Here is a 144,179-nt window from a genome sequence, read left to right on the forward strand (position 1 = left end):
AATCTATGTTACTATATTTTTGTGTTTTTTAAGAAATATGTGCTTTGTGTTATTATCAAACAACCATGATTGTACTGATCTCATAGTTTTGATGCATATTAAAACAAAGGATGTGTTTCAAATCCAGCACTGCTTATTATTCTCGTCTCCAGAGGGTGGGAGCGAGTGTATTGCATTTAAGTCCGAATGTATGTATATCGAAAAATAATATACCAATTTACGTGAAATGATTATAGGAAATAGAGTATCCCCATAGGACGGCCTTTTCCAAATGTGGTCAGATTCCAGGTTGTATATTACTTTGAAGAATTGTTATAATGGAGATTTTCACAGTTATTAAAGGGTATGCGATCTGAATGCTCTTGTTATAAATGTGTTCAGGTAACAAATTATCCCGTTTTATTAGTTAAAATAATACTAATGTTAACTCTTCTTCTAATGAGTTTGTATTGATCTATGTCTGTAAAACTTAATAAATTACTTCCTTAAAGAACGGAAATGTTTTTTGTTTAAATTTCGCACAAAGCTACTCGAGAGCTATCTGTGCTAGCTGTCCCTAATTTAGCAGTGTAAGACTAGAGGGAAGGCAGCTAGTCATCACCACCCACCGCCAACTCCTGGGATACTCTTTTACCCACAAATAGTGGGATTGACCGTCATATTATAACGCCCCCACGGCTGAAAGGGCGAGCATGTTTGGCGCGACGGGGATGCGAACCCGCGACCCTCAGATTACGAGTCGCACGCCTCAACACCCTTGGCCATGCCGGGCCTGGAAATGTTTGGTCTAGTGAGTTGAAAATATTACTATAATTATAATTACTTTGAACTTCAAATTCTTCTGATATTTTTCTACAATTCTCACCCTTTTTCGAAGCACTGTTGGAAAATACTCACATATTCAGAAAATTAGAATTTTATAAAAGTACTACCCCCCTGGTGGCGCAGTGGTATGTGTATGGAATCACACCGCAAGAAACCAGGTATCGTTACCCGTGGTGGGCAAAGCACGGATAGCCCTTTGCATAGCTTTATCCTTAATTCAAAAACAAACAAAAGTATTAAAAATATTTGTTTTGGAAGTTTTACAGAATTGGCTACATTCTCACATAAATCCTTTTTTTTTTTTTTTTTAAGAAATATTTAGATGAAGGCCCACATTAGCTTATTTCCTAGTTGGGATATCCATTAAAAGTAAATGTGTACGTTTAATAATGAACACAAAGGTATTATTAGGACTTACTGGTAGTGAAATTAAATAATCTTTCCTTTTTTTTTTTTATAACTAGTGGATATTACAATAGTGGTTATAATTTATAAGTTTAATTTGCCTCTTTACAAAACAGCTGTGCAGCTTTTGTTTCGTATTTCCATGAATTATATTGGTTCTTACATTTTCCAAAACATGCAAAAGGTTTGGCACGTTGTATGGAAATTGTTTTGAATATTGAAATCAGCAAGTTATGTGACAACCAAACCACGGCCGATATAAAGTCGCTCTGTAACGCAAGGTATCAGAACTACATTCTAATAGTATTTGGCATTCACACGTAGTATGGTGTTACTTTAAACTGGGAATGGTATGTAACATTTCGTTTCAACGCAAGACATTCATACACTCAGCTCATTATGGTGTTTCCAGATAATGGATTTAGAATTTGAAAAATCGGGATGTCTTTTTTTACTCATGACTTGAAAGACATAAATATAAACCAGCTTGGGAGACTGTGATCCTTCCAGAAAATTACCTGTAGCATATATACACTATTCTTGGTACGCAAGGTACTGATCGTAAAAGTTGAAAATCCATGAATACAGTATGAAACACAATCAAGAAGAATCTCCCTCTGAGAAAGTAATACAAATCAGGTGTATACAACTCACTTCCACGACATACTTGTTGAACGGTCTTATATCTCAAGCAGATGGAGAATAAAACGAAAATTCATGCTATTTCATACAAAGACATATTGGTCACGTCACCACAGTGCTAATATATTTCTGTGAGACCACGCCGTTGAATCAGGTGCTGAGAAACCATCATTTTCGTACACTAGATAGACTGTGAAGGTATACATGGATGAGTGGCATACCATGGTCATAACGGTCTTATGATCTAGTTTTTTGCAACGGAAAATACGCTGCAGAGGTATTGTCAAAATGCACGATCATCATATAAGACGTGACCGAACATTGTGACCTAGGCAGTAAAGTCATGGTGAGGCTCCAAAATCGTTTAAACGGAACGTAATAAACATATCTAAAACATATTATATTAAAAAACAATAACAAATAGTATTTATGAAGTACTTTACCTTTCGCTTTACAGGAAAATGAGTTCTAATGCAGATCAAGTAAAGCATTTGTAATTGATTAGGTAAAAATTAATTACCATTTTTCAAAAAGGTAACGAGGTATAACATAAAATTAAGTGAATTCAGTGAAAAACAACTTCCTAAGCCAAGCGAGTAACGAGAACAGATAAGAAAAAGTAGTAATATTTGAGTGCGTGTTTGTTTCTTGTTGTTAAGCGCAAAGATACACAATAGGTTAATTGTGCGCAGTCCATCATAAGTAAAATCTGATTGTACAATTATAGCCTTTGTATTTTTGATCGTCAGTATCATACTCTGTTAGTGATATGTCTGTCAAAGCTGGTGAGGCTCGGAAGATTTACACTGCTCAGATATATTCCAATACATAGAGCAATTCGATTCGTGTGTTAAGATGACGTACAAAAGTGTTCTTTGTAGGTGTTAACTCTTTCAAATCAGCATTCCTAAAGGCAAAATATGCTAATCCAACACCTACAAGTTGTCAAACTCTTTCTTGCTGTACAATCTAGAAAAGTATAGCCATACTTCGGACACCATTTCTTTTGTATGTCTAGGTTTTACCCAAACAAAACTCTGTGAATGAAGAAGTAATTCCTCTCTTGAGCCACTGTACGTTTTCTTATTCGCTATGGGCAATTGGGGTGTTCGAAATGCGAAGCAAAATGATGTAAACATTTATGAAATCTTTGACCTTTTTATTTAATGTTCTTGCACAACACGTTATTTTCTATACCTGTCCCTTGTTTAAGTGAGGTTAAAATCTGACCAATCTGTAAATTCTTTATGCCATGTTTCGTCAAGAAAGAGCAAAATGGATGCGAATATGAATCATCATTATTTATAAATTCATACCCTTCATGAACATTTTTTTTTATTGACAGACAAAGCCATGCACATTTGTAGACTGCAGCAATCACGTTCATGAAGATGTCACCACGACTTGTCCCAGACAAAATTCATTCATTCACCATTAGATTCCATCAAGGAACATAGGGCCGCAATCGCTTGCAGATTCTTCAACAGGTATTTAAGTGAGTAGGTTGTTAGCCCGCTGCACCGAGCCGTCCCTAATTTAGTAGTGTAAGACTAGAGGGAAGGCAGCTAGTCATCACCACCTACCGCCAACTCTTGGGCTACTCTTTTACCAACGAATAGTGGGATTGACCGTAAAATTATAACGCCCCCACGGCTGGGAGGGCGTGCATGTTTGGCGCGACGCGGGCTCGAACCCTCGAATTACGAGCCGCACGCTTTACGCGCTTGGCCATGCCGAGCCCCTAGACAAAATAATGGTCAATAATTACTGAAAAAATTATTAAAATAATATAAGGTACTTTTGTATATAGAAACAAAAATTATAGGATGAAGTGTATTATTTTTTGTTTATTATTTAGCATAAACTACACATCTGTTATATGTCCACCAAAGATATTAAAAGTCAGATTTTTAATTTTTAAGCTTGGGCTACTCTTTTACCAACGAATAGTGGGATTGACCGTCACTTTATAACGCCCCCACGGTTGAAAGGGCGAGGATGTGTGGTTCTAGCGGATTTGAACCCGCAACCCTCGGATTACGAGTTGAACGCCTTAACCCACCTGGCCGAGTATAAATGCATAGTTTATATGTATATGCAATGTTTTAATATTCTGGAAGGCTAATATAACCTTGGATTGCAAAATAAAATTTACAATAAATGTGCCCTCCGCTGGTATAGCGGTAAGTCTATGGAGTTGCAACGCAAAAATCAGGGGTTCGATTCCCCTCCGTGGACTCAGCAGATAGCCCGATGTGGCTTTGCTATAACGAAACACATAATATATGATTAAGATTTCCGAAATTACACATTCTGAAATATAAGTAAACAAAGCTGTATTTTCTATTAAGACAATAATACGATTTTTGAATTGGCGAATTATTCTGTTTAATATATATATAAATATATATTAACTGTTTATGATGTATGTGTCAGAAGAAGTACACAAAACGTTTACACAGTTCAATCATTTTGTCTTTGATGAACAGCAATTTATATTTCGTATACACACAAGAAACAGTATAATTTTGATGTGTGCCAGCAATTTAAAGAGTGTCGTGTAATGGTTGTTAATATACTAATTGCGGAACTCCCCTGTTGAAGGCTACATATTGCAACATGTTATTGTTTGTATAGATTCAAATACGAAACTTCTTTTCGTCAGTTTACAATGAGTCCTGTTTTCATTATTAATCGATAGCGTTTCACATTATCAACAGTATTAAACTCATGAAAATCTATATTTCCATCAGGAAATTTTGTTCAAATGATATACCAGCAAAATTAACAGAGAAAATGAAGTTTGATTTCAAATGGATGAACGAAAAAGATTGACAAAGAATTAGATAACTTAAAGATACTTGAAATCAGAGAGACTAGAGACATGAAATTAAAGAAATTAGTTTCGACATATATGTTCTCTTCAGTCTCACAAATTCTATTCTAATTATTTTGTAGATTCCACATTGCAGTCTTACACACTTTCACAAACATAGACTCACTGCTTATGAGCTACAAAAAGCAAGAGGCAAAATATGTTACATTATATTTACTACATGCACTTCTATGTCTCGATATTATCGTCGGACAACGTGTAATTAATTTGATTTGTTTTGAATTTTGTGCAAAGCTACACGAGGGTTATCTGCGCTAGCCGTCCCTAATTTAGCAGTGTAAGACTAGAGGGAAGTTAGCTAGTCATCACCACCCACCGCCAACTCTTTTACCAATGAATAGTGGGATTGACCGTACCATTATAACGCCCCCACGGCTGAAAGGGTGAGCATGTTTGGTGAGACGGGGATTCGAACCCGGAACCTTAAGATTACGAGTCGAGTGCCTTAACCATTTTACCAAATAGTTTGGTTTGTCGTGATGAGGTTCAAAAATGAGCAAGGATACCACCAAATGCAATTAGCATATATTGAAGAGTGTGTTGTGATAATTAAATTCAATGTATTACATGCTAAGTTTAAAAAAAAAACATTTATTCGGAAAATGGAAGTTTGAATATCAGCTATGCTTTTTGTTAAGGCATTTTTAAAAATACATATAAAACTTGTTTCATATTTATTTTACCTCGCGAATTACCAATAATTCGAATAATGAAAGAATATTTTAAAGTTTAACCCTTTCGCATTGAATGCTGATGGTGAACATTAAAAAGCTTCTCAACATTTGATATAATTTGAATATTTCTGTGATTGGATTGTACGAAAAAGAAAGATTCTGGCTTTGAAAAAAATCTTGAAATTTATTTATGGTAGAATCGAGGTAGGCTAAATTGTTTAATTTGAAATAGAGAGATTGGTTTGTTTGTTTTGAATTTCGCGCAAAGCTACTCAAGGGATATCTGCGCTTTTCTTTTAAAGTAAAAGAAACTATTTGCAAGCCTGTAACCTCCATTTGTAACGACTTGTACAGTTGTGAGCAGTTTATTTTTAATAGGATAAAATCGTATGATGACAATGAAGTAAATTTTATTAAGGAAATAATTAACTATGCGTGACCATTTGTTGGACAAATTAAAAATAAGTGAATGAGTTACAAGTAAAAGAATTAACACAGCTGTTAGCAACTTCCTCCTGTTACTGGAAGTCATCTACTGAAGCTTATTAACTGGGCAAGTTTCGTACTTGCAACTAAAATTTTCTTGTGATTTATCCAGTAACAGTTGATTCTCACTTTGAACAGCTTTCTTTTATATCAATAAAAATCACCTGTTGTATAGCATGCCAAGTTATCTATAAAAATCACTTTTTAATGCACGCTTCTTCTCGATTAGAAAAATTACTTTGTTCACCACTAGAGATTTTTACCCTAAATATTCAGAAACCGTTTACACCATATGAATTCATCACATAAAATTAAACGTGCTTTTATGTTTATTTGGTTGGTCGTTCAGCTTAACAATATGTCAAATCAGAGACTCCTAGGGTTCAAAGACAGTTGTACCTAATTTTGAAATACGGATTTAAGAAAAGATACCATCTACAGTCTGAAGTGACTACTCTTATATTGAACAAAAAATATTATAACCCACCCATAAGTATCAGCTTCGAATTCGAGGTTGCCAAAAAAAGTGATGTAAGAATGCGGTTCGAGTCTTTGCTATGCACGTTAATGACATGATAAACAGTAGGGCTAAGTGCTCCTCCTTGAGGGACACTCGCCTTCGAAGTAAGTGGCCTCAACATTCACTCTGATGTTCCTATCGTCCAGGAAGTTAGACACTTCTATAAGGAGTCCCATTATAGACAGATTATATCGAATGCTTTTTCAACGTCTAGGAAGCATGGCAAAATGCGTGTTACAACTTGAAACCTAGTGATATTTCCTTGCATGGTAACGCTGTATTACTGTATCGGTTTTCCAACTTTTTTTCTGAAATTTAAATTTTTATAAATTATGCACAGTAATTAATAACTGTAGACATATAAAGGCTAACAATTTGGAAATGGTAAGTTGACGATAATCCGTTATTTAAAGACAACTACCTCCAAAATAATGACAAACATTTATTTCAAAAATTACTGAAAGGTAAAAAATGAAACATTCCGATTTTTCGTACAAGTTCGCAGACATACCGCTCTGCCACTGGTGGGATTCATTTGAAAGTAAAACTATTTTAGAGAATCAGATATTTGGCATTTTGGGATCCAGAAGAGTCGTTGTATATCAATTACTGAAATGTAAAAATAAATTTTGAATTATTTAAATGGTAGAAATACAGATCCTATTCTTTCACAGATATTTAATTTTTAAGTTGTCCAAAAGGTGCTCCTAACTTTGTTATAGCAAATATAACATAGATAGCACTAAAAATGTTTCAATGACAACGAGGGTTAAGGTATAGTAATGTGAAATGCGTTTACAAGAAATATAAATTACGAACTTTACTGTGAAAGTACATATACTGCTCTTCGCGTAAAAGTTGAAAAATAAAAATATATCATGTGTATTTTCCGTAAAATACGAAACGTACATCAACTATTAAGAGTAATAGTTAAAAAATAAAAGGGCGGTTTTGACATAATAAGTAAAATAAGTTAATATAACTTAGAGCCAAATAGTTTCGGTAAACGTGTTACCATCATCAGGACAAAATTCTACAGTTTCTCTCCAAGTATTTAGTTCCTATCAGACACTGTAGAAGCCTGTCTTGATGATGGTAACACGTTTACCGAAACTAGTTGGCTCTAAGTTATACTAAATAATTTTACTTATTATTGTGCCACAAAAACTCTTTTTTTATTTTAAAGTGTTACTCATATAAGCGCAACATGACTAAAAAATTTACGAATTATGTGTATGAACATTATTAGAGTTTGGGGCTCCTTGGCGTGTGCCTAGTGATAAATCTACCACTGGTTAGCAACTCTTGCTAGAGTACCTTAACTGTTATCTATTTATTTACTAGATACCATAACATTAGTTTTAATAATATTACTAGAATTTTTGGGTTGGCCCGTTCCAATTTTTCACGAAATAACAGGTCTTAATATACGAAATGTTACAAAATATCTCACCTATTTGAAATATAAATACAAAAACTAAAAACTAGACGTACAAAATGTTTGCAATATCTTGTAGCCTAACTACTGCAAATTGAATTTTTGTATGCTTGTTGTTTTAAAATAGGAAAGCAAATGATGGAGCACCCAATAGGCATGTATGTAGATTTGGTCCCGCTTGTCTTAGCGATTAAATTTTGTTCTAACGTTTAAGTTATTTAATTTTTTCGTAACAACGCTGGTCTGTAATCCGTACCCTTGAAAGCTACTTGCCGAGTATTTGCTTTCACGGAAAATAAAATTTATTTAACACAGCAGGTAAATGTGAACCAGGTTTCAGCTAGTTGTACGTTACAATGAAATGTAGCCCATCGAACCCACATCATTAGCGTTATACGCTCTTAAGCTCTAGTGAGCCATCGAAAGGCCCAAACACAAACTTATGTCACACAAATACTCACGTGTCACAAATATTTCTGGGGTGTTCATGACACGCTACCTTATTGTGTAAGTACCGTTGCCTATTGTAAAAACTCGCTTTATATGGGAACTTGGGAAGTAGTAATGAGATTGGGTTATTATGTGAAAGTAGGTACAGGTATGGATTCTTCTCTTATCTAATGATAGAAATAGTGCCCTTTTATGCACAAATGGAAAATCAAATAATTCATAAAACAACAACAATTATTTTAGTATTAGGTTGATGGCATTGCTTTGTGTTCCCAAATGTATTTTTTTTGCTGTCAATAATCAAATAATATCACAAAGAAAGGGAATTTAATTCTTTATAGCTATGCATTAAATACCACTGAAATATTGTAAAAAACATGCACAGTCTTGGGAAAACGTTATTAGCACATTTGGGGGTGAATGAAAACGCTTGTCTTGGGGGATGTGAAAAAATGGTAGACATGGATATTTACCAGAAAAGACACGATGACTGCAATGCGTGATTTTTATTTTCTTATAGTGGACGAACTGCATGGTCAATTTGCTACAGACTGATGTTCATGTGGCTGGAATATTGTAAGGTGCTGCTTTCTTAAGTAATGAAAACCTTAAGAGTATTATGAAAAAAAAATTTATTCAAAGCAAAACAAATGCAGTAAGTAGCTGTTGCCAAAATTACAGAATATTAAAACGACTAACTGTACAATGAAAAGTTTAACGCATAGCATACTACGAAATAAGAAAATGTATATACAAGAACATTAATACAACAAGTCATATAAATTTCTCTAATAACAAAACATATTGCTCCCAAAACATCTCATGAAAAATTAAATACAACAAGGGATCAGAAGTTACCAAATCCAACTCATACCAATTGCAAATGTGTTAATCTCTCATTATCCAACTTTATGATCACACAGAATCACACTGATTATATTAGACAAGACTAACATGAGAAAATACACATACGTTGTTTATACAGTTTTCAAAATGTTACCCTGGCTGTATTCTTCTTTTGACACATTCACTGTATCAATATAAAAACTAGATGTTAATCTTACAGCATTCATCTTACTTATTTTCCACACTTTATGTTGTTGCTCAACTTGTGTAACAAACATATCCTAACTGGTACAACTTTAATGAAACAAACTTGAATGAGCTTACAACTTCTGAAACAGCACATTTTTGGAATACACAAAACACCAAAATACAGGAAGTGTATTACACAAGTGACATTACAGCAATACTTCCACTCTCTATACATCTATAATAATTACTGTATACCCCAGAAAAGTATCTATTCACATGTTTTGATGGTATTATTTTGTACTTCCTTCTAATGTGATTTGGTGAAGTCCTGATATATGTATTATATAACTCCCACTTTCACGTGTTAAGAATAATTCTATACATTTCACTTTGCCTTCTAAGTCAAAATACAATTTATTTTTACTACTACATGTAAGAGAAACTGGTTATTCCATTTGACAATTCATAATAATACAAATTGTAAATTTATATATATTTGTTTAAAACCTACAATTATCATTCTTTATTAAGTGATTAACAGTACACATAAGTGAAGAAATATAAAGTTCGATTCAAATTCACTAACTATGCATATTCATGAGATGTTTTACAAAAGTAAGAAAATTACTTGAACCTTGAATACTTTCTTCCTTATCCAGACAAATGATTGGTTTTAAAATATCCAATCAGTCTTATATTTGGAAAATTCAACCAAATTATAGATACATGTTTTGCTTAAACAGTTTTTTCATCATACATTTGGATCTCATTCAAATAAAGTGCTTATAAAACTTAAAATAAAAGAAAAATAGAAGAAAATACAATTTTTGTAAAATTAGAATATCAAAACCATAATTTTTTAAAACTTGTAAACTTCATAAAGAGTACACCCACATGAAACTTTAAACTGGTTTAAGTTTGTATTATTTTGTATGCTGTGTTTTGATTTAAAGCCTGCTCTTCAAATAAACTGTTCCAATGTATTTCACACCAACAGCTCAGTCATTAACAAAAACATTTCACATCGTAAAGTGTGTGATTAGCAAACTTTCTGTCATAAAGAATTAGGGACAATGTTTTGTAACTATAAGCTTACAGCTAGAATCATAGTAGAAAAAAACACTTCAGTCTCAAGAAAAGCACCAATAAAAACTACCAAACTATTCCTGATTCAGGAAACTGGCATTACCAAAATTGTGAACTGTTATCTCTCTTATACAGGATTTTTAATATTACAGATCATATATTTTTATAAACCTTCCTACTCTGTCATATGTTTGTGACCCAACAGTAACCACACACTACACACACACACACACAACAGAAAACTGAAACTGAAAACATCAAAATATCATAGTACTAAAAACTTTATACCATTATTAACTGACACCTAATTATTTAATGGAATACAAATAATATTTAGCACCATATGTTTCATCTTCAAATATCATATGGAACTTGATGGGTTATGCTTAACCATACAACGAACTGAAAATCAAAGAGTGTGCGACACACCAGGAACTAGGTGACTTGCCCAAAAACACAAAATAATCTCATTTAAAAAAAAAATATACTTTACATTCCTTTTATAATTTTCACAAAATCAAGTTAATAAGCCTGTCTTAATGTGTTCCTGTGAATTATTTAAGCATTTAAAAATTGTCTTTTTCAATCCCCCAAACTAAAATACCTGCAATGTGAGTTTCTGAAAACTGTTTGAAGTTATTTAAGTAAAGATAAAAATTAAAAAGGTTCATATGGGCAAGCCAAACAAAGTAACTCATTGTATCTTTATCCACAATTCCTAAATATGAATGATCAAAACACAATTATCTTTAGTCTAATAACTCAAAAAAACAAACAAAAACATAACATTCAACTTTCATGATTTCATACAGTAAAATGCATTTCATTCTAACAATAGCTACAGTAAAATGTTAAACTGTTAGTTTATTAAAAGTTCTGTAGAAAATTTGACTCGTACAAAATGAACATTCAGTGTTGTTATATATAATCCAATAAAATGCCATGCTAATATTGTGTTTTAAATTCTGCTCACTGCTCCAGTAGTACACAGTGCAGTATTTATTACACACAGAAGCAGTTGCTTAAGTTATTACTCAGTCTATTAAAGACCATCAATACCTACAAAATCTACCATTTTATATGTATATGTAAAAACATTTTATCAAATCATAAAAGTCCTTGGAATGCAGACCATTTATATAAAGTGAAAACTACATGGAACATTTGCTAGGATGTTCTTTTTACAGGTCTAAAACTTGACTTGTACAATTTACCAGTTCTAGCTAGAGTTAATGAAGAACATAAAGATGTATTAAAGTTTCACCATTTGAGAAATTCTTTAGTTGAAAGACATTTACTTATTCCTCAGAAGAAACTGGGTACATCTACATCACAGCTAAAAAAATATCAAACTAAAAAAACGTTTTACAGTTTATTTACACACACACACTCATGCACATACACATTTCACTTGTTTATTTCAAATGCTAGCAAAAACAGTGGAGAGAACAAAAGCTTTATGTAGGTTTGATAAACACAAAAATAATATACAACTCAAAATATATATATGTTTAAAAATGAAAAACTTGGAAGAGATTTGCTCACATACAATTCACCAATAGACAAAAATTTCATTGACCATCATTTAAAATTAAAAGGATAAAATTATCAAACTAAGTAAGACCACTAAATTTTTAGAGAAACATACAAAAAAACAAATGGTTATACTTTTACATACTACACATATATTTTAATAATTTGATCTTAAGTAAACTGAATCTACATATACTGAAATCCCATAACAGTTGGTTAGTAATAGTTCATACTTCATCTTCCCATACTGTTAAAAAAGTTTTATAATAAATTTCAAACTACTATATAACAAAATAAGCAACATTAATAAATTTGTTACAATAATAATATTAATAAAAACACAGCCAAAATGACAGCCCCAGTTTCTTTGGGCTCTAAAACTAGCTGAACAGTTTTACAGCTATAATTATGTATCAGTGCTAGTAATAACATTTGAACAACCTCTACAAACAACTATACTTTGCAAAACAACAATTAATGATAGAATTTCCCACACCATAGTATGGATAAGCAGCCATTTTGGGAAGATGTAGAAGTTCTTTTTCATTTCCTTTAGCTATTTTAATATTTACATTTTCTCAATCAAATCCCACCACTTCATATCTTGATATTCTAGCAACTGCACTGATGGCTAAACAAAATATACTTTCCAAAATTTCTAAAGCTTCAGATCTCACATGCTTAGTCATTTGTTATTAATACTGTTAACTTAACCCCTACAGAGAAATTTCTAATACTGTTATTGATCTCATTTTATAATTTTAAATTTCAACAGTATTACTCCATCAAAATTAAGTTTCAATGAAAAAAACTACCCTAAAAGCCATTTAATATAGCCTTTAATTAAAGAAAAAAAAAGTCCACAATTTTAATCCTTCAAAAAAAGGGGAGGAAAGCATTAAGTTTGTTTTTTTTGTTTTCTTTTAAAATTTTTCCTGTTTTTGAAAATAAAATTCTGGTGAACGTTTGGTAAATAACTTGTTAATTTAAAAATTTATAAAAAAAAATAAAAGTGGAAACAAGTTCAGTACTGTGAAAACACTGTCTTCAAATATTCAGAATAAAGTGAATAATACAAGCAAAAACTAAATAAAACCCTAAAACAAAGGTCTACTAGCTTCTATTGAAGTACTTTTTTATGGATATCAAAGACTAGTTCAACACAACAAACCTGATTAGTAAGGATATTAACATATTATGTAACTAGAAATCAGCTGAGAGACACTGGGTAAATTAATTGCTAGTTTTTAAATTGGGAAAAATGAGGAATTCTTCTGTTGAAAACTACTACGAGTGATTATAAGACAATCATATGATAGGAAAACCTCTCTTCCATATTTTAGTAAAGAACTCTAGAGGTGTATATAATAAAATGCATTAAATAAGTAATGTTACATTTCATATGATTCATAACTATTTATGCACTAAAAATAGGTTTCTCCCAATTTCATTCAGTAGTTTTGTTATAATGACAGTAGAATCATAAGGTTTTTACTCATTGGCTACTTAAACAGAAAATTTATACACAAATAACAGCTTTTCCACTAAATATGGAAACAAGTAATTGAAATAGTTTAATTTGTCAAAACTGCACAGAAAACATACTTTTAATGATTATTAGCTGACACCAAAAATCCATTATTATGACTGCAAATGAAATAGTAGCTCTGTTTAGAGGAAGGAAATGCTTTTTCAAAATGGTCTAAAAATTACCGTGTGAAAACAAATTATAAAATTGACTTAATTTCTATTTTCTGTATTTGTATGTAGTTTTGTTTAGAATATCAGAAAGTGTTCCATATTGTGGCCAAGTAATAAATAATACCTGACTATAATGCATAACTACTACTTTTACAACACCTTCGTGGTAATAAAAAAACAAAAACTTCTATACAACACAATCATGTGATGTGCAAAAAGAAATTTCTGAAAACTGATATGGTACTATTTTCAATTTATTTTGCCATTGAAACATGGAAGACAACCTGAGTGTTCTCAGATGGTAATTAAAAATGATGCAAAGCTCAGTAGCTTTCTGTGTAGCTGACATTAACACAACACTATTTTGGTTAAAGTGCTTCCCAGGATCTGGTGTGTTTTGATACAAAAATTTCAGTTGTTAGTAATACCACAACTTCAATTTTGATTGCTTTAAATGATCTCCTGCCTTATACTTAGAGTTTTCATACTGGAATCCATGCACTCACCTATCAGAAACCTTGCTCTTGTTTTTAACTGTCACCCACAAAAAACCCGAGGTTTTCAAATACACCAGCAGTGGATAAAAAAGCCAACTGTGACACATAGGTGAAACCACCAGGCAGTTTAAAAGAAACATCAAACATCTACAATATCATTGTCTATATTAAAATTATGATTTTCTGATGAACTTTTAGAATTATGTTCAGTTTGAAACTTGTCCTTCACCACACTGCTGCTCCCTAACTGTAGTTTTGTTTTTTCTGTTGTTTCAGTACTGCCTGTAGATGAAAAGCGAGACCTCTTTGTTGGACCCAAGTTTGGAAGCAGACTAGAAGGTGCTTTGCTGATGAGGTCAACTGATCCACTGTTACCCAGGTACATTGACCGCTCTCGAGATGTTGTGTCTTTAGAAACAGAAAATGATGGTTTCAGCAAACTTTGAGATGAAATGGCTAAGGTACCAAGGTTCAAACATGTGAGATAACAATCACCAATTAAATGGCATTTACAACAAAAGTCACTTGAATCGTATTGGTTAATTTTACACTGATACAGCCTCCTACAACAGTGCAGGAATGTTTCATCTTAAAAAAAATGCAGTGCAAATGGTAAAGTATGCTGTAAAAAGTCAATGAAACAACAATTAGCTCTCACTATTACAGTAGAAAGCTCTTTCTTTTGGTTACATGTTTTTTTAAAATGGCTATTCGTTTCTCTCGACTTCATACCACTCATGTTGAATCACTCCTAAAATAATATCAGAAACCTTGAACTGGCCTTCTTTCATTATCTTAAGAGATCCAGTGCAACTATCAAAACTATCTCAAAATCAGATCACGCCTAGAAACAAACCATTACGACACTCACTGCAAATCGTCTCGAGCCTTAGTTTATTAAATTAACATTGTTTTATATTCAAACAATTAGTTGCATTTGGAATGTGTGATTCTTGAATGTACAATACCTTTATTGCACACAGAACTTTCTGCTGTGGAATGGAATACAACATCAGGTGTGTGCACCTCAACATCTTGAGCTTCTTCTTCACCAACGGTGTACTCACCTTTAGCATAAGAAAGATCTGTTACACAGAGAATACTAATGAAATCAGGCCTTGATGTTTCATTATAACAGTGATTTATTGAAAAAGGTTTACTGAACTACTCAAAAAACAAAACCATTGATTACAAAAATTATTCCTCAGAAAAACTGATCATCTGAAATAAGTGACAATTTTATTATCAACTGGAATGATTCATTACTCATAAAATTTATATAAATATGAGACTTTTTAACTAAATCATACTAATTTTCTAAGTTTATATTCATCTAAATCCAACACAGAACAGAATTATATCTAACAATCTGATAAAACATGAAAATTATGAGGTTATTTTATATATTAAAAACACAAAAACAAACAAGTTGGATAGATGTTTTCACAATTATTTCAAAGAATTAACACAAGAAAAATGTCTACAAAACCCAACCTGAAAACCTTCCATCCAATGTACTGAGCATGGATTTGGGTCGAGGCTTAGGAGCTATAGGAGGTGGAGGACGTTGTTTTAATCCTGGGCTTAGATTACTGTCACCAGTTACGGGAGAACTACCTGATAGTTGTCATGAGAAAAATAATGATTAATTGTGCATTAAACAAATGCCTGGTGGAAGCTGTTTCACATACAATAACTTTTATAATTTTAACCATTTGACTGAATGGAGAAATCTTTATATCTGAAAATGACCAAGTTGTTTTGGAAAAAGCTTGGCAAAATTGTTCATTAAGTTTCCACAACTAACTCTTTAAAGATGTGAATAAACAGCATAAATTAAAAAAGAAAATGCCATGACTAAAACTGAACTTGTGTCATTGAATAGCCTTTTAAACTGAAACTTCATTTATTTTGAAGAATAAATCTACTGTTTTAGATCTCACTGAGGATGTAGTGTATATTTTACAATAAGAACCAATACTTATAGATGAAAGTTCTCCGATAAAAATAATTAAGCACATCCAGTTACATACAACTTAATCTTCAAATATATTTTACAGATATTTGAATGTTTTAAAATACAAAATATTTGATGTAAAATGTAAAACTCAAGTTTTGCACATTTTCCTTTTTTTTTTTTCCTTTTTCAGATTCAGTATCTTAGGATAAAAAAAAAAAAGATAACTACAAAAATGCTTTTCTAAAAATATCCCTGGAAAAATAGTATGTTTAAGTATGTAACTGTTTACTTCAAAAATGAGTTCTCATGATTATGAGCCTCCTGCATCTTTTAATAACCTGTATATTTTCTCAATAATATTTCCATAACATGATACATATAACAGTTTTAACTTTGCTACACAAGTTATACACTATAAGGAATACTTCCGTACAATCTTCAAACCTCAATATCTGAAAATAAAGAAAACTTAATTTCTTTTAAAATTAATACCTTCTTTTTAATATGAACTTAAAATATTTATTAACAAATTAATGTACTTCCTGAATTAAGTATTCAATCAATCATGTATGATCATAACATTTAACTGTCAGAAAAAAAATTCAAGTTGATTCGTATATAACTATATAACAGTATTTGAGAAGTCATACAGCTCACATGATCTATCCAGTCCATTATATTGAAGTAAACCATGTTCAATCAAGAAATAGTAAGGATGTTTAGTACCATTAGAGCAAAACTAACTGGACTGTCCAAGAACTAAGTATACTTACTGTCAGGATAAAACTAGTTGCACAGTGTAAGAACTACAAAGTATGCTTAGTACTGTCAGAACAAAACTAGCTGGACAGTGTAATAATTTTGTAAATACAAGATGCTATTAACCCTATAACCTCTGATACCATTTCTAAATTCCTTTTTGCATTGTTACTGCATTACATTAAAAATATAATTCAACCATTTTATTATTAATGTATTTTGATGCAATTATTATCATCTAATACACCCACACAAGTTTTATATTACCTATGATTTATTCCTTTACTTGGAAAGGAAAGATCTAAAACAGCAATTAAAACTGTAGTTTTGTCATCTTGTGATATATTTAGTTACAATTCTCAACTTTTTAGAGCTCTTATACAAAAAGTTGCAAATAGATAATACAAACTGTTATTTCAGACAATTCAAGTCTGCCACCTACATATATTTTATTATCATCTTGAGACTTTCCAAGAATTTCTCCCTATAGGAAACCATTGTAAAGGTTTCCTCAGTTTAAGATATGACACATTCACTTGTAAAGTCAGAGCATGGTTGCTAAGGAACAGTTTTAAGTTGAATGGCATGCTTGTAGCTAATAGGAAGAGCATATTTTGCTCTTGAATTTCAATACTGAAATGGTAAAGGTACTTTTATGGTTTCATTTTCAAATGGGATAAAATGAATCTAAACCCACTGTTCTCTAAAGGGGTACTTAATGCGTAACAAGTTTCTTGCCTTATCAATATTAAGTTTGTAGTATTTAATTTAATAGTATTTAAGTGTTGCTTTTACATTTTAATTAATTATGTACTATTTGTGTTTTAAAATGCATATTTAGAAAGATTTATTGATTTTTATAAGTTTAACCTGCCACTTGGATTGTGAAAGCTTATAAACAAGTGGGTGTGTAAGTTCCACCTTGTTTTGCAGAGCCTCTGTGCAAAGTTTGACTTAAGTAACTTCATAATGCTGTGCAGACATCAGCTGATATATTGTTACAAATAGAAAAATGAGAATTTAAAATTAAAAATAAACTAAAAATGAAATAAAGAGACACAAAATTACACAAAACAAAGAATACTATTTAGAGAATTCCCACAGAGTTGAAAGATACACACACATACATTACCATGTTAAGTTTTAACATTTCATTGCATAATATGCTGATGATAGTAGTTAGTGATATAGTAGAGAAAATGGGAAATAAAATATAAATACTTCACAAAAAAATTGATATTTATTTATGAGGTTCTATAGATTATGCAAATAAAATGTGAAAACCAAGATTAAAATTAGTATGTTTATACTAAAAACAAAAATCATCTTGCAGGTGAACTATTCAGAGTGCAAAATGTAAACAACATTAAATATTTTTATTTATAAAAAATCAAAATTAAATAGTTTATTTTTTCCAAAATTAAATACTTTTAGGAACACTTTTCTCAAATTTTAAACAACTTCATCCACTGGCTTTATTTCTATAATGAAATATGATGAGAGAGATGTCACACCTTCTCTCAGAGCATGGATGGACACCACAAGGTTAAAGAAACTTAAAATCGAAGATTCAAAAGGGAAGACTTAGAACCAATGCCTTGCACTGTGCATCATATGGTAAAATAATACAACTAAGCAAGTATCCCTAAATAAAAGCAGTTTATAATAAAATACATGCATTACAATTTGATGATAAAAAAAAACACTTTAGTGCACTATTCCCAGGATAACAAGTATTAATATTATGATGTAAAAACACCAGAAATTAGTAGGAATAATCCAGATCAAAGAATGTGGAAGTGAGCCTCACCTGGAGTGTTGATCGCAGATGGTGAACTGTTTGGTCGTGAATCAACAGCACTTGGGCTGCTAATGGTTCCAGGCGAAGTAGCTTCTCCCTTTTCTTTAGGAAATGCTTCTGTTGGGGATTTCAGAGACTCTGCTAAACCTGTGGGTTTAAGCTTCACAGCATGAAGAAGACTGGGAGAGTGGTCTAAGCTTTCAGTGCTTGTTTTATCATCTACTACCTGGTAGAAGGTAATGAAATGAAAATAATTTTACAAATTTCTATATCTACCTTCTTTTAATGATAAGCTTTTCCAGAAAAATTCCTTCATCTTCAATACTGACCTAAGAGTTGAATTGAAAATGTCCTTACTGTTATAGAGAGCTTTTACTGGATTAAATATCTGTTTGATCTAATTACTTAATTTTTAATCCTGTTACCTGTAAGCATATTCTATTTACACCTTCTTTTTAGTCTTAGGACTACTGAAAACGCAAAGAATAGTTATACTTTGCACAAGGCATAAACCAGAATTGGTACATTATCAAATGAAAAAGTATAACAGTCAATACTATATGCATAAAATAATTCCCAATTTTCTTTATTATATACTGTTAGTGGAACTAAACAGTCAGAATAGAAAAAAAAACCCAACAAACTATCAATTACAATCTTAATGTTTCAGATTCCTATGAGAAGTTACTTACATTTTTACCAAGCCCAGATGACCTTTTTTCCTGCCGAGCCTTCATTTCAGCTAAAATGCTGGATCCTGGTCCCCTGGGGGTCAGTCCCAACCCAAACTTTTCAGCTACTGAAATCCGGCTAGTACCTTCCTCTTGTGCTTGATTGCGTGCATTTGCTACAATTTCTTGAATTATGTCTTGAAAATAATTTTAACTATATTATAGCTACATTTTTTTACATTTTGTAAATGATACATTTTTTGTCTGTTAATTAGTCAAGTCATAAAATCAAAGTTTTCTAAGGTAAGTAATAACACTGATATCACAGTTCAACAGACTAACAAAGCCTTCTTTCAAAATTAAAATAAATCATTCCATTAACCAGAATTACACTAGATAAGTTACTATAGCATTATATTTAAACTAAAATTAAACTAACATTGAAATCTTTGTTGTCCTACAGCTGTTTCTCAGATTCAACACTAATGCAAGCATATAAATCAAACTTTCCTAAAAAACAGCTCCCTTTAAGATGTAGCATTAACTCAGCTTTTTTAAAGAGCAGCTTGGTTAAATCATTGATTTTTTCCCATGTTTATTCAAAGTCAACAGCCAATGAAGTATATTTTTAAGGACCATCTACACGTACACTGCAAGAATAATAAACTTATGTCCAGTGCATGCTTACATGGTTTATATTCCAAACAAATAATTAATAACTTAAAAAAAAAAAAGAAGAAGAAAGGTCTGATTGAGCACATTTGATTTTAACGATGACGACAAAGGATTAATCTAGCAGAAAACTTTCAATTTGGCTTTCAAACACTTCTTAGTATAATAGTCAATTTTAGGTGTACATAAGCTAAGGATGATATAAAAAATAACTGAGTTTTATTGAAACCGAAAATCTGAAGTGTGTGCTCCAAAAATTATACAGAAAATAATTAATTGCCATTAAAAAACAAGTGAATGTAAACTAAAAGTGATAAAGAAATAAACTGAAAGCAATAAAAAACAGAAGTCAGAACACATTATGGAAAATTTTATAGAAATGAGTAAACCAGCAATATTAAAGATAATGTCACTGGCAACTAAGCACACTTGAGCTTACAAAGACACAACAATCAGACATGAATTGTAAAGGCTTTCTTGCAGAATCTCATAATTTTCATCAATTATGAACCATCAGTAGTTTTAAAAATTTCAGTTTTGCAACTTAAATATTGTGCTTATATAAGTCATTTTAAATTTTATTTTTATATTCTTCACTGACTAAAATTAGACATTGTAGAAAACATTTTGTCTTATAAAAACTCTATGGTGAAGAAGTAACTTGAACTTTTAGTGATAAAACAATTAAGAAGGTAGTTTTTCCTTTAATTTGTATGGTAAGAACAGTGAAATAAAGTAAACCAACAGGGGCTATAGACAGATGGGCAAAGTTATCATAGTGTCTGTTCATTCAAAGTTAACCACAAAGCTATACAATAGGTTATCTGTGCTCTGCCTACCATGGGTATTGAAACAAAGTTTCTAACACTAAGTCTGCAGATGTACCACTGAAGGAAGGGGGGCGACATTATGATATTGTTTAGCAATTTTGATCATTTTCTTTTTTATATGTAATGCCAAGCACTTCAAACTATGGTAAATTTGACCAGTTGTAAGAAATATTAAAATAAATCCAAGAAAATTTCAAAGTCACATCATTTGCATTCTTTTTTAAAAAATATAAAAATCAAACAAATTTTTCAGATTTGATAACAAGTTGCACTGTTTTTGTAGCAGCTTGTTTATAAAAATATATTTTTATATAAATTTGATAAATAACTACCTCCATTTTCTTGCTTTTCCTTTCTCTCAAAAAAAGAAGTTCGTTCACCTTCTGCTCCACTGGAGTAAGTATTTGTTTCTGCTATATTAGTGACCCTAGAGAGGATAACATTTGACTTGTGGGACATATCGTAAGATTTAGACTTGTGGACCTGGCTGGATTCTGTCGATATTCGACTAAACAGATTGCTTATACCCTTCATGAAGCTGCAAATCATACATGTTACATAAACCTTTGATCAAGTTCAGAGTATAATTAATACCTGTATCCTTTATAAGGCTAAAAAGTAAAAATAACATCAAAAATAAAGTAGTAATCATGTTCAAAATTACAATATGAAACATCCTGCTCAAGAAACTATAAAGTATAAAAACTACTGAACAGTGTGAATATAAAGTTTTACATGCATCTATTACACAGATGCAACATACCAGTACTGCATAAACTTTTCACAAATCTTCAAAACATTAATGCTACATAAGCTTCATGAACTTGTAAACTATTGTAACTGAATAAACTTTTTAAGAAGCTGCAAAATGTATACTTTCACAATATTGAAAAACAGAAAACACTGACAAGTTACTTTAATAAAAACCTGCATATATCTTATATGCCAAAGAATAAAAATACACTCTCTTTATTAAATTCAACATGTAAATACTTCATTCACCTGTGTAAGTCAAAGAAATGTTGCAGAGATAGATACAGTATTTGAAAAATAAGTTGCAAAGCTCACTACATTTGAGCAAAACAAGGGAACCAATTTTCTTGATGTAATTCTGATATATAATATTAGCATAATTTGTATCAACAATTATTACTGATGTGAATACTGTTTGCATTAAAAATGTCATGTAGAATTTAAAATATTGAAAACTTGTTTGTTTGGGAATCAAGAACATTGTTCCAAATAAAACCATCTGATTCCAGGTTTATTCCTTGCTATTTATAAATGTCTTTAAACATTTATGATTAACAGGGGGGAGGCACATTTATTTGAGGGCAGAAAATCCTGGTAAAGGTAAACAAAATTAATTTGTATTTGCTAGTATTACAAACCATAGCACACAAATTAATAGATCACACAATAGTACATTACTATGAATCCTGCTCACACTGGGCTGGAAAGCACAAAATGTAAGTTTGACAGGCAAGAACCCACTCATGGTGCTAGCCCAGAATAACTATTTAATATACAAGGTTAGGATTGACATTCTTCATTGAACTGCTAACAATCACCTGTACTAAATATTTGCAGAATTTATTTTTTTATTTTTATCTAGACCTAAATCTGTTTGTTGATTGAGGCTTATAACATTACCATATGTCAGTAATTTGATTTTTAATTGTTTTCATAAAACGTACATTACAGGTTTTCATGATATCTGGAAAATTTCAAATAAAAAACTACAGAAAACACAAGCTAGATAAATTACAATTTATAAACAATATATTACTTTAAAACTTTAAATTTCATTTTTAATTAAATAATATTGAAGTTTTATATCTACCCTCACTAGAAAAACATTTTAAAGTGATGTTTAAACTGATCTGTCAAAATGTCTGAAAGCAAAAGTTAAAGAAAAAGCCTGCAGCAGTTATTTGAAAAACTTTTAAAAATCTGCTTTAATATTTGCAAAAACTAATATTTCATGAAGACGTCTTCAGAATAATGTTTAACACTCCTATGAAAAGACGTTTCTAGTCCTGATTTCTCCAAGCCCGTTCTCCTGGCTGTGGTTTCGCTAGATAGTAGATAGGGACAGTGGGAATCTCGTTAATCCATTCATTAATGGATTTAAATGGCAATTTCATTTAAATACAAAATTATTAGCCTAATATTAATAACCTTTCAAGTTGCTCTGGGGCCTATTAGGCCCCACTTTTCGTAGGAGTGTTAAATGATTTATTTTTAGACAAAGCATAACCTCTCAGAATGTTGTTTTTTTTTCCCCCCCAAGTACAAACTTTTAGCTCATAGCTTTATCATCTATTGACAGATTTGAGATCTTATAATAGTTTTGGACTCAGGAGGTCAAACCTTTTTGACTGATGTATTTTATCATACCCAAAGTCTCAGATTAATTTGCTGTAGTCCTGTCTAAGAGAATTTCACATGCCACAGCTTTTGAGGATTCACTCTTGTTCATTTTTAGAAGCAATAATAACAAATACTTTACAGTAAGATGATAATCATGACAAGTACTTAATTTTATCTTCTTTGTATTAACATGATGTATTGTTATAACTCAAAAAGTTTTCCTACCCTTTCTTCTCAGTCTCTTTCTGTTGTGATTTTCCTTGAACAGAGCGAGAACCACTCCCATTGGATGCAGAATCACTTACATTAGCACTTCCACTAGCTGTGGTGCTGTTGCTGTATGTTCTAGATCTACATGGATAACAAACTGTTTTTAAATGATATTATTTTGAAAAAGGAAAAAAATTTAACTCAAATTTAAAACAGTTTTGTAGGATCACGATATTTCAGATGGTCATTTAAATATTATACATAAATTTCAATTAATACTGATTTAACCCTACAATAAGTTAAAACATTTCATGTAGAATTATGTTGTATTTGTAACTGAGTGATAGAATTGGTTATATTAAAATACTGTAAAAGAACATTTAACTTTCATCTCCTAATCACAATTAAGAAAAGTACTAAAACACAAGTTTGGTTACTTTTTCTTAGCAAGAATTTTACCTTGGTTCATCAGAGTCAGGTGACAAAGCTGGTGTGGATGTGGAGTTTGGATGACGACGAAAGAAAACTTCTAGCCCCTCGCCAAGATTGTGGATGTCGTCATGCGTTTCCAATGGCTGTATTGCTGGACGAGTAGGAGCTCTCGTTTTAGGTCGTTTAGGTCTAGCTTTTCCCAGGTGTTCTAGTTTGTCTGAGCTTGGTGATAAACTTGGGAGTTTTTCTTAAAGCACATAGATAAAATTATTATAAAACAGAAAACTAATTTTTTTTTTAAAATTAACACTACAATACTTGAACTCATCTGGTCTTTGTCCTCATTATTTTCTGGGTTATGACATATGGGTTTTGTGATTTCATGTTACTTGTCAGAATATAATTTTACCCAGAATCTGTAAAGCTTTCCCATATAATTTTCCAACTAAAAGTAAATAACATATACTAAATACATGTATTATACAACAACAACAACAAAAACACAAAATATAACCCTGATATTGTATTATACACATTAAAATGTGCTGAACTAGTTAAGGTTTATAAAATGTACTTTTCTTTTATACTTCTATTAATTAAAACTTGACAATTATACTTTCTTCTGTTATTATAAAAAACATTTATTTCTACAACACTTAATTATTTAAATAAAAATAATAATTATTATCAATTTATCATCCTTTCCGTTGTAATTCCTAGTAATAGTTGTAACTGTTGCACAATCACAACTTACTCAATTACTGTTAGTTTTGCTTTCTCACCCCTATCAATTTAAAGCACCACCAAAAACCTAAGAAATATTTATCAAAATTAATCTTAAGTTTTATATTACATGCTTAAATATTAGTTTCATCCATACTGTTAGCTTGATTTGTATCAACAGTTATTAATAATGCGTATAGTAATAATGCGTTTGTTTCATAACAAACTGGTTGAGGAACAGCTGGCATTCTCTTCACTTGTGCTTTAAAACTGCTGTTTAAAATTTTAAAAGTAATAAAGAACAAATGTATACACATCTTTAACTGCTGACAAAAGTAACCACATCAAGTGATAGCATTTCTGAACAGTAATTAAACTAGACTTTTAGACAAGTGGTAAGAAAAGTTTATAACAGCAAAAACATGTGAAAACTGTAGTTTAGGAATTGGACACATTATTGGCTCCAGGAGCACCTTATTATTCTCTGCTATTGGTCAAATATTTAGGCGTGAATGTCTGCATACACATACATAATGTATATATTCGATAAAGACAAAAAGCAATAATAGTATCTTTCAATTTTTGTAAAGCACTTGATGAAGCTTTTTCTAATGAATAAAAGCAAGTTGAAACAAGACTACAAGTGGAAAAATTGAGGAATGAAATTGAAACTTTAGAAGTTAGTGAAAAATCAATAGTAAAAAATCCCTGGAAAGTGGTTCAATACTGTGCAATATACTTAATGAAAGAACCACATAAATGAGTTTTTAAAGCATGGATAAAATATTGGAAAAACTTGGTTAGAATGCAAAAGAGAACTGAAGGAAAAAAAGAAACAAAAAAAGTATCATTTATAGAACAATTAAACAAAGATAGAAAAGATCCAGAGAGTATGAGTAAAACATAGAAAAGCATTACTACAAACAGAAGGATCTGAAGAGGCTTGTAATAAGAAAGTATTTAATATTATTATTCACAAAAATGACCACGAAATAACATATACTAAAACAAAACTAGATGGAATTGAGGTGATACTGCTATGGCAGATAAGTATATTCAAAGTCACTACAAGATACATGGTCAAAAAATAAAAGATTTACACAGAAAAACTTTAATATGACAGAAGACATTCAAGATGTAGGAAGAGAAAAACCTTACAAAACAGTTTTATTTCAAAAAAATATATTTTATATAAAAAGGACCAATATTTTTTGAAAATAAGAAAAAGAAATATGATTATTTATAAAAGGATTAACAAATATTCCTAAAAATAAATATAATAAAATGCAACTGGCAGAAGCTACCTATGAATTTTTTTCAGAAATTAGAACTTAAAGAACATTTCTATGATGTTTCAAGTAAAGCAGAATCCCTAGTAAAATTGGATTTTAACCCTGTAAAAAGGGATAAATCTTGAATTACTGATTACTTACTGAAAGTCTAATTATATTTTGTTACTGGAAAGTAGGAAGTAAAAGCATAATTGATTTAATATTCTAATTGAAATAAAAATTATAAATATGAAAAATATTTTATAAGCTTAAACAAATTTATTTTTATCCTTTGGCAGAATGTTTAGGTAGCGTATTCATGATGAATAAACTGGAATGGATGGCTACTGCCTGTTGTAAAAACAAACACAAGCATATAGAGCCAGGTTTCAAAAGACAGGAGACATTTTAAACTTCATTCTTTAGATGTGTTTTTACAACAGGTAGTCTCTCGCTATTCCAGTTTACTCATTATATGATTTTAATTAAAAAACTATACCTTAAAGACATTTATACATTCTCTAACATTATATCTTGAAAAGTAGCTTTTGAAGTCAAGTTGAATGTGAACTAAGTATTGTCACAAGAATTCAAAAATAACAAAGAAAAGAAAAAAAAAAAAAGAGGTCAACTATTATGGTTTTTTAATATTATGTCTACTGGAGGAAACATGTATGTGTTTTGATAACAACACTTTTAATAAACTCAGTGGAACCTAAAAATCAAGTTACGTAACTTTGTGTTGCATTTCTCCCAGAACAAAAAAATAAAAGACGCATCATTATAATAATAAATCATAAACTCAGTTTCAAGATATTGCTACATATGGCTTATTTCCAATAACTGTACAATGCCTAACAGAGAAGTATTGATTATACATTATACTAATGTACAGAATTTGGACACTGTACACAGTGGTTCTCTTTAAAAGAAAGACATTCTGAAAAAGTAAGATTAATCACACTTTATAAGAACAACATTCCAGGTTCTATGCTTGAATTTCTCCAAAAACTATTTTATCCTTTGTCACCCGTGCTCAATCTGATGACCATAATTACAAATTATTTTCCAATAGTGCAATTTCTTTAACTTTTTATATATTCACTCCATTGTACATGGATGTGAGCTTCAAAGACCACTCTTAAACAGACTAAATGCAAAAACACCATTGCAACATAAAAACATAGGTGAGAGTTAAAAGACAGCTGTAAGTTTGCAAGTTCTTGTAACTTGTAACCTTCAAATCTTTATTCAATACCTTATTGGTACCAAGATGTATTTATGAACAAGCATGTGGCTCTGACCTGGGCTGGAGTATTTCCAGCATATAAATATCCTTCTTTGACATATTTCCCCAGCCATACTATTTATACACATTGCAATGCTCATTGGCTTATTATATAAACCACAATCACACACACACACATATATTGAGCATGCTTTATATGGTCTAATAATAACTTGCTACTGCATTAGCAATTATTTAAATGATGTGATTAACCATCTGTAATAACATTCTGGTTAATTTAATTACATAATACTACATTAATTAAATTAACTACAATGTTAACATTGAAGTGATTCAGGCTTCCTATACACAGTCAGAAAAGCTTTAAATTCAATAACGGGTTCCAAATATAAATTAGAGCATAGAAAAATAAATATAAAAACATAATCAATACACTTTTTTTTGGTGTGGCAGTGACAGAAAGGATCTAATTGAAATCATAGTTTCCTTCCAATTTTATTTCAATCAATCATACATGCCAATGAAATATGACTGTATAAAATAAAATTGTTATAAATTGTACACTTCCAACCATTCTTCAAAGTTTCTCTAAATAACATTTCAAATGACATTAAGATACAGTGAATGGCAGTAAGAAATGAATAATATTGCAAGTTTATACTGCAAAGTAAAATTTACAGTACTCCAACAAAAATCTCATTGCTCTCAAAATTTACTAAATTACTTGCATTTTACTAGGTTATTCATAGAGGAAGCTAAGTTTACTACTGTGTGCCATTGTTCCTACACTTCACTCTTTCTCAGTAGTCATTGGTTGCTAGAATTATCCGAATCTGTGTTTATAACACTTCATTTTCCTAACACTATATACCAATAATCATGCCCACATATCCACTACTATCCTGCGAGAAAATCTTCAGTTATCCTACAATACAAGTTTTTATGTAATCTGTTTCAAATGCTTTATGATTTAATGATAAAAGGCACTATGGCCAATTTTTTTTAAATGGATTTATCCTCCAGATTATCACAAATACCTCTGCAGGGTTAACAACTAAGCATAATTAAAGGTTTAAATTCTGCAGAATGTGTGTTTTGCGGATGGGACCACTGCCCTGTAAAAACAATATACTGATATATTTAAAACCCAGCATTGCTCCTGGCATATTCAAACAATTTCATTATATATAGTTTTATTTCATAACAAATAAACACCGATATAAAAATACCACAAAGATGCTTATATCTTTTATGTTGAATGTACAAAATGGAGTCTACACCACCACATCACCCAGCACAATTGGTCACCTGTATACATCTAGACTAATGCTCAACTTTGAGCTTGAAAGTGGATGAATCATTAATAATCACTGATGTTTCTTGCACAGCATGCTGTGTGGCACGTAAAATATTCAAGTAGACCCAAGTATTTCTGAAAACTAGTAGTGTGTACCTTAATCTTTCATAAATGATAATTAAGAATAAATTCATGTAGCAAATGGAAACTTAGTTTTATTTTATGTGACATTTTGAGCAGATGCCCATTGTCAGGCATTGAAGACTTTTAAAATGGAATTAGGCTACAAAATAATCATTAAAAGATGAAATAAAGATTCTTATTACACATGTTCAAAGTAGAGCCTGGTGATAAAAATGCTGATAAAACATTGTTGAACTTATTACATAAATGTTATTAAACTTAACAAAAACACTGAAAAAAAGTAATCAAATCTCTCAGTAGGGCTTAGTTGATTTAACTGATCACAACCTATTTGTACTCTTTTAAAGAGCCTTTAGGTTTAATACTTCTAACTTTCAGTATAATGTATACATCTTCACTAAATCTGGAAGTCTTTCAGTTGATAAGTCTTTCATTATATAAAAAAATAATTTTCTTGAAGTATATTTAATAAAATAAAATACAGATTTGTATATGAATATATCAAGTGTTTTGAATAATCTTTATGCAAAGTAATATTTTTGTTAATATTAAAAATACTTTTCATCTCAAAAATCTCAAATTTTCTTTGTGTAATCCCCTAAAACCTCCTAAATGCATTTCAAATGTTTTTTTAGTAAAACTTTATAGTTTATTTTCTCTAACCTATTTCAAAACAATCAGTTTGACTGACCTCATACCAACCAAAACAGCAAATCTACATTAGCTTTTTTCTTTCTAGAATGACTTCAAATTGTAACATGAAACTATCAGGTTATCCCATAAGTAATGTTTGAATATTTAACACAGAAGGTACATCATCATTTCTGTCTTTGTAGAAGGCTTTAATGACTGAAATATGTTGTAAGATGTGTATAAAAAATGTTCAGACAAATAAAAGAAACTAACCTAAGTCAACTTTTTCAGATCATTAATCAAATAAACCCTTATGAAGATTAATGCGTCTGAGGAGCACATTAGGCGTATAATGCTTTATGAGTTTAAAAAAGGCAATAATGCAGCAGAAACTACACAAAACATTCAAGGTGTTTATAGTATGGAGTCTCTCAATGAAAGAAAATGTCAAAGGTGGTTTCAGAAGTTTAGATCAGGTGATAACAGCTTAAGTTATGCACCATGTTCAGGTTGTCCTGTTGAGTGTAATGATGACTTTCTGCTGGCTGTGCTTGATAAAGACTGTGCTGTAACAGTTAAAGAACAAGCACAGAAGCTTAATTCAACCCATTCCACAGTTCACCACCATCTGCAACAGCTTGGAAACATGTCAAAACTTGGAAAATGAGTCCCCCATGATTTGACAAAAGCCAACTTTAGAGCAAGAGTAGATGTTTGCACTTCTCTACACTCTCGTGAATGTAACTTATCTTTTATGGACAGGTTAGTGACTGGAAATGAAAAATAGATATATTATAAAAATGTTAAGCACTGTAGACAATGGCTCAGTGTAGGTAAACTGGTTAAAGCACAACCCAAAATGGACCTCTACCCTAGGAAAGTCTTGTTAAGCATTTGGTGGATATTGGTGGTGTGATCCACTTTGAGTTGCTGCTATTCAATGTAACGATTACATCAGACTTCTATTGTCAACAGTTAGAGCACTTAAATGTTGCACTGAAAGAAAAGAGGCCTGATTTGATCAATCATAAAGGTGTTCTGTTACACCAGGATAATGCACAGGTCCATACAACAAGGATCACATCCAGATTGAGAAAAACTTCCAAATCCTCCTTATTCTCCAGATTGTGGCTCATCTGATTATCATCTATTCCAAAGTTTGCAGAACTATCTTAATGGAAAAGAACTTGAAACACATGAAGATGTCAAAACTACCCTCTCTACATTCTTTTCCTCCAAACCCCATTAATTTTATAAAAGTAGCATTCAGAAGCTTGTGAATCATTGGCAGGAAGTAATTAATAATGATGGAACATGTGTTATTGATTAAGTAACACTAAAAGCATTTGAAATCCTTTCTCTTTTTCTGAAGCTAAAATAAGACATTACTTAAGGGATGACCCAATACATTTATTTATCCTAAATATTTCTCAGTTTGGAACAGTATACATCTATTTGTAATTAAATTTTATTGTTTTATTGCCCTCTAAACAGTGTCTAACTACTAATTGTACCATTATAATTTGTAAGTCACTTGGGAAACATGCAGCTCATGGTACTCTAATGAATTACATTACCTATAAGCTTTTTTGTGTGCACCTTGTGAAACATTTTTACTATAATTATTTAGTGTACCTAATCTTAACAAACCTAATTTTACATTTTAATTTTATAATTATGCATACAAAATAAACATGGAAAACAAATATTAAATACTTAACTAATATTTTTTCTCACTGTTAACTGTCAACGAGAGTTAACCCTAATTTTTTTATAATAATGATAGTAATGTACTTGATATTTATTTAATTAAATAATGCACCAAACAATAAGACAAATAATATGCAAAAAGTTAACAAATTGTCTTGCCTCTCAAAATTTTTTATGACTTTATAACTATGCAACAAAAATCATTACAAATTCATTCAAACTAGTCATTAACTTCCTCATAGGAACAATGTTCGTACTGTGAGTAAAACTGACATTGAACTGTTCAGAACGTAACATTATACAATATGCCACTTGATAGATAAAAAGTAAGTTTTTACTGTATATATGTAATATATAATTAAATGTCAAGAGAACTATTAACAAATTATGAAAGAGAAAATGTGACACATAGGTGTAGCAGGAGAGTTCTGATTTTTAATTCCATAGTTCTGTAACAAAATAAAATTGAAGACTATAAAATCATGCTGAGAGAAAATGTATTACATGTGCTGCACAAGGAAAAATTCGAGATTTTTTAAAAATATTATATTTTAGAATTAAAATGTCAAATATATATATATATATACACACACTATTAAAATACAATTATTAGCTAAACTTTTATCTTATTAAAATTAGCATAATCTAAAAAAGTAGTCTAATAAAATTATGAATTAAGATGCATTCCTCGTGTTATGCAGAGTGAAGGATACCCATGGAGAAAGGGTTAAAAGACTAAAATTGGGTTTAAAACTATAAACAAAAGAAAAAGTAAACACAAATTTGAAAAATACTAATCCAGGAAAATACTTAAGGGAAAGAAAAGTTTTCTTTGAAGAGGGTAATCTAACCAGGAGTAAGAGATAAGGTAAATGCATCCAAATAAAATGTTTAAGGGATTAAAATAAGAGAAAAAGTTGATATAGTTTTATAATTATGTGAAAATAAATTTTCCATTTATAATATAAGGAGACTTGGTGTTAAGCTGGAAGACAGCACAGTGTTCAAGGCTTTTCTTGTTAACTTGTTGAGTGGTGCATTTCTCATGACTGAGAACACCAACTCAGAGGCTCCATTCTGGTCAGGCAAGTTAAGGTGCCTAGAAATTAGGTGGTTAGTTGAGTCTTTTTTTTTACCTATCTAAGGTTTTCAAGAAAATTATCATCCAGTCTAATTTTCTAATGTATAGTTTGTGACACCTGCTACACTGGATGCAGTAAATGGCATTCTGACATGCAGGTGTAATGTTCCTTAATGTGAAGAGTGCAACTAAAGCTAGTTATTGTGGTGCTGTTTGAAATGTGCCAACAGGTATAACAAATTTTTCTGGTACAATGATGAGTTCTGACAATGAGGGAAAACTTTTCTTTACCTTCATGTGGATTAAGCAGTCTGAGGTTGGGATTATATCTATAAGAAACTATGGGAGGCATTGTAAATATTTTGGAAGTGATGGGATCAGTTGTCAGTAACTTAATTTTTTTTGTATGATACTGGTTGTGAATCTGTAGATGCAGATGGCATGAAGAATAACAAGGGGGTATCTATCATGATGGCTTTTTTTTTTCTCATTAGATTGGTAGGAAATGGCATTAGATACCTTGTGCAGATGGTTAGATTTTTTGTTTTTTTTTATGACACTGACCATGTATTTACATTGTTGGAAAAATCCTGCCATCTCAGTAGTTTAGAGTTGGTCTTGGTCCTCTTATAAGTGACTCAATCTCATAAGCTGTCCTTTAAGAGTAGAAGCCTTGGTTTTGTAAGGATGAAAACAGTCTAGGTAAGAATGACTATTAGGGTCTTTTTAGTGTACTGTTGTTTTAAAATAACAGGATAAAATGTTGATCTTGATGCCCAGGCACTAGTATCAGATTTGATAAACATGCTTAAGAACTTGATGGAGTTGTGGACAAAGTGAACTTCTCTAAATGAGATTTGGTACATGTAACAATAACCAAGATATCTTCAATGTAATGGAGAAAGATTAGGAAAAATAGCATCATAAGTACCACAGAGACATCCTTGAGGTAGCCAACCAACATATTAGTGAAGGAAGAATCCATTTCTGTATCTACAAAAATATTAGCAAGCTAATGATAGAAATGACCATTTGATTTTAAGGCATTCATTGTGAGAACTAATTTTGTAATTTGAAAGAAAGATTCAATGGTGGGAAGTTTAGTATCTCATTTGTTCAAAAAATGTTTTAGAACTAGCATGGCACCATTTTGAGGAATAACAGTTTTACAGGAGCTGTATATTCATAATAAAAATGTGATTTACAGGTTTTGTGTGATAAAAGGCTTTAAGATGATTTACAACATAAATGGTATCTTTAACACAGGAGGGGAGAAACAATCAGGATAAAATTTAGGTAATTAGATAATTATTGAGTGTAGTAATTACAAGCCAAAATTATGGGACAGCCAGAATAACCAAGTTTGTGAATCTTGAGCATTAATTAGAAAATTCCTGATCAACAGATTGGCAGCCAATATCATACAAATCAATTTTCAATTATGGATGACTGACCTCACCACTGCCAAAATATTTACTATATTTACAATTTCTTATGGACAATCTTAATCTGAAAGACTACTTGATGCACCCATAGCTATAGAACAATGCCCCCTCTAATGGAACTCATTTCTGTACTATAAAAATTTGTTACATCTCTCCATACATTTCAAACAACAGTACAATAATTTTCTCTAGTTACACTTTCCACATCAGGAGATATTACAACAACATATCAGAATGCATTCTTTAGTGTATCTAATGCAGCAGGTGTCACTGGAGATACAGCCTACAGATTGCATGTTTTGTTTTTTTTGTGAACACTTTAAATTTGTAAGAGAAGGCTCTACTGACCTCTCAGTTTCTAGACACCTTAATTCTCTTGACCAAAATTGTACCTCCAACTTGGTAGTCTCAGTCATGAGAAATGCTCCAATTAACAAATTAACATGCAAAATGTTTTAAACATTGTACACCTTCTAACTTAACACTAAATCTCCTTATGGTACAAACAAAAAAATTACTTTTAAATAATTATAAACCTTCATCAGCCCTTTGTCTATTTTCAGTCCTTAAACCTTTTCTTTAGCTGTATTTATTTCACCTCTTACTCTCAGTTAAATCTTTCTTTTTAACTTTACCTATGCAAAATTTTTTTCTTTCCATAATTATTCATCTGGATTATTTTATTTTACTAGGCTATTATTTGATTATTTTGCAAATTTATGTTTATTATTTTTCTAGGTTTATATTTCTAAGATCAATTTTAGTTGCTCTAATTACTTTTTTCCATATTCTTTCTAAATATAAGAATATTTATGTAATACATTCAATGTTTCTATCAGTAATTTTGTCACCATGATCTACACTGAATGCATGTAACTATACCCATTGCACTATTTTACCTTTTAACAATTATTCCCGAGCATAATTGTATTGTAACACAATCTTTATTGCTGGACAGAGGGTACCTGCTCAAAACATAGCACAAAATAAAACTAAGATAAAGTTTTTATTTAGACATGTTAATTTATGCCATTTATCCATTTTTTCTTGTCATGCCTTGTAGAATAACACTCATTCCAACATGTTTATCTTAAATGTGATAAGGACATTGCACTTTGACTATAGTTCATAAGTAATTACATGAAAAAATAAAGTTCAGTGACTTGCAGACTTTGGTCATACAATATTAAAAGAAGAAAAAGCATGTATAACTACATTACCAGAGTCAGAATAAAACAGTCAGGTGTAAAACCACAACAAAAATGTTTATACAACAGAAAGAAAATGCTACCAGTAACTTTGTCTGTTTCAGTATTTCTATTCTCACTAGCTGAAGATTAGAATATTAATATGGATATTTTTCACCAAATTGTTTGATAAAACTTTTACATGAAAACTGCTCACCACACACAAAAGGCATTGTATTCAGTTTAACACTTAAAAGAAAAAATTCCTCAGCAGCTTCTTGTAATTATTCTTCAATTTTACAAAGGTATCTTTAATGTCACAAAAATTTAAAAGAGGTAAATATTTCAAGATGCTGGTATGAAATTTATGCATTTTCAAGAGTTTTAATAAAGGCAATTATCTGTAAATCAAAAACATTTATATTGTTAATCCTAAATAATATGTAAAGTTAGTGGGAGCTATATGTGTTAGTTATCTCTAATTTTGAGGCAACAGACTAAAGAGAATGCAATTAGCCAACAACAACCAACTTATGAGCTACTCTGACCAAATATTGAGATATGACCATCACTCCTATAATGCTCCTACAGACCAGAAGGGTGAGGCATATTTTTTTTGGAGAGATAGTAATGTGATACAAACCAGATAAACAAATTGAAAAAGCTAACAACTGGTCCAATGTATAAAATATGTTTCATTTTTATAATTAGGGCAAGTGGTAAAGTGACTATTAGGTAACAAGACAGACTAAACACTAACAAATTTTCCATGTGTAATTTTGGTTTAGTCATATTAATGTTCAAATAGGTTGATTAGTCATTATTGGATAATAAGGAACACTATTTGTAATTAAAAAATTCAATTTCAAAAGTGGAAAACTAAAACAGCACGATCAAACATTAGAAGTTTTAAAAATTTTGCTCATCACTGGGAAAACATTTTTGTTTGATTAATATAATAAATTATTAACTTACAATTATATTACAATGTAATCCATTCTGTAAGACTTAACTGTTTAGGGAATGGTCACCTCTTTTAAACATGTGATAACAACTAAAGTCAATTAATATTTCTGAAAGCTGTTATATTTCTCTCCTGAAGGTAAATTTGTAGTTAAATGTATCTAAAATTAACTACTATGATATTAAAATCCAAATATACAAGGGAACATTACATTTCTTTCTTTCAAAGAGGCAAACAGTGAATGTTTTTACACACAAGAACATTAGAAAAGATAAAGAATTTTGCAAATTTCTTCAGTTGATAGGATTTATCAAACAAGACTGTTGGATCAATGTCTTAAAGTCACATCTCCATTGTAAAATAACATAGGGTTTCTTTGATAAAACTCACTAGGAATGCAGCCAACTCGCATTTAATTTGCATTCTTTCTGCTTGTTTCCCAATAATTGTTTTCACTAAAAAACAAAAACACTTTTCATTTTCAATATAAAGACAGGAGTGTCCATCTAGCAATGACTATTACAATAGCACCCCTCTTTAAAATTACCAGAAATATTTTATTTAAAATTTAAGAAACTACTAATAATTAGATATAATCAAAATTAAACTTTTATTTTCAAATGAAATTGTATTCTGCAGCTGGTAGTTGACATTTCAAGTACTGGTGAATTTCAAAATATTAACACCCATAAATAAAAAAAACAAACAGATTAATACTTTTATCACAGAAAGAAATTAAATGAAAACTGGAATGAAACTGAAGATATTAATAGCTTTATGAAGCACATCATCACCATGCATTACCCATGAACTGCAACCTACAAGATTTGAAGTGCACATGTAAAAATTATTATACAACAATAAAATCAAATCCGCTTGCTGAATAAAGAAAATTAACATACCATCAGCATCCTTTGGTAGAAGATCTGGTATATCATCAGCAGCTATACCATCTACACTATCTATCAACAGAATATAAAACAAAATTCATGCAGGTATAAAAAAACAAAAAGGGTTTATTTAACAGAAAAGTAGAGAAAATAATAAATCGTATCTAATCATTCAAGTACTCTATTAAACAGTGTAAACGTAATATTTCATAATCTTCAGAACAGAGTTGTGCATAAAAAATCAAAACATTTAAAATAAAATAATCATCTAAAGCCTTATAGCACTTAAGTGAATGGAAAAAAGAAAAGGTGCAGTTTATGGTTTATGCTAGTGGCTGTTTATAGGTGGCATTATGGGCTTTCTGAATATGCATCATTATGGATTGTGTGTATATATATATATATATATATATATATATATATATTTAATTACTTTTTCAACCAAAACTAGTAATATCTGGTTTTGATCAAGTTTGAATATGCAAACCAAATTCCAAGTAAAACAGAAAATACCCAGTTTTCTTCTGATAAATATTTCCAGCCAGGACCAGATGAGTCCTTGTTTTATAATAACACAAGTTCTAACTAAAAATAGATAACATTCAGTGTTATTCTAATAGCATCTAATTCCATACAGCACCAGATTATGTATGGATTTATTCAATACAAAAAAGATTGATTTAAAAAGATACAACTTACCAACTTTAAATTAGCTTTTCCCAAGAAAAGAGGACGATTTTTTATAACTTACCAACAACTGACTGTGGCCTGAGCTTTCGTGTGTGTACACTTTTCCTTTTTGTTGATAACTTTGGTGTTGCCTGGAAATAAACAAAACAGCATACACTTCATTTAATTATACTCAGAGAGTGCTAATAAATTCATTAGTTTTGAGATAGGTTTTAATTTTTGTACAGAAGTTTCACTTTGCACAGAAAACAATCTTTCTGAAGTTAACAGAGAAGTTCATTTCTAACTTAAAACTATACAATAAATTTCCTAAAATAATATTATTATTATTTTTATAATGAAACTCTTAATAAATTGGAACATTGAAAACAAATCAGTTTAAAAGTAAACAGGAACTACTGGTTTAATATAAGAAATCTAAAGAACAAAAGAAAAACCTAACTTCACATGTGAAGTAATTTCGTGTTTTAAAATGTTGCTTTAGAGGTTTTAATGTGTCTTCTGGTTTATAGTAAAGAACACAATTACTTCTTGTTGACTGTATTAATATTTTATGCATATAAATGGTTTAAAATGCATTATTAGAATGAATGTAGAGAAAACAATTTATAAAAGTCAGCTTATGAAATAAATTAAGAAAACTAAAAACAATATGAACTGCATACCTGCAGCTAAACTGACCTAAGTATAAATACAAGCTCAAAGAAAATAAATGAATATGAGAACTGCAATATCAATTAAAAGCAGTTGGTATTTCTGCACACTTTTCATAACACATTTTTAATCATACTTGTAATTGTGAATTTGCATGCAAATACACTCTTAGTTCTAAATTAAGCATAAAAATAATTCAAAGGAGGGATTTAATTTTTTACGTTCATGTAAATAATTATTTATATTTATCCTCTATCTAATCAATTTATAGTCTCAATTTGCTACCACTGCAACTTTCATACATTTTTAAAGATAAGATATATTATATAAAATTGTTGTTTTAATAGAATGTAAGAATAATTCATCAAGACAATTTATCTAGAACTGAAACATTAGAAGAGTATACAAGCCTCTTGTTATGTCAACCTTTCTTATCATCTAACACTCACAAAACATGCACTTTTTTATCTGCATATGTGTATAGAATACTTAATCTTATGAGATGTATTTAAAATGCAATATCCTAAAAACCGTGCACTTGTATGTGATGTCTATAACAACAACTGATATGCAAGAATCTTAAAAGGTACAGTTTTCCTTAACTTTTCACATTATTACAAAAACATGTACTAGCACGTCTTAAACTAACAATAGCTGCTGTGTATAAGTTTTATACTTACAGATTTCCTCAGTAAACTTTCCAAATTACTATAAAAAATATGCACTAGCACATGATGTGTTGATTTAACAATAGCTGCTGTGTAAAAAGATTCATTCTTAAAAGGCACAGCCTTCCTTAACTTTCCACATTACTATAAAAAACATGCACTAGCATGTGTTGATTTAACAATAGCTGCTGTGTAAAAGATTCATACTTACAGATTTCCTTATTAAACTTTTAATATTATAAAAAACATGCACTAGCACTTGATGTGTTGATTTAACATTAGCTGCTGTGTAAAAGATTCACACTTACAGGCCACAGCCTTCCTCAACTTTCCACATTACCACAGAAAACATGCACTAGCACATGTTGTCTTGACCTAACAATGTGTGCTGTGTAGAAGCTTCATACTTACTAGATTTAACCAAGCCAGTTGCTGCCAGCATGAGCAAAAAGAAACAAAAAATAGCAATTAAAAGTTGTAAATTTAAATACTGTTAATGATTATCTGTTCCCTCAGCAGAACCAGAAAGTTAACTGGAAGATAATGACAAGTCAATTTAGTTTGTTTTACTAAAAGCTTCAAGAAAAAAGCGAAGAGAATTTTTTCATAAAGCTAAAGTGTAAAATGTTTAGAATTAAAATATAATGTGAAAAAACAGTTTAACTGATAAAATTATTAATGTTTTAAAAAGGATTAATTTAAACTAATAATATAAACACACTTATGCAATTCTAAATCTCAGTATGATGAATAAACTTTACTTTGATAATATTATTAAACTGCGATTCATTTTAATGACTTAATTTTATGAATGAAATTTTTATGTGCTGAACTTCATATTTTACAACTGAAACCTTTAACAAAAAGTTAAGCTTTGTGAAAAGTGGTATTTAAAGTACATTCTAACCAATTTTTTAAATTCTGACTCAAATCATAAATATGTACTCAGAAAAACAAAACTGCAGACAGTTATTTTTGTTTTCCATGAATTGAATTTATAATTTGTATGAAAAAATTTTATTCCATCTGTCAAATCATCCACAAAGAATGCTTTAAAAAGTATTTTGCAAAAACTTTATAAGATTTCAATAATGTTATTTAGTGAAACATCTTGACATTTATAATGAGTATGTTTTGTCCACTTTTATTTATTTTGTTTTGGTCATGACAGGAGATAAAAAATTATGTAATTATGTTTGGAATATTTTTGAAAGTGTTGTACTATTTTTTCACAAAATATACATGTTCAATGTTTAACTTTCCCAAACGATTAAATTTAAGAAGCAGTGTTTTAGTTTCAGACCAGTATAAAGCTATATGGAATGTAAATTGATCATAAACATTTTATAATGAAATAAAAATTATATATTACAATAATATAACAACCAGACATACTTCAGTAATTTCACAGTTTTAGTGATGTAGCAAACATTTATCAATTTAATATCTGTAATTTATGAATAAAGACCAAATTTCCAGTGAAAAAAGAATTTGTCTGAAAGATTAAGGTATCCATATTGTGATTGTTTTTTTTTTAATTAGGTGACTGAGAAAATAAAAAAATAATCTAATAATGTTTCAATGAATTGAAACCCATATTACATTTGATAATATTACACTTCTTTGATAAATAAGCCATATGCATATGAAAATAAATTTGAAAGTGGTGGTGATACTATTTAGATTGCTCCTCAATTAACTGAGGTTGGTTACACAAAATGTTAGACAAAAAAGTAATCTATTAAACTTACCAGAGGAGAATCCAAACTCTCACTAAAACTATCTGTATCAAACTGAGAATCTCCACTCTGACTTGTTCTCATTCCACCTTCTGCTCGGCTACGATTCCTCAGTACATCAGGTGTAGAGCTACGTTGGTTCCCTCTCTCAACCTGCATAATAAGACATAAAAAACTCAGTAGGAGGACAACTACTATTAATAGAAAGAAGAGGTTCTTACTTATTGTATCAAAAGATATAATACATCCTTTCCAATTACAATAAAGCTTTCCCTGTATGATCAAACTGAAATGTGAACTTAACAAGTTACATAATGCACATAGAGAAAAACTGCTGTTTTTGTTTGGGGGAGGAAGAGGGAGGTCTAAAGATTTCAGAAAAGTGTTCAGTTTTTTTCTGTTTTTACCTTGTTATAAGCTTTCATTCTTACTATTCAATTCCAAATAACCTAAAGCATAACTATTTTCTCTCCACATTTGAAACCAGTTATCCAGTGTTTATTCCATATGATGAAAACCATCATCTAGATGATAGTAGGTACTTAAATCCTTTTGAGGTTTTATGTATTTATTTTGTTATAAACCTTTTAATTTCAAATGAACTAGAACAGTAGAGGAAAAGAACAAAAGTAAAAGCCATACCAAATATTTGTGACTATGTGAAAGTGTTTCAATAACTTCATCCAAAATTCTGTCAGAAAGATGAGCTGCAATAGACAAGTTGATCTCACTGGAAAAATAAAGAAATAATTTAAATAAATAGTTGTTCATATTAAAATATCTATAAAAAGATAATTCCACAAAATAAATCATAATATAAAAACCTTTTTTTGTTAGTAAATAATGCTTTTTAACTCCAAGTTAACAGCAGATATTTTAAAAAATTCAGGTATATCCACTAAAAATATATCATGTTTTGATAAGATACATACACCAGGACTTTTCTATGTCACTTCACAGAAACAGTTTTTAAATGATCCTACAACAATAGTTTAAGGAGTCAGTTAATAATAGTGAAGTATGCTCAACAGTAAACAAATCTAAGTGATTATAGAAACATCTTAGTTTATTACAAAAGAACTTTTCTCTTTGTAATATCCATGATAAGTGATAGCCTTAAGTGATAAGCATTTTTTAAGTGTGTTGATGTTGTAGGAGTGTACAAAACCCAGTAAATTTATAGCCAATGATTCAGTTATAAATAAATGTAATGTATCTCAAAATTTCTGGTCAAAATACAAATGTTTAAAATTTAATAACACATTTAACACCCAGTCTGGGTAAGGGAAATATTCAAGTGTGTTGATTCCCAAATAAAGCTTTTCAGTACTCTGTAATTTTAAATCTGAAAACAGATCTACACTTCATGTGACATCTGAAAGGTGCATTTCCTAAATTCATACTTCCTCATAATCAGGAAGTGTATAAGTCTCATATTATAGACCAAAGTTCCACACAAAACACAGCAATGATTCCATGTGTTTTTCAAAAGTTCTACTGATAAATATGACAAGGAAAGCCCAGCAAAACTTACCTGCTACTCTAAGGCAATTGAATGTGGTAACCTTTTTCAACATGAACACTTCTACTATTTTATGCAAAAAGAACATAATTCAGCCTAAACAGCACATCTTCATGGCTGACCCCTACTGAGAGGCCAAATTCTGCTGGTATAGTTTTGTTTTTAGGTTAGCAGTCAAAACTTTTTTATCAAGGTACATTTTTCTTTTGTTCTAATTTTTTATTTTATGGAATGTGAAAAGTCCTGAACTTCATTTAAATTATACCCTTCTTGTACAAACTCATTTATCTAAACTATGCCTGTACAACATTAATGGTTTATGAATAATAAATGTTTCTAAACTAAACGTTATTTTTATCAGTTTATATAAATATTGGTTTACTGCTGTCTCTCATTGATGTACCTTACTATTTGTTTATACTGAAATGATAAATCTCACTTTTAATTTATCTTGTTTAATATAATGTAGATGTTAAACAATCTGTATTTATATAAATTAAAAGTGAGATTTAATATTCTGAGGTTTACTGGTGTCTGTACCTTACTATTTGTTTATACTGAAATGATAAATCTCACTTTTAATTTATCTTGTTTAATATAATGTAGATGTTAACCAATCTGTATTTATATAAATTAAAAGTGAGATTTAATATTCTGAGGTTTACTGGTGTCTGTACCTTACTATTTGTTTATACTGAAATGTTAAAAAATTTAAAACTGATTTATTTTTCTGAAACGTTTATATCATGAAAACAAAATACCATATGAATTTAGTAACAATCTATAATAAATGAACCATCAATACTGTGGCACCAATGTGAAGTGACTTCATCAATCAGAGATTAAATGGAATGCATGTTGCATATCAACAAGCAACTAACCTCAGCTTGTTCAAAATGTCAGCAGCAGTTTGTTCCAGCAAGCATTGACGTATGAAGTCTAAAGGAAGACAGCCTCTCTCTTGACAAAGTGTTTCAAGATCACTCTGCACTTTCTGAAGAATATTAAAGATTGTAACATACAGATTAAGGCATTGTGACTTTACATCCAATAGTGCATAACAAAATTTCAGATTGCATTACCATTACCAATACTTTAAAAACCAGACATTCATAAACAAGCTAATAATATGGTATGCTATAATTTTTGTGATGAATTTTAAAATACTTTATAATATATCTTTCAGTTTATAATTTATTGCAAAAGTAAAAAATATAACCACTAAAAACCTTGTTGTAATCTGATATACTACTACAAAAATTGAAATAAATTTTCAATAAATGTAATGTTACTTTTAAAAACATTTATTTCAACTTTACTTTTCAAAACTCCCTTACACATCTAGGCTAAATGTACAAAGCAAGCACCAGTCAATTAAGATTTCTCAACTTGAAAAACAAATGTGAATACAAAATTACACAACACTTACAGAGTATAGGAGAATATGAGAAGCGAGTTTCAAATAAAACATCCAATAATTACAAAAATGGTTGTAAGAACTAAGAAAAGAAAAATTTTGAATGTTGAATTTCCTATAAGATGTTTAGAATAAACCAAAATGGGTAAAAATTCCAATACTTTGTATCTACAGATCTACAAGCACAAGATACAAATTTACATTAAAAACTTCAGGAAATACAATGACATATCCCAAACTGTAGTTCAGACTCTACACATTCAAAATATATGATGAAAACTAAAATCTAAGGCTTGTCATACTGGTGGAATGATAATAAAGTTCTTGCTTCAGAATTTTTGTTTAAAATGTTGGTCTCAGGTAACTGAAGAGTTATAACACATTTATCTTTATGTAGGAGCTATGGAGCATAATTTCTGGTATTTAATATCTAAATGAGTAAAATATTTGTAAAAGTAGCATGGCAAAGACAGAGCAAAGAGTCACATTATCACACACAATTGAATAATACTAACCTCATCAGCCATTATATTTGGACACTGATCACGCATACACATTTCATCATACAAGCTGATGAATTCTAGAAATAGAGGATTTTACAGAATTATTTTTTACATTTTAATAAGAATGTGATAAAATATTACAACATTTTAGCTAAGAAATAAAGTGCAGTCAATTACTGAACTTGTAATCTTTAGTTCTTGATGTATGACTCAAAGAACATGCATGTCACTGGTTTTAAATTTCTTTAAAATGTGAAAACTTTTTAGCATTTTTAATTTCAGCATTAAAATAAATATTGAAAATATTTTCTCCAATTTATTTCTTTTTCCCCACCAAAATTTCTTTGCCAATTGTTGAATTTATGAATATTATAATTGACATATTGAATTTATAATGATAATAAAACCCATACAAACAGAATTAAAACAACAATGAAGAACAATATCAGACTAGATGTCAAAAATATCCATGCACAATTAACAAAAATCTGGTTTCTACATTATAAAAATATGCATGTTAAGACGTTTTTTAAAACTGGTTTTGCACTCTATAGTAGTTAATGGATAAGAGAACTGACTGTAGAACAAATAATTAAAGAATTTAACATGCTAAAACACCTTTAAGTACGTCTCCATAGTTACTGAAAGTTCATCTACAAAATCTTGAAGCTTAATCTCCACTGGATTACCCACTTCTTCCTGTTCAAGTACTACTTCATGAAGACGTGTTAAAAGCTAGAGAAGAGAAAAATATACAATTGGATGTTTAAGATTGTCTAAACTACTAACTTCGAGTTACATAAACTATTATTGGCAAATCAGTGCTTTTATAAAGTCATTCAAACAGCAAACTGATAGTAAAAAGTTAATGTCTATCAACTAAAAAATGTTTTAGTTGATATGGTCTCATGATATTATCACACAATCTTTAACAGACAAATATTTTAGCCATTATATAAGTTAAAACTACAATAATGTTTCCAATTTTCATTCTTTGCTGTGCATGATTGCTGTTTTCATGCTAAAATATCTCTAATAATATTGTAACATGGACTTCTGTGATATATTTATAACACATGAAGGAAAGGTAGTTAAAATTATTTTCATGCTAACAATACAGAAAGAAATAAAACACTGCTTCACAATTCAGAATAAGTATTGGACGTATAGTCACCAGAAACATTATATTGCTATCAAAGTCAATACTATTCTGCTATTATTGACATATTTTAACAAACACTCAGTCTCTCTTGATTAATCTCTAATGATGTATTTCACACAAAATTTAGTCAACTATACCTTGTGTAAGCTTCACAGAGTTAGTTGGTAAATATGTAAACACTGAGTGATAAAGATGACAAGGTTTGCACTGATCATAAGATTAAACTAGATAAGTGAACCAGAGCATAATAATCTTTAAAGTACATTTAGGACAAATAATTTTTCACTGTTCTATTTATTCAAAATCTGAGTTTCACATTTTAAACAAACACATTACATAGAGTAGCACTAATATATTTTTGTTACGACTGTGGATTTTGCTTTATATGGTGATTTGTTTATTGCTGATAACCATTTACTGAGTAATTTTATACGAGTGGACAAGATGTAATACACAACATTAGCACCTGTTTAGCATTGTTTGCATCACTAAGATAACCCTCAGCTTGAGTTACTTCTTCCAGACTGCTGCTAGTATCTGACGCTCTTTTACTGCTGTTGATAGCATCCTGTACGTGCACCATTAGTCGATCTACCATCTAGAGGATTGAGGTAAGGAACAAAAAAATTATTATTATTATTTTTTTTGCAATGGGTTTGACAATACTTTCATTAGATACTTACCTTCCTATTTATTATGTAGGCAAACTGAAAACACTGAATATTACGAAAATTTCACTTTGTTAGAAACAAGAGAATAAAAGGTGAATGAGACACAACAGACAGGTAGTAAATGGAGAAGTACTAATATTTGAATTAGAATTTTAGGATACTTAAGAAAAACCGAGTTCCTTAATTTTCCAGATATAAAACATACAAACATTCTGTTATTTACTTTTTAGGAACTGTGGTAAAATTATACATTTTCTACACTGTACAGGAATGCCCATGATGTTTTCATTGATTTTCTCATGGGTTGTACAAGATTTTGAAAATTTAGTTCACCCTATCCAAGTTAAATTGCCACGTGCTGAGATCCACAAAAAAAAAAGACAAAATATTTATTCCCACAACACATGAAATGTACTAGAATAATTTTTTGTCCTTATGTTCATATTTGTACACTTACATGCAATAAGTGCATTAATGTGAATACCATTAAAAGTACAGGCTTTTATATTTAAAACTGAAACTAAAAGACCAACATGGTCAAATAAACAATAAATGAATAAGGAACTATTAATAATGTATCACAAAATTTTAGGTTAGGCAAGGCAAAATGGAAAGGTAAAAGATGAACAGAAGTGTAAACAAAGTATAAGAGATAAGAATATGTTAGTAAAAAGAGTTTACATCTTCCATTTAAGTTCTAATAACTGCTGTGGTTGTTAGGGCACCATGGATGCTGATACATCCTTGATTCTTAAGCAAATTTACCAATCAGCATTCATCTTCTCTCCAACAGTTGACTATTCTTCTTCGTTTGAATTTAATAATGTATTATATATTGAAACAAAAGGCACAGCTATGGGCACCAAGATGGCAGCAAACTATGCCAACATTTTTATGGGAAACTTAAGAGACAAAACTTTTGGAAATTTGCACAGACAAACTAACTTTTTGGAGATGCTACATTGATGACATTTTTTTTTCATTTGGGTAGAAGACGAAGACTCACTCGTGTCCTTTAATAGACTTGTTAACACCTTCCACAGTTCTATTAAATTCACTCTAGACTACTCCACTACCAAACAAGTTTCTTGGATGTAACCATAACATTAAAATATGGTGTTCTACATACTGATTTGTACATATAAACTATTGGGTTGAGGAATAATTCGTGAGCGTTTTTTCAAGTTAAAAAATATATTCATAAATGAAATGCTTTTGAAAAATATTTCATGTCATTTGGTAGATAATTTTTTGCTCTAATAGATGGTGTGTTTGATTTTCATATGTCTTTAATTTTTGCTTTCATTTTCAGCTCATTAAATGGAATGTCAAGTGGACAAAATCGAGCATTTTCGACACCATCTGCTTTTCGCATTTAATTTCTTGCAATTTCGTTTGAAACAATGCATACTATATACCTAGGTATTACATGAAATAAAGTATCATAATAAATGTTTTGGGTGTAATGTGTTCATGCATTGAAGTATTGTATAGTCTTGCATGTAATGCTTGAATGAAATTATTTAAAAATGCTCACAAATTATTCCTCAACCTAATACAATACTTACATAATCAAAGCTGTCACCCTCCACACACCAAACACAATACCACATTCAATTGAGCACTTAGATTAAAGAAGATATGCTCTCATAGTGAAAACTGTGACCGTCACATTAATTCTTTGAAACAGACTATGACTGAAAGAGGTTATAAACAAAACACTATCACCCAACAAGCTGAGAATGCTAACAACATACCATGTGCATATGTCTTGAAACAATCACCTGAAACCAATTCTTTTCATGTTCCACTAATTAATACCCATCACCCAAAACTACAAAATCTACCCCAGATACTAAAGAAACATTTTTACCTCCTTCAACTTAATGATCAATTAAAATCTATTTTCACAGAAGTTCCTGTTGTTTCTTTCAGAAAGAATAAAACCTTGCATTCACACTTAATTCACGCTACAGTAAACTCTAAGTCGATACCAGGTGGAAGTCAACCTTGCAATAACAAATCATGTCAAACCTTTAAGTTCATGAAGAAAACTGATAAATTTACTGATAAAAACAACCAAAAGCAATTCAAAATCAGTAATTCCATAAATTGCTCTACAAAAAATGTTATTTACTAACTACACTGTCAAAAATGCAATTTTCAATATGGGGATCAAACTAAAACTATATGGGAACATTTCAATAACCATAAATCAACAATAAAAACAAAAGGATTTCCAGTCACAAAAACACTAACATGCCTGGACACTCTCTTGAAGACATTACACATAGGTATAGAGAAAAGTTTTAGATCTAACAGAAACAGGGAAGTTAAAGAAGCTTATTAGACAGCACTGTTAAACTAACACCAAATGGTATAAACCTCGATTCCAGGACTGTTGACCTTTGCAAGTCTCATGATCAAACTTACTTTACATTATTAGTATTATTTGTCCTTACAAATCTCTCTCTCTCTCTCTCTCTATATATATGTTTGATTTCCTATACACTGAGTGAGCTACATTATCATCTTTATTTCCCACCACCTTTTACTGTTACTTAATTTTAATTTTATTTCTATTGTTTATTGATTTTATCTTTATATAAATCTGTTAACAATTCTTATAACTATTATGAACTTCACACACCACAAAATTAAACCTAACACAAGCAACTCTAGGTTTATTGGCTAGTCAAGCCACCTCATACTGAACATAGGGTTTATGTGACATCAGTATCCGAGGCTATACATTTCATCCCACTCATTAAACATAACCCTTTATTCTCCTGAAGAAGAACAGACAACTATTCGAAAATGCTCAAGTTTTAGGGTCTCGTTTTGAAAATATTACAACTTTTGTAGGTGATCTTGTGCACTAATTATTTCATCTGAATTTATCTTCTCTCCAGTCATTCCCAATTAAATAGTGGAAGACTAGAGGAAGGCAGCTAGCCAACACCATTCATCTAGAGGTTACTCTTTTACCAACTAAAAGTAGTTTGATCATCACATTGCATCAGAGCCTCACCTGAAAGTGTGAACATTACCAGGAGCAGAGATTCAAACCCACTACTACAGATTGTAAGTGCCCTAACATACAGGCCATGCCAGGACTTTTACACATATTATTACTTAGCAATTTTGAAAAAAAGTTAGTTAATGGAATTTCAACTCTAATTTTTATGATTTATTTAATTTTTTTTCTCAATTTGTGTTCTAGCTAAACTCCAAAGCTTAAAAGCAAAAAAAGAAAGAAAGAAAGAAAAAAGAAATTAATTATACTTTAAAAAAAATATATTAGCAGAAAGATTAAGAAATAAATTTGACACTTTAATGCAATGGTTGATGAATACTGCTTTTAAAAGGCACTTTACCATCAGTTCTAATTGTTTAATGTTGATATTAAATACTAAAACCTTCTTTTAGTGTTAAAATTGCATACTTGAGAATGATCAACACCAGTGATCAAAGCATCTTATCTGTTCTAAAACATATCCTTCCTTACTGTAAAACTTGCTACTTTTTCTCAGACTAAGCATCACTTAAATTTATAAATTTTAATTAGATTATAATATTTCATTTACTATAAAAAAATCAAGCATTTTCTGTCAGTGAACTAAAACCCCAAAAGCACATTATTTTCAATTTGTAAAGATCATTATTATTCAAAAATTATCAATACATTTTAGTACTCATCTACAAACATACAAAACATGAAATTTATGAAGTTACCAGCTACAGGTTCCACATTATTATCTAAATATTAATGCATAAATTTGGACTATCTAACTTTGTCATAAACTAAGATAATCATTAACCAACAAACAGAGCTTACTTGCTGGGTAGAGCTTAGTAAAAATCCCTGTTGTAATCTAAATGCTTGTCCATTGCTGAACTTTTTAGGAGAAACATTACGATGTAGTAATTCTTCAATCTAGAAGAAAATGTTACATGCTTCATAACTACTCTTAACGATATAAAACTATTTTAAGTTTGGTTGCATTTCACAAATGAATATATATTTAAAAATACAGAATACTTAACACAGAGTATTATGACTAATACACTAGAAACACACGTAAAACAGTTTTTATCTTTTCTTTTTTCTTTACAACTATTAGGGTTTATTTTATAGACAGCAATAAAGTACTTAGTTATTCACATGGATTATCTACTCCAATAATTCTTCTTACATGCTTTAAAAATATCAAATATCTTTGTCAACAAATTGGCTTTTTGAATGAATACATAGAATTAATTGTTTAATACTGTACTTCAAACTTTTTAAAGTTTCAATATAATGCTAAAACCAAAATGAAGTTAAGTGATCAGCAAGTGCTTTTAAATTATAATAATTAATGCACGAGTCAATTTCTTATATGTACAATTAAACTTCCTTTACCCTTTTCAATGCATTCTCAGTCTTCTCTGGTGCTATCTTCATAGCTGCCGTAGCATCATTAATAGGACAGGGCATATATCGTAATGTATAATTCCTAATAAACACAAAAATGTCCAGTATGAGAAATAAAAGATTTTAGAAGCAAAACTATATTTAACTATAAACTTGAGAGTTAAAATTAAAGAAATTAAAAGACTTGAAGTACTTCTTTTAAACTTATAAAACTTTCAAGTTTATACATGCAAGTAACAAAATTTTTGTAGCAAAATCTTACTCATAAAGAAAAACTACATAGATTTTTATATCAAAATAAGTTGGTAAATCACAAACATCAACTAGTAATAAAGTCACTGACATCACAGAAAATAAAAGAGGGGGCATTTTAAAGAAATTAGAAAATTACTTAAGTCCATACTTCTCTAATGCATAAGCAATGTCTTGAAAGCCTTGTGGTGAGGTTCCATTTCTGTCCCAAAGAATGCATCTGAGTTTGGAGTTAATCTGAAGTGCTTTGGCAAGTGTTTTAGCTCCTGCTGGACCCATTAAGTTTCCACTAAATAAGAAAAACTAATTATCAATAAATATATTTACTCTTCAAGATCTTTTAAATTCAACACTTGTAGTTCATGAACTTTATGTGAAATAGTACATGAATTGTCTAAGGACTAATAATATTCATATATATTTATATTTTTAATATAATTTTTCAAAATAAAAAGTAATACATTTACTTGTACATTGTTTTTAATCTCTTCTACTGTTGTGGAAGCATATATGTATATTTTAATACCAAAACATACATTCGTTTAAGCTATAACTTTAAATTACATTTTTTCTTGTTACCTACAATGCTTTTTACTAAAGCCATTTCACTTTCTCAAATGACAGAACCTGCATTTAAATCACTCTACAAATATTTGCTCTAAACTTATTAACTGATTATGCAGAAGGAATGTTGAACACGTGTACATAATGGAATGCAGCAGCTGTAGCAGCCTTTCGGTAAAATATATAAATCTGTTGTACACAAAAAAATGAAATGTATTACAAAATTATTCATACTGAAGGTACATCCATGAATCCATGACGTTAGTCATATTTAGGCAAGTTGAAGTGCAATGTGAAGAATGAGAATTCTTTTCTCCATTGTACAATTTGCATATGTAACTTCATTGCCTCGAAAACCTCCAAACTGCACATCTTTCTTTTTAGTATTCCAGTATATTGTATCTGCTATTTTATCTTCTCCATCATAACATGTTGCCAAATTAGTAAAATGTATAATTGATAATTCTGAACATGTTGAATAACACTGGAAAAGGTTGTGGCATGCATACTTTGGCTCCCTAACATACACAGTTGGTTAAAGTTCATCTTGTCGTATAATAGACCTTACAAGCAACACTTACACTTTGAATAATTCAACAATTTTGGTTGTAAAACCAATCAACTGTACATTTGTACATACAGAACTTAATACTGACACTTAATACAGAAAATTTTGATTCACAACTGTCATCAATCTTGCAAATCATGAAACTTACAATATGTTTTACCCATACAGAATACAAGTTCTAATACTAAATTATTCTAATAGAAAGTATTATTCTTATTTGAAAAATAAAATGTGAGGTGGTTTTAAAAAATGTAGAAAAGCTTTCCAATAAAGCTGAAATCCTCATGAAAACATATTACAACAGAAGTAAAAAACCAATATGAAAATACAAGCACAAGCATACAAAAAAAACAAACTTCAATTTTCACCTTGTACTACATAATTCGATGTTAAGACCTACTAAGTAACTACAAGCAATGACTGTTAATGTTGCAGTAGTTAAAACCAAACCTGATAACTGTTTAAAACTACAGGGGGTAATTTAAATTCCTTTTTGCATATGAAAACAAGTTATATCTAAAATTTAAATACACCACTTTACTATCAATGCATTTTTATGAAATTATCATCATCAAGTATGCTATAATGCAAGTTTTATATCACATAAGTTTTATTTTTTTAACTTCAAAAAGAAAGATCAAGAACATGAATTATAATTGCAGTTTTTTTCTGTTACATGACTGGCTTACAGTTACAAGTTCTCAAATTTATGAGATGGTAGAGAAGAACCTTTGTTTGGAAAACAGATACTTCCTTCAGATGGCCAAAGTATACAACAGTTGTTTTACAATACTTTTTCAAGCCCTTTAAAAAAATTCCTAAAGAAAAGTTTAAAGGTCACCCACTTGCAAAGTCAAAGCAATTTTGCTATGTTTGAAGTTGAATGGCATGCTTATAACCAATAAAAAAGCAGATTTCATTTCAGAATGTTATTAATGCAATGTTTTTGTACATGCTTTGGTTTTCTAACAGTATGAAATGAAGATATGTTCGCTGTGTTCTAGACGTGTCAATATCACTTGACAATTGTTTCTCACCTTGAATGTACTGAACTGATGAGTTTACATTTAAGTTTTACTTTTATATTTTAAGTCATTATGTATTATTTGTGTCTTAAGTTATATAACTGAATGGTTTAATGATTTTTATACCTTTACCTTGTTGTTGCTTGGATTGTGAGGGTGTATAATGAAGATAGTATCATTGGTGTATGCAAACATTAGTGAAGCAAGTCTCTGCATGGGAATTGCTGTGCAATAATAATAAAGCATTACAAGCACCAGTTGGTGTATCAGCATAAATAATAAGAGAGAAAGAACTGGAAAGGAAAATTAAAAATAAACTACAAGTGAAAAGATAAACATGTGAAATTAAGCAAAGGAAAAAAGTTTCAAAAGTATATTAAAGTATATTTAAAAGATATGTACCTATTTCCATTTTTTAAACATTTCATTACATTATATGTTGATAACATTAGTTAAAGTTAGTTATGTAGTACAGAAAATAGAAAATAAACATTCACCTTAAAAAAAACTTAATATTTATTTCGAGGTTCTTGAGATTATGCACATGAAATGTGGAAACAATAAAATAATAAACAGTTTTTTTTACTTCACAGGTTAAATGATATAACTCTGTAACCCAAGCACTTTCAAAAGGTGAACCTTTCTTTTCCTAGTTTGTCCCCAGAGAAAAAAGGCCCAGGAAAGTGTGCAGGTTACAGGGTTTTTATTTCTATCAAGACTTCTTAAACCTACATCTTTTTCTAACATTATGAACTTTACAGATGAAATATTCAGAGACCAAACACAAATAACTAAAATGAATAACAAATGTTATTAGAATTAGTAGCAAAAATGAAAATTAAATATTTTATTTTACTGAAACTACATGTTTCAAGGTAAGTTCTTGTCAAATTTCAAATTATTTAATTACCTAGCCTTATTTTTGGGGAAAAAAAAAACTCTTATGATAGCATAGTTAGGTTTCAACAATCTCAGGATGTGGTTGTCACAAGGGCAGAACACAAACTATTCATTGTTAAGGTGCAAAGCTACAGGAGTACCTGTTACATTAAACTGATTACTATTAATGTTAGAAAACATACATTTACATAAGATCTGTCATAATTGATGATGTTAGAAAATACAAGGTTACTCTATATCAACTTGATTATTGTTGATGTTATAAACTTGTTACTACAAACATTCATGAAGATATTTACTGAATTAAGATACTGGTTTATAATCCAAATACTGACCTGATATCTATTGATGTTAGACTCTGGTTACTTCCTAAAGCATTTATGACTAGACAAGTATCTCCTCGTAATTTGGAGTCTGCTAGTGACAAAGACTCCAGTACAGAGTCTTCTTCTTGGATTAGTTGGACTACAGAGTCTAGAACTCGAGTTACATGTCTAGAACAGTAAAATAAAATATCTTAGAGCTGTGAACAAATTTGTAACTGACAGCTAATACAAAGTATTTGGTTGTTCAAAAATAAATGCCAGAATTCTCATGATAACATTAAGAAGCTGAATATTGAGTAACTTATCACTGGTTGGTTGGTTTAATCCAATCTTTGTCACTTACAAGGTACCTTAATTATCTACTGTTTAAACTCTACCCCCCAAGGCAGTATGGACAAGAAGGACTTTCATTTGATTTTTCTCTATGACTTCAAACTTGGAAGAAAAGCTACCAAAACTACATGGAACATCAAGCAGGCATTCAGCTATGGATCTGTTACTGAACGTACAGTTCAGTGTTGGTTTCAAAGGTTTTGACATGGAGATGAATGTCTTGAATACCATGAAGGTCATGAAAGGAAGCTGTGAAAACACATTAAGTGAAACAGATGTGACAGTCTCTCACTTAATAGTACATGAGTTTGCAGTAAAGCAAGACACAAGCAAATCAAGCATTGCCAACCACCACAGTGCAATTGGAAAGATGAAAAAGTTGGATATGTAGGTTATATATGAGCTGACTGAAGATCAGCAAAAATTGGTGTTGTGAGACCTGTCAAGGTTAATGCTCCAAATATTGAACAAATTGAGAATCGAGGTTCTGTCTTATCCACCTTATTCTCCAGACCGTTTCCCTACAGATTTTTATTCTTTCAAGCACTTTGACTACTTTTTGAACAATGAATGCTTTCAAAACCAGGCAGGAACAACAGCAGAAGCTTCCAGGGTGTTCATTACTTTTAATTTCTACAGCAGGAGTATAAACAGCATCATTACACATTGACAAAAGTGTGTTGAAACAAATGATGCTTACTTTGATTAAAGCATATTTTACAACACTGGTTTATACTTTTTGAAACTTTGCAATTGATAAACAACATTTATTTCCAGACAACCTAATATCATAAAAATACAACATAAATATAAATATAATAAACATATTACAACAACATATTTTTCATTTACACAAAAGGTACTTAAGATGTTATTTCAAGGGTTAGACATAGAATTGTGAGGCAAACCATAATGTTTTTCAAGGTTTAGAAGAGAAGCCTAATGAACTATATTAATTTAACTTTCTTAAGAAGGCCTCTTGTTGAACACCTAAATTTAATGATTTTAAGTATAAGAGCATTAAAATTTTAAAGCTTATTTATCAGTAAGTCATAAAACTTTATATCAATTTAAAATTATTAATATTAATAAAACATTATCCAAAACCATGTAGAAATCTGGTGTCATTGGTTTTAACAAATATTCAAAATAGAAACATGAAATAAGTAATACCAGCACTAGCAAAAAGAAACACTGATGCAAGCTAAAGTTAAATTTTTTTAATGTACAATTTAGAATAAATACTAAAAAACAAATCAAGAGAAAGGATCAATAGAATTTTTTGGTTTACAGTGTTCTTGGTTTAGTTTTTTTATATTTATTTGACATGTCTTCACTATTCTATTAACTCTACTATTGTAGAGTCTACTGTGCTGTCTATTTACATTTTTCCAATGCATTCAAAGAAGTGGAAAAAAAAGAAAAGACTATTACCACTTAGGTGAAATGTAGGTAATCCTATTTATATTTCCTAAATTTAACTAAATTTCTCATTGTTTCTTAATATAATTCATGTGTCTGAAGTCTACTTAGATACACTGTTAGCTGACAATAGAAGTATTATTTTTTAATAACAATTTACATGTTTTAAGGAGAGTTTTAATTTTAAAAAGTAGTGATTAATTTTACCTCGTTCCTTCGGTGCAGTGATTTGAGACCGTGCACCAGAGCATGACAACTTTCATGGAATGTTGGAAGGTTTGTTTGTTTGACACATTATGCACAAAAACTACTTAAGGGATATCTGTCCTTAATTTACAAGTGGGAAATAGTTAATATCAACTCTCTGGCTACTCTTTTACCAATTTAAATCAGGATTGACCTTCACATTAATGTCCCAGGATTGAAAGGGCAAGCATGTTCAGTAATAGGATTTGAACTTGAGAGAGAGAGAGACAAGTAATACAAACTAGTACAAGTAAACCCAAAGTTCACTCTCACTCAGGACATCAAAGTTGTTAAAACAGAAAAAACAAAGCTGATCTTTTATTGTAACAGAAATTTTCTGAAGACTATACTAGTGTATAAAATGTACCTTATCCCTTTCATAATGGAAAAGTAATTTATATGAAAAATGTTATTTCAAAATTTTTTCTGATATAAAGTAAATACAACTAGAAGAAAACAAAAACTGATAGTTTTAACCCTACACTGAATGTTTTGATCCAAAATATGAAATTACAAATTTGCATAAGTTGTATCAACACAGCAAAGTTGATTAACAGAACAAAAAAGTTATCCACCAGTTGAATCAATACTGATGCATTTTCAAATGTAGCTACAACAGCCAAAACGTTGGATTCAAAATATGAAAATAACACTGAAAGTAAAAAAAATCAAGTAAATATGCATTTTGTATTAGATATTTAAAATTTCAAAAACTACAGAAACAAAATTTACATTTCATTAATCATTTACTTATTTCCTGTTCAACAACTGATATTTTTGTATATAATTGTTTCTTTTCAAAAACAGTGATATTTGATCCATTTATCAATGTCATCATACCTTTGCTACATGTTCTTGAAAAAGCCAATACAACTGACCTATTTTTTGGCAAATATAATTTGAATGGTTGATTTTCAACCATAGTTTATCAGGACTCCAACTTTTGTATCCTTTTAGATAACTGAATTAATTGCTTTTGTTTCATATATACAAATACTCTGCCTCAAGTGTATTAGTTATTAGCACAGTATTAGCAGCAACAGTTCACTGATTATTTGTGAAGTCCTTTTTATCTCACTATATACCAATAAAATTTAGTTTGTGTATGAATATTAAAACATTATCCTAATTTACTATTCAGTATCATATAATATTAATAATATTACACATTTATTTTAATTTAACCAAAGGTAAAGTTTTGACAAAGAGGCCTAATGGATTCCCCGATTTGCTGAATTTTCTGCTCTGGACTGCTGTTTTGACTATTTGTAACTTATCAGGAAGCCAAAGAAATACATTTAAGCATTTTATAATAGTGATGTGTATATACAATTTATGCTATTTTTAAATCCTTCTACTCTTTTGATAGATCTGTTTGATTAAACATTTGTTCATTGATTATCACATCTTATCACAAAATATTGTGGAATGTGAAATACAAAAACACTTGAGACATTTGAGATTCACAGAACCTTGTACTTAAGTGCATTTTTGAGCTCCTGAGTTGCAATATTTAAGTTGTTTTTTTTTTAAACAAATACATACTCACTTTGATTTGATATTGTTGAAATTTCGACCAATAGCTAGATGTTTCAATGATTTATTTTTTCCTACAGCACCTATAATACTTGACAAATCAACATCCAAGCCTGAAATAAAAAACAAAGATATTACAACTTTAACAAAACTTACAAACAAAAACATGCACTTACTTTACTTATTACTTAATAATTAATACATCTGCATCAGTAACACCTTAAAGACAGTAAAGTATCAGAAACCAGTGATATTCAAAATACTTATCTTTAAATCAGTTTATTCAATAATTAATGACATTAAAATTACTGCTTTTTCTCAAGTATAATAAACACTAGTTATTTAATTATGATGAAATCCACATTTTGTTAAAATCAGTAAATTAGGTACTTGAAAATTAACTTGGTCTTAGAAAGCCTCACAATTTTTTCCCATTAGCTTATGTATATTATGGGTTAAGTTTTTTTTTCCTGTTTCCCTAATATAAATGGCATTGCAAACTGTAAATTTAGCTTGCTAAATTAAATTACTGGTATCTTTGTAATCATTTTTTTGTGCCAAAGGGAGCTGAGATTATAACAAGAAATGAAAGAATATAATATTTCTTATTCATGGTTATACTATTCTTTAAGGAGATTTTTAAACACTTAGATTATTAGATTTTTAATCTAATATTTTTAAACACTTTAACAATGGGTAGGTCAATGTGTGTATGAAACATTTTACAGTTTCATTCAAAATGTAATTAAACTATTTTATCATCACTGTATACAAATAAACTTGGAATTAAAACTTCATAAGTAAATGAATTTTTTAAAATTCTCAATCACCCCGAGAATGAAAATTGTGACATTTGCTTTCTAGGTCATCCTTCTTCCCCAATTGATTTAACACCTTTCCAAAGAGTATTAAATTTCATGTAAATTACTTATTATAATACAGACACACTCTGGCAAAGCATAATTTTTGTAGTTTTTACTTTTTATTTATTTATGGAGCCATAAGCTAACAAATCAAACACTTGTCACATCCTCTCTTTCAGACATTGTCAGCAGTTCTCTCTGACATTTTATAATGTTATTCATAACCAATAAAAAGCCAAAGTTGTAATTTATCAAAGGACATTACATACCACTGTAGTCATAATACTAATTTATTAAATAATTTTGAAACGTGCATTTAAAAACACAAAATAATAAGAAAATAAAATTTACACAATATCAAACATTTGATTTTTTAATGCATTTTGGTGTCAGGTTTATTTATATACAATAATAATAAAATAATTTAGTTAAATTAAAACTCAAAGAAGCACTTTTATTAAAACTTTTGACCAAGTATCAACCAACACTCTTCAATCATTTATATTTTTAGGAATGAGGATGATGTGATACCACACACTAGCTGTAGCATGTTCACTAAACCTTTACTGTTGAATTATTGTAAATAATTTGTTTCATAGTTCCTATTTTGAACTTTCATCAAAGCCTATTTTTAAGAGCAAATGGTTGAAATGATTACAAAAGACAATCAATTATTTTATTGTTATAAAATTTAAATTTTGTTCAAATCTGTATTTGTTCCTTAAACCAGTAACATATGAATCAGAGACAAGGAGATACGTCTCTCCAATTGGTGAATAAGCACTTTCTTTTATTTACTAGATTTTTTCTGCTAATCACTGCTAGCTGCTCATCCCCCCCCCCCATACACATTACTTGGTAATGTTTTGTTGTGAACCTGTTCGATTTATAATATTAGGGATAATAAAATGTAGCAAATAAATTTCATTTAACCTTGAATCATAGCTCCATTCAACTTTCAGAAATTTGACTAATTTATTCCTGCTTGAATACAAAGAGCACAAATGTCAAGTTAGCATGGCTTTCATACCTAACCATTCTGCATTTACCCCATCATCACGAGCATCCTTTACTGTATGATGAATGGATTTTAGTCTTACATTCACAATTTTTTTAAACTACTCTTTGTTAATATATTACCAATTACAACAGCATAAAATATTACCTAATAATCCATTTTTAATTGTAAAAAGTTATTAATCTACAAGGCAACATTTAAAAAATCCAGAATTTCCCCTTGTATGACATTTTCTCTTAGCATGTCATCATCCCTATTTTATCCACCATCCCTTGAAAAAGTCTAGAATTAAATGTAAATTACTTTTGTTCAATTGTAATTATTCAAACAAACCACATTTATCATAGTATTCAATTTTGTTTGGTTACAGAGCTGTCAAATAGAAAATCAGACTCCTCCTGATACACACACCCATCACATCTCCACTTTAAAATTTGATAATAATTCTCTCTTACATTCAATTATATATTACATATAACTGACACAAACTTAATATTTTCATCTGTCAAATGATGTATTGCATAATGACATATTCGGAGTAGTTAAATGTAAATTTCACTCAGAGTACCAACGTTGTTCCTATGGGAAAGTTAACGAGTGGCTTAGATGAATTTGTAATGACTATGGTTGAAGAGTTAGAAAACCAGAAGAATTTTAAGACAAAGAAATTTGTATATTTTATACATATTTTTAGTCTATTTTGTTTGGTGCAATATATAATTAAATAAAAATTATCAATGCAATAATATTAGTAGTATAAAAAATTGCAGTTAACTCTCTTCAATAATCAAAAGCAAAAAAAAAGAAAATAGAGATTGGATAGGTATCTTGTTCCTTGTTTTTTTTTTATGCATAATTATGAAAGTAACAAATGCAAAAATATGGATCTTTTTGGGTTAGTTAATATTAAATTAAATAAGATAAATGATAAAAATGCTTCAACACACATGCACCTGAGCAGTTTGTAGTAATTCGTGGATAACGTAACTTGCTAGTGTAACATGAATCGAACGAGGTGCTCCAAGTAATTTACAACTTATAATGACATGGGATAGTGGTTACACATGGTACAAAAGGCAATGAAACAATAAAATTTAATTACAAATAGATGTTATGAACTTAGATCTACTCAAGATAAATGAATGCAGTTTCACATTACAATTGAAAACCATTCTAGAAAGAAAAACAGGGTAATTTAGATTCATTTTGATGTTTTTTGGTGGTTACAAGGTAAGTCAAGTTGACTGATTCGACTTTGCAAAAAAAGTTTGAAATGCATTTAGGAAGTCTTAGCAATTACACAAAGAAATTTGAGTTTTTTTTGAGATGAGGAAATGTATTTTTAATTTTCAAATTAAAACAACTTTTCACATGGACTATTCAAAACAAATACTCAATATATTCATGGACAAATCTTTATTAAATATTATTCACTAAAAATGATTTTTTTGCAAGTGAAAGTGCAAAATTGTGAAGATATACATATTATATTGAAAATTAAAAGATTTAAATATAAAGTCTTTAAATGAGTACAAAGATGTCATGTAGTCAAGTCATATAGACTAAGTCTATATTGAGAGAATTAAGAGATTTGATTTTACATTTTATTTGAAATACAGACTGATTTTTCTGTTTCTTACCATTGTCACTAATATCCAGACTACACAGACAGTGGATACCAGGAAGACATGACTCTAGCACCTGAGAACCTTGGGACTTTAAGTCATTGCTGCTAAGATCCAGAGCTACATCAGTAGCAAACTCATTGCATGCTAACCCCAAAAGCATGGCTCTGATGGTTTGAAAGGAAAGAAAAAACAAAAAACAGTATACTAAAATTATATGCAGATGAATACAGTAATTAAATCAAAACAGCAATTTCATGCAGTTATATTATTTGCTTGCATCACAAAGCTATACAAATTAACATTTCAAGAACTACTCTGTTTTTATATTAAAGCAATTTGTTTGAAGCAGCTTTATCAATTTTTATACTAATGTCATTCTATAACTGTTAAATACATTTATATTGAATCTGTTATGCAACATCCAAACATCTTACATTTAGTATAAATGAATTGTAACAGATAATTTTATCTGGCAGAGTATCAACTCTGTTCTATCAGAACTAAATAGATATCTTGAAAATGGGCTTGAATAACAACCAAAATGCATTTTAGGGTAAAAGGCAAGAACAAAACAAACAAGTTCAACAAGTTGAACCTAAAAATACTTGTAACATCAAGTTTAATTTTGAGCTGTTAAGCTTTATTTTGCAAAAAAAAAAAAAAAGCTTCCAAATAGCAATTTTATTCCTTTCTTTTTATGCAGTTTACTACTATGCCCTGGTAAAATTCTTAAGCAGGGTGTTGTGTCAGTAAGGATGACAGGTACCAGGGTATGTATCCTACAAATACATATCAAACTACTATAATTATTTCATTTTATAATATACATCAGTGTAGATAACACAAATAGTGAAAAAATGACAGTATTTTCTTTTACAGCACAATATAAAAGTAACAGAAAGTAAAATATATTGAAACCACCAACAAAATACAAAAATACTGTGCAACAAATAACAAATCAAAGTAAATATTATAAATATTCAAAGGATTAATATGAATTTCTACTCAACTATTATTACAATAAGCTTTTATAACAGCAAAGTATATATTATATTTATTTTAAAGGATTAATAATAATTTTTCCAACTGTTATTGTTACAAGCCTTTTAGAGTTCAAGTTTGGAGAACTTACTTAACAAACTTTCAAAAGTTTAGATTTTTGTTCAGTATACAAGAATAGAAATACTAACTTCAGGTAGTTGAGCTTGTTTCAGCTCAACTGGGTTATATTCGAACAAGTCTTCAGAAGAAATGAAGAAGAGTAGGAGCTTAAAAACTATTAAAATTAGTATTTTATGTTCTTTTTAACATTATTTGGAAAATAAACGGGTGAAGGTTGGGAGTTTTACCTTGTTGGATGTTTAGGGTGGTTTTATTTCTACTTTAAGTTGTATCTCTCAGTATTAATGGTAGCTGCCTTCCCACAACTGGCTGCAGGCAGAAAAGGACAGTAGGAGTTGAGATGTTGTGGGTGTAAGCACTCAACTTCTAACTAACTGATTTTTCATAGCTGCTAGCTAGTTTGACATCAGCATTTAGATTTTGTCTGATAGATGGAATATCCTTAGAGCATTTAGGTATGTAGTCACAGACTATGAGGTAATTTAATGTTGACAACTAGGACAAATAACGTAAAACTATTTTTCTTTCATAATGGTTGTTTTATATTAAGTTAATTATTCTTTTATAGTACTGACTTGATTACCTATTGACAATCAATGCAAGTGATAGGATTAGAGCTACTTATATATGTATGTATAAAAGAACTTTTGTATATTAAGGTTTCCCATACCAAATGAAATGGTAAAACTTGATGAAGAACTACACAAAGCATATAACATGGTTAAACCTATTAATGCTTCTGAACACTGAAACTTTAAAAGCTGCTCTACAAATATTTTATTATGAACCATGACAGGAATTTCACAAACATTATATAATAGAACATATGGACAAAAACCATCTAAAAAAGCAGACTTGTTCTTTAAACAACACTCAAGAACTTTTACCTCAATGACTAAGGATGCTAAAATATTGATAACAATGAAAAAGTTGATTTACCAATTGCTAGACAGAATTCAAGCTTCACCCATTTGTTCTGTATTATTATTATTTCACAAGCCTCCAGAAAAAAACAGCTATGAATATTTTATTCAAACCTGGGAGCCTCCTGAAAAACTCCTGTATAGGTCAGACTATTTTTATATTAATTCTTGAAAGAGAAGGAGATTTTATTTTTTTTCCCCATCACTTTGAGGTAAGGTTATCTTTAACCCCAATGAAGCACCAAAGTCTACAGACAAAATAGCTAGGTTTACTGCACCAAAATCTATGTGCAACTCCTAAATAAACTCTTAAGATTGTAGAACTATTTTTAAGTTAATTCTTGAAAGTCAGAATTTCTACTCTTTAAAACTATCCAAGTTCTTTTTTACCAACAAACTTTTCAAAGCCATTCAAGTATTGCAGAAATGTAAAAGCCATTTAAGAACAGTTACTCTAGTTAGAAACACTTCATTTTATGAGAGTAAACATTTATACTGTTGTCTCTAACATTATTATTATTCATTGTTTTAAAAGCTTCTACCTAAAAAACAGCTTTGAATATTTTACTGAAGTGTATATGTGTATAAGTGTAAACAACCTTTATACTCAGTTGTCTCTAACATTATTATTCATTGTTTTACAAGCTTCTACATAAAAAACAGCTTTGAATATTTTACTGAAACTTGGACAGTAGTAACGAATGCAGTACGAAGCATGTCAGAGTAGTTTTAAAAGTAATTCAAGCACCTTAGTTTTTTGCCTTAAAGAATTTCTCAAAACCCTTAACTTTCTACTATTAAAAAACCTAGTGTGTTAGTACTACATATTAATGAGAAAATAATTTGTGCAACTTACAAAGCATTCATTGGAAACTGCTACATTAAGGATTTGTCATTTTTTAAGTTCACTGTCTTTCATTTTTCTCAAGTTTGCTTGCTGTCAATTACAATATTAGATTTCTCTACTCTGTGAGTGGTGAATTATCCTACAAATTATATTTTGCTAAATGTATGTTTACATGAAACCTCAGGCACAAAACCATATGGCTCAGTAAATAATGGTTGGATGGAAAAAAAACAAACACAACCAAAGCAGCAGTAAACTGTTGAAAAATGTGTGATATTAAACTGAATACATATACACAAATATAGCATAAAATCTATATTCAATAAACAAAAACAAACAAAAAAACTTAAGTAATACGCTAATTTAAAAAAGGGGAATAGGAATCACCAAAAAATGTACAGGAATAAAATGAATCAAGATGCAAAGATATCATGAATGTGAAAACTAACAACCTCTAGGTGAAGTTTTGAAGACCTAGATCAATGAGCCATGACTGCCTGAAACTATTAAATAAATAACAAAAATAAACATTAACAGCACTTGTAAAATATATTAAAATATCCCAGCAGTATTATGTTGTTGAAAAATGGATATTTGGAAACTATCTTATTTTTGACCATTGACTAAAAGCACACTTTTGTCATAAAGGGATATGAACCATAAAACCTCAGATTCAGTCCTGCATATTAACTACTAGGCCATACTCTGCCAAACTGTACAGATTTCAGTTACTTCAAGGTGCAAGCTCACATTAACAATGAGGCTTACTTTAAAGCTTCAAGAGGCAGTTTGTTTCCAGACATGTTCAGAAATCGAAGAGCCACTGTGCTGGAAAAGAATGCTTTAAAGGAAGGTGGGACATTTACATCCTTTGTCTTCTTAGTAGAAAACTGGTTTCTAGCAAGATTCAATACAGCTAACTTCTGGGTACATCCTCTCAACAAAGCTCCAAAAACCTAGAATTCAACAGTAATACACTATATAAAACAAGGTACTACTAAGTATAACTGTCAAGAAAATTTTTTTTAAGAGAGTACTATTTTGAAATAGATTATTCCTATTAGATGAAACTTCCTTTTGCAGTTACCCTTCTAGTCTTCAGAAGCTGTATTTCATACTTCATTGTTAGAGCAATGCACAGCTATTCATTCAATATATGAAATTCTGTACGTAAAAGTTTCGTTAATTATATTTGATGATATATTTTGTTTTAAAGCATAAGTATTAAACCTTATAATTTATAAACCTATTTAATACCTGACAACCACATAATTTTAACTAGTCTAAATCCTATTATAAAAAAAAAAAAAATTTTTTTTTGTTCCTAATTGTTTTCCTTTATCTGATAAAGTATGCACAGCATCAATGGCAGAAGTTTTCCTACACAGTGACTATGAAATTAGCAAAATAAGCAGAAAAAATGATCTAGCATTCGTGGGAAAGAGTTGTATAAGTTATGAAAATTTACAATTAATTTTTGCAAGGCTAATTTTTAAATTTGAAACTTCTAAATTCATTTTTATGTTTAATGTGGTGAAACTTTTGAATCTCACTGTTTACAACTTTAGAAAAATGTAATGTGTGAACTGTGTCATATAATAGAAACTGTAACAAAACAAAATTTCTAAAACTCTAGCACAGGTAAGAAACATCAAAAAATGAGAAACAAGATTTGATGTTACAATGGTAAAGTTTAAAAGTATTATTTATGTGTGCACAAAAGCTTTATTAATCTAAATCTTACTTGTATCATTAAAAATACTCAATAACTCTGTAGTGCATTCATTTGTAATATGCAATTTTATTGACTAGAAAATTCACTGTTATCTTACCTAAAAACATAGAATTTACCCAGTTGAGCACATTACAAAAACAAACAGTACTGCTTTCCTAATGATCTCAATGACACAAGTTAACAGTTTTTCTTCTTTGAAAGGTAACTGGATACACTTTTAAAAAACTATCTATTTAGTTTCCAGTCTCACTTCTTGGTCTTATAATCAGAAATTCTTTACAAACCTCCAGTTTTATTAATATTATGCAAATGTTTTATCAGTGTATAGTTATTATTTTTTTTGTTTAAATACCAAGTACATATTATAATACATTTCAATTTGAGGTGCTTTTGATAAGAAATGTTTCTGTGAACAGAAAATAATGGGAAATGCAACTCGAGTTCAAGATCTTAATAACGAATATAGTTTTATTGCAAATGTTGCAGTGTGTATCAAATGGAATTAAAAACTGACATCTTTCTCAGAATGAGGCAAGTTGTTACAAATTTGCATGACAAGTGTTAAGTTTCCCAGAAAATATTTATCCTCATGCAGTGATGGCTTGTGCCACAATGGAAATTTAAGCAAATTATAACACTAATTAAACATATTTATAAGTAAAAATTACACCCACACATACAAGTTGTAGTTAAGGTTTTGTCTTATCCAAGAGTTTGAAAGTATAACAAATAAGTTACTTTCTAAAAAAACTGTTTACTAAATCATCATTACTGTCTTATAACATTATGTAAAGCTTTTAATTTTTATTGTTCCTGGGCAGAAAATGTTATTTCCCAATTGTTTATGCCTAAAGTAAATGGAAAAGATCTTATTTTTTTCTTCAAACTTCGTTTTTGTGACCTGGGAGCGTATTATGAAAACATGATGGGAGACTGTATTTGGGGGCTGATATGAAAGTGATTTTCATTACAGTCGCAAAAAAAACTACTCACTTCTAAACATTTTGTATACCTTTAGTATAAATACATGTAAATCTTGATTCACATATTGTTTTATTCAGACCTTATGCAAATGAAAATGTGCAAATTTACCCATTTTTACATAGAAAATAGGTTAATTTCTAAATTTCATTATCCAGGCCACAAAAGCAAAGTTGAAAGGGAATAATGGCCATTTCCTGTACTTTTACAATGCAAGCAATTAAGAAATAACACACACTATCCAGGAACAAAATTTGTGTTACACAGTGTAATGTAATTGTTCTTGGAAAATACATAAACAGAATTAAACATTAACATTTTATATTATAATAATAATGGGCATATAAATAAAACTTACAGTGTCCATTGCACATTCTGTACCAGAGAGGTCTAAATGTGTAAGGGAATTTGGTTGTGCCAGAAAGTTGTACAAGTTCTACAAGAAAGCATGTTGAGAACAAAGATTTAGAAAAAAAAACAACAAAACTTTACACTTTTACAGTACTTAAACAGCATGCAAATTAACATCACTGAACAGATTCATTTAAAATCAAAACATTCAACCTTTTTTTCACTATTTCCATTAAAGTATGTGTAACTAAGTATATGTAACTGAGGTTAAGGAAAGAATATTGGTTTCTTGTTTCATCTAAATTGTTTGAACAATATTTTTCTTGGTCAAGCTGGGACTAAAGACATTACACATAATTAACTTTTCTTATTACACTCCTTACATAGACTTGGTTGTACAGAATTAAAACCAAATCGATAATCCTACACCCTGTTAACTGTATTCTATTATTACATTTATTTCTTCCACAAAATAAAAAATAACTTTCAGAAACTACAGTTTTAAATATTTTTTTAAAATTAAATGCAAATTTAATTAAAAAAGAAACTTAACACCCTTTTGATACTATTGCCATAAAACATAAAAATATAATAAAAACAAACAAAAACTTTTTAGAATAAGAAACTGATTGCAAGAAATTAAACAATACAAAGAATACAAAAAGCAATATGCCTCTACCGCAGCTTCCAAAGGGAGGAAAAACTTGCATTTTCTCCAGCATTATAAAAATATTAGATTGAGGAACTACATCATAAATCAGCTAACTTGTTCAATGTTATTTACTTACATTCACATCTTCCTTGAAAACATTATCATTAAGATTGAGGTAGGTCAGTGTAGAAGGCATGGAGTGATTTAAAGAGAGAGCATGTGCAAGGTTATTGATTCCTTTAGATGTCAATCCAGTCTTGGAAAGGCTAAGGTGAACTAGGCCTTTTTGAAGTTTGCCAACAGCATTACTCACATGACCAACACCTGACAGAAAAAAATACAATTTATAAAGCAAGGGTTTAATGTTAAAATACCATCTCTTTATATAGCATATAATATTCTAGTTAGCTGACACTGTCAGGAAAAAGCTTAATGAATTGCAATATTATGGTTAAAACCAATGGCACCAGAAAATACTTAACATCATTTAACACTCTCGTTAAGTAATAGTACCAGAATATATTTCATGCTGTTAATGTCAGCAAGATCAAAGTTAACTAATGACACATCTATCAGAATACAACTTACCTTCATCTAATATTCAACTATGAAATACAATTTACAGTATCATAATATCTTAAATACCTTTAGTTGCTACATTTGATGTTACCATAATACAGCTTACTACTTTTGTCAACTAATGTTCAGCTATTTGGTGTTGGTCAAAATAGCTTACAGCAGCTAACATCGCATGAATTCAACTATGTGATGTTAACAAAATAACTTACTGCACTGAAATATGTCACTTATTCTTCAACTGTCTGACATTATCAAAATGTGGCTTATGTAATATCAAAGCTTTTTAAGCATATATATATATATATATATATATAAATACACTACTGCAGTACCAAAATCTTATGTGAAGAAGCACACTATACTAATAAAATAATTTGGCAAACAACAATTTATACCTGAATTTAAGTTATCTGAAGATACCAAAAAAGTCACTGTAATTTTAAAATATGTGAATTACTTCAGATACCAAATTACAACTTCAACCATTTTCCAAATTAAAATTAAATCTTTAGAGTTTTAAAAGGTAATGTTTTAATATTTCATTTGATTTTGCTACTTCACATATTGGTGTATGGATAAATGTTATCCAAATTATATAACAAGTAACTTTGTGTGTTCTGTTATAGCAAAGCTACATCTGGCTATCTGCTGAGTCTAAAGAGGGGAATCAAGTCCCTGAACAAGTAACTGCATCCTGTGTCTTAGTTACACGGTATGTGTATGTCATCTACACCATAAGTGTTGACACAACAGTTTTCACATTATACAACTGTTTTTTGGGTTAGCATTACAGTCATCTTCTATGGCTATCACATTTATTTTCTCTATTCCACTCATCTATTATACACTTTAATGTTAACATCTTAATTACATTATAAAGTGTCTGTAAGTTAGTATTGTTATTTCAATCATTTGAAATGTCACTGTAGATTATTGATGTAATTTTCCATCTACCTGGTATGTAACTATTTGTGTGTTGATATACCACTTCTACATTTCTTTACCTTTAATCAATCATCTTACATGTAATTGACTTTAATAATATCAATATCTAGTCACCTGACACATGACTGTGCCTCTGTCATCCATTATTCTAACCAGTGAATATCAATGTAATTTACTAGCATTTAACACTATAGTCACTGATTATTTTAAGTTGCAATATTAAGCTAGATATCAAATACAAATGTACACGTAGGCAAGTTTATTTACAAGTACATATTTACAACACTTGATTAATATTGTAGCCACAAGTTTTGAAATAATCTTATAATGTTTCTTTTTAATTCCACAGCCTCGACATTAATTAAAAACCTATTAATAAATTGTAAATTACATGAAATAAAAATGATGAACTAGTCTGAAGATACTTTTTAGAAATTTTAACAATAGTTGAATTAATTATTTATGGCCAGTGGTATTACCAATAGTTATAATTGTAACAGAATTCACTTGCTATAATAAAATGCAAGCTGGTGTTGTAAGATTTAATAACAAATCTTTCAATTACACATACTAAGATTTCCAGAAAATAAATATGGAAGCTTATAATATGCAAAGTTGGACAAAAAAAATTAAAATGCAACAGGATAAAAACACACACAAATGACATTTGTAAAATGTATGCAAACAAAAGTACAAATAAGCTATTTTGTCTTCAGAGAAGAGACGGTGTTACTTAATGTTTACTGAATTATATTAATCATGTTATCTTGCTAATAAAACCACCATCATTGTGATACAGCTACTTCTAAGCTTATTATAAAATTAGTCAAACAAAATGGGAACTACGTACATCACTGAAGACCTGACAGAAAAGAATAACTAGTTGACTGATAGAGAGTAGTGCAAACATGTATGCAAAGCTACAAGGCAGAAAACAAAGTACATTAATCACACACACAAGGAGGATTTAGGTGCACAGTGAACATTACAAAGTTATTACACTATACATCTCCAACCTTGTGTGAGCTTGGCTATGATTCCACTCAGACTACTGACTCCTATAGGAAAAAAACACAAAATTAGTTTACACCAAAATGTACGTGTGGTGTGTGCTTGTGCTCCAAACTTGATAGTGTTTTATAAAATTGTTTATTTATTCCTGTTTCCTTACTTTCAATACTTGTGAAGACATGTATAAATGTCTTAACATTTTTCACAGCATTCTATTGCAAAAATTTGTTTCTCTGTGTGTGTTTAACTTCCAACCACAGTAAGCTTTATTACTTAGATAAACTAAAAATCAACCTGGCTTAAAACAGAGGTAATTAAATACTCTCTCTTTTTCTTTTTATTGTATCTGCCTAAGATTATAATACATTGTTTCATTAGTTGGGTACACATACTGTTAACAAAATATTTGGCCATAACTTCAAAATAACTCATGAGAGCTGGCCAGTTTCAGTATGCTTAAAATAACAGATAATTAAGAGGGCTTGATTTATATAATTTGTTTCTGTGTATTGAAACAGTATTTTGTTTTAAATATACTTTCAAAAACTATACATATCCAAGCATATGTAAATACACTATATATATGTATATATTTTTCTCAAAATAATGGCAGTAAAAGCCTGATAGTTTATATGTGCATCTAAATTTGTGTTTAAATTTATATATAATATTCTGATACCTTTCAGTCAATTAAAATAAATTAAGCAAAATGATTTTCTTATTTTAGCACATCTCCCATGTTTTTAACTGATTTAAGAATGAGACTCATGTTTGTCCTGTGCATCTTACACACTTAAGTATTCCACCTAAAAAGCTCAACGTAAACAGAATAACTTTTTTTGCTATGAGAAGTAGCATTTATATAGGTTAGTAGAAACTTGTTTACAATAACTTAATTGTTAAATGTACTTAATCTTTTAAATGGTACTTTTAACTTTATAATCCATAACAAAATTAAGTTTTTGAAAATTTGATTACAATATTAAATTTTTACAGTTCAAAGTGTTCCTGTTAACTTTTTCCCTATCATGTGGTTTCCTTCAAAGAGTTGTTTTCTATCATATCCATATTTTTAATTAGGTAACAGTAACACTTGTAGAGAAAAAATTAGCTGTTTTCAAAATTTTAGTTCTAACCAGTGATAAAATAATAGAGAGAAAATAATTATATTAAAGCAAAGCAACTTTTATGGATATTTCAGTATTGTTTTTTTAATGCAAAACTTTTTATCTTCTATGTATACACTGAGAAATTAATTTTGTGTTGTTAAAACAAAACAAAAAATGGAGTTAATTAATAACTCCAGTACAGTTTAAAAATAAAACATTCAATTACTGATCTTATGAATGCTACACTGAATAATTAAGATTAATTAAAGAGAAGCAAACTTTTCTTACAGATTGGAAAGTTATACCTTATTGCAATTTTTAAAATGAACATATTTAACAGCTGTTGCTGTTTTAATTCAAAGATAAACAATGGGCTCTCTTTTCTCTATCTACCATGGAGAAGTGGGCTCCAGAATTTAGTACCATATGTCCATCAACCCACTGGGGAACAAGTCAATAGTAGAATGTGCAGGTTTTACATATTCTGTTAAAAGAATCCAGTTTCAGCATGTGCTATTTAAATCCCTGGTTTCAAGATATCACGTGTATCAGATCAATATTATTAAAGGCTTCCATTGCAACTGAATGTTAAATACTTCAAAAAACATTTATGAGGTGACAGTGGTGGGTGTACTCCATTTGTGATGACACATAGAAAGAAAGAATAAAATTAACAAAAAAAAAAAAACTTTGATTGTACAATATTAAATGGTAAATGAATGTTCCTGTGAATTTTGCTACTGAAATATATATTATTTTAGATGTTTATTATAAAATAACGTTGATGATGAAAAAGAAAAAATATAATGTTTCACTACATGGTGAAGATTGCATTTTATTGTAAACATTTGTTCTATGTACATTGATATATTACTGTACTATTGAAAATGCTATCTTCATATGTCACAACCTCTGAACTGTGTGCTAGATTGATTGAGCATTGTTTAGCACGTCTACTCTTAGTAAACACACAGAACCATGCAATGCACTAAAGATAACAATGTGAAAGTTTAAGACACCCAAAATAAAAGATAGAACAAATGGTATTAGTTATAAATACTGAAATTCAACATCTAGACAAAGGATATATCATACCTTTATCTTCTATTAGGTTATTTGACAAGTCAAGGGTGTGGAGAGGAGTATGTGGATTGGAAATTAATGCCATTGACAACTTGTGAGCAAAATCCCTACAGGAGAAAAAAATTTTTTTTTTCTTATAATTCTCTATTATTTATAATTACTGGAAAGTGGAATACATACAAACTGAATAGGTTAGAAATATTATTCTCTACTTTTTAAAGGTCTTCTAACATTTCAACAAATCTTCAAATTTCAAGGTTTGCCCAAAAATTATTAAAAGAACAATGTTTCAGTTTTATCTAATTAGAAAAAAATATGCCCTTTGAAAACTGTTAATCTAATTTTTTGCTATATTATAATATATTCTTTACTTAAAACATTAATTTCTGTTGCATATTGTTGTGTTAAAAACTATTTTTTAAAGTTCACTCAACCAATCAATCATTATCAGATTTCATCTCCTGACTGAAAATTAACACTTTCTCTCAATGTTTCTAAACTTGTAATTTAACAAACACTTTCAATACACTGATTCCCTACTTCATAACTTATTTTATTTTTTAGTTGTTGTTGTTTAACATATATGCCAGTACTTTAAAATTACAGATATTAATATATTAATGCTTCTTCATCTGTGATAGTTTTAAAACACTAAAAGTATTTAACAATTTTGTTTAATTTGTAATTTTACACAAATGAGATTTATTCCTAGGAAAAGTACACATACAAGTCAAGGGTTTGACTATATTTAATATAATTCATTATTTACAAATAAAGCCAACCTATTTTATTAACTTTTAATATAAAAAATACTAAGAGATTTAGACAGGTTGAGATATTACACAAAAAGAGGCACATGAACTTTCTTTAATTGCAAAATACTAGTACAGTTTTATTGTGAAGTACAGGTGACTGTAGCTTTACTAAATCACAAACAAATTATATTTTGGTAAAATTTCAATGTTACATAATTTTCACATCTGTCAGTTTAACAGTTTCTTACCACTTAATTCCAGTGTTGTCCAGATAGAGTTCCTCAATAGATACAGTTTTTTTCATAACTTGTAAAATCTGTTCCAGAGCTTCTGATGTCTAAATAAAATACATTGTAACACATTTTAAGGAAGTAGCAACTAACTGTCAATGAGCTGTTTTTAAATATTAAATATGATTTATCAAGAAACTATTACATACAAATAACAGGTTTTTCAGTCAATTAAGTTTTAATATACTTTACCTTGATATACATAAAATGAAGTAAAATACTATTGAGAAAAAGACTGTTGATGAAAATCTCTACGTCATACCTTTTTTTAAAATGAGTTAGACTTTTTAAATAACTCATATTATGAACAGATGGAAAGAGAAATTTAGATATCAGACTCACAGGACACAAAAAGGATGTTCAAAATAATACAAAAACTATTGCTATTTTTCTGCACACAAAAGAATCTGATCATAAAATAAGCTTGGAATGAACAAAGATAATAATAGAACTACAAATTATGTTAAAAGAAGAATTCTTGAAAATTCATTGATCCAAAGGTTGCCAAACTTCAATACATAAGATGTCATAGGCCTTTGATTTGCATATACACTTTGGACTGAAAAGGACATGTACATGTGTAATGTCAATTTCTATTTAAATTTAGTATTGTTTCATTTGTATGAATTTAAACTTTACTGCAGACTACTATCAACATTTATCAACTAAAGAATCAGAAAAATGAAAAAATAAACCCAAACCTACCAATTTAATATTGCTGGCTCTAAACTTTGTAAACCATGCATTGTATCCTAGAGCTGAAATGATTGGCACTAAATCTCTGTAATAATAAAAACAAGGAGCATATATAAAAAACAAAATATACCATAAATTTTCACAACAACTCCTGTTATTATAAACAAGCACAAGACTCACAACACATATTTTAGATCAAAATACATGACTATCCAGGCTAACAGACAAACATATTTTGATACTAAACACCTGTAAAACTTAACTACTGGAAGTTAACTTAAATCATTTGCTACATGTCAAAAATGCTAATTCTTTAATTAAACAAATTTTGACATTAGTCTCAATGTTACATTTAAGTAATAAATTCAGAAGTATTTCAATGTATATCAGGATACAGAAGAACAAGTTTTATTGTCATAAATATTGAGAATTGTGCTACAGAGAAAAAAAAATCTCTAAGTTTCAAAAATCCTATCACTATCAAACGTATTAAACTTTAGGATCAACTAAGAATAAATTTACACCTATGTGGCTTGTGAAACAACTGTTGTGCCTTGTGAACATTCCAGAAAACTAACTACTTTCTGAGGATAAATGGGTACATAAGTGTGCATGGATTATATTTTTTGTCAAAATCTTAGAACTATAAAAAAATATTAATTTTCTCATGGTGTACCACAAGAACCTATTTGTTTATATTTGCTTACAAAGCCAAACTGTTAAAAACAAAGCTAAACATTAAAAAAATCTTCTACAATGTTCTAGCACACACAAGTAAAAACTATAATTACGTTTCTTGTTTTTTTAAAATTATGTACTGTTTTTCACAACAGAATATAAAATATCTGGGTAAGTTTGGTTAACTGTCAAACTTAGCTTTTACAATACTTTTGAATAAGACAATTTTTAATTGTAGTGAACCAAATTTTATTAATAATGGGGCAACACAGGTTCAAATGTTAAGAGCTTATAAACATTTTCTGTTATTGAGCTAACTACAAAATTTTGAAGATGATTAAAATAGACTATTGCAGTTTCTTACTGTCTGCATTAAAACAATTTAACCAAAAATAAAAGTGCACATTTTTTAACTCCAGCATATTTTGCAAATATGTAAATAAACTATAAGATATAGTTAAAGGTTTGCAGTTCAATAACTCAATCTTGTCATGTAATTAAGTAACTTGATCACTGAGAGTACATAGAACACAAAATCAGTTCTCAAAATAGTTATGCAACAATATATAAAAAACATTAATCAGTTACTGTATAAAATTCATATTGTTATGCTGTAGTTTCAAATGCAAATAATATTTGCTTTCATTTCATAAAACCTTTCAGCACAAAATAGAATATAGGCAAAGAAAAAAAGTATACCTTCCATCTAAATGGTCAAAGTCTAAAAGCGATAACTCTTTACTATCATGAGACAAGTAGATTGTGTCCACATCCTGTAATACAAAATACTCAAGATATAAAAAATTAATCTTCCTATTTAAACTTTGCTATGAAATACTATATTTTAAACATCCAAACTCAAATATATATTCTAAATCATGTATATTTCAGTTTCATAAACCTTAAAACAATGTCTTAACATTCAAGACAATCTACCATATTTACATGCAAGCATTACAATCTCTTACAATTTAAATAAGGTATAGAAATAACCATGTTAGCTGCTGGTAAGATTAAAAGCTCAAATAATATCTTCAATATTATATCTATATATCAGAGACAAAGAAGGAATAACAAGCCCTTTTAGTAGTAGAAGCTTATTTAATGTTGAGATACAAATAAAATAATTGTTTATAAATACATATTTATCTGTTTCATTTCATATTTCTATCTTAGTAAATGAATAATGTTCAAACAAACATGACTCACAATATTAAACTAAGTCTTAGAATTTTTAAAAATTTACAATTGAAAGGTATGCAATGTTAAAATCTTACACAATAAAGTTATTAAAAACAGGGACCTGCCTGAAAAAACAACAACAAAAAACTTTAAGGCAAGTACCCATTTAAAATAACTATTTATTATGCAAGATTTAAATGCTGTATTCTTTTCAATTGTAAATAGATATTTTAGACAAGTGTCATTTTTAAATTATTAAATCTTTTGTACAACTAATTTACACTGAAATGTACCTAATGGAAAAAATAGCACATGGTGGCTTATTTATATTCATGATGTAATTTAAATGTTACTATGTATAATTAAGGGTTTTTAATTTGATTTGATAATTAAAATGCTAATAAAGATAACAAAATTATGACAAAATTTCCAACTCTGTATACATCATTTTTACAAGAAATAGTTGATTTTAATTTTAGGTTAAAACATTTACCTATAGACGTTGCTTCATTTAAGATATATTACCTCAGATCTCGTAAAAAAAATCTCATTTCAAGGAAAGTTATGGGGGAATAAGACAAAGCATGACGTCTTGAATACATAAATTTAGCACGGATAACTTTAGAAATTAGTGCAAGTGTACTGATATGTAAAGTGTTTTTAGTACATATTGATTATTTCTCAGTTTTAATTCTGAGAAAAAAAAGAGCATCAGATTCTATTTTGGGCACATTTTCAGACTGGAATACTAGCACATACACACAAAGAGCTGACAATCATGTAATCCTCATTATTTATTGCAAATTTAATTCAGACTTAGGAAATAAATTACAGTTGAAAAATAACAGTTATATATTTCTCTACAAGTGGGTTTTCTCCACATCACAAAATATTTAACTGTTATTTTTCAACTGTAATTTATTTCCTAAGTCTGTTTTAGAAAAAACATTTAGAACATATATGAGTGAAGGATTTACCCATGCAACTTCTTCACGGTATGGAAGCCCATGATAATTACACATACAAGCATATTGTGTTGAAAATCCACCACAAGGACCTGGGTCTTTTGCCTCCAGGCTCTGATTGTAATCAGTCATTCCTTGAAGCCGATTTTCAGGAACAACTTCCATTCTCCGGATGATGAAACTAATGAAAAAAATAATAATGTATGCAATAACAAAAACTGTTTAAGTTATCAGTAACAACCTCATGTATCAGGCAGCTTTTTTTTTTTTACAGGTTTTGGCACATGTTTGAAAGATCAGTCTTTGTAGATTTTACTAATTTTTAGATTAAACGGTGATTTTTTGATAGTCTAGAATAAGCCAACCTCAAAGTTAGAATCCAATTACCCAGTAAAATGTCTTTTTATAGCATAAAAAAACAGCTGAAATGGTCAGAAAGTCATTATTATAAATCCTATTACATTTAAATACATTGTTTTGTACAGTGGAGAAATTTGAAAGTCTTGAAACAGGTCTTTACGCTGGACAGTTTTTAACTTTTTTTGATTAACTGGTAGTTCAGTTGCAACTTTGCTTTCAAATGTACATCTATCTATGAAAAATCTGTCATGCTTTTTATTGCATGATATCACCATAGTGCTTCATAAACATTCAGAGAAAATGATAGATATAAGCTGAAGCTATACAAGATCACCAAAAACTGGATGAGCCTTTTTTTTTCTCCAACTGACACACAGAAGTTTTCAGGAACTGTTTAGAACTATCTTTGTAGATTTTGTGCAGCAAGCTGAGTACAATATTATGTCTTAGCTGGTTTCAGAGTGTTCCTGTCTGCTCATCCTACTGCTGACTATTATAATGCTTCAACTTTCCCTACTGAACTGTAAGTGAAGTCACTTTATTTCAACTGAAAGCTAAACATAAAAAGATGACAGTAGACGCATAAAGGTTTCACAGTTGCTTAATTAATGATGTTGAAAATTACCCCACTACCCCAAGTGAGTAGACTTAAGTACCAGCTAGCATGGAGACTTGAGGATGTTGTGTTTCACTTAAAAATTTATCAATTAACAAATGAAGCTTATCATAAAGATAAGTCCAAAACTACCCTCTTCACGAGTTTCTGGATTAAACTTACTTTTAATATTCAAAATTGTAGTGTAAAGACAGCTCTTGGCTTCAGGATGTTGTGTTAAACTGTCTCTGTCATTAGCATTCCTTTTTTTCTCCAGTTTTGTCATGCAGATTCATTGATGCAACTCATAAATCAAATATGCATGGGACTGGTGTTAAAAACAACTATTAACTAAAATATTACACATTTATAGACAAAGCCAATAAGAATGTCTAGATTACTTTAAAAAAAGAAAAAGCTACACTGAAATTATATTTGTAAGCAATACTTACTCCAAAGGCACTTGGGGAAATATAGTCTTTACAGCAGTACCAATCTGACTAATCATCAAGTCAACATCTTCAGAATCAGGACTCAATGTATAGAAAGTGTAAATCCTGTTTTCCACAAACAAAGAAATCTGTAGGAAGAACAATATAGTTGTTTTACATTATTTATACTGTTGTTTGTTTTAATAAAGTAAACTAAAAAAATTCTGCACAGAGAAGTGAAATTTTTTTTTAAATTTTGATCTGCAATACAAATTTGAAACTCTTACAAAGGAAGTAGTTTATTTACTTAATCAATCTTATGTCTTTAATAAATACAGTAGCCACAGTTTAGAGACTTTTGTCAAGGAAACTAGTGAATACAATATGATCACAATTATTCATACCAGACCACCCTAGAGACCCAAGGGAGAGAAGGAATAATATTCCCTGTGAATGTGGATACCTATACACTTGAGATACAAAAAACAAAACAAAAACAACAACAAACAAATATGTTAATATTCAGGAGCATAATGAACACATAGTGATAGTGATCTTGCTGTTATGGCCCATCATGCCATAGAAGACCATCAATAAACAAACTGTAATAATATTGAAATAACAGAACATAAATAACAGCAGAGAAAATGAAAGATAAAAAGTGACTTTCTATATTCACCTAACTCATAATACACTCAGTTAACCTAGCACAAAAAGTAAATATGCTGATACCCTCTTGAAAAACAATTAATTATGATAGTGATTGAAATTTTTTTTCAGTTTTTTAATATTTTAATTAAAAGTTTCACTAAATAGATTTTAACATATTTGACTCCAATTAATAACATACATAGCACTTGTTTATCTGCCCCAATATAATAATGTCAGAACTAGGATTTTGCCAAAAGGATCCTATTTAAGAAAGAAAATTGAGTCTTTTAAAGAAAAACCTGAAGACTTCAAGTCAATGTCACATAAATAATATTGCTTAAAGGCTTTGTTTTTTTCTATCAGCCAGGCAAAAAATATTTTAACTAGGTTAACCGAGAGTCTTTTTGTCTCAACCTGTATCTAATAAAAAATATAAAACTTCCTCCTCTAAACAAAAACCTTGCAAGCTTTCAGCCCTACTTCAAATAAATTTTTAGATGACCATAGCAACAACAAAAATTACACACACAAATACACAACCTAAAAGTACTGTTGTAATTAATAACTTAACAACTGAAAGAAACAGCTTTATTGATAAAGTTATAGCATTAAGTAAGCTATCAATAAACTCTTAAATCCTTCATAAGTTTAAAAAAGATATTACTAGTCTGATAAACTAGATCTACACACACACACACACATTCATCTTTTATTACCCGAGTAACTCTACCTAATGTGTATGCATCATCTTCCATAATGTTAACATTTTAACATTGATTCTGTTGAGCTTATATGAACCATAAAAAATCTGCTTTATCTATGATTTAACACATAGGTAAGATATTTGTTAAACACTATGAATTTTTCAGTGAGAAGCATGAACATTTACATTGAAAACTTTCAAGTAATTAAATTTCATTCAATTTTAAAGTGAATACTTTTCTGTTTCTTAAATTGATCTAAAAATTTAATTATGAACAAAAGGCAAAAAATGTTCAAGCAGCACAACAGAGGTTTTATAAGTATATAAAACACAAGTTTAAAATATTTAGAAAAACTAGATTCTTTTATCTAATATCAATAAACTTAGTTTTTTTTTTAAACTTAAGGATTTTTAGTAAACTAAGAAAAATTTAAAAGGCCTTTTTTTTTAGTAACTCAATAAAAATAAATATGTTATTTCATAAGTGCATTTGTGTTTCAATGCTTAAGACTAGCATATCCCTTAAGGTTTAACGATAGCTCACTTATACAAGTTTCTGGTAGTAACAGACACACAGCCCACACAAGTTTCTGCTAGTAACACACACAACACAAGTTTCTGATAATGATGTATATAAACATCCCACACATACACACAAACATGCTACACAAGTTTCTGCTCGTAACACACACAACACAAGTTTTTGGTAATGATGTATATAAACATCCCACACAACACATGTTTCTGATAATGATGTAGATAAACATCCCACACATACACACAAACATGCTACACAAGTTTCTGCTCGTAACACACACAACACAAGTTTCTGATAATGATGTATATAAACATCCCACACATACACACAAACATGCTACACAAGTTTCTGCTAGTAACACACACAACACAAGTTTCTGATAATGATGTATATAAGCATCCCACACATACACACAAACATGCTACACAAGTTTCTGCTAGTAACACACACAACACAAGTTTCTGATAATGATGTATATAAACATCCCACACAATAATACACACAAACATGCTACACAAGTTTCTGTTAGTAATACACACAACACAAGTTTCTGATAATGATGTATATAAACATCCCACACAATAATACACATACACATATCCTTGATAAGCTTCAGATAGTAAAACACACTTGAATTTCCTACTGCATTGTGTTCAAGAGGTTTTCTGTTTGCTGTTTTAATAACAAACACTGACTTTATTGTAACAGTATCTAATTAGGAACAATAATTCACACAAGATTCTATCCTTTAGCAATGGACTTTTTCATGCAATTGAAAAGAGAATTTCCTGGCCAGGATAGGATTTTTTTTAATGCAAATTATGCATTACTTTGTAAATATGTAAAAATCATGCACAAAACTATGTTTAATAATAACAAAGTACTCTCTGTAAATAAGCCCCTTAAATTTTTTAATCAAATTAAGTAACCTGAAGGCACATCTACTACTAAGAATATACTAGATTCACTAGTCCTTTGGTTGTAAAAGTAGAGAATAACTATCTGAGTGGTAAACATCTGAAGTTCAAATGGAATGAAATTCTTGGTCTTGCATTTAAATATCACTTTAACATCATCCTAAGATATAGGGTTGAAAAACAGGCTTACAATAATACAGTTTTTTAAATTATTAATACATCATGGAATAATTGCAAAATCTACAATCTAAAATGCTGTAGTAGTTAGATGAGTTTTACACTTTAGAATTTTAGCAATCCTGAGCAATTCTAAACAAATACTTTTCTATATTCCTTAGCTCTCAAAAGAATAAATTGTGAAATATGCATTACTTTTTTACATTCATACATATAATTTGGTAACTTAAATTCTTTTAATGTTTTCCTCAAATTCATAAATTATTAACCTTGTTATAGTTTAAGTATTTTCTAACAATGAAATACAAGAAATGGAAAATCTTGATAAAAACAATGACACACCTGACAACAGTGTGTGTGTGTGTGTGTGTGTGTGTGTGTGTGTGTGTGTGTGTAAACTACTGTGGTTGATTACATTAAGTTTATAACAAAATATTATCATACTACATACATAAACTGAGCAGAAAAAGGTAATTTTGTTAAATTATCACTTTCTTCTGTTAATCTAGCACTTCCTTGGTGCCAACAGTAAAAATATTTGAAGAATTTTAGAATTTCCATTTAATGAATTAATGACTAATAGTTTTAAAAAATGATTCAGTTTTATTTTTCAAGAACTTTCCAGTAGAACTTGACAACATATCACAAGTTAATGTTGCATGATGTTTTGGTGCATATTTTACTTTAACAGGAATAAATCAAATGTTTGCACGATTAAATATATCTTAACTACTCGTCACACAAAAAGTTAAAAAAACCCAAAACACATTAATTTACCTGATTTTGCTTTTTACTCTCTACAGCTTGTAAGTCCAGGTAGTGGAATGTTTGTTCAACCTAAATGGCAAACCAAATAAATAGTCCAAATAAATAAATAAATAAATAAATACTAAAATACAAAGCAGACATTTCAAAAACTGACAATCTTATATTTTTAATAACAATGTTCACAACTGACTTAGTATGGTTTCTTTTAGTAATCAGATTTATATATATTTATATATATAGACACACATACAAACTATACTGCATTGTTTATACTCAAGCACATTACAGAAGAAATACTGGATGATTGGTAATTTGGAATTACAGTCAATGTTGCAAGCTTTTCCAGAATATGTACACGTCTATTGTACACAAAATATCAGATGAGTTATTCAAAGGTACCTGTAATCTAGATATGTCTGTGAATCAACATCAGTTTCATTCAGGCAAGTGGGAATGTAAGGTGATGTTCATGTGAAGAACAGATATGCTCATCAACTGTAAAGTTTGCATAACTTCTAAAACTTCCAAGGTGCATATATAATTTTTTTCAATTTCCCTGTGTGTTGTATCTATTACTTATTTTCCTTTACCATGAACTGTTGCTAAATTACCTATACAGGATAAAACAAATAGCTGATAACTCTGACATAATAACATGTAGAATGGCACCTTGTAAAAGGTCATGACATGCACACTTCATCCCTCATTCATGTGTACATGGTTAAAATAACAAATAGAAAGCTACACCATCCCACTTAAAGCATTTTATACTTGATTTTGTTTCCATTTTTGCAACAGCTGGTAAACATGTATGAACTGGATGCCAAATTGTGGTAAAAATTTTCGTAATAACAACAAAGACAAGTGAAAAGGCAAAAAAAAATTATATATATACACATACACACATAAAGAGTGACAGTAGTTTTTACTTAAATCAGATAAAAAGTAATCTGATTTTTGGTTTCAAAGTAAATTTTAATTCAACATGAAAGTAAACTGTTAAGGTTCACCCTATTATTTTTTCAGTATCCCCTCCTCAATTTAATTTTTCTTATTGCAAATTTTATTACATAAATATCATGAAACAAAAAAAACAATTGAACAGCTGAAATGGTTTTGTACTATGTACCAGTGATAAAAACCTCATACAAAAGAGGTAAAACTTCAGACAGCCAAATATGAAACCACGACATAAACAATGACAAAAAGTTACTTAAATCCCCCCCTCTCAAAAAAAAAAATTAAAGAAAGAAGGTGTAAAAGAAAGTTAATTGCATACATATGTAGGGTCTAATAAAACTCCCAGTATACAGAGAAGGGAAAAAAAAACAACAAAAATACAAGTTGCCAGGTCTTGTTCACAGGACCATAGTTCACAAGTAGAACAGACATGGCTGTGAAAGCATCAGAGAAGACACACATAACTGCAGTATCAGTAGGTTCATTCCTATGAATACCAACACAGCTGGGAATCCAGAAAAACTGAACAGAGATAGAAGACAGTGAAAAGTTGGACAATCATTTCTGAAAGCAACAAAAACACGGTGAGAATTTACATTAAGCAATTTCAGAGGAAACAGGAAGTTAAGAGAGTTTGTGTAAATAACACAGTCAGCATACTACTTAGGTTTTATGTGATTCAGGGCAGGAGTAATGGAATATAACTCAGTAGTGAACACAAATTGTAAAAGGAATTCTGTAAGCAACTACCAAGCCATAACAAACTATGACAGAGCCCACAGATTCACCTGATTTCAAACCATTTGTAAAAATGGGAACAGAAAAATGGTTAAAAAGATGTTTGACAAAGAGAAGACAACACTTCCTTAGATGACTCAAAGACAGGTCACAGGTGAGGGTAGTAACAAACCATGGTAGGTTAATCATCAACAATGTCATCCAATGACACCCCCAATTCAACCAGCTGTGTTTGGATACAAAGACTAAAAGAAGAATTGGCAGGCCATCTATTCCAAAAAAAAAAAAAAAACTGACCAAGACACACACATTATTACTATTTACAAATAAATTATTAAATTTCAGTTATTTTTCTTAAAGTATATTTTATATTCTAGCCTGATAATGTCAGTAATTTGAGTTTACTAAATACTTTATAACTGGACTTCAACACACATACACCCTTGGGCAAATTAATTGAAACAAATGGTCATTTTACAACATTTTCAGCATGGCAGCCAGTGTAGGCTCGTTGAACCCTCTGATTTCCTTTAATAGTCATTTTTTTCACACAGACGGCATCATTAGCTGTGTTTTGCAGTATGGTTGATCTATTTTTGGGATATATGACGAAATTTTGAGGAATATTACGTCATTCGAAATTGTGTTAGAAGGGCAAGGAGACCAGTCAAAAAACAACTTCTTACCAACTCAATGAAAATAAAACGGTATCAATGGGGTCTGAAATACAAGTACTGGACGCAAGAACAATGGAGGAAGGTGTTATTCAGTGACGAGACTCACTTCTTCGTACAAGGTCAAAGAAGTCTGCATGTTTGCAGATCTCCAGGTGAGAAACTTCGAGAATCTCACATCAATCAGTTCATAAAACATCCCTTGAAGATGTTTTGGGGCTTTTTCAGCTACTATGGCGTCGAAGGCTTACATATCGTAGAAGGTATGATGCAAGGACCACAGTAGATCGAAGTTTTGCAGAGAAGAATCGTTCCAGAATTTATAAAGATTTCCAGATGGATCTGGCATTTTTCAGCAAGATCTGGCTCCGTGCCCACATCGAAACTTGTGAAGAATTTTATGACTACAAGGTGCTGGACTGGCCTGAAAACTCTCTGGACTTAAAACCTATTGAAATTCTTTGGGCGATTTGTAAAGAAAGACTTCGGGGAAAAGACTGTACTATGAAAGATAAGCTAATTGAGGCCATAGTTGAGGTGTGGTACCAAAAATTAGTAAAGATTGCAGTAAACTCATGGACTCGATGCCAAAGCAGATTAATGATCTTCTGAAACATAAAGGCAATCATATCACGTATTAATTTGTAAGTAATTTTTGGATTATCAGAAATAAAATGCAAAACATTGAAAAAATCATAATTTTCCATCTTGTTTCAATTAATTTGCACAAGGGTGTAATTTGAAACAAAGCTGCATTTAACATCCAAAAATTGATAATGAAGAATTTTGTTTTAATATTTACATTTTAATTAAGAAATTAACAAATGTATAATACTAAAATATAAATTATAATCTATAATTTGATGCCAAACATACTGCCATGCATTCATAAAACAGTAGTTCAATAAAACTGTATATGCAAGTATGCAAATATGATGACATGCTCTCTGACCCTTCTCAATAAAAAAATCCATAGCTATAGGATTAATAATGACAGTAAAAAATAAATGTTTCACAGTCCAAGTGTGTAACCTGCTTTTCATGTATTTTTCATCAGTTCAGACAAGGTAGTCAATAATAGTTAAGACATGTGCAAAGAGCAGTGTGCTGGGTCAAACTAATTTTCACATTTAAAGCTGGTAAGTTGGCATATAAACTTAACTCACCTTTGTAGGAACTTTGGCTGTGAGAATGAAAAGTCTGCAGGAAGAAAAGGCCTTAAAAATAACAAAAATGTGAGTAAATAGAAAAGGAAATATGTAAACAGAAATTGATAGTATCTAGTGTTAACCAAATTATATTACATTAAACAATTGCAAAAAATACATTTAAGATTAATATTTTAGGAATTAAATATGTTAAAAGAATCATCTACATTCTATCTATAGCTACAAACACAGAATGCAAACATATATAAAATCCTACTAATTAGTTTTGAAGTTTAGGAAATAAAACTGATTTAAAATTACTTAAACACTTTTTCTGGTGTAATCTCTCAAAACCACTTCATATTCAACAAATTTTACAAAAGGATTAAGTACATAATGTTTTTGAGAATTACCTTTATTTTATAATACTTTAAACAAGAATTTTATAAAACAATGCTTTTATTATTTGAATAGAAAATGTAATTTACACAGAAGTTTTAAGTTCAAATTATGTTTAATGTACATTTACATCAAAACATTGAGATATTCCTTTAACGTACATTTTTTAAAACCACAAAAAGGTAATTCATTCAAGACTTGTGCTACCGTTCATCAATTAATGTACATGTGTTCTTAGATGAGTAAATTGAATATATACACGATGTCCCAAAAAATGTATATGCACTTTAAATGATTATAACTCACTCCTTTTTTTTTACAGGTGCAACTGATTTGAAGTAATAGCAGAAGCAAGACTAAGCTATCAGAAAAGGAAATTTATCTTAAAGTGTTACTGGAAGTGCGAGAACGTAGCTGAAGTGCAAAGATGGTTTAGAAGGGAGTTTCAAACAGATCCACCAATGTGACTCACCATTACTTGCATCAGAGATAAGTTTGAAACAAATGGAACTGTTTAAGATGTTGATAAAAGGTGTTCTAGAAGACCACGGTCATCCACCAGACCCACATGAGAAGCAGAGCTGTTGGAAAGTCTCCACCGATCTCCAAGAAAATCTGTTCGGCAAACAGTCCACGAGACAGGAATCCCAAAATCGAGTGTCCATTGTATGTTGAAGTGCATTCATTGAAAAAGTTTTATTCCGGCATTAGTCCATGCTCTCAATGAAGATGATCCTCACTGGAGAGTTGAATTTTGTGAGTGATACCTGGTAAAATCTGCAGAGGATGCACAGTGTTCAAACATGATTGTCTGGAGCATTGAGGCTACATTAAAGTTAAATGGCTCAGTCAATTGCCACAACTGTACCTACTAGGTACCTCAGAACCTGCATGATAAGGTTGAACACCACATAAACTTTACCAGGGGTTACAGTGTGATGTGGATTATCAGTGTTGGGTGTAATTGCACAATTCTCTTTTGAAAACAAAGTCACTAGTCTTGTTTATCTGAACTTGCTGCAAGAATCTGTCGTGCCACACATTCAATAGCGATATGGAGATGAGGAGTTTTATATCCAGCAAGATGGAGCACCTACCCACTAGCATTGTAATGTGAAGGCCTATCTTGACAAAAATTTGCTGAACAGATGGATTGGGTGAAGAGGTAGCACTGAATTTCCCCCACGTTCATCCCACCTTACACCTCTGGACTTTTTTTTTTTTTATGGGAATACATCAAATATAAGGTTTATAGCACAAAACCTGCAACAATCAATGAGCTGAGAGCAGCAATTGAAAGAGAATGCACCCAAATACCAAACAAAATGATCTGTAAGGTTTGCAATTCCATCTGTTAGCGTTATCAGCAGTGCCTGGATCAGAACTGTCATCAGTTTGAACACCTGCAATAACTCAAGAGAGTCTACACTTATCTTCTCAAACTTGGATTATAAAACCTAGGTATATCTTAAATAAACATTGTATTTATAATCATTTAAAGTGTGTATACATTTTTTTGGGGACACCCTGTATTTTGACTAAGGAGAAACAGGGTTTTCAACTTGACAATTTTCAATCAGTATGCCTAATATAATATGAAATTGTAATCAAACTTAATTTTTTAATTTGTACTGCCTGTGAAAAATTACATTTTCAAAATAATTTACAAGCTAAATTATTTAGAATATTTTTCCAATTACAATGTTTTATGATTTACCAGTTTTTGACTATATAACTTGTTATACAGAAGCTTACCAATACTCTGTTTTCTGTCTTCTCTGGCTTGGTTTCCATACGTACAATACACTTCAAGGAAACCTTCACATTTCTTCCCAGCACATTTCGAATACTCTCTACAAAAATTAACAAAAAACTTTCATGTGTAACTTCTTCACAATTAGTCATATAATATACATTTATATATTGTCCATGCCTGTCTGGAGAGTTGTGCATAATTTTTGTGTCTACAGACACATACATATAGGAAAAGTAAATTATCTTATTACATGCAACTTTGTGCCTTTGTTTTGTTTTTAATGTTTAAAGAATGCAAATATTTATACAAATGCACATTATTCAGTAAGAAGAAATTAAAATCAATATAAATTGTTCTACATTAAAATTATTCTCATATGAATTTTTTGTGTAGAATAACAATATAACAAAGCTTTCTGAAGACAGAACTTCATCAATCAGATCTACAATACAATTAATACTAACAATACATATTTCAGAATACACATTACAATATTTCTAGAATACCAATTAGTTTTGGTTTTTCAATTGCTACTATCTTCAACTAATTCAAAACTACCTACTCTCTTGAATTCTTTGAAACTAACTTATTTAATAAAAAAATTCAACCATCACTATTTATTGAATACTGTATTTTTATATATTCAAACAATATACAAAAATATTAACTTGACATTAAAAAGAGCTACAAATGCTTAATATAAATAATCTTAAGTATTTTAAGTAAAAATATTGGAATAAAGCTTTGATAAGGTAATAGTGGAAAGTGAGGTAAAAAGTTACAAATAAACCTTTGTCAATTTTTGTAATCAGATATTAACAAAAACTTCAAAACTGTCCATCTAATATTTTTTTTATCATAGTAAAGTACCACACGTGCAAACCTTCTGGAGTATTCCCTTCTGATATACATTTAAGTTCATATCTAATAAGAATTTCATAAATATTGAAAAACATTTACATCTAGTATTGCCTTTCCCCATGTGCTTAAGCAAGTAAAATTAAGAACTATATAATTGATCACCTTTTTCTCAGTTACATGTCATCATATTCTGTTGTAGATAAAAAAAAAATTAAGTGCATCATTGAATAGGAAATATCAGATTATAGGAACTTGTAAGAGAAAGAAAAGAAAAATGCAACAATATGTCAACTGCACTATACCTGCCACATCCAGTACCATGAAGTCTTTTGCCTGATACTAGGGCTTATCAGGCTTGCTGGGATATGACATGCACATTAGCAGTCAAGATGCAACTATCTACATAATTAGAAAAGTAATGTGTGTGTGTGTTAGCATGTGCACATGTGGAAAGCTTCTGAAACTTAATCTGAGCAAAAATGAAACTAGTAGGGAAGTACAGACAACATATCCATTTGTGTAAAAAACATTTTGTAAACAGAACAAATTTTCCTCTAGTCATCAATTACTTGAACAGCTGTTTTGGTGTACACTAGATTAAACTGGTGATCTGTAATTTTTATCAATTTATCTAAATAATTACAAATCAGAATTAGCCTCGTGTTTCATGTTAATAACAAATTATTTTTAAAAAGTTGTTCACTATTATTTATTTTACTTGAATTACAGTCAGAAAAATTGATGAACCAGTAAGATAGCTGATGTTTCCATAGCTTGTTCCAATGAAATTATGGTATAATGTTAATTGAAAATGTTTTAATTACTTAAAACTTTATATATTGAATATTTATCATATTCAGCTAATGTACATAAAATATTAACTTAAATTTATTGAAAAGAAGCTCTATTTATGATATAAATTATCTTCACTAAGACTATTAGTAAAAATACTCGTAAACAGTCTGATCAAGATAATAATGTCACTATTTTGACAGTGAGGTTTAGGGTCATTAATGAATAAGTTTTTGTGGTATTTTATAAACAGAAATAATGATCACTGTAATAGATAAAGTGTAAAAAGAAATGTGTTAATAAATATTAATGTAGCTCAAGCTGATTCGATACTTAAACTTTATAATAAATTATAAAATTTAAATTCTAACAATGTTTTGGAAAAATGTGAGACCTATTGGTCCATCTCAGCTGTTCTATCCTGAAAGCTAAATTCAGGAGCCCAAGGTTGAACACTATATTCCAAATGTGGCCTAACCAGTAACCCATACAATGAAATTATAACCACTTTAAACTTGTATTCAGTATTTCTGTAGATATAACCTAAAATTCTATTTGCTCTACTCCTAGCAACACCAAACAGACTGAATGATTATAATACCAAGATCCACTTCCTTCCTGACACTGTTAAAATTATTCAAATTCAAATTATGATAATCAATATACATTATCTTCCATTTATCATAATTAAAACCTATCTGCCCAACTCACTAAATGATCTTAATCCTTTTGTAAATCAGCAGCATCCTCTTCACAGCCAGTAACACCCAAGACCTAAAAATCATCTGCAAATTTATTAACTACTTTTAATGCTTTTTCAAAACAGTTTCATTAAATTTGAGAAATTTCAAAACCTAAGGATGACAGAAATACTGAATCAAATTATATGATTTTTTTAAGAGCCAAAGTAAATTCTGTTTAGTGAGTGGCCAAAATTTAATTTGGTGAAATATCTCCAATATGAGAAGAAAAAAAATAATCAGGGAATATCAGTGACACCTACAATCTAAACATAATTAAAATTCTCATTTGAAAATCACCATACAAAGTTATTTTATATATAAAGTCTGATTTCAATCTTACTTTAAAATTAATATTCAACTCACTCACAGCTGGAATATAATTTGATACCACAAATGCTGAAGCACCTACAGTGAAAATACTGATAGACTTCAACACTTTTCAACAATACATGAGGGAACAAAAGAAATAAAATATTTTATTAAATAATAAAGAACAAATATATTTTCCACTTTTTTGTTGTAAATAAATACATGTTAGATGTATTTAAACTTGTTTGGTTTGTTTAAGTTTCACACAAAGCTACACAAGGGCTATCTGTGCTAGCCATCCCTAATTTAGCAGTGCAAGACTAGAGGGAAGGCAGCTAGTTATCACCACCTGCTGCTAACTCTTGGACTACTCTTTTACCAACAAATGGTGGGATTGACCATAACATTATGCTCCCATGGCTGAAAGGATGAGCATGTTTGGTGTTGAGGGAGATTTGAACCAGCAATCCTTGGATTACGAGTTGAGTGACTTAACCATCTGGCCATGCCAAGCCAATTTAAATTTGTAACTACCTTCTAATGAATAGGCTTAACTGAACATACACAAAGAACTAACATAGCTAAAAATGGTTAATATAATTTATTCCATACAAATTAACTTCACATCAAATTCTTAAGCAACTTAAGTTCAGTGACTATTAAACATGGAAAACGTGTGCATATATCCATACAGTTAAGAAAATTAACTGATCAAACCATATTTCTTAAAACTAACTAATTTAATTTGTATTATAACTTGCTTCTTTACAGTACATCCATAAAAAGATGATCAATTAGTTTTGTTGATTGGCATTTTTTGGCACAAAGCAATTGGGCTACCTGCATCCTGGGCAACTAACTATATAATGGATTAATGCCACAATTGATTAATCAAAATTCTGATTAAATCAATTAATGGCATGAAATAACTAGTTTTCTTATCACTCCAATTATCAATTAATTATAATTATGATTAAACTGAGTAATGTCACAAAAAATAATAAACTAATGGAAATTATTATTGATTATTCTAACTATCCAGTAAAGGAAACACTATCATGATTTTTCATTGCTGTTTACAACTGATTCATACTTGTTTAGCATAATTCACAAATATCACAACCCATGAAAATTAACTAATCCAAATTAGGGTCTTCAATTATTAAAGTTATCTGTGTAACTGAAATATTGCCATTAAGTTTGTTGATAAGCACAAAACTACACAATGATTTGTAGCACGATACTTTCTTTTTATCAACTCATGAGATAATGTTCTCTTTTCTCTCTCTTATGAAAATAAATGATTAGTTTAATGTAATCAATTGATGAGCACAATGATTAATAGATTACCAAATTCCACTAACTGTCAAGCACTGAATGTCACAAAAATGACCAACTAGTGTTTCCAGTAATTCCAATTATCAGAATTATGAATAAGTTGGTTGATTAGTGCCATGAAAATAACTAATTAATTGTAATTTGTGTTTCCAGTCATTACTATTTTCAATTATTCTAAGTAGCTGAGAAATGGCCATTATGTTTGTTGTAAAGTACAAAACTACACAGTTATGTGCTCTGCCCACCAAAAGCATTGAAATAAGTTTTATAGCATTAAAATTTTGAATTTTTTATTTATTTCTTTTTACCTGTGACAATAACTTTATCAGTCATTTTATTAAAATAACTGACTCATTGAATGAATCAAATAATGAGTCTGATGACTGTTGATTAGCAAATTCTAGTAATTCCTAGCTCAACTGTATCATGCTCAGTGTTTCATACACAATTTTTATTTTTAATTTCATCAGGTTTATTTCAAAACTTTAACAACCTTTGTCCTTATTATCCATATTTTTGTTTGATAATTTATTAGCATTACACAGTTCATGAAGATGCAGGATCTCCCAGTTTTTAATCAGTTCTAAGAATATTTTGAATATTTATAAACATTATCCATTTGAGAAGTTATAAATAACTTTAAATAGTTCAGAACTTCAAGATATTCCTTTGAACATGTATAATTATATGAAAAAAAATCCTAAGTGTATTTTACATCATCAGTTTCTCACTATATACATACACACTTGTTTATTCAAAAGAAAATTTATACATTGATTACTCTTACTCTCCTTGTGCATGTTTACTAATCTGCATGTACTGTTTATACTTAATCTGTCACTAAGGATAATTTGTATATGGCAGATAGAAGCCTTTGTATATACAGGTAAATATATTTTATCTATACTACAATTTACATGTGAGAATTACAACACAAACTCTCACGGCTGTATACTTAACCTACATACAAGTACATTAAGAAAATCTTAAAGAGCCTTTAATATGCCTTAAAACATTTAAAATTATCATTCTCTAAAGCTGACAGAAACATTTATATACAAAAAGCTGTATACACAAAATAAGAGATCAGGAAAACAATTCCCAAATAAATGACAAAAAACAATTCCAATTAAATGATGTACAGGCAAGATGTTTAAATGAACTACATAAAACAACTTAGAAAAACTAAGTATTATAAGTGCAATTACATACTTTCAGTTAATGATTATACACCAGAGATATAATTTTATAGCTTCATTAACATAAATTAAAATATTTGTAGATAGGAAATCTGTAACAACCTTACAACTAAGATTGACAGTCTGTAAGCAAGCATCTCAGAATGAGTTTGTTGCACCCACCTCTTAACCTTGGTAAGAAATGTTTATTTTTCAGGATTAATTTGAGATAAAGTGTCATATCTCCATTTTTAAGATAGCAACATGACTTGTATCAGCTCTATGTGTAGAAACATGTTTTTAATAACACAAAGGAGTATCTCATTAGAATGTGGATACCTTACCCATATGAGGACTTGTCACTGGTTGTGGCAAACTACTTTTCACACATGGCCCAAATATATTAGAATCTCCTCTCCAGATAACAATAAACATCAGTGCATCTTAACTGGTTTGGCTAGAGCATGTTTCAAGTGCATTTCATACAGAAATATAAATCATTACATTCCATTTCAGCTTCAATTTTTTAGGCCCCTTGAGATATGAACTCCCAAACTATATAATAGACTATCATGCTATAAAAATAAAACATGCCTATTTGTTTTGCATTTCATTCTTTGGAGATAAAGTTCTGGGTCTCTCTTTTAAGATTATACATGTTTAAGAGGATTCTGATAAGTCTTCCCCTTTACATGTAGATTCTGGATATTCCTTCCAGCCACATTCTAGTGGTCATGGACTATAGGAAACCTAGGTAGTTTGACAAATGAATGTGGAAATGGAAAATGTAAGCTGATGGTGGGAGATCCTCATTCTTGGCATGTTTTTGAAACAAAAAATCCCACGTTGGAGCAAATTCATGTAATTACTGTGGTATGTTTGTTCATATATTTGGCTAACTGTTGACGAGCAGTCACTTTGTGCTTCACAATTTGCATTGCAACACCAAGCTCTTGCATAGAAAGTGTTGCTAATGTGTTTTGCCAAGCCCATTTTTGAAGTTTACCTTTGCTCACCAAGAAAAAAACTGTGTGGACCCTTAACTTTGAATAAACTTTGCAGTTTCTATTACTCCTAAATACTAATTCAGTTGTACATTATCTACAACAAAACATGGAATCAAAGCAAAACCTTTTTACAAACTAATTAGCAGCCTCAAAGTTAGTGATTAATTGGTTATCATATTGTACCTGTAGAATTTCCACTTTTTTTATTCTTCAAAGAGAAACTATTGCAATCCTTTATTTCTTACTCAACAAAGGAGCATGATTTTGATGTTACATTGTATGTAGACATTTTCATGTTATAACTGCTAGTTCAAGCTGAATACTACAGCATAAATATAGGTATGCTTCTATACTTTCAACAAAGTTATGAAAAAATTTACCTCCAGATTTACAAGAAAATTCCAATCACTTTAATTAAATCTAGCAACCTTGAATGTATCTTAAACATTTTTCTTCCCAAATTTAGAGTAATATCCTACAATTGGTGACACCACTGACAGTATTCTATATAATTGCTTAGTTATGGACAATTACTATATACAACAATTTCCTCAGCAAATAGACTTCAAATATCTCAACTGTATGTGGATGACAACTTTCTGTGACCTGATTGAGCAAACCAAAGGCTCTTTAACTCCATGGGAGATGTCTCCAAATGGTATTACACGAATTCCATCTTGCATCTTGGTCAAACCAATGACATGTTAATTTAGACACATGGCTGTATGTTTTTTCAAATTGTTGTATATAGTAATTGTCCATAACTAAGCAATTATATAGAATACTGTCAGTGGTGCCACCAATTGTAGGATATTACTCTAAATTTGGGAAGAAAATGTTTAAGATACATTCAAGGTTGCTAGATTTAATATATAAATTTTTTTCATATTTGTGGATATTACCTATATTTATGCACAGTATAGTGTTGTCATCAAAATCATGTACAACCTATATAAAAATATTTCCTCACAGTATAGTGTTGTCAGTACACCAGAATGATAGAATACACAATTTATCTTTACATTTTCTTCAACACTCAATGTTTCACTGTTATAACTATGCCATGAAACAACCAAAATCTCTTGAACAAAACTTTTATGGCATGCTTTGTACATTTTTAAAATGTTATATTAATACTAAATTACTCAGCCAAGTTTCAAACACTTATCCTCTTTCCAAAGTGATTATATACTTCTTTCTGTCATATGCCATATACTGTTCACATATTTTTTAACAACTGACTAGGTTTTGGGAGAAGCTTGACCACAGCTCATTGCTTTTTCTGTACACTTTCGTGCAGGCGAATTATCTTGTTTACAGTTTCAAGTGATGTTCCTACATTAGATGTCATAAATTACTGTGTTTTAGGTCACCTTCAATGAAAAGATGTTTAAATTGTTTCCTTATCCCTGGTGTGCAATTGATGGCTGGTTATAAAAGAGTATTCAATTTACTAAATAAATCATATATACTTTTAAACCTACCTGTAGCCTATTAAAATGTACAAGAAATGAACAATATTCTTTTATAAAATCACTGAAGGACAAAAAGTGGTAAATAAGAACTATTATTTCATCAAGAATAACATGAAAAAATAATTTTTTAGCTTTATTAATATAAATTAAAAAATGTTTACTTTTGGTAGACTTCATATATTCAAGTTCTTATTAAAAGTCTGCTTTTGAAAAACAGTGAATACTGTGGTATTAAAACTGCAAATAACTAATGTGATGAGAAATAATAAAATCATGCATAACTCAAATTGCTAGTATTAAAAGTTCTCTCTGTGAGGATATTTTTTTAAAAATAAAAATAGCCTTATTTTGGTTATTATGTATTGACCAACTTAAATCACTATATAAAGAAATAGCATGAATATTCCCCTTAAAAAGCATTTTCTTTGACATTCATCAGAATATCTAAAAGTTTGAAAAAAATGATGGTTTGCTTAATTTTACACTTAACTAAATATAAGCAGCTTGCATTTTGTTTAGAATTTTTATTATAATTCATTAGTTTATTATTGTTAGGCTTACAGTGTTGAAAACATGAATATTTATACTAAATACTCATGCAACAGTAAAGTATGTGGGTCTTTGGAAAGAATAACTGCTTTTTATGTGTTCTCTAACTAATGACATTCCATTTTTCTTTTTTTAGTTTAATTGATATCATTTTTTGTAATGTTCAAAATATTTTTATTGTGCTAATATTTCTAAAGTTGTGAAGGTTATTTTATTTTCTTAATGTTAATAAACAGATTTAGAAATAACCTAAATTTTCTAAGCTGGCTAAACCTCAATATCAACTATGTTTCTAAAATTAATACTTGTACAATGAAATTTACATACAGCTAATGCTACTAAATGCTTTGAAGGGTTGACTCAACTGAGAATGTTTCTTTTATCTAAAAGCACCTAAACAGTTTTAATGACTAGGCTACAGTGTGCAAAACAATGCTCATTATTCAAGTGTCGAATTATGCACTTTACATTTGGCAACTTAGATAAAAGTTTGTTACTGTGTGCCTGAAGCAGTGGTGTAATGAAAGAAGTGTGTTAAAAATAAAACACTAAATCTTTGGTTAAGTAATTGACTATCGTAAAAACTGCAACCCTCTTTCAGTTTTGGGTTCAATTTACAGAATTTAGAACTTGAGAACAAAAATATTATTGTGACTTTGTATAAACCTCTGGTGCAGCCTCATTTGGAGTACTTTGTACTAGCAGATAAAATGTTTGAAAAAATGTAAACATGTGACACTACAGTATGTGCACAGGTGGGGATTCAAGTGCACATTAGATAACTTTTTACAAAGTACCATTCAACATGGTATTATACATTTGATGCCACAGTTATCAACTACTTATTTGATCCTATATTGTTAATTTAACAATTTTTCACAGTATAGGAGACTACATACTAGTTACATTAGACAGGCAAACTGAAAAAAAACTCTAGATTTGTATTTAAGAGGCTTTAGAGATTATACAAATAAAATGTTCAAACTGTACAACAGACAAAAATACATTATTCTTTCCACGAACATCATCTTGCACTTAAGACTTTTCCAAGTCTGAGTCAGACTGATGTCATCAATTCAAAGACATATCTTAAGAAATATCTTAACAGCTTTTTTTTTTTACAGCAGACTTGTACATTTTACTAAAAGCTTGCCACATTTCATGAATATCCAGAAACAGTTAATGACATCATTTTGCACTCTTCAACCCAAGTTCCAACCACTACGCACATATATCAACTAGCCTTATCTCAACCCCACCAATGTGATTTTTTTAGCTAATCTTTTGTGTGACACCTTACCAAATGTTTTTGAAAATGTAAATACTTCACATTCATAATTTTTCCATCATCAAGATAACATACAACATCCTAAACATGTTGGCTACCATACAACCCACCAGTGGGCTGCAACAGTCGTCCAGTAAGACTCATCGGTAAGTGATGCTCTATTTTTTTTTTAAAGGATCAGTTACTGGCTGGGACACAATGGCTATGTATATACTCTTCCTAAAACAAAGTAACTGTAAAATGACTAATGGGACCCTGGAAAGTATCAGCAAAATAATCTTGGTAGCCATCATGTTAAAAAAGTTAATTATCCAAGGTTTCCATTTGGTGAGCTGATGTTGGTTCCCTCTTATTTTGCAAAGATTATCACTAAACCTTGCATCTTCTCTTAGTGCCCTCCAAAATTGATATACAATGTCACCTTTGAAATTTAACCCCTATATGTCACCCCTCTTCCTAGGAGCTCCTTAAGTCATCTGTTTTAACAGATGTATCAGCTAGTTTCTCCTAAGGCATTCACTGTTAGGAATATTCCATAATGCTAGCATTCTCCCTTATAAAAAAAAAAGAAAGAAAAAGAATAAAACACTTAAATATACAATCATCTCTATCTTTAATAAAACTCTTGTTAACAGTATTCTTTAAGAGTTCAACCCCCATTTTAAGATATTTAAAGATCTAACTTATCTTTTTGGAAAATAACATTTAAGTTTTTTAATGCAAAACAATTTTCCAAACAGTTTTTCACCTGAAAGCAATTCATATACTACGTAGTAGAGAGGGAGATGATGATGGTCCATAACTGTACCAATTAATATCCATTAGTTAAACAATGGGAAAACAAGGTCTTATCTTTTTTTTAAGTACCTACCTACCTGACAACCTAAGAAAACATTTAACCTATTGCCATATTTCTTTCTAAGAATATAGGGCATGCTCTTCCAAATATTACCATATTGGATATATAAGAATAATAATGTTAAATTTATTACAAATGAGATATCTAAATGAATCAGTGAAACAAGGAGTGTTTTTGTGATGAATACTTTTAAGTCAGTCAATGTGATATTCTTGGTAAAATAAGAAACTGTGAAAAGATATTCTCCATTTAAGAATATAATAAATATTAACACACACACACACACATATATATATAGCTTAAATATAACAAAGATTTTAATGTTGTTAGCAACACTGGTGATTAGAAAATTTCCGCCAAGAATTTAGTCCTTGATTTAGGATTAGGTACCGAGAACTTAGGCCTAACAGTGCCATAGAACAAGCTTGAAGTTTAAACGGAACAGATAGTTGTTAGTAACGTAGTAATATATAGTAATAATAATACTTAGTAATTATGGCAACAAGTACACTCAAACTTCTTTCAACATTCATCATTTAATCGGTTAAATTTCTGAATAACAATTAATACCATTAAGGTTTGAATCTTAGATCTGAATTTAGCCTCTATCATTTTATTTAGTTACAAAAGTCAATCAAGACCCAAACGTTTAAACATTGCTGTCAGACTCGGACCAAGCCTTGATGTTAAACAACTTGAGTTTTAGCAACTGTTAACGCTTGGGCTAGTAGTAGAAATATTACGAGGCTATACTATAGCCAAGGTACTTTAGATTAACTGTACTGTGTACAGTAGAAACTAAAATAATAGAAGGTATGACCTACAGACTGTACGCTGTACAGTATGGTGTGTATATATATATATATATATATAAAAATCAAATAACTGTTTAGAAAGCTGTCTGTTAGGCCTACTAATTCTAAACATAGCTTTCATAACGCATTGTTCATACTTACCATGAAGATCTTTTGTTAATGCACTTCTTGTAGACATTTTCTATGATTCTTTAAGCCTCAGTGCCAACCCATTAAAATAAATTGTTAATATGTAACACAAACACACTGAGTCACAAGTACGAAGGGAGTGCCTTTGACCTGACTTGGCACTTATAGTCTCTAACCCAGTATCAAATCATAGAATGTGTTATAAATAGAACATTGGTTAAAAATATATATATAAATAATACAATATACTAAGATCTAAAATAAATTCTAAATAATAAGTATGAAGTATAAAGTTTAATCGGAACTTATTGTTCTTTAAATATGCAACTAATAATGTAAAGTTAATTCTTGAAAATGCATTGATCAGAGGATTAACTGAGTATGATTCAGTTTTGAATGAAATTAATGTAGTTTTTACGTGAAATATTTGTTTGTTTCTTTAATTTGCATAAAGTTACTCAATACCTATCTGTTCTACCCATCACTACTTTTTAAGTGATATACCGGAAGGTAGAAGGAAGGAAGCTAGTCAATACCACCAACAGTCAACTCTTGAGATGCTCTTTTATCAATGTACAGTGGGATTGATCGTTATGTTATAACTTATACACGGTGACGGTGAATCCCACTATTCTTTGGTAAAAGAGTAGCCCAAGAGTTGACGGTGGGTGGTGATAACTAGCTGCCTTCCCTCTAGTCTTACACTGCTAAATTAGGGACGGTTAGCGCAGATAGCCCTCGTGTAGCTTTGCGCGAAATTCAGAAACAAACAATTTGAAGTTAAAATTATAGATTTTGTTTCTAAGTCTTAGGTCAAAAGTACTAATTATATCTCATATTGAAGAATTGGTCTTGCTTGTTTGTAGGTTTATGCAAAGCTACACGAAAGGTTATATGTATTAGCAGTTCCTAATTGAGCAGTGATAGATTCGAGTGAAGGCAACACCTCCACGGCCAACTATTGAACTACTCTTTTATCAACATGTAGTGGGTGGGATTGAGCTATCACTGTATAACACACCTATAGTTAAACTGACGAGCACCTTTTGTGTGATGAGGATTCAAACGCATAACCTGCAAATTGTAAGTCAAATGTCCTAACCACTAAGCCATGCAAGACTCAACTGAGAAAAGTATAATTCTACACTTAGTGAGGGAGAAAAGGATTTAAGTGTTCTTGTCAAAAATCATTAAATCTTCGACTGAATGATTGTGGGAACGAAAGCTTACATAGTTCGAGATTTTTCACATTTATTTCATAGTAAAGATTAAAAGAATATTTGCTTCTTTTTTGTTGTTGTAAGAATCATGCTATATTTATTAATAGTATTATACTTACTTTTTGTTTGTTAATTATATGGATATGAAATGCTATAATTTTGATGTTAATGGTTTATTTTTGTCTTTTAGGACGATTTGTTTGTTTATTTGTCTGTGTCAGATATTCACGCAAAAAAAAGGCTAGCGCAGATAGCCCTCGTGTAGCTTTGCGCAAAATTATAAAACAATTAAAAAATAAAAAAACAATTATTTTGTATATATTCAAATAAGCCACCATACCCTGGTCAGGCTGAAATACGCAAAAAAATGGCCAAAATTTATGTTTCAAATGTTATTAAATCATTCACAAATATATATATACATTTTAGATCAAAATAAACATTTAATAATACAATTAAGAAAAAAATATTTCTATTATCTAATTAAAATACACAAATTAAAAAGAAATTGTCTTTTTATTCTTAAAACTTTATCACAAGATAAATATTAATTATATAAAGATAAAATTTTATTATGTGTGAACCCAGTACAGCCAGATGGTTAAGGCACTCGACTTGTAATACAAGGGGCAAGGGTTCGAATCCCTGTCATACAAAATATATTTGGCCTTTCAGCTGTGGAGGCGTTATAATGTTATAGTTAATCCCATTAGTCGTTGGTAAAAGAATAGCCCAAGAGTTAGCAGTGGGTGGTGATGACTAGCTGCCTTCCTTTTAGTCCTACACTGCTAAATTAGGGAGAGCTAGCGCAGATAGCGCGAAATTCAAAAACAAACAATCCACTGTTCAATTGTTTACTGACATGTATGCGCTCGCATTCTGATGGTAAGAAAATGAGTGAAGAAGAAAACAAAAGTCAAATCTTAATTTTGATATTCTTACGGTGATTTTTCTGTCTCTCTATCCGATCCACATATTTTTTCCCTGTTCCTTCAATATAAATTTTTTTCATTTTTCTCTCGTTTTTCTTACCTTTCCTTTCACCTCCCATGTATAATTTTCTGGGAAGTTGGGGGTGAAATGATTTCCCATGCCCTGCGGACATGATCCAAAGTCCAATATCTCTAATATATCAAGCACAGATCGACATATTAAATATTTTAAAAATATTGAAACAATTTTGTTGTTATCTGAAAGTGAAAAGAAGTGCATATTTCTCAAAGATGAATTAGGTAAAAAAAAAAACCCATTCAGTTATATTTGAAGAACTTGTTTAATGTTACTTGGTTCACGGTGTGGCTGCTGTTTTTTTTTTTTTTCGGATATCTGCACAAAGTTGTATAAGAGTTACCTGCATTAACCATTTATAATTTTGAATCGATAAACTAAAGAGAGAAAACTATGTGACAGCTCCTATCGCCTACATTAATCGAATAGTAGTCGTTATCGTAACCATAGGATGAATTTTGGATGGAACCACTGACGTTTAAAGATAAGAATCCCTTTGTATCCTAAAGCTAATGAGATTTGATTGAAATTCTTATATTAAACCAATGGTCTCGAAGTGTGGTATACAATTCTGTTGGAACATGATGCTAACCAAGAACCATTGTTTTTTAGATTTAAAAAAATCTTGATGTTTTAGCAAATGGCAAAACTAAATTTCATGACGACAAAAAACTCACGTGAAGTAAAAATGTATTCAAAAGACGGCTAGTATGGGTGTTAAAACTTTAATTAAAATAAACTACAGAACAGAGTTTCGACCTTCTTAGGTCATTTACAAGTTAACAAAGAGAGTTTGCAACTGACTGTTACTGGACACATGTCTTAGGGACGAGAGTGTAAACCGATACAAGATTGTAGGGGACGTGTAGTTAGATGTTAGGCATTAATTAATATAGGTGTAAAGGTGTTCCTTTGTATTGCTGCAATTTTTGTTTGAGTCTTATACGAGGGCTGTTCAAAAAATACGCGTACTGACGTCATAAAACAAAATGTACTTTATTTAGAAGTTACAGGTCTGGGACCCCTTCAAGGTACTCTCCTCCCCAACGCACACACTTATCCCAACGGTGTTTCCACTTGTTGAAACAGTCCTGGTACGCTTCTTTTGTAATGTCCTCCAGCTCCTTCGTCGCATTTGCCTTAATCTCGGGAATCGTCTCAAATCTTCTTCCTATCAAGGGTCTTTTGAGTTTGGGGAACAAGAAAATATCTCAAGGAGCAAGGTCAGGTGAGTAGGGGGGGTGGGAAGAATAGTGATCGAGTGTTTGGCCAAAAACTCACTAGTTCTGAGGCACAAATTTCGCAGCAACGCGGTGCATCTTCAATGTTTCGGTCAAAATCTCGTAACAAGATCCAACTGATATCCCACACTCTTCAGCAAGCTCCCTGACAGTCAGACGTCGATTTGCCCGCACCAGGGTGTTGATTTTGTCGACGTGTGGGTCGTCAGTTGACGTGGAAGGACGTCCAGGACGCTCATCATCTTCAATGGACTGTCGACCATCCTTAAAACGTTCATGCCACTTACAACATGCCGTACGCTTCATAGAAACATCACCGTAAGCCGTGTTAAGCATAGCAAAAGTTTCAGTCGCAGAGTTTCCAAGTTTAACACAAAATTTCACAGTGAGTCGTTGCTTCTTCAGGTCATTCATTCTGAAATACGCCAAACGAAATAATCGCACTTCACTTAAAACCGCGTAGCTAATACACAAATAAAGATATCTGCAATCGGGAAATGGCGTCGTAATCAGCTGATCTGTGCGAACCTAGCGACACCAAGCGGATTACCCTGGAGCCGCGCAATTCAAACAGTCCGCGTATTTTTTGAACAGCCCTCGTATAAGTAGGGCTTCTTTGATTTTGCGTTTGTTTGTATTCGTTTCCCTACTTACTATGTCGATGTTTTCTATGGTAATGTTGTGCTTATTTGATTTGTAATGTTCAAAAATGTGCGAAGGTGTTTTCTTGTGTTCTTTGAGTCTGGTCCCCATTTTTATGCTTGTTTCTCCGATACAAATTATCTTTATATCGCTTTTAATTTACACGTATCAGATGTTAGTGATGAATGCCAAATAATACATTTATTTTATACATATGTTTTAGTCTGAATATTTAACAAAACTAAACATATGTTTTAGTATTTATGAAACATTTAGAAAACATTCTCATTAAAACATACTTTTAATGACGAACAAACTAATTTCTCTTACGTACTATAAAACTAATCCTGCACAAATACATATTGCGAGTGTGCCACCTATTGGTACAGAAAGTAAATTATTTCACAATCAATATGGCAACTTCCATGCTTAAGACTGTGATGCACATACATTTTAACAGTTAGGTGTTAATTTACAAAATATTTCTTAAGTAGAATATTAGAAAAACAAGAATATACCTAATTTTTGTCAAATATTGGATCACTAAGCATTCCGGCTGTTAATAATTTAGGCCTAAGTTACTGTGATAGGATTGTACTACTACTGGAATGAAATATAGTAACTAAGTGATAAAACTAAATGGTGGTTAGAACGTAGAAACAAGATCATGGCTGATGTCTCATACTTTGAATATCGACTGCACTGGAAATGATAACCGAAGCGTGAAACTATAGTTATGAACCAACGTTCTATAATTCGTGATGACGAGAAACCCACCTCAAGTAAAAATGCATCTTACGACGGCTGGTATTGGTATTAACACTTACTGATATAGCAGAGAACCTGAAGATGACTTAAGAAAGTCGAAACGTTACCTGCTTTATTACCCATACCAGCCGCCTTGGATACAACGTTCTATAATTATTTTAAGTGTTAGTGGAGGGGGAAGAGAGAAAATTGATTTCTTATCTAACATGTTAAACAGAAGTTATGATGGTTTTTATCCTTAAAAACATATTCAATTGAACTTCAAATCTTATTTTTATGGAACAAACTGTTATTATTATTTTTTCTTTACAAATCTGTAAAGTAAAATAGTCTTCTTTATTCGTTATATGTCATCAGTATTTAAACTGCAAAATTAAAGTCTTGCAACCATTGTAAAATGTAAATTTGATATCTTTATTTTTAAAAGTTACAAAATGTGCCTTGTTAAGTGAAATGTATGAATTAAATGGTATTTATACACTTGCCCCGGCATGGCCAGGTGGTTAAAGCATTTGACTCATAATCTAATATTTGTGGGTTCAGATCCCAATTACACCAAACATTCTCACCCTTTCAGACATGGGGCATTATAATGTGACAACCAATCTCATTATTCATTGGTAAAAGAGTAACCCAAGAGTTGGCAGTGGGTGGTCATGACTAACTCATTTCTGTCTAGTCTAACACTGCTAAATTAGGAACAGCTAGCACAGATAGCTCTTTTGTAACTATGCAAAATTTAAAAATTGGACCACTTTCACTTAGAACATGTAACAGTCTCAAATGATTAATTTCAGGTGTTTAAATATATTATGAACTAGATACTTCACAGCATGATAATTAGACTCTACAAACAAAAATGTATTTTATGATCAGTATAATTTATAAAAGATGCATAAGTTTGCCACATTGAAGTATAAAGAAATGCACAATCAGATATATAATTGAAATGAAAAACTCAGAATATGAATATTATATGAAGATATAACTATTCTTGTATTTTAATATGATATTGTTTAGTGTTCATTCAGCTATGCTTTTATTTGCCTTGTTTAGAGAGCTATTAAATAGATAAAACTTGCATATTTGAAAACAAGAACACATGAATAATAATCAGGTGGAAGTATTTGTAGACTGTATATATGGATTAATGATTTCAGTAATATATTTATAATTCAGTTTTATTTCCTTTTGAAGGGACCTGTTTTTGTTTCACAAAAAGAAGTATTCATAAAAGTGTTCATCTTACTGCTGGTAGAAAGTGGAGGGAGAGGTTAGTTTACTAATTTTTCTATTACTGTGAATATGTTTAATATTTACAAAAACGAATTACTATGCACTGTTTTTATTAAATTAGATATTTATTATCACAGAAATAGATAAATATTTGATCTCTAATTACACAGTATTTAAACCTGAACCATTTTTTGGAGTTACATTATATTCAACAGTTTGAGATGGTAAGGCTGTGTACAAAAATATATTTTGTAGACTAATTATTGGAAAAAAAAAAGTACTGTTGATAAATATTCCAGTAATTTGCAGTTAGCTCTTGGTATACAAAAAATGAAAATGAGGGGCAATATGCTACAAGTATATGTAGAAATCTTCTTTTTCAGTGTCTTGTTTGCATCCAAACATTGACAATTAGAACTTTACATTCAGTTCTGCCCCTGGTGTTCACCAATTCTTTGTTGTTCACAGTTCCTAAACCATTATGTGAATCCATCAAACATCTTTCATTTTTGCCTGCTGTGGTTATCTTTCCTCCTGTCTTGCCAGTTGTTATTTTGTGCTCCATCCTTTTGTCTTCTTCATTAGATGGAAATAAACAGACATATTGCAAAAATGTAGGAAATCATAGTATCAATATTTGAGAAGCTATGTATATGTATGTATTCAATTCCAATGTAATTGACATGGAAATGTCCTATAAAAGTACTATATTTTAAATTTAATTTCATGGTTGTTTTGACCTAAGATATTACTGATGTGGGAGATTTCAGTAAAATTGAATAATATTGTTGAAGAGAGTAATGCTGTGTATTTTGTGAAGATGCTTGGAGACTACAAAGTAATCACTTGACAATAAAATACTCTGTACTGTATTTATACCCTAGGAACCCCATTAAAATTGGGGAATGTTACTAATATTTGATCTTAATGTGATTTAACATTATTCTCTTTTCTATTTAAATATGACACTTTAATTTACAGCATAAAAGGACATACATTGTTATAGGAATAAACTAATGCCAACTTTTGTTCTTTGTCACTTTTGAGACAACATCTTTATTAGTTTACAGGGATTTGGGAGATGATTACCTATATCTTCACAATATATATTTCTGATTGCTTGGGATAAGAGACCTACTCCAGTATCTGTAGAATTAATTTAACAAATTTAAGCCTAAACCCAATTTTTAAAAGTTACAGTTGAACATAATATAATTATTTTTGTAGCATTTTGTTTACCTTCTGAAATTTGTGAGTGAATAATTTACAAGAAAGGGATAGGTGAATGCAAGCGTAAATATTTTGACATAAATTTATTGAGATTGAAGATAGGCATTTATAATTTTAATTAATCAGAGATTCACATTCTTAAGAAACAGATAATATGTGAGTGATATATGGATGCATCTGTAATATGGGTATTAGCAGCTTATTCGTTAGAGATATAAATTTTTCTAAATGTACCTAAAATATAAACTATAACAAATAAACTTGAAAGATGAGATTGTAATATGGAAGATAATTTTTGACAAAAAATCTGGAAGGTAATTTGTAAATTAATGAAGTTAATTTTATGTAAGAAACTGTCAAAGAGTACACAGTTTTATAAATCAGTATACAAGAAAAGTGAAACTTAAAATGCTTAGAACTAATGAAACCATCAATTGAATGCTTTTATTGTTAACAATATTTTTTGGTCATTAAGATAATATTGTATGAATTTGAACCAGCTTAGATTTAGTAAGTCCTAAAGTACATATACTAAACTACAATGTACCCTAACCTTCATGAGTCTGAATGGTAATAATGGTCTAAGTGATTTCAAACACTATAATAATTTTACTTAAAAAGTAAAAAAAGTAAACAGAGTATGACATTAATATGTTCATGCTTATAAATGTGTTATTTGTCTGGTTTATTTAAATGTTGAGGCAACATTTGAACAAATGCCAGTTTTGTTTGAGTAACAACTCAAACTTAATTTTTTAAGTTGTTTTTTTAAGGTGCAAGACATATTCCATAACTTGATTGGAATAGTTTGAATTACAAAAAAATATTCTTTGTATCACATGTATAAATGCTGCATTAGAATTCATTTGGTGTGTTTTTTATTCTGATTATATTCAGTAATACCATTATTGTATTTCACATCAGAAACTTCTGTGATAGTTTTATGTTGAAAGTGTTTTAAAACTGAACATTACGTATACATTTTTTGTAGAAATGAAGAGGCACCAAATGGTAATGAATTTGGACCACTGACTGATAATCCTGATTGGTCATATGCTGGTAAGGCTACTTATATTAAAATATTCTTGTTTGATTAAATCCTTTGGAAATATTGTAAATTTAAGAATATAAGTAAATATGTAACTTGGAATGTGTAATGGGCTTCATTAACATGCATTAAAAATAAAAGTTATCTCTTGCACCACCTATCATTTAAACCTATAATACATACCTATATCAATATATTATTGGCATATTGTGGAAAGACTTCCATTATACTTTTATTTTCATTAAATGTCTTATTGTAATATCTTGAGACTTTTTGAAAGCATATATGTAAATACATGGAAAGGTTTTTCTTTATACAGTAAAAAAGAAATAATAACAAGCAAGACTTAAGCTGTTAAAAAAACTGGTATAAAGGTTATTAAGAGGACAGAATCGTGTTTGTATAGTGTTAAATTACTATTTTGTAAAGTACGTAATATTTGGAATGGTCACAATTTAAAACAGAATTTGTTAATTTCATTTAAGTCAAATTTCTATACCTTCTCGAAAAAAACACTTCTGATTAACATTTCATACATTCCAAAGATTTCAAAATGCAGCATTGTAAGTAATATTATATATAATAAAATATTTGTATTCTATAGTTATTGTGTTCAACACAAGTCAGTATTACTACTGTATTGTAGTTATTCCTTAATGAAGTTTTATATACTCCATGATTATTGTGTGCACAAAGTGTTACTTTATTGTACGTTAATGTATTTTGTATGCACTTTCAGATTCGGAACAGGCAACTGCTCTTCCTATGGCATAAAAATAATTTTTATAAGCAAATTTGACTTGCACAAAAATCACAAAAAATTCATACAGATATATCTTGTGTATTAGTTGTAAATAATTCTTTGTTCTATTTTTAAAAAGTCTCATTGAACCATTCAGTTGTTGTTATTATATGTACATGTTAATTTACCTGATCTCTGGATCAGCCCATGATTGTGTGCAACGTAAGTAATATTACTACTGTATTGTATTTCATAGCTTAATGAATTTACTTATGTTATTTAACACTTTCTCAGCTTTGTCCATTTATGGTGTACAACACATATATATTTGTATTTATGTGTGCTGTACTGTAGAATCTGTGACTGTACAAATGTTCTTTGCATATATCTCCACATGTGCATAATTTTTCTTGTCTATGTATGTAATGCATCCCATGACAGTTCTCAAGTTTTCTTGTGGTATGTATTTTGCACGTCTCAGAACTTTGATGTAATACTACCATAGGTCTTCATCAGGTTAATATGATTTCACAGAAGTTTTGGGCTTTTCTGTTTGTCTGGGATGATAGGGAAGGAAAACTTGTACAATTGCAAGTATAATTGTTTCCAGTACATGTATGTAAAATAATCAATGATGTGCTTCTGGTTACCATTTCTTCAAACAACTCTAATTTTCTGTGAAATGTAATTGCTGGCTTAATTTGTTAACATTGTTATAATGCTGTTTTACATTGATTTTATTTTTCCCATTTAGTACTGCTGAATTTCCATTTATATTATAGTTTTGACTAGATCATCATTTCAGATTGGGTGTACATGAGCTTAAAAATGTACAATTGAATCATATGACTTTTGTGAAGGTTTTTCTGTATAATTCTTCTCACAGATGGAAGGATGGGACGACTGGGTAAAGGTCAGAAAAGACGTTTGGTTGAACAAGAGGGATATGCTGTATGTACATTTGGTGTTATTATTTTTAGTTTTAATGATGTTTTAATCCCTTTAACAATTTTTTGAATACGAATTATGAAATTAAAAGATATTGAATTATGTGGTTATGACTAAATTTAATGTCTTGGACAAGTAAAACATTATTTTCAGACATAATTTATCTTTTTGTAATCAGTTTGTTTGTGGAGTTGTTTAGTTTGGAACCATGGAGAGTGCATTTAAATGAGTTTATAAACAGAAATATCTACATTTGGTTATGTTTGGTTTCTTATGCTTTGGGAGGTTTACAGGTGATTCATTAGAAGGACTAATCCATTTATGTTCTTGATTAATAAATGTAAAGTTTTTAACATTAATATTTGGTTATCCATAACTACTATAATATAAAAAGACATCAACTAATATTGTAGTTACCATGTGACATCTTTTTTTTTTTTTTTAAGTTATTATCTACTAGTTTTCCAGCAAAATGATCTTTCACTAATTTATTATTGTGGTTGTGGTAATTCTGAATGATGGGCTTTCTTTATTTTGATGAAACTTATCAACCTGCAAAAACTGAAAACTGAGTTTTACCACATGTACTTTGGAGACAAAGTAAACATTAAATTTATAGGAAGTGTTCATAGCTTTAAATGCTATTATTAAAACTTAAAGGATATTTGGCAACAGTTAATCAACTTTAAAATTTTGTTTTTTTTTGTTTATAAATTTCTTATCTGTAGTGAAGAAATATGTGTATATCAAAATGTTACATTATGTTTTCATGTATTACTTTGCCGTGAAATAGTATAGTTTGAGTGAGAGAATAGTCACCAAATATGGTCAATTTAACATTTACTGGAATTGAACCAAAATGCCAACCACAGATAATGTGAATGAAGTCTAAAAATACAAGTTCAGCCACTTAATACACCTGTAGTCCCAATACAGTTCAGCTAATTGTGGCTAAATACTTGACACTAACTATGGATTGCAACTGGTATCAAAGCTAAGTAAAAGCACCTGCAAATTTAGATTCAACAGTAGTACTTATGTGTTTCTGGAAAATAAAATAATGCAGTGGAAACAGAATCACTACTGTTTTCTCTAGAAACTTTAATAATATATCTGTATAGATGATTAAATTTATTGAAGACTTTTACACCACTTTTCTCAGACATTTTGAAGTAACTGTTCAGTGGTATTGATATTTTGTTATTTCTAATTACCTGTTATTGCTTGTAGAACTACTAACCTTCTCATAATGAAATATAGTGTTTCATTTGTTATTATGTTTAAGAACATTGATTTTTATTGCTTGCATAAATATTTAAAGTAGTTGAAATGTTTGAACCTTTCAGAGAAAAGTTGTTCAACTACTGAAAGAAGTAGACTTTGCAGTAGAAAGAGAAGCAAACATTAGAAAAGATGCTGAAGAACAGCGTCAGAAGTTGTTAGAAAAGAAACTGAAACCTAAAGGAAATATTTATTTCACTCAAAATCCATCATAGTTTTCTAGTCGTTTAAGATGTATAAATTTCAAAAAATTTACAAACTATTTACTTCAAAGACTATTAGATTGGAGTATGATATTTGAACAATACATTTGGTAAATTACCAAATACCATGATAGTAGATACCTCAAAACTGGCTGTCTTACCTTCAGATACCATTGCATTTAATTTCATGATAGCAGATGTCTTAATGCTATCATAAAAAATTGTATTTAACATGGCATGTTATTATAATAGTCATTTTAATACCATCTTTTGACAATACAGATGCTAAAAATATTAACACTAGATTTTTTCTACACTAGATGTTGAACATTTTGTAGCAATATAAGATGTTAGGACGTTATGTTGTAGCTTCAAACTTGTATTTCTAGTTCATCAGTAATTGGTCAATAAACTGGTTAATCAGCTACTTTTGACAGCATATTTGATGTTTTGTTTGGTCTCAGCATTGTATTAGAAGTTAGTTGTATTATAATTTTTAACCCAGCTATTGAGAAAAAGTTATTTAATTAAGCAATGAATGAGTCTGTTTTTGAAGAAACAACAAAATCTATTTGATATTTTTAGTCCTGCATCAAATAAGGGTTTATATAATGGACTGATGAACTGTATACTTATAATAATGTTGAAAACTAGTAAAGCATTGCAGTTCAATGTCATAATATTTGTGATTAAAAAAAATTGCATTAGATCAGGCCTTTAAAATTGAAAATAAATAGAGCATTCAAGGAAATATATTTACTGCAGAACTTACTTTGGAGTAATTATAAGAAACGTGAACAAGAAAACATGATTTTTGCATTTATTAATTGTATGTAACAGCAAAATAAAACAATTATCACACCTCACATGACATTGATTGTATCCATCTTAAACCAAGGACTTTATTCTTCAATCGTCTGTTTCTCATCCTCTATAGTCTGTCTTGGATAAACATCTTTCCAACTAAGTGATATCAGATTACATTTCACAATTCAGAACACAAGTGTTTAAACCTACATATCTATCTAGTTAGAATCACTTTATGTGTTAATTCTTTCCATTTTTATATGCAAAAACGGCTCGTTTGGGTTAACAAAGGACTCAACTTCGCAATAGCACCTAGGTACATTCCAACCATAGAAATCAAAACATGTTTAGAAGACCCAGCCAGGAGACTTGTTGTGATACTTTCTACAGAGAAGAAAAACAAGGAAACAACCAAACACAACCAACAGAAAGAAGACAACTAAGATAATTTTATTGACATCCAACAGCTAAACTTCCCAGGTAAAATTACAAATTTATATTTTCCAGAAACACCTGGAAAACAACATCTTAAACGATTTTTTCAAAGAATTTTCTCACAAAACCATCAACATAATTTCACAAAACAGAAAACTAAAAAACAACCTTACAAAAAGAGACATTAATTCCATTAAAAACCTAAAACAAGACGAAAACATAAAAATTCTAAAAGCAGATAAAGGTAACGCTATAGTCATAATGAACACGAATGAATACATCCAAAAAATGAATAACATCCTATCAGACACGAACAAGTTTAAACAAATAAACACAAATCCAACAAAGACACACGAGACACAACTGAACAAATAACTACTACAAATGAAAAAAGCCAACACAATTTCATAAACACTTTATTCCTACCTACGTAAAACCGACTCACGCACACCGCAAATATACGGCATCCCCAAACCTCATAAACCAGATTGTCCATTACGACCAATAATGTCTACATATGAATCGTTTAATTACAATCTTGGCAAATACATAGCATGGGCATTTTCCAAATATGCAACATCAGCCAGCAAATTCATCAAAGACTCTTTTAATTTCAAGTCTAATCTAAATTAACTTAATCATAAAGCCTTAATGGCCAGTTTCGATGTTATATCCCTCTTTACAGAAGTTCCAACCACTGAAGCCTGCAACATAGCCTTAGAACTCCATATCCGAGACCCTAACCCAACTATAGAAATTCCCAGTAACCAGTTAGCAACCCTCATAGAATTCATCACGATAAAGACAAACTTCATGTTCAACAACCAAAACTATATACAAACAAATGGCCTAAGCATGGGCAACCCAGTATCACCAGTCCTAGCCAATATTTTTATGACACAAGTTGAAACACAAGCAATTAACACAGCATTACATCCACCACTATACTGGTACAGATATGTAGATGACACGGTTGCGGGATTCAAATCTACAGAACACATACTTAATTTTTTCAATCACACTAACTTTATACATCCCAACATTAACTTCACATGTGAACAGGAAGAAAGCAATCAAATATCATTTCTTAACCTCAAAATTACAAGAACTGACACACAATTCAAAACAGAAATCCACCGAAAAATCACCCATACTGGACTATACATTCCTTGGGATTCAGCACATGAAACAAAACAAAAACTCAACATACTAAGAAACCAAATAAACACAGCCATAAAACTATGCTCACCAGATAAAATTAACGATGAATTAGACAAAATAAAACAATACTTCATCAACATCAATAAGTTTCCTCCACAAACCGTAGAAAACATTATAACTACACACCTACACAGAAAGCAAAATCAACCAACTAAAGTAAATACAGCTCACGAATCAAAAAACCACGAAACCATATACTGCTGTATACCATATATTCCTGACATCAGCAAACAAATAACCAACATTTGGCAAAAATTAGTAACAAAATATGACATTCCAGTTAATACCAAATTTATTCAAAAACCCGGCACAAAACTGAGGTCTATACTATGTAAAAACTACACTGACAAACACCACACCAACATTATTTATAAAATACAATGTGATAACTGCCACGACTTCTCTATTGAGAAACAAGTAGAAAATGGAAACCAGATTCAAAGAACATAAAAAGTCACCTTCACACGTTTTCGAACACTGCAAGTCAAATAAACACAACATAACCATAGAAAACACTCAAATACTAAATAAAGAAACAAACATAAACAAACGCAAAATTAAAGAAGCCTTACTTATACAACAACTTAAACCCAAAATAAACCAATATAAAGGAACGTCTTTATACCTATATTAATATAATAAAATAAATAAAATTATAGATTCAAACATCTAATACCGCCCTCTACATTTCGACACACAGTTACACAACCCCTTTCAAACATGTGGTCAGCTTCCGGTCAGTTACCTCTTTCTTTGTGAACCTGACGATGACCGAAGAAGGTCGAAACGTTGTTCGCTCTTCTATGTAAAATATTTTCTCAACCCAAACGAGCCGTTTTTGCATATAAATTTCTCAACAAGTGGGTTTCTCGACATCACTGATTATTAATTCTTTCCATTGTTACTGATATGCAGACAATATTAGTTGTTCCTGACAGGTGTGTTTAATGTTCATCTTTCGTTAGTATGTCACAATTATTATTTTGCAACATGTTCTAATTCCATAGTTTAACTTGAATGATGCATGAGTTTGGTGTAAAGTGGCAATTCAGCTCGTGAGAAAGAAACCTGAAATGTTTAATATTTTGCAACAGGACCATCAACTCAGAGACTGTAGTTGGCCCATGAGAAAGTATAGTTCAATTATTTGGTTATCTTCAGGTGCTTTACTTGTATTTGAATACAGATTTTTTTTTCATTTTTATGTTCTCTTTAATGGAAAGTCTCCTGAGCAATGATTTTTTGGAGATAATAGATAGATATGAAGCTCTCTCTCTCTCTCTTTTTTTTTTTTACACACTTTTCATTTGAAGTCCATAATGAACTAAAGAACCCCCAAACTATTTATATTTTATGATACTGGTGATGGCCACATACTAACCCAAATACTGGGCACAAACATTTAATTAAAATACATGAGAACTCCAGCAGTAGTTAACATAACTGTGCTGTTCATACTGGTGTGACCTATATGCTATTAGAGGCTGTGTGACCACTAAAGACATTGAATCCACTGATAAATTAAATAATTAAAAAGAAGGTAAAAAAAAGGAAAGTCTACAGTCTAAAGTGTTTTTATTACAGATATTAGCTTATAATTTTGTCTTTATTCTGCTAGTGATTCAACCTTGAATCAAAAATTATTAAACTGATAATGGTTTTGCAACTTATAACAGCATTTCTAATATTAGTAGCTGATTGAACCATGGATGAGAAGCTATTCAACCACGTTTGGCTGCGTTTCTGATGTGTGATGTTTTCCATTAATAAATGGATCAGTGTATTTAGACAGTGTTTCCACTGTAGACCCATGACTCTGTAAGAAACCCATTGAACTGTCCATGACATTTAAGGTTTTGATATAGTTCTTGGTTAATGTATTAGCTAATTTTACAAAGTATTTGTTTGGGTTAAATTCTGAATTGATTTCTAATAAATTTTTCATTAATTTAGCAAATCAGTTTCAGTGTTGAGGCATCACTAAATAAGAGGTTTGTGAGAGTCTTTGAAACTCCAAAATTATCAACAATAAAGAAGAACAATCTTCTTTATTTCCTATATACAAATCAACACTTGTTACTTTAATATAAGGAAAACCTTGTATAAACTTATGCAAGGCAGAATTTATATAGCTCAGTGTTAATTCCACTTTCAAAGTATAAACAAGGTTTATCCCTGTGAGAGAAATTCACTATAAGAATGATACTAAAATTAAATAACTTACTCATTGAGCTCACAAAACTAAAAGTATTTTGTCTTAATTGTCACAGCAACAGTTATATGTACATCACATATTCGCAAAACTTCTATGGGTACTGATTATATGAAAAATTAAAAAGTACATAGGGTAACAAATTCTTATATTAAGTTTGAAATAATGTGTATTTTGAAAGACAAGATCCGAGAAAAAGCCCAAGGGGATGAATTATATCCAAGAACAGTTTAGTATAATTGTTAAAATAATGTTTGTGAGTGAAACATGATAGGCTACATGATATTACCATGTTTTGATGAAGTGTATTGTCTTCATATACGAATAAGCAATAAGTGAGCTTTCATTTTCCAGAGGTACATCGAATTGCTAATAAACCCTTGTTTCTTCTTGTACACACACTTGTATGTCTGTGTGGTTTGTTTTGTTTTAAATTTCGTGCAAAGCTATACGAGGGCTATCTTCACTAGCCATCCCTAATTAATCAGTGTAAGACTAGAGGAAGGCAGCTAGTAATCACTACCCACCGTCAACTCTGGGGCTACTCTTTTACCAATGAATAGTGGGATTGACTGTAACATTATAACGCCCCTACAGCTGAAAAGGCGAGCATGTTTGGTGTGACGGGGATTCAAACTCGTGACCCTCGAATTACGAATTGAGTGCCTTAATCACCTGGCCATGCCGAGCCATGTTTATGTCACCCAATTTCTAATAACCAGGGTTTGAGTCACACAGAATTTTGCGACCTTGTATTGTATTAACGGAATGTATTTTGAATAAGAATATGTTATGCGTTATCAATATGCTTTTTACTGGGTGGGGGGAACAAACCACGAATGTATGAAGAAGTAAATTTAAAATCTTATTAATTTCTATGATTCAAAGAGCTTGATATATAGTAACTCAGTAACAAGCCACCATTGCTATGAATATACACAGTTTTTATCGTTTTAATTTTGTCAGGCCTTTGATAATGATATTTGTTAAGATATTTAAAAAATGTCGATTATTTCGTATAACGGAATTTTGTTCACTTCAACTTGAGCTATAGTTTTTCGAAAGTATGCTACAGGTCATTGTGTGTTTTCTTATAGCAAAGCCACATCAGGCTATCTGTCGAGTCTACAGAGGTCAGTGACACGTCTAGAATTTGTAAGTAGTACTTGCATAAGTCTGTATTGAACAGTAACTTCACCTATTTAAAAGAGAGATAAACTCTCTTTTTCAAGTAATTCTTAAAGTATAAGCAATATATCAGAGATGAATCTACGTTTTAAGTACTTGTTTGTTAGATGTCTTACAGAGAAGTGGAAACCTCTTTACAAACGGAAATAAGAGAGATAATTCCAAAGTTTTGGGCAGTTTTCAATAAGCAGGGTTTCAGTGTTGCGGCCTGACATTCTGCTCAGTTCTCAAGTAAAGGAAGATTGTTCTTAGTCAAACAAAATGAGAAATATTTAAAAAAATATATTTCTCTAATACTGACAAAATTTCTTAATTAAAATGTAAGTTATTTCCAGAAGATAATCGAAACAATACACGATATTTGTTATAATTCAGAACCATTTAACTGACACAATTCAGAAAAGGGAGTAATTCGAAAACGATATATATATAGAACACGTTAAGCTATTGCACAGCCATGCCAAGTTTATTACAGTTCGCTGTTAGATGCTTCTTCAATTTCACTTGCATTCACCATGTTTACCTGCAACGATAGTTTTATTGTTTCCTTGAGGTTGCAGGAATTATGTCATTTGAGAGACGTAGTTTATCAACAATCCTCTTCAAACGTTTATAAAGTAACACCTCTCATAAATGCATAACGTACAATCTCGCCTTAAAGAACACACTAATAACATAAACAATACCAGGAATAACACGAGTTTCTACATACAGAAAATGTTAAATTATAATTCAAGCATCAACACTGGCGTTTTTGTTGTTGATTTTTTCGGGTGGTGGGTGACGCAACTTGAAGTATTTCCAATTCTATTATTTGCCCTTAACTAAAAAAAAACAACAAAAAAACCTAGCGGATATTCAAAACATTTACATAACAGACATATATGGACAGAAATTTGAAATTAATACACTACATAAGTCCACGTGATAATATTTCTGGTTAGGAAAGAACACAGTTTTGAATTACCTCCATAATCGTATGACAGATAGTGAATTTAAAGTTTATAGCATAACTCCAACCAGATGTTGTAAATCAACCCGTTCGAGTCATTGAATGACCACCTACTGCGTATGATTTTAAAGTCAAACAACAGAATTGATATCGCATGCAAAACAACTTTGAGTTCATTATTACTTGAACGGCATGCATCAACAGTTTTATGTAATTAATTATATTTTAATTAAGTTGTCAACTGTCCTTACAATTTTCTCACTTAAGGTGTCTTGGTATTGGCTTATCACTCTGTTTGTAAAAATGTGAATTAGAGATCTTGGTGATTATTAAATTAGATTTTTTAAATCAGGAGGGAACGAAAAAGTGAGTTTTAATTAGTTGAATTTGTTTAACGTGGCACACTCACAACACTTTTTTGTGATAAATGTGTACAACAGGAATATTATGGAAATTATAGTTGCATGGCAGAGTTACTAGCGTAAGTAATTTCAGAACAATAAATGCCTTTAAATAAAATACCACAACCTCACATACTTTACAACAACAACAACAAAAAACATAATATATTCATTTCTTTGTGTGTACCTTCAATATATTTTTGAGAGAGTTTGATTTGCTAGATTTCGCGCAAAACTAAACGAGGACTTTCTGGAATTAGTCTCTTACAGAGAGGCAGAAAGCTTTTTAAAAGAAGAACCTGTAACGATAAATCTTCTTTTCTTTCAATTTTTGTGGTAGAACTTTTAACATATTGAACAGATCTTTGACCCACTTAGGTTTAGCCATAGCTAGCCCTAATTTATAACTGCTATGCAGAAGGAGCAACACAGTTGACTATCATAGTTGTAAAGTCCCCACACGTGGAGTGTGTTCAGTGGCATACCACGGTACCCTTTAGTGGTACAGCTGTATGGCCTAGCGCGTTAAGGCGTGCGCTTCGTAATCTGAGGGTCGCGGGTTCGCGCCCGAGTCGCGCCAAACATGCTCGCCCTCCCAGCCGTGGGGGCGTTATAATTTGACGGTCAATCCCACTATTCGTTGGTAAAAGAGTAGCCCAAGAGTTGGCGGTGGGTGGTGATGACTAGCTGCATTCCCTCTAGTCTTACACTGCAAAATTAGGGACGGCTAGCACAGATAGCCCTCGAGTAGCTTTGTGCGAAATTCCAAAACAAAAAAACAAACAAACGGTACAGCTGTAAGTCTGAAAGCTTATAATACTAAAAACTAGGTTTCAATACACGTGGTGAACATAGTGCAAATAGCCCATTGTATATCTTTGTGCTTAATATCAAAAAAACATCTTGGCTCGAGTCTTGGACCCTTCGATAGGAAGTTAGACGCGCTAAACACTAAGGTCACGTTCAGTCCCTTTAAAACTGAATCATTTCATCTTACTGAAGATACATTTAAGATTTTAATCTGTCCAGAGCACTTTGAAATCGAAAAAAAAATCTATACTAGGTATATAAATGTTTTGAAATATAATTTTACAAATAAAAAACTTTTATTACTTAACAATAATTGTTTCAGACTAGAAGAACAAGAGTGGTTAATTGCTTGGTTTCACGGTTGTTTACCTGTTTGAAGATAGTGAAGGATAAGGGAATTCTCTAACAGAGATGTTATACTGTATTGGAAATAACATACGTACGATGACATCTAATGGCAAGTAAATAATCATTTTCACATGAAAAACAATACAAGCATTACAAATTCAAAAATTTTAAACATAATTTTTTTGTGGTTAAGGCTTTGATGTAAACTTCACTCTTTAAATGTGGTTCTTGTTACTACACAGGAAAAACAAAAAGTCACTGAGAGAAAATTTTACCAACAGAAGTATTGATATTCCCTTTTGAAAGAAAATCAGACTAATATATTTTTATCTGTACGATAGACGAGAACCAAAAGATTTGACTAAAATATCTTTCGTTGAAAGTAATTTATTATAGTTTCTAGTATGTACTTGCTTTACTACGGACAGTTACCTCTCTACCAGGGCAAAAATGAAGGTTAGACTTTGATTTGTTGTGGAATAAATCCTAAACGGTGATATCTAAATTCAAATAAATCTAAAATTTACCTAGAACGGCAAAAATACGACGTCAGTTGTCATTCTCATTCCACATATGTGAGTCCGTAACCTTGAGTTATTACCTGTGAAACCAATAGAGGACACTGCTATTGACTTACTGATATACTCTTTCTCTAGTTATCTGGGTATTAGTGTTAATATACCCAGGAGGATCAGGTTTCGTCGACCTCTTTCTCCTTCCATTGTATTTGTTTCAGCATCTGTTAAGTGTATTTATACATTGTACACGAGGGCTATGTAACCCACACTTACTCAGGCCACTACCAGGGCAACGTCCATGCACTATCCACAAATACACTTGGTGTAAATATATCATTTCTCTTTATAGTTCCATAACAATTTGCACTATCATTATATAGATATCAAATGTAAAACATTTACATAAATCCCTTTGAATGCTTAAGAGTTAACTTTTAAACTAATGTGGAGTCTAGTTTATAGGTGGTCTTTTCTTTTATTTTGAAAATATATATTTATTGGAGAAAGATGTTTATGACTATCCTTATTATGAATGCAGTACCTGTCTAGTTTGCTTACTAGTTCGTTTTTTTTTCCAATTTTTGTCAAAATAATGTATTGTACTATGTTATAGTTTATCTGCTATTGTTTCTATGTTGGCATATTTATGCATGAATTCTGATGAGGTAGTTCTGGGTACTTTATAAGCTGTTGTAAGTAGTGTATTTTGTAATGTTGGTAGTTTTGCTTGTACTAGTTTTTTACTGACATTTATCTATGCAGGGGCTGCATAGTCAATTACGGGTCTAATGTAAGTTTTATATATTGTTATGATGTTATCTGCCGTTGCTCCACTATTTTTATTAGTTACACTCCTAACATAGTTTGTTCTTTGCTAAATTTTTGTTTTAATATTGTTTATGTGGTTATCCATGTTAACTTAGAGTCAAATGTTAGTCTTAAAAAATTGTTCAGGTGTAGCAATCTGAAGGAATGTTCCATTCATATAGATCTGTTGTTGTGCTTTTTTATGTTTAGTTAACTTTGTGAATACTACTAGTTATCTTTTAGTTGTGTTTATTTTGATTTTATATTTTTGACAATATTCACTTGTTCTATTCATCTGTGGTTGTATGTTTGTGGCTGCTATTCAGGGGCGTAAATTTTTTACACCCGATGGGGGGGATGATTTTTGCAACCTCTTATGTGGACTGTTCAATTTGCAAATAGGTAATCTCTGATTACGTGAACCTGAAAGCTGTAAACATGCAGTCACAGAGTAATCTTGTTGCCACGGTACTTGCATGTGTACTTAGGCCTACTGACTGATACTTACGAACTATCGCTTAGATCGAAAAGCTTAGAAGCACGCCTATATTAAAGATGTACATTTTGGTTACTGAAAAAGCCTACATCTAGGCCTAATTATGTAATTCGATTGGTAAGAACACGAGAATCACAAGAACAAACACACAATTTGTAGACCTGTGATGCAATAAAACAATTCAAAGATCAAACTGTAGGGGGGATGATTGTATGCACCATACCACCACCTAAAATGAAGGGTAGATGTATCTCCCCCCATCCTCCCAGGATTTACGCTCCTGGTGAACAGTGGTGTCTGTCCGTCCGTTCATCTCTGTATACTGTTTATAGTATCTTTTTCTCCCGCTGAGTTCGAAAAAGCGGACGAAGTCAAAGTTCAACATTAACTAATTAAATAACGAAAGAACAGGTACGAATAATGTTGACAACAAACAGAATATTCTACACTAACTTGTTAGGAATTAACACTATGATTCACATATCAACATGTGACGTAATGGTATGTTATTGTTGAGTGGCTTTTAACAGAACATTTCCTATATAAACATGGAACATCCAACATAGAAAACTAAAACTCATTTAACATACTTACACTAGAGTATCACACAATATCACAATTTGTTTTATCAAGGGAGTAACTTGTGCATCCTTTCAACTTTATATGTTTGTTTCTTTGTAGCACCTATTTGTGTATTTTAATCTAATCATAAAACATTTTGTGGTTCTTTCTATTACGACTGGATAATACATATATATATATATATCTCTACACACACATATATAAATCTACAGACGACATGTATGACTTGTCACATCTCAAACTTTTTGCTCTGAGATATACACCAACAAACGGTTATACACGTAATCGCGAAGAACGACTCTTTATTCATACTCTAGGTACGATTTGTTAAACAAATTTAAAGGAGAAATTGTTTTTATAACTCAACTTTGAACATGTCTTTTCCAACTGCTATCTCTTACTTGTCTGTTTTATATTTGTCTTCATTTTCCTTCTCTTTCGCTTACGCCATATATATAAAACAATTGATTGATAAGTATTGCTTCATTTCTAACCAATACAAACTGAGAAAGACAATAATAAAATAAAAGCATAATATTATTGAATATTTGCATATAGTAACTAAGGGGACAAGATATTAAAGTAGGAACAGAACTGTGCGAAAAAAAAAGAGCAAAAAGCTGTAATCGAAAGTTTCTCACCTTACATTTCATAGGAACTTCGGCCAGTACAATTTGCAGGTATAAAGTTTTTTATAAATATTTGAAAAGTGTATTCACATAAGATAATTCTATAAATTTGAATTAAATTATTGAAATGAAAAACATAAGTTAGACAACATGTAGGGAACTTTCATGTTACTCTACAACCTGTGAGAGGCTTAGTAATTAGAGTTAGCAAACATTGGGCTGTTTTAGATAGCGCCATGCTGGAAAATTTAGAAAAAGTTAGCATTTTCTAAGATAAAAAAAAAGATTCTTTTCATGGCAAGTACAGCAGGGGAAAAGTATTGGGACTGTGTTGATGGAAACGGTCATTTTCTATCTGTTAAACGTGCTACTGTTTATTGACAAAAACAAGTTTGTTTTTTCCTTTTAAACTTCGTTTCATAAAAGTATAAATTACATAAATAAAGGTACAATCAAACCTTCAGGTTTATTCCCAGTGAAAGCTTGATACTCGTTACAAAGACAGAACTTAAAATTCTCTATGATAAACAATGGTTTGTTGTGTGTATTGTAGTTATTTTGATAATTGTCTGAATTTAGGATACCAAAGTGGGAATTTTTCATAGGTTTTTGTTAAAAGTTATTGGAACAAATTGATGACAAAGAGCATCATAAAGTAATCTCTATTGTCTCTTTAAACTTAAATTGATGACAAAGAGCATCGTAAATTAATCTCTATTGTCTCTTTCAACTTAAATTGATGACAAAGACCATTATAATGTAATCTATATTGACTCTTTAAAGTCAGAACAAATTGCTGACAAAGAGCGTCATAAAGACCATCTCTATTGTCTCTGAAATTAAAACAAATCGACGAGAGTTGAGGGTTGTAACATCTCTATTATCTCTCTAAATCATAACTACAGTTAACGACACATCTTTTATCAATAAACTTATGCTTCTAATCTTTACTTAGTTCCACAGATTTGTTTGATAATTCTACTACCCTTACCATTATTCTTTTGTGGTGATAAGCGAACGCGGGCTAAGTAGAACCAGTAGGTGGTTTTTGAACTGTTTGTTTGTTCTTTGAATTTCGCACAAAGCTCCTAATCTGAGGGTCGCGGGTTCGAATCCCGGTCGCACCAAACGTGCTCGCCCTTTCAGCCGTGGGGCCGTTATAATGTAACGGTCAATTCCACTATTCATTGGTAAAAGAGTAGTCCAAGAGTTGGCGGTGGGCGGTGATGACTAGCTGCCTTCCCTCTAGTCTTACACTGCTAAATTAGGGACGGCTAGCGCAGGTAGCCCTCGAGTAGCTTTGCGCGAAATTCAAAACAAACAAAACAATTTAAGTGATTTAACTGCTCGTGTGTAACTTATATACAATGACTGTGTAATTCATAATAATTTAATCACTTACGTGTACTTTCCAAGTTGAAGATGTTTACCACTTATCAAATTTGTGTGATAGGTGTAAGTAGTAATCTAAGAATATTTTGAACTTCTGTAGAATTTAAAAGAAAATTGTTATTACCCACTGGTATTTAATATAAGAAATGAAAATGCAGTCAATAATTCGGCTATTATAATCTCAATAATTAATATTTTCACTTTTTGGGCGATTTTTTCTGGAAAAACACATTTATCTAAGCTTTCAAAGTGTTATTTTAAAATACCTTAAGATACACAAAGAACAACACAATTCTGAAGGATGCGTTTTGATTTCCAGTGTCTTACTAAAATATTTTCATCGTTAGTTTATTCTACAAGGTGGTCCGTAAGTCCTTACCCATCCATATATCTTATGCATCCAGTGTATCTGTGTGCTGTCCCTCATTCTCGCTGCATAATATTATGTGACGCCATGTTCTGTGAGACATTTTCCTCAACATAGCAGGAGTTATTGTTCCAAATGCTGTGGTAACAGCTGCCTTCAACTCATCATCATCATAATTGAATATAATATAATAACATATGGATGGGTAGGGATTTACGGGCCACCCTGTATTGGGCTGTTTTAGATAACGCTGTGCTGGAAAATTTAGAAAAAAGTGAAAATTTTCTGAGAAAAAAAAAGATTCTTTTTACGGCAAGTGCAGCAGGGGAAAAGTGTTCGGACCGTGTTGGTAGAAACGGTCATTTTCTATTTGTTAAACGTGCTACCGTTTATTGAAAAAAACAAGTTTTTTTCTTTTAAACTCCATTTCTTAAAACTATTAATTACATCAATAAAGATACAATTAAACCTTCAGGTTTAGTCTTAGTGAAAGCTGGGTTCTTGTCACAAGGAGAGTGCTTAACATTCTATCTATGATAAACAAAGGAATGTTATACGTATCGTATTTATTTTTATAATTGTCTGAATCTAGAATACCAAAAGTGGGAATTTTTAAATATATTTTTGTTTGTGGTGTCATTTGATAGATATGCCATAATGTATTTATTGTGTCGGTAGATAGGTACAAATATAAACGCCATATTATAGTAAGATTAGAGAATATGACGTAATTCTATATATTGGATTTACCAAAAATATATATCTTCAACAATATATCACGCTACAGTCGTTAATACATAGCCTATACTATGTTGTTGTATTATTAATTAACTTTGCTTTTAGTTTGTGATTTTAGTAAAGTTTGATAATTATAATTATATAACCCACAACAGCAACTTAGCATACTGTGATGGTTCACCTAGTGTCGTATCATCATTACTAACAACAACTTAATATACTGTGATGGTTCACCTGATGTCGTATCATCATTACTAAAATGTTTACGACATTTCTATTTCTAAGTTCTTTCAGCTGTGTCTGGAACACTTTCTCACGTTGGGTGACACACAATTAAGGGGCATTGATAATTTGGTAGAGTTTACAACAATAAGCAATATTTTGATCAAGTAGTCATTTTAGTTAAAATAACAATTTTAGGTAGGACTAATTTGCATTGATTATTTATGTTATAATTATATAGGTTAACAATCTGTTCACTTGGATGAAACTAGGATTGAATGCTGTTAGTCAGCCAACTCAGCCTCAAATTTTGGACATGTTCACGTCAAACAATTTGTCTTCATTCCATTGGTTCCACTTGTTTAGTACATTGGTGTAATCAACACTGGTATCAACAATTCTAAGGTTAGTACAGTACACTTTGAACTTTTCCAGTAAAATTTATGTTCTGTTGATGTTTTGTTCGAAATTCTTGATCCAACTTTTGCTCCACCAAACATGCTCACTTACATTTTATGACGCGTGACTGGGCGGTATATTGTTACAATCAATCCAACAGTTCCTTTGTAAAACCGTGGTTGGTGAGTGGTGATCACTAGGTGCCTTTCCTTTTTTCTTTTACTGCTAAATAATCGACAGCTATAGCAGATAGCCTTCGTGTAGCATTTAGCCAAATTTAAACAAACCAATAGTCTCTTTAGATGAATCTGATAAGCTAACGAATTTTTCAGTTTGGTTTCGTTCATTAAAATGGAGAAACTTTGGAATGATGTATCGAAGTTTGCATTCTGGAAGAAAGCAACTTTCAAGATTTTCTTTTTTAACTTTAATTTTTCAGAGTCACAGCATACAAGCAACTACGTTAAAGATGAAGAAATGGATTCATATAACAGAAGGGGACAGAGATAAAAGTTTCAATATTTTACATATTCTATCTTTAGTATTCAAAGCAAAATAAAAAACACGTAATTTCTAACTAACTAAATAAAATATATTGCTGAAATAACGATAATTTAAACAAAACTAAAACACATAGAAAGTAAATTACTGACAATAAAAAATGCTGTAAATATATTAAAATGTGCTATTTTAATGAAGACTACATGATATTCGGTGTTGGTTAAAGTTGTTTCATGTGGATGATTTCTTTAAATACTAATTCTAGATCAGTGTTAGCCTTACAAAGAATATTTGTATTTTAAATCTCGTGTCCTGTTTCTTCACTGTTTTGCCTTATAAACGAAAATCATGAGTTACTCAACTTTACTGAGTATTTTCATGAGCAATCCAATATTTTATTAATTCGTACTACTAGACGGCGTTCGGTTTTTTAAATACAACAGGCTTTACCGTCTTCACTCGTGAAATATGTGCAAGCCACGAACAAAGATAAATTCGGATGTTGTTAGTCAGGAAAAATCGCATGCGTATGATATGATGTTAAAACTAATCTGGAACTATAACATAAATTGTGAGTTATAAAAAACATTTACCTATCACCGTATTGCTCTGTGCTTTTTGTTTTTTAATCTATCTTTCTAACTGCTTTTGCTTTTATCCTACCCCGATTTGGGAGCACCTTTCAGATGTTGGGTGCACAACCCACGTATCAAATTTGAAACTTTAAATAAAACATATTTCTAAATGTATACTAACAGTTTTACTCAGAAATATTTTAGACTCTTTAGTTTTGTAACATTCATTCAATGCATGTCACAAAGAAGAATTAAAATTAATCCAGACTTTCATGTTTGTTAACATGTAAACTCTCACGAGTTTCTCCAGTAAACAATCTTCCTATTTATTTTTAACTCCAAATCCCAAATCCTGTGATTGTTTTGTTAAGTAATTTTCATTTCTTTACATATTAATTATTCATGTCTCGTTTTTTGTACAATTTTCTTAGTGGTTTACTAACGACAATCTTTTTATCTTACTCTTGTATAATATTACAGAATGGATCTGCACAACAATCAATGAAGGCGGGCTTTGAAAGTAGCTGCAGACAATATTTGAATGTGATTGGACAGAGAACATTATGTACTACTTATTTTATATATATCATGAACAGTGGTGTCTCTCCATCAATTTATATCTGTCTCCTGTTTATGGTGGCCTTTTCTCGCGCTGAGTGTGAAAAGCTATGGATGAAGGTAAAGTTGAACATTAACTACTTAGATAACAGTAGAACAGGTATGAATAATGTTGAAAACAAACAAGATATTCTACACTAACATGTAAGGAATTAATAACACTATCATACAAATATCAACATGTGACGTAACGGTATGTTATTGTTGAGTGGTTCTTAATAGAATACTTCCTGTACAAATGTGGAACATCAAACAGAAAAACAAAACCCATTTAACACACTTACTCTGGAGTATCACACTATCGTACAGTTTGATTTTATCACTGTAAGTAAATTACGTATCCCTTCAACTTTAAATGTTTGTTTCTTAGCAGCATCTATTTGTGTACTTTAATGCAATCATAAAACACTGTGTGATTCTTTCTATTTTTATATTTCATGTAATACAAATATATATATATATATCTTCAGATGACCAGTATGACTTTTCACATCTCAAACTTGTTGCTCTGAGACCTACAGCAACAAACTGTTATACACGTGATCGTGAAGAACGAACCTTTATTTACACTCTATGTACAACTTCTTAACTAAGTTTAAAGGAGAAATTTTCTTTTTTATAACTCTCCTTTTAACATCTTCCAACTTTTCCTGCTGTTATCCCTTACTTATCAGTTTTATATTTCTGTCATTTTCATTCTGTTTCGTTTACATCATTTCTTTACAAAATTGATTCACCAGTATTGTTACACCTCCAACCAATTCAAACTGTGAAAGACAACAATAAAACGGGACCACAGTATTAGTGAATATTTGCATACAGTAACTAAGGAGACAAGATATTAAAATAAAAACCAAACGGTGCGAAGAAAGAACATTTTGGATGAAAAGGTTTCCCACCTGCATTCCACGGATATTTCGACAAGTACGATTTGTAAGTATATTTTAATTGTATATTCACATAAGGCCATTCTATAAATCTGAAGTATATTTTTGAAATGAGAAACAAAACTGAGGCAATTAGTAAGTGACATTTACGTTACTGTAAAACCTGCGAGAGGCTTAGTAATTAGCGTTAGCCAACGCTGGATTAAGACAGCGTCGTATTGTAAAATTTAGAAACAGTGTACATTTTCTGAGAAAAAAAAGATTCATTTTACAGAAAGTACTGCAGGGTAAAAGCGTTCGGCTTGTGGTGATATAAACAGTAATTTTGTATCAATTAAATGTGGTACCGTTTATTGAAAAAACAAGTATTTTAAGCTCCATGTCTTAAAATTATATTTATAAATTACATCAATAAAGAAAGATGTAATCAAACCTTCAGGTTTAGTACTAGTGAAAGTCGTTTTCTTGTTAGAAGGACAATACTTAAAATTCTGTTCTATAATAAACAAAGGTTTGTTGTACCTATTGTAGTTTTTTTTGTAATTGTCTGAATTTAGAATATCAAAGTGGGAATCTTACAGATTTTTGTCTATGGTGCAATGTAATGGTTTGTGACAAAAGTATTTTTTATTTCGGTTACAAAGATACAAATATACACGCAGTGTTCTTTGTATAATAATAAAATTAGAAAATATGACTTAAATAATTCTTTATGTTCGATTTACCAAAAATATATATCTTTAATATTATATAATGCTGTAACTGTGAACCCATAGTCTGTACTATGTTGTTGTATTATTAATTAACTTTGCTTTTAGTTCGTAATTTTAGGATAATTATGTCTATATATATAATCCACAATAGCAATTTAATATACTATGATTGTTTACCAGTGTCGTCTCATCATTACTAAAATGTTTAGACATTTTTATTTCTAAGATCTCTCAGGTATCTTTGGAATGTTTCCTCACGTTGGGTGACAATCAGTTAAGGGTCATTGATAATGTGGTAGAATTTTCAAGAATAAGCAATATTTTGATCAAGTAGTCATTTTAGATAAAATAATTTTAGCTGGGACTAATTTACACTGATTATTTATGTTATAATTATATAGGTTAACAATCTGGTTACCAGGATGAAACTAGAATTGAATGCTGTTAGTCAATTGAGTTTCAAATTTTGAACATGTTCACTCTGAACAATTTGTCTTCGTTCCATTGGTTCCCCTTGTTTAATACATCGGTGTAACCAACGCTGTTAACAACGATTCTAAGGTTAGTAGAGTGCACATTGAACTTTTTCAGTAAGCCGTCTGTTCTGTCGATATTTTGTTCCAAGTTCTTGATCTAACGTCTATTCTACCAAACATGCTCACCCTTTAAGACGTTTGACTGGGAGGTATATTGTTGCGGTCAATCCAACTATTCATTTGCGAAAGAGTGGTGATCATTAGATGCGTTTAATCTATTCTTCCACTTATATATTACAGACGGCTAGAGCAGATAGTCCTTGTGTAACTTTAAGGTAAGTTCAAACAAACCAATAGTCTCTTTTGACAAGTCTGATAACCTAACCAATTTTACAAATTTCGGTTTGGTTCTTCAAAGTGTAGAAACTTTGGAATAACGTGTTAAAGCTTACATTCTGAAGAAAGCAAATGTCAAGGTTGACTTTTTAAGTTTTATTTTTCAGAGGTACGGCACATAATGTCCTGGTCAAATCAGGACATTTGCAATCAGTGTACGCGAAGGAAAATTATGTTTGACAATTAATAGCATAACTACGTTAAAGATGAGGAAATGGATTCATATGACAGAAGGGAACAGAGATAAAGTTTTCAATATTTTACAGATTCCATCTTCAGTGTTTAAAGCAAAATAAAAACAATACATTATTTCTAACTAAATAACTAAAATACATTGTTGAAATAATAGTCATTTAGTCGAAACTAAAATACATAGAAGGTAAATTACTAACAATAAAAAATGCTGTACATATTTTAAATGGTACAATTTTAATGAAGACTACATGATATTCGGTGTTGGTTAAAGTTGTTTCATGTGGATGGTTTCTTTAACTACTAATTCCAGATCAGTGCCATCACGACAAAGAATATTTATATTTTATAGTTCGTGTCGTGTTTCTTCACTATGTTGGTGTATAAACGAAAATTATGAGTTACTTAACTTTATGTGTATTTTCATAAACAATCCCATATTTTATTAGCTCTTACTACTAGATGGCGTTCGGCTTTGTCAATACATCAGGCCCTGCAGTCTTATTGGGTGAAAATATGGACAAGCTATGAGCAAAGATAAATTCGGATGTCTTTAGGCAGAAGAAATCCCATGTGTATGGTATGGGGTTAAACCTAATTTGGAACTAAAACATGTAAATAAGCAAGCACAACGATTCACTGAAACATACTCTACTGTCAAAGCTGGCAGCTGGCTTCCTATTTACTGTAGAACACAACCTTCAAAGTTGACAGAAAAGAAGCACTAGAAATGGGAAGTGTGAGGAGTGTAAAGTATCTATCGGAAATATATTTTCAGTGTAAGAAAAAACCAACTTTGATACGATATCTTACCCAGAAACACGTAATAACAGAAATATATATGCAAAAACGGCTCGTTTGGGTTGAGAAAATATTTTACAAAGAAGAGCGAACAACGTTTCGACCTTCTTCGGTCATCGTCAGGTTCATAAAGAAAGATGTAACTGACCGGAAGCTGACCACATGTTTGAAAGGGGTTGTGTAACTGAGTGTCGGAATGTAGAGGGCGGTATTAGATGTTTGAATATATAATTTTATTTTATTTTATTATATTAATATAGGTATAAAGGCGTTCCTTTATATTGGTTTATTTTGGGTTTAAGTTGTTGTATAAGTAAGGCTTCTTTAAGGCCACTCAGTTACACAACCCCTTTCAAACATGTGGTCAGCTTCCGGTCAGTTACCTCTTTCTTTGTGAACCTGACGATGACCGAAGAAGGTCGAAACGTTGTTCGCTCTTCTATGTAAAATATTTTCTCAACCCAAACGAGTCGTTTTTACATATATATTTCTCAACAAGTGGGTTTCTCGACATCACTGACATAATAACAGGAATATCATTGAGAATCTCACACTGACTTTGTGGAGGAACCTAGATGAGCAGTCCTCGGAAAGTGTCCTCAGGATGTGGTTGGAGTGTAACTTCTCTTCTTGGAGGAACACACTAGCGAGATAACGCACAAACTAGGTATACTCTACTCCAATCTTGAAAGTACGGGTCACTAAGTTGGGTGTAAAAATGACATTCTCAACTGTAGATACGCTGGCTGGTTCACCTTCTTTCCCATGGTGGGGGGAGGGACATCAGAGCAAACACAATACATATAAACTAGTCCACTTCATTTCCCAGGATAGAGTGTGGAGCACCCTTGCCAACGCAATACGTCTAAAGGGGTCAACCGTATTTCCCATGATAGGGTTGAAAGTATCTTAGCAAACACAATACATATAAATTAGTCCACCTTCTATCCCAGGATAGGGTGGGGAGCATCTTTCCCAACACAATACATCTAAACGGGTCCACCTTGTTTCCCATGATAGGGTGGGGAGCATCCTTCCCCACACAATACATCTAAACGGGCCCACCTTGTTTCCCATGATAGGGTGGGGAGCATCCTTGCCAACACAGTACATCTAAACGGGTTCACATTGTTTCTCATGGTAGGGTGGGGAGCATTCTAGCGAACACAATACATCTAAATAGGTCCATCTTTTTCCCATGATAGGGTGGGAAACATCTTAGCTAAAACATTGCATCTAAAGTGGTCAACCTTCTTTTCCATGATTGGGTAGGGGGCATCCTAGCCAACACAATACATCTTAACTGGTCCACCTCTTTTCCAGACCAGATCTCCAAAGAACCAACCTGTAAGAGATAGTATGAACGGAGTTTTTCAGCCGTCTAGTATGTTCTTTGGCTCCTACAGCTCCTTCTGAAACAAGACAAACCTTTTAACACAGTTAAGATGTCTTTTCTGTTCGTTTGTCTCAGATATTTGCTCTTTAGGCAATTGCCATCTTAACTGATGAGATTTCTTATAATGCAGCATATGTCTTCCAACAATTTGAGAAGACACCAACTTCCTATTTTCTAGCTCTCTCTATAGTTTTGCGCTCATGAAACATAAAAAAATTGCGTTTTGTAAATTTACTAGTTTTTAATGAGAGCGATTTGCTTTGTTTTTCAACTTATACATTTTCATTAATTAACTTAGAAGTTCATGTTACTATTTCTCTATCCTTTGTGAGAAAAGAATTTCTTCAAATAAGTGAAATTTCAACAGTGGCGAGGAAAGAGGAGTTACGTGTTGATGACGTGACAGCCACGTTTCATGTATTAGTAAACACCATTATGTAGCCTGCAACTTCATTCACATCGATTTTACTCTCTTTCACACCTTCAGTTTCAATAGAAAATTTAGGAGGAGGTCAGCTTGTTTGTTTATGTCCATTTACTTCTTAGGCTTTGTGAACTTCCCATTGAGGACAGTATTCGACCATTCTCTCATTATACAAATATAATTTCTCATTATTTTCCATTCCAGCTCTTTTCTCACTTTCACAATCCAGTATCTATACATCAAATTCTAATGTATTACTTGTTTTTTCTCATTTACTTACATTTGCATACATACTGATTTCTTTTTAGACCAACTACATATGTCTGGTCCTCGTAGTCTTACTGATTCTTGATTAAGAATTATAGTTATTTTTACATGCACTATCTAGATGCACAAACTGTGGTATAAATTTTGAATGTTTGGACAGCTGACCGACCCATTTAGTTCAGTTTAACTATCAAGCACACAATTACCCTGTCTTTTCCTGAACCTTCTTTGTTTGCCTACTTGCACTTTATGACTTCATCTAATGTCAGAAGTATTTCATAGAGATGCTGGTTCCTTTGGAATGATTCTTGTTCCATCCTATTTTCTGGTGTGGCTTGTTCTATACAATTTTTACTCCTCTGGTCCCACATGTCAAAGAACGGATGGATTACAACCATTCTCACACATAGGCTTTCACACCAGTTCTTTTTTCCCTTACTATCAGTTCTTAACCTGTTCAGTTTCATCCTTTTTAGAATCTATTCTGACCTTTTTAGGTGTTAAGAAATTTACCAACCCTCTTACAAGGTTTTACTTGGTGCCCTAAATAGACACGGAGGGGGTTTAGCTATTAAACAGTCCAACGTTTTCATTTGGAAAAGTTTTCTTCACTTCATTGGACCATTACTCTATATTCTGGTCTATATCTCAAACGCCTTTCTTCCTATTCCCATTGCTTCCTTTTCGTCATCCATTGTTACTATATTTTACTGTTTCAAACACTACATTGTATTCTATAATTTTAGTCATGTGGTCAGAATATTTGCTCTACATCTCCGTTGATTTGGTCTATGGTTTCGTAATTACATACAAGATAGCCTTCTCTTTTGATACTCATGGAAAGAGTCCTCCAGTCATATTTTCATACTTCTGATGGTGGAAACCCATCTTGGGTGAATTGACAAAATGTTCAAATACTTATTCACTCCAACCCAATACTTTATTTTCTTGACCCAACCGTTTTCCATGTTTTCTACTGTGCTCGAGAAACTCATGTAGTGGCTAGATAATCCATTACAACTGTTTTGGTTCCCTCACTTTGAATCGTACCAAAGCTACACACTTTCAGAAGTGTTAATGTTTACTGGTTGGGATACATCATAGAACAAAAATCTCATCTTAAACATATGTACCAGCACAAGCAATTCCTCCAATCAGTGTGCTCGACTTCTGTTCTGTTCATTGGACATGTTTATATTCCTTATCACTGCTAGTGAATTGTTTGATTACGACCCATTCTTACAATTTCGTGGTGAATTTTTACATCAATCGTAGAGCAGGTATCAGATCTTTAATTCTTTTTTAAAACACTCGACCGTCATGATTAGGCATCTACCCAATGGATTTGCTGTACAGATTTTCACGTATTTGAAACGATGAAAGTGAAAACAGATTATCTGTGTATGATATGCCCATCAAACAGCCGCAACATCCACAAGTTTTCTGATGCATATGTGTCCTTTTGGGTAATTACGGCTTATTTCCTCGTCAATAATGAAATTTCATGAGTGGAGCAGTATAGAGGGAGCTTGTAAACAATAACATCATTATCCATTAATAAGAATCACGAGTGTTTAGGTTGAAGTTGCCTAAAAACTAGTGTCATGCAGATACTCAAGGCAGATGTTTACAGAAGATATAATCTCTGTGTGAAATGCTAACTTTCCAAAACCTGATGTTTTCTAAACTAACCAGCAGGAGATAATAAAATGGGGGTTCCAATCTTCATCTCTACATTTGACACAATAGTTTTATGATGTGTTAAAGTTTTTCCTTCCCGCTTTTACGCTGTTTATTACTTTTTATTTTCTACAGTTATAAAGTAACTGTAGTTTCAAAACTCACTCTAGTTGAACACGAATCTTAAATTTCATGTTACTTTTCATACTTTCTTCACCTGGGAGTATTTTTCAACACATTTCTCAATCAGTCCGAATTTTCTTTCTTTTCATTTAGGTCAGTGGTTCTTAACTTGGGTTCAATCGAACCCCAGGGGTTCGGTGAGTCAGTCTCAGGAGTTCGGCGGAGGTCAAGACACATACTCTGTGTGTGTGTCCGTTCCGTTCACACCACTTGTATGATTCGTGACGTCATGCTCCATCATTGGCCATCATTGGCTGCGGCTGATCACGTCACGTCACTTGGCCTAAATATCTGTGCTGCAGGGAACTTTGTGTGCTTAGCAGTCGACTTGTGACTGTAGTAATCGTGCATCATTTGTGTTTTTTTCCTAATCTTTCAATCCCTTCATACTAACTATTTCGAGCAAAAACAGAAAGTGGTCGGACGAATACGTACAATATGGATTCACGTGTATAACGGAACATGATGGGAGTCAGCGTCCTCAATGCATGATTTGCAATGCCAAGTTGAGCAATTCTAATCACCGACAAAACTAAGAGAACACTCCCTAAAGCTGCATGGAGATGGGAAATACAAGAACACAACACTTGGTGAATTCAAGGTAAAGAGAGCCTGGTTCGATGAAAAGGCTACTTTGCCTGTTGTCGGCTTTGTACTCATCGATAAACTGATCCTCACAGCATCGTACGAAGTTACGTACTTGATCGCAAAGCAGGGCAAACCACACACCATTGATGAAGCACTCGTAAAACCAGCTGCGTTGAAGATGGCGAATATCATGCTTGGAAAAGCTGCTGAAAATAAGTTATCCCAAATTCCTCTTTCAAATGACACCATCAGCAGCAGAATAGATGACATGAGCGATGACATCTTGGCTCAAGTAGTTGCAGATCTGATTTCAAGCCCAGCAAAATTCAGCCTTGAACTCGACAAGACTACCGACGTTTCCAATCTAAGCCAGCTTGTTGTATTAGTGCGCTATGTGAAGAACGATGAGATAAAAGAATATTTTTTACTTTGTAAGTTTCTTACAACAACAACTAAAGCAGCCGACGTGAAGAAACTTGTGGATGACTTCTTCAGAGACAACGATCTTTCGTGGGATATGGTTTCTGCAGTTTGTTCGTATGGAGCTCCAGTCATGCCTAGACGAAACTCTGGTTTTGGTGCACTGGTGAAAGCCGATGCACCACACATAATTGTAACGCACTGTTTGTTTTCTGCACAGACATGCGTTGACAATAAAAACCTTGCATTCAAAACTGGCAGAAGTATTAAAAATTGTAGTGGAATGTGTGAACTTTGTGCGAAATAGTGCCCTGAAGCACCGCATCTTCAAAGAGCTGTGTAATGAAATGGGCTCTGAATTCGAGGTACTTCTGTACCATTCTAACATTCGGTGGTTATCCCGGAGAAAGGTGCTGAATCGTGTTTTTGCCATGCGTGTGGAGTTAGCCCTGTTTTTGCGAGAGCACCAACATTTTCATGCAGATTGCTTCGAAAAATCTGAGTTCATTCTCATTTTGGCATACATGGCCGATATCTTCAATGCTCTCAATCATCTCAATCAACAGATGCAGGGAGGTGGAGTCAACGTCATCGAAGCGGAAGAAAACTTGAAGGCTTTTCAATAAAAGCTTCCATCATGGAAACAACGAACAGAGAATGATAACTTCGCAAACTTTTTCATGCTGGACGACTGTGTAAGTAAGATCGAAGATGTGTCTGAAATTGGAGATATTTCTGTACCCGGGGAACTGAAGTAAGCAATTGCCATGCACTCAGATGAGCTCGCAAAGTCTCTCGACGGATACTTCCCTACCAGAGAGTCATATCTAGCATGGGTGAGACAGCCGTTCACGTTTAGTGTTGCGACAGCAGATGTCAATGATGAATACCTCGACGAAATCATTGAACTTCAGCAGAGCCAGGTTCAACAACAACTTTTCAGAACAACAACGCTCTCAACGTTTTGGTGTCACCAAATCGTAGCGTACCCTTTTATTGCTAAAAAGCCCTTGAGATACTCATACCGCTTGTTACAGCGTAACTTTGCGAGCAATCCTTTTCGAGGATGGTAGACATAAAAACGAAGAAAAGGAACAAACTTTGTTGTGAAAATGATATGAGAGTGGCACTTGCCAAGGTGAAGCCGCGCATTTTTGGACTTGTCTCTGAAAGGCAACAGCAAAAGTCACATTGATTTGCAGTAAATATTCATTCAGTTATGTTTTTGTTTTTTGTGTGAAATTCATGTTTTGTTGGTTTTGTTCTTTGTACACAGTGATATTGTGTGCAACTGATGCATGGTTCATTTTGTGCACTAATAAAATATCTACCTATATTTTGAATTTGAAAAAATCATATTTTATTTTTCCAATTACGAAGGGCTTAGTGAATGCAAGTACGAAACTTCCGGGGTTCAGTACCTCCAACAAAGTTAAGAACCACTGGTTTAGGTCGATGCACTCCTAATCTGTCTATTAGTGAAGTAATTTCTTTTCTGTGGGTGATAGCAGTAATGGAAGTCCTTACACCCATGAGTCACACTCACTTTCACATCTGTCACTCAGTGTGACAGAATCAATGGAACCTTGTATCCGTTCCTTAGTTTCTATAATATCCTTTGTACAGTGTGTTCTTTCAATATTCAAGTGTTCTGATAGTTATCTAATCAGTGAAATACTCATCCTCTGTACACATTTACCACCCATCTCAGAAAGAAAAGTCTTAACTTTTTGGTCTCCAGTACAACATTGTTCTGCTTAGATGGTAAATTAATTCTATCAAGACTGAACCAAGTTACATATATATTTGCATGTTTCCTTCCCGAGGTTTTATCCGTCAATCAGTCCACACCAGTATCTGTCCTTCTGATAACACATTTATGGCCAACTCAAACTTAATTTTCAGTCCTTATCCTTCTTCAGAAAATACCTCCCCCTCAGTACTTTCCCTTAGATATCACTCATTCATCAGATTCAGTGTTTAATTATCATCCCGCTGTCACCACTCTCCGGTTTCAAACGTGGCTTTTGGACTAACTGTACATATAGCTTATTTACTTTTCATTTCCATGTATCATTTTTCCTATGTGGTATACTAGAGAACGTTATAACTGGCGGGTACAATCTCCTGCTGGTAATTTTGTGGTATAACTGGTTTTAGAAAAGTACTGGAACAACCAAATAATATTAGTTGGTTAAGAAACCATTGTAATATCTTTTCAAAAGGTTAATTCCCGGGAGGTCTGTTATGGAAGGGAGATAGACTGGTCTAGATGTACTGTGTTGGCTAGGATATCACACATTACCATGGGATATCACACATTGCCATGGGAAAGGTGGACCAACCATCATATCTACAATTGAGGATGTCACCTCTTTTTAACACCCAGTTTAGTGAAACATACTGTCAAGATAGGCGAAGATTGTATCTGGTTATGAGCGTTCTCCCACATGTGTATTCCTCTAAGTTGAGATGTCACACTCCATAGAGATGAATTTGGACACTTTCCGAAGGGTGCTCATCACTGTTTCCTCAACTAAGTCAATGTGAGTTTAGGTAAGATATCGTAATGATTTCTTACAGTGATACCTCGACTCACACTTCTGGTACTTCTTTTCTTGGAAGCATCTGCGACAGTAGAAGTAGTCACGTTCCTGTTTAAACCTTGGGTAAGTGGAACTAGTGGCGGCAGAAAATAAACGGTAAAGCCATCATATGTGAAGTGGTATCTATCGGAAATATATTTTCGGTGTATGAGAATATTAAGTTTTCATAAATTCACAATCAACGTACAATAGCTTTTTGTTTAAAAAATATAGACACTACAGATGTAAAGCAAAGCTGAAAATCGACATTATCAAAATTGTATTCAAATTCTATGTGTGTGTAATCTAGTTTACATATAAATCATTGTAGATAAACTTAGTTACTGCTCTTTCTGTTTGTAAGTTCAAAAGTAGAATTATTTGGCTTTCTTTATGCAAAATATTTGCCATCATAACTTATCTGTATGTTTAACCTGTAAAGGCAGATCACAGATGTAATGACACACGCATATGATGTAACAGTAATATATGATTCCATGTAGTTCAAAACATCAATACCATCTTTATGGTAAGGATATTGTTGAAACATTTTATTCAGAAGAGATTCAAAGATATTATATCCATATGCTCAGATTATTTATTGGTACGAATAATTGAAATCATGTAAATGTTTTTGCAATAAGATTTTATCAAAACTTTAGGTATGCTGTATAAATAAAATTATAAAAAAACAACTAAAGACTGAATTCTTTAAACAGTGAACAGACAGTTTGTTTGATATATTTTCATAACAATGGTTCTTGACCAACATGAGGAATGTCTTTACATCTGTTAATTTCAATACAACCATGTTCTGAGAATACAAAATACTAACTAATTTACATTTGATCGTATCTTTGTATAGTTCTACTGTTATTAGATAGGCTTCTTTAAAAGATTTTAACAAACAAGTTTTTAAATCTTCATAACATGTTCGATCCTGCCTGATTTATTCAGTACTAAATTATTATTTAACAGAAACCGACCAAGAAAACATTTCTACATTTACTGAAATATTGAAATTGTTCATGTATGGTGATTTAATACGATCACATTTTATATTTTTTAACAGTATACGCAGGGTTCAGAATATTATATTAAAATAATTTTGAATAACCAAATCAACATCTTGAATATGAGGTTTCAGTGGTACAGTAGCAAATTATTTGGTATTTTGATGTCACTAAGACATTGAGGCCTTATAAAGGGACGGCCAATCCCACTATTCATGACTAAAAGACTAGCTGAAGACTTAGCAGTCTTTCACTGTTAAATTAGGAACGGCTAGCGGAGATAACTCTCGTGTGACTTTGAGCAAAGTTCAAGCTACACCAAACCAATTAACACAATATCATTGATATACCTTATTCTGTAAGGGACATATTCGACTTTTATTTCGATATAGTTTCGTTGAAGTGGATGTTTTCTATAAGCTACTGTAAAAACACTATTTTTCGATATTCACACTAATAACAGCTTCGCTTCAGTTACAGTGACACCCATACTGATGTCTCAGAAGTCATAGTGACACTTGTAGACGTGACGTGACTGAAAGCGGAGCTAGTTTTATTATCTGACATTTTGTGTGTAAGTGTGACGAGTTTCTGTAGCGTTTATTACATACAGGAAAACTTTGTGTTTACAGTTTTGACTGATGATTTAGATAAAGTAAAATGTTAGTAATTTGGAATGTCTATGACGAACTCCTATTCCAACTTTGCAACAATAATCACAGACTTAGCTGCCGATTCGTTAGTTTTGTTTACAGAGACACAGTTACGGACATTCCAGAGACAGAATACCTAGATATTTTCAGTGCCTTGGGTTCAGTGCCTCATATTGAAAGTATAAAAAGTTTAGATGTCTTGTAATAGGCTGGGTGTATAGTATCAGACTCGTTCATTTTGGTGTTTGTGTGTGTTTTTCTTATAGCAAAGCCACATCGGGCTATCTGCTCAGCCCACCCAGAGGAACCGAATCATTTTGGTAATGTAGTCGAAAGTAAACAACTGGTTCAAAAATTGTTAAACTGGACCCAGATGTGTTCTGTATAATCACCTTTACTTACTTAGCAGTATTTCATGTGTGCTGATGGTTGATATCTTTCTTTACCTAAAGAGAGTCAACTTGTTTGTCAGGTTCTTCGATAACGTTTACTACATCTATAAGTGTTAGACCTATATTGTTTGTTTTTGAAATTTCGCGCAAAGCTACACAAAGACTATCTGAGATAGCAGTCCCTAAATTAAGTAGTTTAAGAATAGAGGGAAGGTAGCCAATCATCATCACCCACCGCCAACGTTTGGGCTACTATTTTACCAACGAGTACTGGAATTGACTCACATTATAACGCCCCCCCCCCGACTTAAAACGCGAGCATGCTTGTTGTGACAGGGATTCGACCCGTTCCTTCAGATTACAAGTCAAGTACCCTAACCACCTGGCTATGCCGGTACGTTAGACCTGGAATCTAGATCTAATTGTTTATCTACACAACACTTGTATTCTAACGTTACGCTACATGGATATTTTTAATTTATAGACTATATACTTGTAAAGTTTTTAATGTATGATTCTGTACAAATATTCACATTTCGCGTAAAACAAACACCACTTACAGGCTGCTAAATATACTTACAATTTCTGAGATAATATAATGTGTTTTGTGATATATGTGTAATTAATTTGTTAAAATGATTCAACACTTACAAGTTATAACAAAAGGTATGTTTTCATACTGGTGAACTATTGATCCTGTTTAATAATAAAATAGTAAAAATATTAGGATCAACACTGTTATTAAATTACCAGTAGTTCACATATTAACAAAAGTTTATATATTAAGGCTGTATTCCACATGCTAGCCTATATATATAATCATAACTGTGGGTTGGGATAGAGTATTGTTTTAAATGGGCTTAATTGGGTCTGTATAAAAAATGTTTCTGTTTTTGAAGCTTTTGTGGTTCTAATATTAATATTCGTGATGTCCTCTGATAATACAGTGGTGCATGTTCAGATATACATCTCTAAAATCAGTGGTTCGATTCCTCTTGGTGAACACAACATATAGCCCAAAGGATCTCTGTAGAAATGTTCGAGAACAAAGTATGTCGCTCAGTGTGAAGCAACCAACACTTCCAAATCAGATGAATAAAGTATAAAACTCAACTTTATCTTATTTTCACGAGCAGTTCCGGTGACACAGTTCATTCTGTTGTTGTTTTTATACTGAAACTGAGTTTAGTTCATATTTTTGTTGTGTCTTTTAATTGTGTGTTCAATAGTTTGTACCACAATACAATTTATCATTAAACCGTCGTATATAGATCCATAAATTGTGACACGTGTATGATCATCAAGCCTATTAACTGTCTACAAATGGATAAAAACTACAGTTACTCTTCTTATTGATACCTTGTGTACTGAATGTCGCATGGTATGTTTGGTAATAACACTTACTGAGGCTAGTGTACGTAACTTTGTCCATGTATCCTGCACTAGTGTACGTAACTTGGTCCATGTATCCTGCACTAATGTACGTAACTTGGTCCATGTATCCTGCACTAATGTACGTAACTTTGTCCATGTATCCTGCACTAGTGTACGTAACTTGGTCCATGTGTTCTACACTAGTGTACGTAACTTTGTCCATGTATCCTGCACTAATGTACGTAACTTTGTCCATGTATCCTGCACTAATGTACGTAACTTTGTCCATGTATCCTGCACTAATGTACGTAACTTTGTCCATGTATCCTGCACTAATGTACGTAACTTGGTCCATGTATCCTGCACTAATGTACGTAACTTTGTCCATGTATCCTGCACTAGTGTACGTAACTTGGTCCATGTGTTCTACACTAGTGTACGTAACTTTGTCCATGTATCCTGCACTAATGTACGTAACTTTGTCCATGTATCCTGCACTAATGTACGTAACTTTGTCCATGTATCCTGCACTAATGTACGTAACTTTGTCCATGTATCCTGCACTAATGTACGTAACTTGGTCCATGTATCCTGCACTAATGTACGTAACTTGGTCCATGTATCCTGCACTAATGTACGTAACTTGGTCCATGTATCCTGCACTAATGTACGTAACTTGGTCCATGTATCCTGCACTAGTGTACGTAACTTGGTCCATGTATCCTGCACTAGTGTACACTAATGTACGTAACTTGGTCCATGTATCCTGCACTAGTGTACGTAACTTGGTCCATGTATCCTGCACTAGTGTACGTAACTTTGTCCATGTATCCTGCACTAATGTACGTAACTTGGTCCATGTATCCTGCACTAATGTACGTAACTTGGTCCATGTATCCTGCACTAGTGTACGTAACTTTGTCCATGTATCCTGCACTAATGTACGTAACTTTGTCCATGTATCCTGCACTAGTGTACGTAACTTGGTCCATGTATCCTGCACTAGTGTACGTAACTTTGTCCATGTATCCTGCACTAATGTACGTAACTTTGTCCATGTATCCTGCACTAATGTACGTAACTTTGTCCATGTATCCTGCACTAATGTACGTAACTTTGTCCATGTATCCTGCACTAATGTACGTAACTTTGTCCATGTATCCTGCACTAATGTACGTAACTTGGTCCATGTATCCTGCACTAATGTACGTAACTTGGTCCATGTATCCTGCACTAATGTACGTAACTTGGTCCATGTATCCTGCACTAATGTACGTAACTTGGTCCATGTATCCTGCACTAATGTACGTAACTTGGTCCATGTATCCTGCACTAATGTACGTAACTTGGTCCATGTATCCTGCACTAATGTACGTAACTTGGTCCATGTATCCTGCACTAGTGTACGCAACTTGGTCCATGTGTTCTACACTAATGTACGTAACTTGGTCCATGTATCCTGCACTAATGTACGTAACTTGGTCCATGTATCCTGCACTAATGTACGTAACTTGGTCCATGTATCCTGCACTAATGTACGTAACTTGGTCCATGTATCCTGCACTAATGTACGTAACTTGGTCCATGTATCCTGCACTAGTGTACGCAACTTGGTCCATGTGTTCTACACTAATGTACGTAACTTGGTCCATGTATCCTGCACTAATGTACGTAACTTGGTCCATGTATCCTGCACTAATGTACGTAACTTGGTCCATGTATCCTGCACTAATGTACGTAACTTGGTCCATGTATCCTGCACTAATGTACGTAACTTGGTCCATGTATCCTGCACTAATGTACGTAACTTGGACCATGTATCCTGCACTAATGTACGTAACTTGGTCCATGTATCCTGCACTAATGTACGTAACTTGGTCCATGTATCCTGCACTAGTGTACGTAACTTGGTCCATGTGTTCTACACTAATGTACGTAACTTGGTCCATGTATCCTGCACTAGTGTACGTAACTTGGTCCATGTATCCTGCACTAGTGTACGTAACTTGGTCCATGTATCCTGCACTAATGTACGTAACTTGGTCCATGTATCCTGCACTAATGTACGTAACTTGGTCCATGTATCCTGCACTAATGTACGTAACTTGGACCATGTATCCTGCACTAATGTACGTAACTTGGTCCATGTATCCTGCACTACTGTACGTAACTTGGTCCATGTGTTCTACACTAATGTACGTAACTTGGTCCATGTATCCTGCACTAATGTACGTAACTTGGTCCATGTATCCTGCACTAGTGTACGTAACTTGGTCCATGTATCCTGCACTAGTGTACGTAACTTGGTCCATGTATCCTGCACTAGTGTACGTAACTTTGTCCATGTATCCTGCACTAATGTACGTAACTTGGTCCATGTATCCTGCACTAATGTACGTAACTTGGTCCATGTATCCTGCACTAATGTACGTAACTTTGTCCATGTATCCTGCACTAGTGTACGTAACTTGGTCCATGTGTTCTACACTAATGTACGTAACTTGGTCCATGTATCCTGCACTAATGTACGTAACTTGGTCCATGTATCCTGCACTAATGTACGTAACTTGGTCCATGTATCCTGCACTAGTGTACGTAACTTTGTCCATGTATCCTGCACTAATGTACGTAACTTGGTCCATGTATCCTGCACTAATGTACGTAACTTGGTCCATGTATCCTGCACTAATGTACGTAACTTGGTCCATGTATCCTGCACTAATGTACGTAACTTGGTCCATGTATCCTGCACTAATGTACGTAACTTGGTCCATGTATCCTGCACTAATGTACGTAACTTGGTCCATGTATCCTGCACTAATGTACGTAACTTGGTCCATGTATCCTGCACTAATGTACGTAACTTGGTCCATGTATCCTGCACTAATGTACGTAACTTTGTCCATGTATCCTGCACTAATGTACGTAACTTGGTCCATGTATCCTGCACTAATGTACGTAACTTGGTCCATGTATCTACTAATGTACGTAACTTGGTCCATGTATCCTGCACTAATGTACGTAACTTGGTCCATGTATCCTGCACTAGTGTACGTAACTTGGTCCATGTATCCTGCACTAGTGTACGTAACTTGGTCCATGTATCCTGCACTAGTGTACGTAACTTGGTCCATGTATCCTGCACTAGTGTACGTAACTTGGTCCATGTATCCTGCACTAATGTACGTAACTTGGTCCATGTATCCTGCACTAATGTACGTAACTTGGTCCATGTATCCTGCACTAATGTACGTAACTTTGTCCATGTATCCTGCACT

At 31.1% G+C, this 144,179-nt stretch overlaps 2 protein-coding genes across 3 annotated transcripts; one reads left to right on the forward strand and one right to left on the reverse strand.

Annotated features, from left to right (window-relative positions):
* Window positions 1-8,951: 8,951 nt before the first annotated feature.
* On the reverse strand, window positions 8,952-98,843 carry LOC143247864 (F-actin-uncapping protein LRRC16A-like). Its single transcript, XM_076496422.1, is given in 38 exon segments — window positions 8,952-14,596; window positions 15,157-15,255; window positions 15,683-15,805; window positions 18,718-18,934; window positions 19,401-19,576; window positions 21,214-21,419; window positions 23,480-23,605; window positions 23,924-24,143; window positions 36,503-36,562; window positions 37,242-37,311; window positions 38,914-38,934; window positions 40,254-40,394; window positions 40,884-40,971; window positions 42,645-42,757; window positions 43,696-43,728; window positions 43,731-43,760; window positions 44,302-44,418; window positions 45,312-45,443; window positions 49,355-49,453; window positions 49,922-50,015; window positions 50,337-50,474; window positions 53,578-53,736; window positions 57,119-57,218; window positions 60,627-60,778; window positions 64,275-64,462; window positions 66,581-66,658; window positions 67,362-67,549; window positions 69,766-69,807; window positions 71,965-72,059; window positions 72,956-73,044; window positions 73,703-73,778; window positions 75,071-75,144; window positions 76,531-76,699; window positions 77,926-78,053; window positions 81,668-81,727; window positions 85,197-85,247; window positions 87,333-87,430; window positions 98,689-98,843. Coding segments are annotated over 38 exon segments (4,356 nt in total). The 5' UTR covers window positions 98,726-98,843; the 3' UTR covers window positions 8,952-14,327.
* Window positions 98,844-103,156: 4,313 nt separating this feature from the next.
* On the forward strand, window positions 103,157-110,670 carry mRpL52 (mitochondrial ribosomal protein L52). 2 transcript variants are annotated; one of them, XM_076496431.1, is made up of 5 exons: window positions 103,157-103,246; window positions 104,753-104,828; window positions 107,013-107,080; window positions 108,698-108,762; window positions 110,106-110,670. In XM_076496431.1, exons 1-5 carry the CDS (start codon window positions 103,201-103,203, stop codon window positions 110,253-110,255), a joined length of 405 nt encoding a protein of 134 aa, XP_076352546.1. In that variant the 5' UTR covers window positions 103,157-103,200; the 3' UTR covers window positions 110,256-110,670. The 2 variants fall into 2 exon arrangements, with proteins under 2 accessions (XP_076352546.1, XP_076352552.1); XM_076496437.1 differs by lacking the exon at window positions 103,157-103,246 and adding an exon at window positions 103,424-103,569.
* Window positions 110,671-144,179: the final 33,509 nt, after the last annotated feature.

The sequence above is a fragment of the Tachypleus tridentatus genome, chromosome 1 (assembly GCF_004210375.1).
Source record: "Tachypleus tridentatus isolate NWPU-2018 chromosome 1, ASM421037v1, whole genome shotgun sequence".
Lineage (NCBI taxonomy): Eukaryota > Metazoa > Arthropoda > Merostomata > Xiphosura > Limulidae > Tachypleus > Tachypleus tridentatus.

Coding starts and splice junctions, on each gene's coding strand:
- mRpL52 (XM_076496431.1), top strand. CDS start 103,201: ATGGCAACTTCCATGCTTAAGACTGTGATGCACATACATTTTAACA. Junction 103,247..104,752: donor GATGCACATACATTTTAACA/GTTAGGTGTTAA, acceptor TTCCTTTTGAAG/GGACCTGTTTTTGTTTCACA. Junction 108,763..110,105: donor TTGAACAAGAGGGATATGCT/GTATGTACATTT, acceptor TGAACCTTTCAG/AGAAAAGTTGTTCAACTACT.